The sequence below is a fragment of the Lagopus leucura genome, unplaced genomic scaffold, assembly GCF_019238085.1.
Source record: "Lagopus leucura isolate 7727_CA_CO unplaced genomic scaffold, USGS_WTPT01 Super-Scaffold_100002, whole genome shotgun sequence".
In the NCBI taxonomy this organism is placed as follows: domain Eukaryota; kingdom Metazoa; phylum Chordata; class Aves; order Galliformes; family Phasianidae; genus Lagopus; species Lagopus leucura.
Window position 1 is genome coordinate 3,819,933 of NW_024962263.1, and position 111,455 is coordinate 3,931,387.

At 40.3% G+C, this 111,455-nt stretch overlaps 1 long non-coding RNA gene across 2 annotated transcripts; it reads right to left on the minus strand.

Moving 5' to 3' along the window:
• Nucleotides 1–26,906: 26,906 nt before the first annotated feature.
• On the minus strand, nucleotides 26,907–109,780 carry LOC122178537. 2 transcript variants are annotated; one of them, XR_006178370.1, is made up of 4 exons: nucleotides 109,709–109,780; nucleotides 106,328–106,645; nucleotides 35,963–36,043; nucleotides 26,907–28,257 (listed from the first exon to the last, which is right to left on the minus strand). It is a non-coding gene; the product is annotated as an uncharacterized LOC122178537 (long non-coding RNA). The 2 variants fall into 2 exon arrangements; XR_006178371.1 differs by lacking the exons at nucleotides 106,328–106,645; nucleotides 109,709–109,780 and adding an exon at nucleotides 43,564–43,601.
• Between the last annotated feature and the right edge of the window lie 1,675 nt (nucleotides 109,781–111,455).

A 111,455-nucleotide genomic window follows, 5' to 3' on the forward strand; every position in this document is an offset into this window, starting at 1 on the left:
TCCTCTCCTCTCCTCTCCTCTCCTCTCCTCTCCTCTCCTCTCCTCTCTTCCCAACAGGAAAGAGACATATTCTAATATAATTTTCTCAAGGAAGTGAAGTCCTTAGCTGCACTGTGTAAATTTAGGTTAAGTACTTAACATGTTCCTGCTTGTGACACAGAAGTGGCTGACATACATATACAACAGGATCTGCTGCAACCCTGAATCCAACACAAACATCCAGGAAAAAGCAAATAATTTCTGAATTTTTTTTTTCAATAATTACGTGCTCGGATACTGCCCTTACATTTGTGATTTTGTATTTCAGAAGGAGAAAACACAGAAGTATTCAGAACGATTCCCTGCAATTATTCATTATCACAACGAGAATAAGGAAATGACTTCAGTCGATTGGAAAACCTCAGTTAAACTAAAATACTTTATTAATTCTTTGTTCAGTTTAAGTAAATAAGCACGCTTCATGTGAGGTTAGCTCCAGGGTTTATTCAAGTCACATCTTACATTAATGTTTTAACCAAGTGCATTATGCAGTGATTTTTACGGACTACCTCAGGAGGAGAAGAAAAAGAAAAAAGAGAGGGGAGGGGGGGGAGAGAAAGACCTCAGAATATTTGGGAAAGGCAGACTGGGTATTTTCACAATCCTGAGAAAATCTTTGGGTTCTCCCACAGTGCAATTAAAAAAAATAATAATAATCACAAGATGACACTCCCTGGAGGGGAGGTGCAGGATTCCCAGCCCTTGTGCCTGAGCAGCAAAATCCTGTCCAGATGGCATCCAGATTTTCTACTATTCTACAGGCCCTGACTGGACCCAAAGCTGGAAAAAACACAGCAGGCCTGCTTCATTCAGATTACGGTCAAGGTGATCAAAGACCTGTGTTACCACACACACACACACACACAAAATAAAACAACCAGTACATCTATCACTGAAAGTACGCCCCTATAGAAGAAATGAGTATTTTGAGAAAGTGCGAGGAAAACAGAGAAAGCAAATACACTGTAATTATGAAATCTTGCTGTGAAAAGTAGTATTTTCACAAACTGCTCCAATAAGTGGAAAGACAGGTTTGCAGGAATTTAAAATCTTTCACCTGAAGAGCTAAGAGCCCAAACAAAAGAGCACTGTTCTGCAAGGGTGGGAGGAAAAGCCATAAAGCAGAACTAGTCGAATTTCTTAATCCGAGCTGCCTGACAGGGTGAAGGCAAGCCAGCAAGTAAAATGATTAAGTATATTACTTCAAAATGTATCCTTTTAATAAGCCAAAAGAATTTCCAGTAAAGATTTTTAATACTCAACATATATCTTCAGATTTAAACGTAAATCACTTTAGAAGTCTTGGCCAAATCAAGAAACAGCTTCGGCAGAAAGGTTCTTTCACAGCCATCTTTACCACGCATTTGTCCAAGGCTCATTATAATTCCAGCATGGTGACAAGCTTTCTATAACACACCTTTTTTTTGTCTATTCTGTTTGCTATTTGTCATGAATGTCATGAGAAAACCAGCTATTTTGACCTTCACCATGGCTATTGGTTCTAATTTCTTTGCAGTCCACCAGAAGCACTGAACATAAAGGCCTTTTGTTGTACCGCCTTAAAGGCTAGATTCTCATAGCAGAAATAGAAACGGTTCTGTGGAAAATCCATAAGACACAGTAGCTTTCTTCCCAGTCTGTGAATGATGAAAACAAACAGGAAATAGAGATTAAATTGGGATAAGTAAAAAGAGAGTTTGAACTCTTACTGAAAAATGAACTTTTCTGTAAGCAATGAGTTTTATGAAATGCGTTTGGTTACTACGAAAATTTTCAGTGTTTCTTCCTAACACTCAAAAAAAAAAAACCAAAAAACAAAACAATCATACTGGCTTGGTAAGAAGCCACAACACAAAATACTTTACCTTAACCAAAGTAGCAACACATTCTTTTTCACAGCTTAGCCACTACTGTTACGACTTTTGTACACATTATTTCCCTTACTGAGGAGATGAAATGCAGTGCTCATGGAAGGAAGGTGCAGTCTGTTTGCCTTCCTAAGCTACAGAGGAGAGTGCTATATTCTTATGTGGCACAGCCACAGCAAGTTGCAAATCCAAGTTTGTAAACATACTGTAGAATTTAGACAAAAATGTGATGCTGGTGGCACCAGGGTGTCAACTCGGACTCAGAATCTTGCCTGCTTTATCAACTTCAGCACCTTGCTTTCTATTCCTATCCATAAAAACCAGAACGTTCATCCTGGCCCTCATTACTGCTTCTGAGATGTGAGATAATCTCCTTCCTCCTGGCCATGACAGAAGCAATCTTGTCCCCTGAAATCCATTCAAAATGCAAATGCAAAAATCATCTTTCTGGATTACTGCCTCAAGCACATTCCCCCTATTTCATCCTGCCAGCCCTCTTATGGGCTCCCCCTTTTTCTACTACATTAAGCACAAATTGCTCGCCTTCATTTCAAGAGTTGTTCTTGGATGGTGACAACTGATCCAAATGCCCTACACATCTACTTAAGACCCCGGTAATGAAGCCTAATAACTACATACAAAATCTTTTACGTAAGGAGGAGACAGCACTCAATGCTGTGCACTTTAATAACCAATTCAGTGGAGTATACTTTCTCACAATAAAAACTATGGCACATGGCTGAAGCATTTTACATGCTCCTACTGCAGGTGGAATTCAAGGCAGGCTTTTAAAAACATCTGCCCCTCAGAACCGATTTAAAATGAACTATTAAGCTCCCAATAAAACAATTTTTTTACATGTCCGTTACATTGAAAGTGTTGTGGGTTTTTCTTGGTGTGAAAAGAATTCACAAAAATATAAAAATAAAAATAAAAAATCACAGCATCCACAAAAAACTTCAAGAAAATGGTGGTTTGGTGCTTCAAGAGAGATTTGCTCAAAGAGACTCCCCTGAAAGAACTTCAACCTCCCTTGATGCACTGCTCTTCTTACCAAGCCAGTATGATTTCCAAGAAGTAAATCAGGCTATCAAAAGAAACAGCTACAAGCTGTGCACTTTTACAGAACAGAGGTGTAGTTTCTGTTGCACAATAAAGAAGGAGGCGCACAGCCTGTAGGTATAAAGGTATTTTTGCACCATCTCCTAGACCCTCTGCACCTAATGCCCAAAAAAGAGGAATAAGAATGCAGGTGGGGAACCTTTAATTCCAGTTCATCTCAGGAAAAAAGGAACAACTTGAGTTTCGAGGTTTGTATGTACTGTTTCAGTCCAAACCTCTAGCTGGACAAGTCCCAAGCAGACATCCTCTCCCTAGACCTGGGGATTTCTGGCCCAGCCTGCCCAGGGAGGTGGTGGAGTCACCAACCCTGGAGGTGTTCAAGGAACGTTTGGATTTTGAGTTGAGGAACATGGTTTAGTGAGAACTATTGGTGATAGGTGCATGGTCGGACTGGATGATCTTGAAAGTCTTTTCCAACCTTGGTGATTCTGTGATTCTGTGAAATGAAATCTAAAGCATTTAGACTGGAAGAGTCGGAGCATGATTTCCACAGATCATTTCAGAAGGTGCCAGAATCTGTTTGGAAGAGTTTGACAAGTATACAGTTTTGAGGTTAACACCCTCAAAACAGGCTCAAAAAAAAATCCAAGCAAGTAACAGTCAATTATTATGCACGTGAAAGAAAGTTGAAAGATAAACAAAAGAAATTCCCAAGAGAGCATAAGAGCATGTGTGTGCAGTGTAACAAAGGAATGCCTGCACCCAGAGACTATTTTAGAAGACATCACACATCTCACCAGCAGACTAAGTTTCACGTGAGCAGAGTCAAGGGAGTTGCCAAGGCCAAAAAAGCCCACAAAGCAAACCAAAACAAATGAACTACAGAAAACATTTAGGGCTGTGCATACTTGAGCCCTGTAGCAAGACTAACTGTGAGGAAAAGTCTCTCTTTTGTCAAGGGTGGTTGGGCATTGGAATAGATTGCCAAGGATGACTGGCAAATTATCATTAGTGGAGGTTTTTAAGAACAGATTAGACAAACATCTGCTGGGAATGCCACAAGGACAACTGATTCCAGCTCAGATACAGTGAAAGACATCTCATGCTATTTTCCATGATTCCACACAACACATTCTTCACAACATCCACCAGAAAAGCAAGGAAAGACTTCAGTCTCCCCAGTATGAAAAAAAAAATACCCATTAAAAAATAAATATGACAACATGCAGCCATGGAGGAGCTCACGGTGCAGCAGAGGATGAGGCTGGAGGAGGCTGCTGCCCATGGATACCCCCACAGGAGCAGCAGCCCAAGGAGAGGAGCCCATGGAGGGCCAGGAGGGCTGGGGGAAGTGCTGCCCATGGGCACCTGTGCTGGAGTAGTGCAGTCATGAATACGTGACGGTATGGAAATGACTCCATGACATACATGGAGTACAGGCAGAGAGAAGCCACAGAGGAGCAGGAGAGATGAAGCATCTGGACTGACTACAGTGCCCAGGTGCGTGTAGTTTTGCATTTAGATTCTCAGTGCTCTAGTCCATTAGTAATAGGCAATAAATTTCATTAGTCTCCCTAAGATGAGTCTGTGTTGCCTGTGATGGTACCTGGTGAGATATCATCCTATCCTTATCTCAATCCACGAGCCCTTTTTCATCGTATTTTCACCCCCTTGTCCTTCTTTTGAAGAGGGGGGAATGAAAGAGTGGTGTGGAGGTGCTTAGCTACCCATCTGTTTGAAACCACAATCAGTAATTAATATAGCTCAACTGCACTTCATGTCTTCTATTAGCCTTGCTCTAAATAATCTGATATACTTAATGCTTAACTCCCCCTTTCTACAACATTCACTGGAATGGCATCCATTGGTAAGAAGTGTATTTGGAAAGATGAAGGACGGATGCTGTTTTATACTAGCATGCAGAATATCACAGTTTAGCATGAGGTGCAAAATAAAAACAAAGGAAATGAATCAGCACACAAAGAAAAACACCACAGTAATATCTTTCTTCTGACTTGCCTCCCATGTGACCACAGAATAATCCCTACACAGGAATCTGGGGTGAAGCACAGGGCATTCGTCTCAGGCAGTGGAAAAGAATAGGGTTCCCTATACACAAGGTGGAGATACAGAATTCATTGACAATATATGATGAGAACTTTTTCGTAGATAATCATTTCCTGCTAATTAGAACAAATACTGTGATAAATCCAGGTGTTTATTTTAGCAGCAGGGACTGACAATCATAACATTTCCTCCTCACTCTCAAGCAGAACAAATTAACGAGAAAAAACTCCATGCTCCACTACAAAAGAAATACGTATTTTCTTCCTATATACAAAAATAAATGCATACGTAAATAAAAGACTACATTTAGACTGCAGAAAATACTGAAATTATGGTGGCCAGGGACCAACAGCACACATGGTAAACCAAGGATCCTCCTTTACGTTGTCTGGTGATGATCAAAGTTAAATAATACATCTTAATACATCCAATTGCAGAAAATTCCACAGAAAAAGATGAGAATGGAGGAATCCCTTAGAAAAGCTATCACAGCCCTGATGTTTGCATTTATTTTTCTTAAAAAAGATGAGAAAACAAGAACAATTAATCAACCAGTCAGTAGTAATGCAAAAACATGTTAGAGGCATTGCTACTGTACTAGTAAATGAATTAACATACGTCCACTGAAAAATGACAGCAGAGGAAGCAAACGTAGAATTGCAATTTTATTTTGTGATTATTTTTTCTTAGAAACTGATCCTTTAGTGCTTCCAGAAATCACATAGCAATCAAATGTAAAAATTATTTGTAAATCATGGTTATTATGGGTGTGAAAACTGAAAGCACTCTTGCTCAGAAAAAAAACAAAACAAAACAACTCTGTGGTCTCTGACTTAAGGAAAAAAAAATATACCAGATGATGCTGCCACTCACTTTATATCTCATCAATCTGGCTGAAAGATGAGCCTGTTTCCATAAGAGTTAAGAACCCTCCCACCCTTTTCTAATCCCCCACCGTTGTTTAAAAAGCAAAAAAACAGCTCTACAGAACCTGTAAATGTACGCTGTGCAAACCCAGTGTCAAAACGAGAGGTGCCATAATCAAAATATAATGGAGTGAAAATATCCCTATCGCATCCTGCTGAATAACCTTATTTGTATGCATCAGTGGAAGTCCCCTGCAGTGGATAAAAGGCCTTCATTAAATTCTGAGATGGAGCCGTAATGCGTATGATTGGAAACATCTCTAGATTAATTTGTTCATTACCATTTGGGGTGCCGTGGAGTTGGTTTTGTTGCTTTTGCTTTTGTGTTTTGGGGAATTTTTTTTTTTTTTACTCAAGTATCCAGAGTATAGGCTGAGATTTTTGAACCCCAGCTATCTAGGCAGGTTTCTTTTCCATGCTTTAAGCCAAGGAAACAAGCCAAGAAAAATGGAAATTCCTGAAGATTCTGAACTTGTTGGGTGGTAGGTAAATATTTAGATGTTGCTTTCCTTCTTCCTAGCCATGACTTCTTTTTTTCCATCATTTCACTGGATGTAATTTTTTTCCTACAGAGTGATTTATGAAAAACAACAGCTAGCCAGCAGCAGAAGCAGCAACAGCATGAGCTCCAGGTGTTAGGAAAAATCACTACATAATTAATTTTCTCTTTGATATACTATCACATCTCAAAAAATATTATCACAGAAGATTCAAAGATCTATCACATCCCAGCACAGACTTACTCCATTTACGATATTTTCCTTTGACTTGGACGAGACTGCATTCCCTCAGATGCAAAGAAGAAAGGACTCAAAAATGAATTGTTCTGCAGCAACTAAAAATATATTAAACAGTGCTTCAAGATTGACACAGTCTGTTGTTGTTTTAAGGCAAGATCTAGCAAAACAGATGGTACTGGATTTCAAACTCCTCTGCCAACTCAGTTAACGAATTAACTGAACACTGGCTTTCCATGGTTATCAACTTCCAAGAAGTTTCCAAATTTTAAATCTAAATTCCTTTTTAAAGGAATTTCGGTTCCCTTGGTGATGTTGAAAGTTTGAATGTGTTGATATAACATATAGCATAAAATTCCACAAGCTGACTCACAGTGACTACAACAGCATTTGAAGTTTGGATGTTTTTTTCTTAGCAAGACCTTCCTGTGCTTCAATCTGGAGTTCATAGCTGGAATGGGACTATTTTGCTATGCTGATGTACAGTTCTGCAAAACAGGTATTCTGGAATTACGTATCTCTAGCTCATACTCTGTAAAAATGGCATCTCTTCCAGAAATATGGAATTGCTTTAACTAGGATGACCAGCTGCCAAAAGCTTACTGGGGCTGGGAATTTTCATCGTGCTCTGAACATGAATCCAGAAAATAAATGAACAAAGTGCAGTGCAAGCAAACAAGGTGGGGTACCTAAGGATAAGTTGGCACTGCAGTAAATGATGAGCTGGAAAGAGCCAAGCTGAGAGATCCCTGGAGCATCAGAATGGTTACTTAAAGCTGCTCTCAGAAGCAGGAAAAGATACAGGGAAAGCTTTTGTAACTTTTCAATTTATTCAAAGGCAGGAAAAAGCACCAGAGATCTGTTGAAAAGTTATATTCAAATTCAAAGTCTAAATGCTTTCTTTCCTCTCTACTAGCAGAGCAATGACCTCACCTGACTCCTCCTTCCCTTCAGAAGAGCCAGGAGCTGCCATCTCCACATGCAGGTCAGGGGGCTGCACGCATCCAGCCCCAGACCTGTGCTGGAATAGGTTTGCAAAAAAGCCAGATAGATGCCACTCTTAATCAGTCCAAAGATGCCTGAGTAACTTGTCTTCTGCTTTTTCTGAACACTGTTAGAAGAGCACCTGTCATTTAAAGAAAATGCATGGGACGATAAAAACTGCCGTAACAGTTTCCAAACTTTGTTGCTGAATGCATTTACACATGCACCAAGAAGTAATGCAGTTACGTACTTATGACTGGATTAAGTGTTTCAAAGAACACACAGAACATTCTGCATTTAAGGATAGAGAGAGAGAGAGAGAAAAAGAAAACCACTGTCTTCCTTTAATCTAGCTCTATTTAGGAAAGCCCGCAAACATTTCATTTTCGGCTTTCTCTTGAAGAATGATCAAGTTGGAGAGACGCTGCTGGCGGCAGCTCTGAAAGAAGGAAGAAATTCAACAAACTGAGTGCCTTCCTTTTTAATCCTAACATTTTTAAACTGAGCAGGATTATGATTCCATTATTTCCCCTTTGAATCTAAACAAGGAGGCTTTGAAGCAAGAAGGAAGGAAGATAGCTCATTTAATATCCTCTAAGTGTTCTGCATAAGAGAGATTGCTTTCGATGATCTGGAAGGAAAAACCTCTGAAGATGGGAACTGGAAGAGTAAGGTAACAGTATCCAGTTGTATATTAAAGATTAAGATTCAGTGTGTGATATTTCACAGGAATTAATTTCCATCTATCCCAGACTTATCTACCCACCCAGTGGTGGCAGGTTTTTGCTTTACCTGCCTCATGCAGGATCTGACCATCCCCTGACGCTCACTGAGAAGCACTAGCAAGCACAGCAAGCTGCCCCATCCCCAGCAACACATACAGTTGTTAAAGGACATCACTATACTATACTGCATTCTTCCTTTGTTGTTTCTTTAACCACTCAATAAGTTTATAGATTGAGGAGAGAAAAAGGTGGCTTTGGTCTGAAATTAAACCAAAATCTCTCCCATGAAGCAACTCATGTAGTGCCTTCCTAGATTGATGCACAGATTGCATATGGCTGGGTATAGAGGCAGCCCCACACCAACACTCTGCATCAGCAAATCTGCATTGAACAGTTAAAAAGAAAAAAAAGTATAAGGGGAGGGAGGGGAAGGGAGGTGGGGAAACCGAACTGTTTGAGCACTGCGGTCCTAAGCATGACTTCATTCAATGACAAATTGGGCTGCACTGTGTATTTTTAGGTCATGTGTGGGTGCTCATATGCCATATGCAGCTTTTTACCACTATGTGTTATATCCTATATATAGGCTCATGCTCCTGTTCACAGTATAATTGTGGAAACTCATGCTCCAGCCTGAAGCCACAAGGGAAGGGAAGGGAAGGGAAGAAGCAGCTCTTAGCAGTAGTGACTAAGGTTAGAAATTCTACCCCAAAACGCTGCCCAGCTTTCTTGCAGAAGTTGAAGGAGTTTTAAGGATCCTTTCCTCAGTGCCCAGACTCATTCTAATTACAACTTATTTGCTTCTCTCGTCAACACTTCCTAAACTCTCTCAGGTCTATTCCCTTAAGACATCCCTGCAAAGACCATCTTTGGTGTTTTCCAGAGGAGGGGAACAATGGAGACATGACAGTTTAAGACAGTTCACAAAACTGTAAGTGCATTATCATAAAAATAAACTTCTAGATTAAAAACAAGCAGCTTTTAAAGCACAGATGAGGCATGAGCAGCTCACCAGGACTGGACAGAGGTAGAGAGGTCTGCCAAGCCCTGCACTTCAGAAAGGGAAGCACTGCATTTGGTGCAGAGATGCAGCAACATCCTGCCTTTTTTTTTTTTTTTTTTAATTAAAAAAAAAAAAAAAGTAGGCTGAAAATCACAGGGCTTGGGGAGAAGAAGCAAATAAAAGAACTGGCTTGAAGGCTAGACCACCAACATCAATGAAAGAAATGACATCTACTAGTCTACAGTTTCCTTTCAGTTGCCTCCATTTTTACATAAAAACCATAAACAACTCGTCATGGCTTGCTTGCAAAGCAATATGCACCTCTGCAGCTCCCCAGAGCTGCTACACGCTATAGGAAAGCCATGTGAAAGAACGTGCCTGGGGAGAAAGGAGGAGGGGAGAAAAGTGGAGGAGGAGGAAGCTCCAGATGTGAAGTGCTACTGAGAACCATTCCTGCCACGCAGCATTGCCACCAGCATCACCCTGAGGCCCTATGTAGCTGCTCCAACAGCTCTGCGTGGGATTAGCTATCTGATAACAAGCAATGGCCTCACTTGCAACGGCTTACATCAGATCAAAAAAGCAGCACAGGAGGAGGAAGCAGCAGCAGGAGCAGCAAAGCAGTGCCTTTCCTCCTGGATGGAATAAGCAGTAATACTGCTTTGGGTTGCTAACCCTGTCCAAGCCACCACCTGCAGAAGTCTGCACATAAAACACCAGTTTTGGTTGCAGTTCACCTGCAATTATAACTTGTCAGAGGCCGTACCTAACCTGGAACCCAGAAGTAACTCTAAACCATTTCATAAGGATGATTCTTTTGCCCCCTTTGGAATCAGTCAATTTACAGATCTGAAGTGCACACAGAGAGAAGATCCAAAAGTGTTTTTAAGGGAGTCAGCCAAGCCACTTGCTTAAAATCTTACTTATGCTAAAAATTCTATGCTAAAAATGGTAAAATCATACCATTCAAATTACTTCTGAGCAGGCATGTGAGCTATGGTAGCAATGATTTTTTAGTCCCTTGGCAGTACAGCTCCTAAAGCTCTGAAGGGCTACCAAATCAGTTTAACAGTCACTTCTGGAGAACAGAGGGAGACAGAAAGTTAGTTTTTATTAAAAAGGAAATGGAAGAAAAATATTGCAATAACCATTTTCCAATATGTTTCTATTTGTACAAGCAAATTCATTCTACTTAAGGCTTTGTTTAGAAATAGCATTTCCTAACTTTCAGAAGAAAAAAAAAAAAACACTTTATTGCTAGACTAGAGCAAGAGCCTTGGAAAATAGGACAGTCCACCTGATCCCAAACCTCAAGAGATTTTTTTGTTTTTGCTCCTTATTCTTTAAGTAGCAGACTATCATCTCTCAGAGTATTAGAAATACAGACTAATTCGACACACATGCCATATAGTCGTATGCTAACAAAACACCCAGAAACCCATTGATAATCTTGCAACATAGCAGTACTGGCTAGAAAAACAATGTAATGTACATACAGCGTCCTAGATTTAGCAGGCAAGAGTGGATGGAAAACTTATGATTTCTACAAAGCCACGTTTGCCCTTTCATTCATCCTTCTCTTCCCTAAACTGGCTATCATGGCATTTGACACTTAAAAGTTAACTTGAATCTCTCACCTATTTCATTAGTATTTAACTCAAATATAAATGTCAACTACTCTCAGACAAACATTACAAAGAAGAAAGCAAGAAGAAAGGGCACAAGCATACATATTCATGTATGGTGAGACAGAACACTGCCTGACTCAAGAAAAGACCTAGATGTCTTCTGACACCTGAGAAGTGCAGTAATGTCCTAAAAACACGCTATCCTGAAATGGAATTTCTACAAATAAGGAAAGCTGATCTGTTCATTTACTGGGTAGAGTGACATCAATATGACATCAGCAGCTGCCAATGGCAGTACTCCGTTTGCGCCTGGCGTTCGTGCACTACTTCATATTTATGGATAATCACCAGGAGAGTGTTAACCCTAAGGTTCTGTTTTTTCCTCCCTATCATCTTCTAAATAAGGCAGCTGCTTCCTTTCAGCATCGAACCTGACTGGACAGAAAAAAAAGCAAAAAGAAAAAATAGCAGCCTCTCATCTCAGCATGTTCCCTGGCAAATCCTGAAACAATATGTGGAAAGCGGGGGAGAGCAGCTGGAGCTACGTGTCACCGCTTCCTGAAACCTGTAGGCAGCCCAGAGCTTCAGCTTAGCTCTTCCTTAGCTCTGAGGTGCAGAACCAAGGGAAAGGAAAGCATGTAAGGTCAAACGTGGGGTCGAGGGTTTTGTTGTTTACGGAAAAGAAATGAATGCAATTGTTATTTCCACCCAAGCATTTCAGACCCTCTGAATAAGCAACGTGCTGCACTTCTTCCCCTCCCACCACAATATCCTCTAATATCTTCTTTCCAGGGGAAAGGCCTCCTTAAGGCAAGAAGTGAGGCCTTTTGCTCACTGGCACAACTGGTGTGAACAGTTCAGGCAGATGCTGAAAGGCCACAATTCCCCCAGTCCATGAGCAGTGAGGCTCCAGCAGCTGGCTGCGTGCAGAATAAAGGGCAAGCAATCTGCACGTCTGTGTTTGACACAGCCCACACGTGCCCCATCCAGCTGGCACTCAGGGCTGGACCTTCGACGCTGTGCTGCTCAGGCATAGCGAGGAAATGCAGAGGTTGTCCTCACAGATGAACAATAGCACTCCTTCCCAAAAGAACGTGAGGTTTCTCTCACTGCCAAGCAAAACCAAAACAGCCTGCACTCGTCCTTTTCCACACGCAGACTTGAGATTCAGCACCCTAAGGTGCATGTCTATATTCATGCTTGTGCACACTGTAGGTGCATGCAAGCCTACTAATAGGCATTTTTTGACCTCCAAGCCTTCACCACAAGAGTAGGATTTCTGATGCAGCTGTCTTGTCAGAGAGCAAAAACAAGTCAGAGTTCAGCACAAGGACTTTTGGCTAAGCTGACACCCCTCAGGCTGATAGCCATTCTCACAAACAGATTTAGCAACTTTGCGAAAGGAAAACAAAACAAAACAAATGACCAAAGTCAGCTTCAAACAGATCCCCTCTGAGCCCTCTGAAAGATACCATTTCTCTATTTGTACATAAGCTCAGTAATTATGTTATGCACCACTTTTTAGATAGCATGCTTAGAGGACCAGAAGGTGCAACATAAATATGATGAGTTGATTTAAAAGGCAGATCATGTAATGCAAAACTATAGTTTTTACTGGCCAGTGTCATTTAATCAAAACCCATTCATTTTGCTTGTACTGTGCTGCTCAGAGAGCTAAGGCCTGTTAAGCTGGCTCTGCTCTTTGCTACTTGTTCAGATATGTCTGTTTTCCAGCTGTGATTTTATATATATATATATATAGTGCATATAAATAGCACAATATTGTAACTAAATACAAGTGAATAGCTTCATATTATAATTTACCTACTTAGTTATTTATTAACTGCCAAAGATGTACTTGCTTTCTTTCCTCCAGGACATAACTCTGCTAGTCCAGGGCCCTACAGCATTGCTCATCAAGACAGCTCACTGCTACAGGCAGGGAAATTCCAGCTTCATGCTAGGCTTTCCCTGTGCATTCTTTTGGGGAAATATTCATTGGTAAAGCTATTGTACTGTAACTCTGCCTGCAGCTCAGAGGGCCACTGGGCATCATACATCAAGCATAACAGAATAAATTGGGATACTTTTGCAAATGAAGCTACGTGGAAGGAAAAAATGCATTTCAGGTGGTAGGCCTACAGTTACAGTCTAAATCCCATCAGGGAGATTTTAGGTATGTGCCACAGCATGGAAATTTGCTGTATGAAGAGAATGTTTCTAAAGGCACAGTGAGATACAGTATAAGCCTGCTTTCCAAAGGCTAAGTAACCTCCTAATCTCCAGGGGAACGCATTAACAACCAGCTCCACCTGTATAAGGAGAAGCTAAAACTGCACAATTGAGATTTATGAGATCAACAAGAGATCATCACCCAGGGATGATATTTCCACCACACTCACAGCACCACCCTGCCTTCAGCATCTAAAAATCTAAAACCAAATCATGAAAATGTAAACACCGTTGTGCTTCTCACTGATCAACATTGGCTCAGCTTCTGCATTTTTTTCCACAAAAAGAAAAATATTTCCTGTGATCAAATCTGGGTTCAGGCTGCATTTCGGGCTACAAACGGTTTAAAACCCCACACCAATGCCTTTTACCTCAAAGATATTTATGCTACCTTGTAAGCTATGACACATGCAATCTCACAATACCCCTCACACAGCACCTATCACTGTGTCCTGGCCCTGAATTTTCTTACGGTTCTGTGATCTGTATGTACCACTATCTGAAAAACTACAAGACACCTGTAATTACTACCCTTGCAAGTAAGAAAAGCAAAGTCTTAAAACAAGGAAAAAGAATAAATATGTATCATTTCCCGCCTTACCACTCAGAACAACTTCCACCAGGAAGCCAGTCTTGCATTCTCCCATCCGGCTTATATCTCTTCCAGGACTGTTGAAGTTATTACAAATCCCAAACACATCCAGTAAATTAAGGCTGGAACATGTAGACTACCATTAACTAAGGCTGAAATAAACTTCACTATTAGCTAGACTTTTGTAGCTATAACATCCATTCGTCAAGGCAGACTCCCCCCTCTCCCCCAAAGGGGCATTTTGTCCATGACTTTGGGGGGGGGGGGGGGGATTTTGTTTCTCATCAAAAACATGAGCTCCACAGCTCTCAGAACCCACCAAAAACAAAAATGGAAACAATTATGTTGCTAATGCATTCAAACTTCTCTTTAAAATCTTCCGGTTGCCACATTTCACTTTATTTACTCCAACAGAAAAAAAGTAGTAATAATCATGGTTAATATTTAGTGTAGCAGAGGCTTGTAGAAAGGCTCTTCAGTCTTCAGACAACCAGAAAAATTCTGCAATGTCCTAAATATAGATGCTAAAGACCAGTGACTCGGGCAGAATAATTAGATGACTGAAACCTCAGGAAGGGTCCAAATTTAAGTAAGGAAATATGTAGCAGCTGTACTTCAACTGCACAATAACAAACTTTTTCAATGACAAAGGCCCTTTTTGTGCATTTTGCCATTTCCTGAACAACCTTTCAGAAGAGGCAGGAAGCCTGGCCTTGAGGCTGGGCAGTTCCTCTGACTCTGGAAAGAATGAAGAATCACGTTCATTATTATTTCAAGTTATACCACCCCACCAGAATTTCATTTTTGGGGATATATGTATACTCACAATAACATGGCCCAGCTTCTATAAACTTTTATTGAAAATGCCTCTGAAATATTCTGATTTAGATCACACGGTAAAATAAAATCAGTCAGCCTCCTTTCTCACACAGAAATATGCCCCAAAGACAGCAAGGCAGCAAGAGGAGTGACTGCAACCTCAATAGCATGCTGTGTCGGAGTGGAAAAAAGGGTGAGACTGTACGAGAGAAGTTCTGCACTGTATCACAAGCACCAACTCTAAAACAGAAAGCAGCATAGTGAAAGGTAGAAAGATTATTCCCATTCTTAGAATGGCTGGGATCACTTAAAAGAATTATTAATTCTTCTCATCCTTTTACTCGATCGTATTTGAATGTTAGCTATGCCAATTTGAAAGCATGTGTTACAGTATCACAATTCAGCAATAGAGAGGAAAAAAAAAAAAAGGGGGAAATTTATCCAGCTGTTTATTCATAACTGCTCCCTGACTGACAGCTCCTGCACAGGAGCTGGCAAAGCCTCCTGGAGGCATGCCCACAGCCCAGCGTGCTCCAGCTCTGCTCTGCTAGGAGAGGCCACTTGTGCAACTTCAGTAACGTGAGTTACCAGAATTCAGCCCTGTAACAGGCAGCGCTGACAATTATGCTGGACAATTCATTTTTCCGTTCTTATCCAAATAAATGTATTCTTATTTTAATCAGCATTTACATACGTTGACTGTCAAATATCTGATCCCATCACTTCCAGAGTTAGGCGCTGTTTAGTGCATTTTCGAAGGCAGATTGCTGTGACAGATCACAACACGTGTTTCAGTCACTAAATACTTTCATTTGTTGTTGCTTTGCTCTGATTTTTAAATTTTATTTCACCTTTTTTCTTCTCAGCCTCTTTTCTGTTTGCATGTAAAAACTGGCAAGACATACAAGATGAGCTGCACAGGTTTACTCAAGAGCAGCCACAAGGTTAATCCCCAAATGCAGCAGTCCAAATCCTGCCATTCACTTCCAGAAGGAAGAATTGTTGACATTCCCAGTAAGGCCTCTCTGCAAGGACCCCAAACAGGAAAAGTGTCAATGAACACCAAGCACAATAATGGCAGTAGGCTACGTGGATAGATACCTGCCTGCAGGCAATCAGACAGGAGAAATTCACCCCTCATTGGGTGGATGCTGGGTGACCTACATTACCTCACGAGGAGCAGGATGCTGCTTGTCTCAACCCCATCCGCCCAGAAGTGAGACATCTCCCAGCGATGACAGGCAAGCATCTCCTTGCAACACAAGGCAAGGCAGCCTCACTTGCCCATAACCAGTCCTAAATGCCTCTGGGTGGCACAGGGACAGCCCAGTGCTTGCCCCTCACCTGTGACACAGTGACATCTTGGTGAGGTGAGCCCTGTCCAGCTCAGCTGAAGCAGATCTAAGTCCTGTAGTTGCTCTCCTTACTCCTATACAGCAGCCTTGGATTTTTCTGAAGGCATCTGGTGATCTGTGTTCAGTTGGTTCAGCATATGAACATTTTTAGGCGTTTATTTTGCTGCGTTAGAACTATGGAATGCGTTGCTGAAATCCATTCCAAAAGATGTGAAGGCACTATCAAGGAGCTCTTGTATCCTACTTTTTTCTTTCTAAATGTTTCATTCAATCTCCTGCTCCAAAATACCTAAAGCTATATTGTAGACTAACATGGAACTTTTAAAGTAAATTAAGTAGTTTTTTTTTTATTCCAATAATACTGCTTTTCTAATCACTGGACTAATGGTTTTCACTGCATTCCTTTAGCTTAAAAAATTATTTTAAAGAGAGGAAAAAATAGTTTGCTCCAGGCTCAGTATTGTATGCCAAATTTCAGTCGGCAGTGAATTTTAATGGCAGAGTTATAAACCCTTGAAAGCAAAAAATTTATAATGGAAACGTTGACACAATAACTATAGCTAGCAGCACAGGTGACACTCCTATAATATATTAGTTCTCCCTAGTTAATCTGTTCCTAGGAGCCTGAGTTTTTCTGCATTTTGAAGCCTCACATAAAAAAAAGGGTTTCTGTACGTGTATTCACTCCAGTTGAAGTCAAACTCGTTCCATACATACAGCAGCCATTCCTGCTTTGCTCAGAACCCAAAGTACCTGATCAGTAGGATGCCCCTCTTTTTCAGCAGGTTAACTACTTGGAAAAGTACAGGGGACAGGAGGATCCTACTAAGGCAAGTGGGCAAGGAAGGATAGAGCAAGAATAAATATACACTTTAAAGCACATAAAAAATGAGAGGTGAAGGGGGACATGGAAAAGAAAAATGGATACTAAAAGAAAGGAATTGTAGCTAAGTGCAGGAAGCAGAAAAGAAAATCCATGTTCACAAAAGAGCAGGAAAAATACACTAGAGAGCAGCAGCTCAGGAGAAAATAGCAAGGAGATAAATAGGGAACTGGAACAGAGAAGGAAGACAAAGTATTTTTAATACAAGCTCACACAAATGCACTACATAGACAAAAATGAGAGGACAAGCAGCATGCAGAGCAAAGAAGCTGACTCAAAAGAGCCTACTGCTGATGTCCTACTGGGTTCTGTGCTTTGTTTAAGTGTAATTCTCTGGCAAAAGACCAAAAAATTCTGTCAATGCTGGGAAAGAGGTGACCAAAACATTTCACACATTCAGCTCAAGTCAAGCAGCTGCTTGTTTTGGGGCACGTCCTGAAATTAATTGAAAGACTACAAGAATACATCACTTACATTTCAGACTCCATGTTAACAAATACCGCCGTCATCTGAAATGACCACTAAAATGATGTGAGGGTGCGTTCAAAATGAAATTAATTCACAATTAATCAAGACACTCTGCCTCTGCACGAGTCATTTTCTGAACATATGCTCACAGGAAAATATAGCATATGAAACTGAAGTCCCAGATGCTTACAGGTAAGCATAACATTTTAAGCCGTGGAGGAGCAGAGGGTTTTTTGTTGTTGTTGTTGTTTTGGTTTTTAATAAACAACATATGAACAAAAGAACAACACATGCATCAGAATTTGGACCAAGAAGAGAAGTGTAAGTGAACAGAAGACTGCTCTGGGGATGTGGCTGCAAAGACCAGCAAAGGCAAACTGCAGGATGATGAGCCTCCACATTGCCAGTATTTTTACATACCTGCCAGAGCTGTGGAAGACCCTTCCTTCAATCCAAAGCCTATTATCTTTCCAGTAACTGAATTAATGAGGCATTATTTTTAGAAGAACCCTCTCCCCCACTGCACCCCAAAAAACCAAAACCACCACATTCACTGTAAGGACCTGTTATTCTTTAGTTCATAGCTCCAGCAGTGTGCCAGGCCCAGCAGTCATTGGCAGAAATCAGGAGGTCAAGCAGTAAGGATGGGAAAAGACCGCATGATTTCTCTTTTAAAAAAAAGAAAACTGGTGAATTTTGTCTGCGCTCGGCATAAATACTAGATGACAGTAAAATGATCTTATTGAATCTCTGGAAAAATAAATGGCACACAGGTTTCTGCTGGTGTGCTACTGTAACATTTGGCACAATCTCATTGGTAGGGTTGTGTCATGCTGATGGATTAATGAACTCTCTATGAGAAATGAAGAGATAAACGTGTAACGAGCAAGCAGCCTGCACTGACAGTTACTGCGAGTAAAGGCTCCACGTCTCGCCTCTGTTTGTCAGCCATGAGCAGACTCAACATGTGAAAAACTGTAGATGGAACAAAGCCAGAATGTAACTTTAAAGGCAGAAAGGATTAATTTGTAACAACCGGCCTTCGTCCAACCATGTAAACAGGCTGCATATACATATAAAACACATATAAATAAAATGAATAGATACATGAAACAGGTTTCACACACATACTCATTCATATAACATATAAAAAAGTGTGAATATATATGAAATTAATCTCAAAAGGCAAGAAAAAAACAGAACAGACCTGAAGAATCGTGTAAAAAAAAAAAAAATCCTCTTCTTCCCTTCTTTCTTTAAACAAGAGCTTTTTGACTTAACAGTACTTTAATCCACTTCAGATCTGCGTTTCAAGCTTTAAAATTAATATAATGTATTTTATAAGAAACTCTAAAGAGAAGATTATACACGTCCCACACAAGGCTGAGCAGCTCATTATTTTCTAAGTTTGCCTAGGTAATTTCATTAAGCAATAAATCTTGAATGCTGGTTCTGATGGGATTCTTTTTCTTTATCACCTATTTATAAATTGTGTTAACTTATCAAAAACAATGTATTCTAAAACAAAAGGAGGGATTCTAAAGCTTCCAGAACTTTCTTAGTTAAAGTAAGGAGAGTACTCTACAGTTCTTCAGTCTAGACTAGAAGACTTGAGCAAACTCAACGCTGCCTGTTAAGAATTCAAAAATAAAGGAAAAGCACTGAAGTATTTCAGAAAGAATGAGGAAGAAATAGTTCAATTCTCGCCTCTTCTAAACCATTCAACGCCAACAAGCTCCAGTAAATCTCACTGTCAGTTCACAGCATGTGGAAAGCCATGGATTGGTTCTTTCCTCAATTAAACCTGCTCACTCCTATCTAAAGCAGTATTTTCTGTTATTATCAGTGGGGGGGGAAAAAAGTTTTAAAAAATACAGACGTAGCACACAAAAATAAAGTCCAATTCTCCTTGTAAAATATTGCCATTTCCATGACTTTCAAAACGTGTTGCAGCTGTGGATTGTGTGTACTGTTCCTTTTGGAGGATGCTGAGGGCACTGCAGCTGAAGCTAGCCGGTCCTAATGTGGAGAGGAGTGGGGTGGGTATTCCCTCAGCACAGCTCATCTCCTCCCTGCAGCTGCCCACCCAGGGTTATGGAGGACACTGTCTACGTATAAGGCTGCCGAGAACACAACAGCACTGCTTTGGGTTTGTTGTGCTCTCGCAAGCTGTGATGAAGGAGCAATTCCACAGGGAGGGTTTCCACTGAGAAGGAAATCTCTTGGGATAGTAAGGGCTGACAGCACTGGGCATTAACCATCTGACTTTCAGCCCTGCTGTGACTGTGAGCTGACAGCACGAGGCACGCTGTAACAGCATGCAGATGCAAACACAGAGTCAAGAGGACCCTGACTTTAACCAATTATTTGCTCCAACCAGATACACACAGGAGGTACAAACAAGAATCTTTAAAATAATGAGTTAGGGCAAAATAATAACACACAACCACAGCCACAGGAGACCTGAAATAGCCGCCTCATTTGCTCTTGTGACTAACGTCAGTTCTTGTATTGTGCAGCTAGAAGATGCCTATTTTGTATTTCTTTGATGCTCTGAATGATCACTAGCATTACCAAGCTACTGTCAGCTTACTGAAGCAGCAGCAGCAACTTCTATTTCACTGACAAAAAAATATATAATTGAGAAACAAGACATTCAGGTAAGAATGTCTCAGCAGTTCTGGAACACGTAGGAATTACTCTAACATCCTTCCACAATAGCATTATTGAATAATAGATCATTAGATTGTTTTGATTTTTAAATAAATATATAAAACAGTCAACATAATTTCAAACACAAGACATAAAATAATTATGGTCAAGTTGTTTGATCTTTTACCAGAAAAGCTTTTAGTAGGCATACACCAAGGCATAACAGTAGTAGGTAAAGCAAGGTAAACAGAGACAAAACACTGCAATGAAAACAGGATGTAGAAGATCCACTGATGCTAAATATTTTAATAATGCAACAGCTTATCCCATATTCTTACATCATTCTTGAACAGCCACAGCAGATCAGCCTTTCAAAGCAAGGTGGGGGAAAGGGGAAGGGTAGGAAGAAGCAGCACAGGGATTGTTTGTAGGATTTCACTTCGTGCAGGTGTAAAGTTTGAAGACTTCAGTAGCAACCCTAAATGAGAAGGATGCGGTAAACTCAGCGCACCCTGTTGAAGAATAAAAGTTTAGGTTGTTCTGTTTGACAGCTGTTCTATGGCTCTACAATGAAAGAGGGATCTTAAATTTGCACAGGTCACTGCAGTGAAAATAAAAATGTCTGGGCAGGGAGAATATTTTTAGCAAGATATTTGCCTATTTAAAGGCATTCAACCACATGCCACGTGTTCAAAAGTAGAAGTGTCTTGAGACATCCCATTCACTTCAACACATTTTTTCTGCATCCCCTATTACTTGAAGTCTCCTGATCTATTCCCTCTTTTTAAGAGCACCAGCTGTTCAGAGCGTTCACCTGCTTTTATTACTTTAAATCCTCATCAAACCAGGACATCACAACTGACCAGCTAGCATGAGGGCACTAACTTCAGCATCACATGGCATCAACCAGCTGCAAGATGCCTTCATTTTGCATTAGTTTAAGTATATATATATGTGCATATAAGTCTTAATTTTCTTCCTTTAAGCCCGTTAGGAAAAGCAAAGGGCCTATCAGAACAAAACTAAGATTTAGGACTAGTGTATTTTCTGAAAAATACACGTCAACTTTTTCAGCATACAAACAATATCAAAACCTTCTTTAAAGTCCCAGTGATGTCCACAGATCTGTAATTCCAGCTAAATCCTTGCTCTCCTTTGTTTCCTATAGCCTTTGAATTTTTTCTTCCTTGCTTCTCTGGCAGGTCCAGAGCAAGCAGCTGAACACATGGAGGCCTGGACTTTTTGTAATAATAATGTATTATTTGCCAGTTTTCAGTTTCAGTCAACATGCCAACCCATAGGCTAGTCAATTAAAATGATATTTTAAGTAAGATATGATAAAAAAAAAAAAAAAACAAAAAGAAACCAACTATACATTGCTCCTCCCAAAACAAGCTGCATTATATGAACTGTAGCTTCCTCCTACAATCAACACTATGATTTTGACCAAAAAAAAAAAAAAAAAAACTTCCAGTTTTTCTGACCTGATTTCTGCATCAATGTAACTGAACCACTTTACTTAACATCTCCAGTTCTGTCATCCTGACACAGTTTCTAACTCCTTATTCTGTTATTCAGAAACACAGAGATCCTATTTTTATATCTATTCACTTACTCAGTGGTGTTTACATGAGGACTAAACTGAAGCCTGCTGAGCAGCAGTTCCTAGTTCCTCCCCCTCTGCCCTTCTGAGCAGGCAGGCAGATTACCTTTTCTTCTCACTTCTCTTGCCCAACTCCCTTATTTCATAACTCTTGCAACATAGTGGCCAATAGTGTTCCAAATTCTTTGGACATTCTTCCAAAAATTGTTCTGATCTGAATCAGTCAAGCCTGCTGGTTTGTACAGTGGCTCTCAAAATCCTGTTTCTGAGCAGACCAGCTTGCTGAATGGCCAGTCTCTTCCTTGGACCCTACCTTCACATGATAGCATTTACATTACTGACTACTGATGTGTCACCACCACAGCTACCAGGCGGTACAGAATATGGCAACGAACCTGCACACAAATGTGAGGTCTCTTCCTCACGTGGAAAAGCTCAACTAGAGACAAAACAAACACTGAAGAGCTCAAGCATTTTATTTTTTCTAGCTTACAAGTGGCCAGCTTTAGGATACTCTGAGAAGCTCTTCATCTCAGTCAATGATCCCCCACCAGCCGTTTATATGCTGAGAACCTGCAATTCTGGAAAGCATGCCCTGCCCCAGAGCTGCCAGCGTTTCACAACGGAAGTTTCCAGTTATCCCACTTAACATACAGCGTTCCTACTGGAAGAACAACGCAATCCACAGATTGGCCATGAATCACATTTATATTAAAAATACAGTATCCTGCATTTTACAAGCTAAACTAAAACAGATGCAATTAAAGCCTTTGAAAGTAATTTTGGCAAGCGCTTCATTTATATCTACAGCTAAAGCAGATATTTTCTCAAGCATTTTTGCCAAATTTGAGTAATTCTCCAGCTCTGTGTTTTAATTACTACATATGCTTTCCTGTTACAGTTAAGAATATCCATTACACCCTCGAACAGTCACCACCATGAGAAAATGTGTTTTCTTTTTAAGCCTAGCGATGTTTCAAATCACTGGAGTGATACTGGCAGAGCACTGCAGCTTGCAGATGCTTTTGATATACACTGCTATAGATAGTCTGCACATACACACACACACACACCCATGACCTGCATCTGACCTTGGCTGCAGCAATACACTGCACATCCAGAGCTGTCTTACAGATCTAAGGGAAGACACACAGCATTGTGCTCAAGTCAATGTTATGCCTAAATACCACAACAATTCTTCCCCTAGTATGGCACCTAAATTAAAGCCAATTTCAATAAACATTTGCTTCTCAAAAAGACTGACTTGTTTGGCTTTAGATTCTTTGCACCCTTCCATCCCTTCTGTGCAAGCTCACAAAAAGCAACCCTGCAGAGAACATACAGCATGGCTCCATATCAGCATCCTCGGAGAATCACAGCCTCCTAATTTATGGGGTCATTATTCAGAGATCGGTATCAGTTCCTCTTTAGCTCAAGAATCCGTGTCAGAAAATGAGATGGGGACATGATTCTGTCTAGCACAAGTGTGCGCTACAAGTTTCAGTCTGCTTGTGAAATTACAATGGGGAATTTTAAGATTAAAAAAAACAAAACAGTAAACCACTGCAATCCAGCCCCTACATTGCTTGGCTTAAGAGCAGAGCTACCTGCCTAGGCAGCCAGATGAAAAGTGTTACTGGATATGGAGCTTTATTTAATTGCATTTTGTGAGATCTTCATGCAAAAAGAGCCTTGTTCCTCTGCTTGGCTTTGTAGACTACAACACACTGTGAAATCTGCTCTAAACATACATCCCACATACTGGAGGTATGTGTGCATTCACGTCTATGGTTAGCACCAAAAGATCAGTGAGCAAGTTCCCCTCAATGTAAACCAACAACGTCTAGACCAACTGCTTCCGTCAGTCCAGGTTTCAAGTAAAAGGGAACAGCTGCAGACAAGAGAAGGCAATCGCAGCTGCTTTAAAATTTAAAGTAAATTAAGTGGGAGGATTTGCAGATAAAAATGAAGTGTATTTAAAATAGCAGCTCTTGAGTACTGAAAGTTTGCAACCTTTTAAACAATAGTAAAATGCATACCTTATGCATAACTATAGACCAGAGTGTCTCCTCTCAGTTGTATAAGCAAAACTTTGAACCTACTTCAGCAAAAGCAGTAGAAACGTCTGTTATGTCTCTGTGCATTTGAAAAAGTAGAACTTGGCCAAAAACTCTTTTCTAAGAGAAAAACTTTGCTTTGCATGTCAACCGGTACAAATTATGCAAGGTATTGCCACGGTTTTTAACGGTATCATTTCCACATACGCTGTATCATCACTTACATAGCAAATTTCATCTCAATTTGAATAAGATTCAAGAGAACTGCACGTGATAATCTGAATCACTTCACTGTTACCTTACTGTAGAGAACACACAAATGGAGCTAATCCATTCTAGTTTTTGTCCTATGAATGAACAGAAGAGCACATCTTTCTACTCAGCGTCCATATTACGGCTTTCTTTATGGGCAATCTTAAAAAAGACAAGATTTTATGCCACTTTTAGTGGGATGTTTCAGTAAGAACTGACGAAATAGTGAAAACAGAAAGGCTTGCCTAGAGTGAAAGAGCTATTCAAAGTGAGTCCAAAATTACCAGGCTTTCCCCTAATAAGCAAGTCACACAACTGCTCTACTCTCACAGAGGTTCACAAAGGTTTGCAACTTGCTTGTAGAGATCCAGACACATCCAAGTCTAGCTTCCTACCTGGAACATAAACTCAAGAGAATTCCCAGCCCCATTCAGGAGAACAGCACTTTAAGAAGGACCTAAGCCCATAAGTCCAGGAGCTGGTTTCACATGCAGGACCCAGAGTCTAGCTATTTTTTCTTACAGTGACAAAATGTTACAGCACACATCTATACTCAAATGCTATGTTTGCCAATTTAAAAAGAAAAAAAAATAAATCAAGCTGAGGAGAACTTGGCTCCAAACAAAAGCATGTGCAGTACCGTTCTGCACACCTCTCCAAAGCATTTCCAATAACCAAAGCATCAAAAATCTCATTACTTTGGCTACTTTCATACTCTTCCATCAGAAAGCACAGCATGTGAATCAAAAGCCCTCAACTTTGCCTGCTATTTTGGCACGTCCATTAGATCTTAATGGGGAATAAGTACTGAGCTTTTCCTTCTGACATAGGCCTTAGTGAAGTTTCTTCAAAATACAGAAAGCCTCCAATTTCTTTTTTGCTTTACTAGGAACTCAGCAAGAACAGACAACAGAATATACACCATGGTGACAGGGTGTCTCCTCTAAACAGCAAAACACCCATACTCACTTTTTGAAAAGTACGTAGCTCGAAACTTGAAACACTGTGCTCAAAGAAAAAATAAGAACGCTTTAAACCAAGTGCACAATTGGGAAACTCTGTGAAGCCCGGACTCTTCCTCTCTGACACGTATTTTTATTTTTATTTTGTTTTTGTTTTTTTTTCCTAAGGAGAAACAAATACTGTCACCAAACTCCCTTTTCCCAGCTTACTGGTGCATGCCCTTGACCAGGATACAAAAAAAGTGGCATTTACCAGCACTCTGCAAGTGAAATATGATTATTCTGTATGAATTATACATCTTAGGAGCTCAGCATTTCTTCCTCATTGAAAAACCTATTCAAGTGTTCCCACATCTGTATGCCAAGTGGTTTGCTCCAGCCAGGAGTGGGGGGGAACAATTGCGGATATTTCAAAAAATCTTATCTTTTAATGATTGGGATCAGAGGAGGGGCACGACCATGAGACAGCTTGAAGCAGGCCTCATCTCTGGCATGGCTGAACTTATAGAGCTGCAGTTCTGCCACCAACATCACTTCCCCCACCTGCAATCTGCTCCCAAAGGGTAGACAGCAGGGAGATCAAAGTGAGTGAGGAAGTTTCTTACTGTGACACTTCTGTCATGGGTAGTCTCTCTCCCTATACAGCACCATAAATAATGCCAGTAGAGCAAGGTAAGCATAACCTCCATCAGACAACAGCAACACAAACCTGCCAACAAGATCATATTCCTGCTCTATTCCACTTCGGCTGTGGCAAAATTCCCACTTCTGAGTTTCCAGAACGCTGGTTTTCAAAGGTCTGTCATTTCACTAGTTTGTCTCTGCCTGAAGACATCCCAACGTGGAGCACTGCTCTGTCTTGCCACAGCCAGGTCATCACCTTTTAACAGGGAATATTTTCCAGTTCACTCCTCATATTGAGGAATACTGCTGCATGCAGTTTTGGGCATCACATTATAAGGAGGACATAAAGCTATTGGAGTGTGCAAAAGAGGGCTCCAAAGATGGTTAACAGTCTAGAGGACAAGACATGTAAGGAGCAGCCAAGGTTCCTTTGCTTGGTCAGTCCAGAGAAGAAGGGAGTGACGAAAGGCCTCAGAACAGCCTACAACTTTCTAAAGAAGGATGTGGAAAGTAAGGCACTGATGTTCCTGGTGATAGTGGCAGGATGCATGGAACTGCATCAGGAGTGGGTCAGGCTGGATGTTGAAGACAGGTTCTTGATTAGGGTGGTCAGGATCTGGAACAGACTCGTCATGGCAGTGATCATGGCCCCCAGCTGCCAGAGTCCCAGATGCATTTGAACAATGCTCTCAGACACAGGGTTTGAATTTTGGGTGGTTGAGTGTAGAGCCAGGGACGGGACTCGATGATCCTTATGGGTCCTTTCCTACTCAGGGTAGTCTATGATTCTACACCCACTAAATACAACACATCAGCACCAGGGCACAACTCCGAGGCTCAGCTCACCCCCTCAACTCAGGGCAGCAGTACACAGGGGTGCATTCCCTAAGGCAACCTTCAGCTTCCTTACAGAGATAAGCTACCACCTTCTTCCCTTCCTTACAAAAAAAAAAAAAAGGCTATTTACACTTAACTTCTTCTGATAAGAAAGCCTACATGCTAATTGTAATTCATAAATAAAGATTAATAAAAATAAAATTGTGTCTTCAAACAAATTTATCCAGTCCAGTTTAATTAACTAACACATCCAAGATCAGTCACTCCCAAGCACATGGAGAAGAGGAAGTCAACCCATAGAGCACTGGGATGGGGAGAAGGCCATCCTCCCCAGGACATCTGTGCAACGGGACGCCTTACAAGTTAAGGGCTGATGTGTTTTGCCAGAGGAAACAACTGGAGCCAGGAGGATTACAGTCACTTTTGCGGGGCCTGGGAAGGTGGGGAAGGAGGTCAGGCACCAGGGGCATATTCACACAAACAGCCAGACACCAAAAAAAAAAAAAAAAAAAAAAAAAAAAAGCAATTCTGATCCTTGCCTAGGCAAAACAGCAGCAGTGTTCATTCAGCTGTGAATTTATTGCGTGGGAGTTGCTACAGCTCTCTCAGGGAGATTTTTTTTTCCCTACACTGGGTTTTCTGTCTGGTGTGTTTTTTATTAACTCCTAGAGCATGTCTGTAAGAAGAGGTGGTGTGGGGGCTGGGGAAGTGACAAAGGATGTTTTTAGCAGACTGGCATTTCACAAGTTAAACTGACTTTTCTGAAGTACTCATCACCATAAACTGCTTAATAATGTGTAGAAAACTGACAAAAAACGAGATAAGACCATCAATCCCCGTTAAATTTGATCGAACAGTTTAAAGGATGGCCTGTCAGTTTTCAAATGCTCAAAGACAAAAAGACTTTTGTTACTGAAGTCTCTAATACCAGGGCCCATTCTGAATGTCGGAATACTTGAGCCCATAGCTAGAGTGAAGATGACAAATTAAAGACCAGCGCAGAAGTCACTGAACATAAAATCAACACGATAAAATTAGTTCCACGTTCCTGTTTGTAATCCACTCCAAATATTCTACAGCTGACAAAATGAACCAAAGTCTAACTGTGACCCTGAAAAAACATAGCTAAGTGTACAATTGAGACATGTCAGGCCAAAAATTTCAAAATATCACGTTTCTGAGCACTCCCAATAATGGAGTCCTCTCTTCAGTATCTGTGATGGAAATAAATGTTTATCTTTCAAAAACTTTACAGGAATTTAACTGAAAGTACAATCCCACAGTCACCATGAAAGAGAACAAACCTAAACTAGAAATTTCAATGCCAGAAATCACAAGAAGCATGTTACTTGTCTTCCAAGCAGTTTTGATTACTTAGCTCACCTAACACCTCTTGCACTCCCATGTGTTGTATTTTCAGTGGGAGTCACTACCTGCTGCCAGTACCAAAGCTACTTGTTTCCATTAAGATGAGCAAGACTAGCTTTAAAGATAAGACTTTTTTTTAACTTCTGAAACTGATGTTCACTGTGCCTGTTGAAGGCAGTTCTGTTTTAGTCATCTTCCATGTATCTGGAGGCACAGTTGGTTGCAGAATCCAAGATTTTTCTCCAAAAGCAGGCTCCAAACTTTTCAGACGTTTATGTTTGACACAAGTTAGGAAGCTCGTGACTCACTCCATAGCTGGTCAGAAGGATGACGCTTGACAAGAACGCTGATGCAAGGACAAGTTGGTCCAAAGTTTGGTGGCTGAGATTTAGAGAAAACAGCCTGTCCTGTTCTGCAGGCATAAACTGGCAAGAAAGAGCAGCTTTCTTTGATGCTGTAGTATCAGATGGCTTCTTATGACAGATCAATGCCACTCTGAGACAGTTGCTTCATTCTGTGGTGCAGCAAATAGATTTCGATTAATTTTATAAGTGGTTGTGATTGGACTTCCATATTTCTTGTCTTAAATTCTGCAGCCATACCTGTGCAATGTATAAAGTGCTGGTAGGGAGGCAACACAACTGAGGAAAAACAAGTTATATAAATGCACTGATCATTCACCTGAGCAGTACAGAATTTGCTATTGCTGAGAATGAACAGCATATAGGCCAGTCTGCCCACATCTTTGCTTAACATTTGGCCAGAATTCTGTCACTCTTGTCTCTAGTACTTCAAGGCTTGTTTTTTAAACTTTCTATTCTTTAAAAAAAAAAAAAAAAGAAAAAAAAGTACATGTTAACACGGTCACGTAAAGATAACAAAATACTGGTATCCCTCTTAACCACATCAGACTGCTCAAGTTTTTGCAAAGAATTAACTGCCAGGAAACCACAGAAGTCAGACACAAAGTGTAGGAATTTATAATAAAACATAAGGGTTTTCTCCTTCAGGCCAGAAGAGCCCTCTCTTAATCTTCTGTTATATCACCTGCATACAATCAAAGAACCCTGAAACAAACTGCCTCAGCATTCAACAAAAGACTCTTCTTCATTTGGATGTTACTGTTTTACCTGATGGAGCAGGCAGGAAGTGATCCAGCCTGATCTTATAGCTCAAAACTGCTTTCACCACTGTCAAGAATTTAAAGCCATTGAGCCACCAGCAGCAATTCCATAAAAACAGAAAACGTATTGTCTAGGGAAAATTATTTTTGGAAAGCTATTCAGAGACCAGTTTCTGAAATAGCAGGAAAATAAATGAGAAACTTAAAAAAAAAAAAAAGTGAGCAGTCAGAATGACATGGAGCTGTGCATGAAGAGGTGGTGATGAAAATGAAAATAAGACCTATATAAATTAAGGTAGCCATATGTATAATACTATTAACCAAAAAAAAAAAAAGCAGCAAGTCTTCTCCATTGATATGAAAAGCTGAGCTTATGGCGTGGGCATTGTACTTTTACCCATCCTCTGGATGTGCTGCTGAAGGAGCAGCTCTCAGAATCCTGGAAGGGGCAATCTTGCAGATGATCAAAGTGAGCTTATGACAAGCAGTCAAATTTCTTCAGTCCTCTAAAGGAACACTGAATTGCGACGTTGCATGGAAGACTCAGACTTGGGGAATTCACACATGTTTAATAGTAGGAGGGTGTGTGGAAGTCTCTATCATACCTGCTCGCAGTTTTGTGCTCATCCTCTGCATTCTGCTGCCCTGAAATTGTCAGAGGCAGACACTTGCATTAGCCAATGGGAAGAAGACACATCCATTTAACAATAGGAACCAAGACGATTCATGAATGGATTTTAAGTGATTTGCCCATGGAAAAGACGTGAGCAGAAGCTAGTTCCAGAAATTAAAAGCTTCTTTAAGCATTTTACACAAACATGCGCAGTGGGCATCCTCTGCAAATATCTTAATCTTACAGGGAAGGACTGACTGCGTGCAAGTCAGCTATCAGATACATGACTTTTTCTTCCTTGAAATACATCTTACGATGAAAACACAAATTGCTGTTTATCAATACAATCAACATCAATGGTCTTAAAATGTCTACACATAAACCTGTGTAAGCAATATTAAAAGAAAACACCTCACAGTTTTCTTCTATCCCAAGTATAAATCCCCTTCTCTAAAGTTCTGCTCTAAACTACTTCTTCTTGAGAAGAGCCGGTCAAAAAGTTTCTTTTAAAAGAAAGATTTGTTTTGCACAGCTTTCTGTTTAGAACAGTTTCTGAGAACTTCAACATTTTCAACCAGAACTGACCCTGGCTAGAGCAGGAAGATTGCCCCAAAGGCAGCAGGTCCCAGTGCAGCACTCGCAAGCTGTGCTATTCCAGTCTTACATTATGAGTTCTGTCCACCAGCGTTGTGGCAAGCAATGAAAAACACATCTGTTCTTTCAGCAAGGGTAACTCCTTCATTTGACTCTAACAGCCAATTCACTGATCAGGCCAAATTAACTGCAAGTGATAATTATGAAAGAGCATAATGATGGAAAAAAAGAACTTAAGTTTTAAGACTTATAGTTGACAGCCCTTTTGAGTGGCCAATTCTTACTATTCTGCAAAGATTTAAGGAGCCCTTCTGAGGATTTTCACCACCATTTCTCAAACAGCTGTACCACTTGAGCTATTCATAATCTCAGAATCTTAAAGCAATAACCAAAACATATTTTTCTACTACTTTCTTCTCATTAAAAATGAAACGTCCTAGCCATATTCACTTAATACCTCAGAGAATAGAGAAACAAAGAAGAAAAGGGAAGAAAGGTCATTGTCAGGCCAAGATTAAGTCTGGAAAATTTCAACTTGAGACATGAACATTTCAGGAAGTTATAAGCAACTGGAATAATAAAAGAAGAACTGAAACACTGTAGGAATTTTAACTAGAGCTCTTGCTATGCAAACCGAATATTATTTAATGTATTTTAGTAGCGTGCAGAAATGTTTCTTGGCAGAGGTATAAATGATCTATGTTCTCAAGAATACTCCAGCCTACCTTAGGGAGCAGAAGAAACGGATAAATAGTGTTGATCAGCACAGCTCCCTTGCTTTCAGTGATACCAGCAAGTCAAAGGAAAAGGGAATACTATCAAAATCCTCCAACTTCCAACAGCTCATGTTGTTCAGTGCTGCCGTTCTGTGCTCCGCCACAGAACCACCAGCTTGGCCAGCCTCTCCCTAGGTCATCTTTATCAAAATCTGGTTTGTTCCAATGCCTACCGCAAGAGCGTACAGAAGTGCAGAAACATTTCTTCAATTTAAAACAAGCTGCTGTTTAAATCACAGGTTCAATGTTTTTTGTGCCTACCCCCTCAGCACATTCCCTTGAACTTCTTTGCAGAACGATCATGAATCAAATGAAGCCTAATCAAAGCTTTCTTCATCTCACTACAGAAGAATTGTCAACAGATGAAATCCACCTTTTCCTGCTTCCCTGCTCCAGAGGACCACAGGATGTAGAGAGGCATTCTGTAATTGCTGAATTCCTGTTGAAATAACTGGAAGAACGATTATTTTTCCAAATAGCGCTATGTTTAAAAAAAAATAAAAATCAGACATCCTATGAAAACTCCCCATGCCAACCCGGGTATTTAAATTATGAAGTCTCCTGTAGAAGAAAAAAGCCCCACACGTTGGAAGCTGACTCCACTTGACTCCACTTAGCAAGTATTTGCAAAGAGCAGGAATGCCTAAATACACAGAGTTGCTCCAGAGGCATTGCCACTAGCATCTTCTTTTAAGTCCCTTCCACACACTGCGATACTGTGAGCATTTCAGTCTGAAACTAGGTCATAAACTTCTCTATTGGAAAGCATTTATAGCTGTTTGGACTGGATTATTGTGTTCAAGAGGTTATAATAATAAAGGAAGCCTGCAAGTATACTTTTTCCAAACTCCTAGTATGCCATTGCCGGTTTGAGAAACTGGTTCATTTCTTATCCTTGTTTGGCTCTCCTATACTCAATTTGTTGCTTGCTTTGACCACTTTCTGGACAAATATAAAACTTACTCTTTCATCTAATTAACATGAAGGAAAATTTAGAAAAGTTTCTCATTTAGCCCTGTTCTAGAATCAATTTTAGAAGAACACTGACAGTTTCAAGAGCCATTCAGGCACTCAAGTCTTGCCAAAGTTTACAGTCAGTTATATCCTGTTACAAAAAGAAAAAAAAAACCTCTGCTCTGTTTTTTCAATTTTGTACAAATTTCCATCAAGAAACAATCTAGCTCTGCATATTCACATGCATCCAGATGATCTGTGAATAAGCCTTATTCTCTTTAATCTAATCAAATTGGCCAGCTCAGTTTCTCCTCTTCCAAACATTCTCAGCCACTCCTTCCTGCAAAGGCAAGCACAGAGCATTTGCTATCTTTCTTACCAAGCCTTTTTGAATACTTAAAACAGCAAGCAATTGCTCCAGCCACAGTTCAGTCTTGCAAGGCCCATCATTTGAGGTTTCTTCTGTTTGCTCTCCATTAACCATCTGGTCTTGCTAAGGGCAAATTCAGCATCCAGCAGCTTCCCAGAAGGGACCCTGCACATAGCAGGGGGTTGAAACTAGATGATCACTGTGGTTCTTTCTAATCCAGGCCATTCTATGATTCTATGATTCAAAGGCAAACGCCTGCACATCTCTGGGGACTTGAGGAACAAGGCGTCCAGTTTGTTTTCTCTAAGTGAGAAAGATGTCTCAGCAGCCTTTTGTGTGCTTTCTCATGAGCCATCAGAACAAAGGCAAGGCAGTTGTCCTCAACTGAAAAATCCATAAGTGGTAATGCTGCATCCAACTTGCTTTCTATCTTACAAGGATCCAGCTGAAGGCCCTGGGCAATAAGGTGGCCCTCTGCAAGAGCTGTCTTATGATTTTCTTTCTCAAATACAAGCACAGAAGGAAAAATGAGGGCAGACTGGATGAAAACTACATGTACAATATTAAGTTGGCTCTGTAATCAGGATCAAATAGCAAGTCCAAGACCTTCACTGCATCTGGAAGAAAACCAAAAAATTGAGAGCAAGAATAAACCCAACTTTTATCCAGCTGCAATATTTTTTTCCTCCAGAATACTCTCTGCCAAGAAGGAGAATCAGTATAATTAAATTATTAGCCTTCAACTAGGTTTTAGCTAATCGTTGTTTTTGCTTCTGTCTGCTTTCCCATAATTTTAAAAGCCTTCACTCTTAAAACTATAGCAATCTGTATTCACTACTTAATACACCTACGGGGTTTTTTTTTTTTCCCCAAAAAAGAATCCTCTTCAGCACAGAATCTGCAGCCTTCTGTTTGACAATTCTACTGCAGTAGTTAATATTATATATGCTGCTCAATATATTTTTGCGACACGCCATCTAACCAAGTCAAGTGAATTTACACAATATTCATACTCCCTTTTATAGCCTTGATGTTGCTACACATGGAGTCAGGTCTTCGACACAGTGATTCTGCAGCAAAGACACTATTAAACAATTTTTTTTCTTTTTAACCTGCCTAAATTTCTGTGAAGCTGACAGTAGCGTTTTAAAGGACATATATCCTTTTATTTTTATATATAATATAGAAATACATTCTGATTAATAGTCCTATGTTTTAATGCGTTGCTGGAAGGCTCAATTCAGAGTGCATGTTCCTATGATATTTCAACTTAGGTAGTTTCTTCCACCCAATCTTGAATTCTATCAGAAAAAACCTGCCAGGGTAACTGCCTCATAGCTTGGGAGACTGAGCATCTTCTTTTATTTCTGAAATTCAGAAGAGTGGAACAAAATGAACACACAAGTCCAAATTACTTGATCTCCGTGTAAAATAAAATAATATACGTATTAATTAAAAGCATGGAAAATGAGCTCAAAGACAAAAGCAAGGCAGATGTGAAAAGTTGCTTCAAATCTGTATGTTTTGAAGGTGACACTAATCAGAGTCACAGAAATCCTTCAGTTTCCTTTCACTTCATAACTCTTTAAAAAGATACTTTCATTAAAACTTAGCAGCCACCCCCTATTTCCACTCTCCCACCAGAGCAGAAAGGGCACTGTGCACCTCCTGGTTCTCCAGGCACACTGTCTGAGTCCCCAGATTAAGTGACACCAGCAAGCAGGAGGTTTAAGGCACAGACAGGGAGGGCTCCCCCCTTCACTGCATTGCATTCAGTTGGGGAATTCTGAACGGTGCAGAATCACAAGGCCCAGAAACCATCTGGGATGAGAACGTAGCCCCAAAAAAATTCATGGAAGGGCTGAACTATATGCAAGGCTACTCACCACAGAGACCACCAATGACACAGATATCCTTCATCTGTAGATAACAAGCAGTTGAGATGGAAAGCAAGCATGTTTTGCACCCTTCTCCTCCTCTGCCATCAGCTACCAGCCACTCTCTCTAGGACAGTAGCCTGCTATGCCTTACTAAAGGTTTAGATTTAAACTGGATTCTCAGTCTAACCAACAACGACACTTTGATGTGTTTGTTGTGTTTACGCTCTTACAACCCAGAGTAGTTGCAGAACAAAGTAACACCCCAAGGTCATCCATCTGGGTATTTTGTACCCTTATCTGAAGTCAAGGTAGACATCTGGCTCCCACATGGACACAGTGCAGTCTTTGCCATTCTCATCTCCACAGTACTCTTGCAAAGGAAGAAAAAAAAAAAAAAAGGACAACTGGACATCAAAAATAAAGGTCATGTACTCAGACACCACTCTTTTGCTTCAGCTGAAATGTATCTTAGCAACTCTGCGCAGCAACTTCCCAACAGTTCTACACTACCAGTATAACAAGGCCCATATGGAAAGAGAGCTCAATGCACCCCTGGGCCCAGGAGTTTTGCCCAGAGTACTTTTTTGTGCACCATCCTCCTAATTTTCTTTATTAGGAATACAAGCACATAGGTACCCAGGCACTTACTTCCCACTGATGTGGGGACTGAAGAATTCACCCTTGGCTTCCCAGGAAGACTGTGACAGTGCAAAAATCGAATCTAAAACAACATTACTTGCTTGCCTTTGGTTAGGCTTATGAGATCGGGTTAACTTCCAAAAGTATCAACAACTTGAACAGCATTCCCTGGATTGGCACAATGCTCAAAGCCACTCAAGATACTCAGAAATTGTCCTTATATTCCGGCCTATAGCTGTAACTGCTAACACAAAATTAAACTCAAAAGTAAATGAAGAAAATTACGTTATACAGAGGCAAGAATAAAGACTACAACTGCAGGCAGCTCGTTTGTACCCACAGGTCTAATCAATTGCAGACGATAACTACATATTACTGATAATCTTATAGTTTATCAACGTCAGATAACTTTCATACATGACAAGACTGAGAAAAAGGATTTTGCAGCTTTATGCTAAAAAACATCTTTCCACTCTATTTGCACTGCATTGTTGGGGGTTTCAGCGTAAACATTTCTTTTATAGAAATGGATTTATTCAGAAAAAAAAAAAGAAAAAATTTATGAAGTCTCTATTTTAAAATTTGAGATATGGGCAGAAAAGGCAGAAACCTTCATCAGGCAAGTCATGACCACTACAGATCTTTGTGCAAAATCTGAGTGACCAAAACTGAATCACGTGGGGTAGCAGAAAAGAATTTGCTGGATCCAGTATCTCCCTAGTGGGACAGACTGGAATTCACTACATATATACAAAAAAAATTTTTACTTCCCTCTTTACGGTGATATTTTTAGACAACTATGAACAGACCAACTGGTAAAAAGTTTAGTAAGGGGTCAACCTCAGAATTTTATTTTTCGGCAGAGAAATTGTGGCTTAAGAGAAGCAAAGCCTTCTGGAATAGATGTTCCAATCTGGTATAAGTTAAAGTAGATGGAACTAATTCCTGAAGGAGCAGGTGGGTTGATGGAAGAATTAGTAGTGACAGACTGTATTTTACAATAATCTTTCGATCATTAAAACCCAATTTAACATGTAACGTCATCTGTTGTCAGAGTTACCAAACCTGGGAGGAAAACCAAAAACCTGTTCGTGATGATTTACAGAGAGACATATGCAAACATTCATGTGGACACGAGATTATTTATATTTTATACTCAGTGAATTTTGATGCCGTAATGTTGAAGAGTGCTACTATTGAAACTTAACCAAAACAATGTGAGGAAAGTTAATGAACAACTGTACTGAATGGAATATATCTGGTTTCCTACCTGAAGTGTGTTCATCAATCATTACTGCTGTGCCAGGAAAATGCTTCAGCAATCACACAACAAAAAAGATCTGGAGAGTTCCTAAATGTTTAAAAAGAAATATAAGCAAGTTACATGATGCAAAGTCACCGATCCCACAGCAAATAGTAGATTCTTGCTTCAGAGTTCCTTACACTTGTAAGGATTTTGTTGTTGTTGTTCTTTTTTCCAAACTAACTTTTTCTTTAACAACAAAATTGTGGTGCATTCAGCTGAGCCAGAGCTAAAACAACACAAAATTCAATTACTAACAAGACTGGGGGAAAAAAAAAAAAAAAAAAAAAAAAAACCCCAAAAACAAACACAAACAAACAACACAATGATTTGCAAAGATAGCTATACCAAAAGAAATGCAGTTATCCCTACTCGGTTCCATGATTTGGCAACTATGCTGTGTCCACATATTCACGCGTGGATATTAATTCAGACTGTGTACAGAGAAGTTTTTCAGTTCTCACCAGAGAAGAAATAATGTTTCCAAATCATGGCTATATTTCACAGAAAGAATGATTTAAGCCAGATGTGAAACACATGGATTTTCTTAAGTTTCCCTTTTTTTTTTTTTTTAATTTGAGTTGGAAAGCTCCATTTTTCTAAAACATCTAGGTATAAAGAATACTTTAAAATTCCAGACAAAGCATTCTTCAGAGTTGTAGTGTGACTTTAGAACCACCAAACAAGTTTGATAAAACACAACATAACTAATCCAAGTTGCAGTATCCCCACAAAGTCTTCTCTTTGCAAATGAGATGCTAAATTGGAAAAAATACCCAACACTAATGTTGCATACATCTGCTTGATTACAAGAGTAAATATGCAGTAGGCATATATAGCATTTCCAGGTTTGATAGCATATCACTGTAAATGTCATTGGCAAAACACATTTTCTAGAAGAGAAGAAAAATAATTTTTCATAAAAGCATGCCTACATGTGTAAATTGCATCTATATCACAGACACAAATATTCCCTATACTCAGTTACCTTAATGAAGGTACAAGATGCAAACTCTCAATTGGTTCTACTCAAATCTTAGCCGTCTACAACACATGAAATGACATTCTGTGTTCTGATACTTCAATACAGTTATAGCCCATAGATACCTAAGCTTTCTGCTCCAGTAAATAAGTCCAGCAAATTATCACCTGAAGATGGCTACAATGTTTTTTTTTGCTATATTTCACATATTACGAACCAATGTTAATGTCGTAATATGACAATCCACATGGAGATATCTATCCCATTTTCTATAGGATTTATGTCTAATCAGAATGTACATGCATGCTTGCATAAAAATTAGAAGTTCCTCTGACAAGGAAAAGTAGATTCGCAATCATTTTTCTAACTCACATCCCTTCTAACTCTACACAGCTATTTTAGCAATCTACAGGACGTGGTCAGAAAAATGACAAGGTCAGGTGATGTTCTTATCTCGTTACTGACTCACTGACTCCTTGTAGTTGCTCTGCTTAAATGAAAAGTCAAATCACTGCCTCTCAAATCAAACAGTCAAGTAAAATTTCCTCCAGTAAAACAGTAGCATCAAAAGCCCATCTTGGCTAATATGCATACCTTCTTTTACTTCTACACAACCTGCTCAGCCTCCAGTGACAGTGCCCACACACAAGACAGAGCAAAGATGGGACAATGTGTGGTCATCCAGCTGCAGCTTACAGAGAACAAACATCTCTTCATCCTCCATGACTGAGGATATTGTGAAACAAAAGGACCTACATCACCTTTCCAAGTGGTGACTGACTGAAAACCTAACAGGCTTTAACTGCTAGTGTTAGTTTTAGTTAGAATACAACTTACAAGATTGATGCGTATTCATGCTATTAAGTGGCTTTTCCAAGAAAACTGCAATCCTCTGTCCTCCTGTATATCCTGTTAGCACAAACTACTCAATGCAGATATAAAAGACTGTGAAGAACTGACAGTTTTACCTAGAAAGGTTTTGGTCTAAAATTTTCACCTTGGAGCATATTAAGTTTTTGGAAACCTAATCAGACTAAAGAGAAACCAACACACTCAGGAATACTGCAGTTTCCACAAAATGTGAGTCTCTTCCAACACAGCCTCTGTTATTTCCATGAAGGGACCTTTTTCACTGAGGACACGAAGGGACATAGGAAAAACAGAAGACCATACAAAAGCAGAGGCTGCCTTCCTGAATGGACAGACAGAAAAATCAAAGCATCCAAGATGAAAATGAAGTTGAGAAGAAGGAATATGCCTATTTTATCTAAATACAAGTTGTATCTACCTTGAGAAGATCATAGCCGCTTGTGACTAATTAAAGCCACATTGATTTTTTTTAAACAAAAGACCATCAGAAGCGTTTGATGAAGGATGCTGGAGAAAGGCTATAATAAAAACCAAAAGGTTATATGGATTCCTGTGCAGACTGTGGCTCCTCAGCCATTCTCTGCAGCCCGCTGGTGGTCCCCGCAGTTTCAGAAGGTGGTCCACAACATAATCATGAGGAGGACAAATTGAAGCCACATTTCTATTTGTGCAAGCAAGAAAACAACAGGAGAGGAATAAAAGGAGCAGATGAACATGCAAAGTCTAGCATGATTCTCATTTGGTCACAAATGAAAACCATTGTTGAAGCACAACACAGCATTGTCCCTATTCTCTAAGAAAAAGAATTAGGCTTTGACGAAACAAAGATAGAGGAATAATTTTGCAAATTATCTCTTTGCAAATATAGACACAAACAGGTCTCAAAAGGGCAGCGTCTTTGAAGTAAGAAGCAAAAGCACAAAAAAAAAATCCACAATGCTCTCTAGTTCTAAGTGTGCGCCCAAGCAGCACCTCCACTTCTTACTATGAAGGATACTGTTCACAAACAAGCCTTCATTCCTTGGCTACAACACCAGGAGCTTCTGGCTGACAACATGGACAGGCACTGTGGCATTTTCTAGCCAGGGCTCCAATGAAGTTAGCTACCCACATACCAGAGCCACCTCTGCAGCCAGATGGAGTGAGTGACAAAGCTGAGATTTTGCTACTAGAATTAGAGGACTTCTGTCTCATTTCTTAAGCAATGCAGTCACATTTCAAGTGTAATCACTCATTTTCCTTCCCAAGGAATCGGATGCAAGTATTGCTTTGAATGCTTAGATAATAGGGCAATTTGAAGCTGGGAAAGTCAAAAACACATTTGGCAGCCCTCAACAGCCAATAAGAAAAAACTTTTTTGGAGGAAGAACTCCCATATACCCTCTTTGACCTCCAGCAGACCTGGAAAAACGTACAATGGCCACTCTGTAAGTAATGCCTTCTATTTTATTATTTATGACTTTAGAGGTGGATGTTGGTGGTATGGAAGTAGAGGTTGAACCTCTCCATCAATAACTTATTCCATTTAGTTGCCATGCAACAAACTGCACCAGAGGGGCAGCCTGACAAAATGGTGTCTGACACGGAAGTGCAGAAATGAATTCCTCCATGTGGAAAAAATCACACCCACTGACATTCATTGGTGTTTTCTGAATGCTGATGGAGACCAAACAGTGGATGTGAGCACAGTGAGGCAGTGGGTCGTGGGTCTCCGCAGTGGCAAAGGCCACAGGAAGTCTCCTCTGCTGATGCAGATTTTCACAAGTACAGCATGCAGGCTACTGTTCATCAACGGTAAAATATATAGTTAATGGTAACAGTGACTATGTTGGAAAAGAATGTTTTGTAGATGAGAGTTTGCTACATCAAATAGGTTATTGAGCTCTTCTTATCTGATACACTTGCAATGGAAATAAAAAGACATTTTCAGAGAAACCTGCTAACAACTTGGAGAAGACAACATGAGGCCCATGTATGCAGCTGAAGAATCACCACCAGCATTTTGTTCTTGCCAGGAAGTTAAAACCAGATTATATTGGCTGCAGGAAATAACACACACTTCAGGAGCAAGGAGACACAAGCTCAACATTTACAGCTGTTAGGCTCAGTCCAGCCACAGCTATCTGCATAAAGGCTAAAGATTGTGTGAAGTGATGAAACATCAGGAAGTACTCATTTTTCCTAGGATTTAGTTAAATTTACTAAAAAAAAAAAAAAAAGTAGTCACGGATTTAAGTGCTCCCATGAATTAGTTAAATCCCATCCTTCGTTACCATTTGAGAAGCACCACAGAAGCAGAAAGGCAGAGGCATGTAGGGCTGAATAACCATTTGTTAGCAATTTTAATAGCAAAGCTTTATTCTCCCCTACCTCCTTCATGGTCTCTTGTACTTATTATGGTGAAATTAGGAGTTTTTACTCCGAGTGAACTCCTGCTAATCCTTTTATTTTGGTTCAGTGCTACACTACTGACCCTGCAAGAACATTCATCTACATTCACAGCTGGAGCTGCAGACTGGCTTGAAGGAATAAATGACTTTGCAAGGCAAAAGCAAATGAAAGGCCAAGGGTTTATCTAAAAGAAAATCTGAATTTGACCATCTTAAACAAAGAACGGGAGGAAAACAGGATGTATAATCAGACATCTCATCAAAAGCTGATATCAAAAAATATCTGACATTAGAGAAATACAATGTAGGAAAATCTGAAGTTCTATCATACCATAAAACATAAGTTCTTTAAAAAAAAGAAAAAGAAGAAACAATTTTAATACTAGATTTTATCCAACCCCAATTATATCTGCTATAAAGAGAGCAGCCAGACTTCAAAGTGCTCAGCTCCATCCATTCGCCCTGACCTTTTATTATCTCATACTTTCGTCAGTTACTTGCTCATTTGCAGCATTAATCTAAAGTTACAACATCACCAAATGAAGTACTGGATCTTGCTTCAATTTGCTTGTCAACTTCTCAGTCCATTTTCTTCATTGCAAGTAAATAACAAAAGGAATGCAAAGGACAGCGGAAAGTCAGGTTGCATGCACATAATTCACCCATTTGTGGCCATCAGGACAGGGAGCACAGAAGGGCATTAAAACAACTTGTGAGAGGACAGAACTTAAAGCATGAATGGCAACATGCACACGAAAGCTAAAAATCAGGATCTTTCACTTTGGATGGGCTTCAGGAATATTCTTGATATTAAAAAAGAACATTTCTAGAGTAGTGTCAGGTTCCACACTTCTTACAACACTTCTTTGCTAAATGTTCAATAAACACATCACTGCTGTTTTGCACAGAACACATTTGGTGGCTTGAATTAACTTGATCACGTGTGCATACGTTCATCACCCTTTTAATAATATGAAAGCTTGACCCATTAAACTGATCTGGAGTTATTTGTACATCCACATTCACAGCAATTTATTTTGAGCATATTGCAGGGAAATGTTTACTTAGCTTTTCTTAAAGCTGGGCATCTCTGACACCCAAGACCTCAATATCTTAAATTTTTCAAATCAATGCCTTCCTAATCAAGGAAGAAATGGACATAAAAGCTTCATTTAATGAAAATAATTTAGAAGCATATTTTATAGCTAAGAGAATCTAGGCACAGAAAAGCCAGAGCATTTTTGATTCTTACCCACATTTTAATTTTAGTCTTCAACTTGCTCGCAGTCTCAAAATAGATTTGCAGCAAAATTTTACATCCACACTGGAACTCTTACAAATGCCCATCTCAAGCAGTATGAGCAGCTCTTCACTAAGGCTGGTAAATCAGTAGAAACAAAGTAAAAAAGAAAAAAAAAAAAAAACCCTATAGTTTTTTGGTGATCCATACTATTTACCATCAAAACATGCCAAATTTAATTTACCTCCTTTAGGTCCAGGATTTTTATCCATCTGAAGTGAAACAAATTAAATCACACCAATGATGGAGCATTCCCCCACTTTGCCACTCCACTATCCATTTATTTTTACTAGTCCATTTAGCACAGAAGCCCTTAACACCGTGTTTCCAAAGAGACCCAACTGAAAAGAAGATTCAGGTCAAGCTGATTGAAATTACTCTATCACACTGGCATAGCTCATCCACTAAGGAAATCGTATGCAGCACCAAGCACTTCTCAGCCTTTGGAGGTTTCCCTGCTGCTAGCTGCTGGATGAGGAGGACAAGATCTAGCAAGAGAGGCCAAAGGGAGCATGGAAGCCTTTGCTACAGATCCGGGAAGAGATTGGATCTGCCTGACAGATCCTCATCCCACTACACACTTCAGTTGTTTTGACATACTATCTGCTGAACAGGTCCTTCCTTGAAAATGTCTGAATGCAAATTCTTAATAAACACTTCTATGCATGGAGCTATCAGCACCAGAGAAAGAAGAGGTATAGTAATGATGTTTTAATTGTTTTTCCTCATTTAGTCTTGCTTAATACTGCCAGTCCCCCAAAGGGACAGGACCCATCAGGTCACACAACTTAAAGTGGCCTCTGCAGGTCAGCTATGCCCACAGTGCTCCCAGGTTAATTGAGTGCAAGCAATGAAACTGGAGCTTGATGCAGAAAGAACGATGGATGCCTAGGAGCAGCCTGGATGACCTATTTGCACCACATTGCCAGAGCCAGAAAATTCACTCTATGCTTCTTTCCAAAGTACCTAAATTTAAAACAGCCTTCAAATTAAAAGCTTGCTTAATTCACTTAGAGAAAAAGAAATAGAAAAGCCACCGTGAGCTATGATGGCACCAACTTTTTTCTTCCCTTTTCTAATTTTGTTCTTTTTATTATCGTTATCCCATGTGGCTTTCAGGAAGTCCCTACAAACTAGTCGCTATTACGAAGATGGCCTATTTTAATCAATCCCTTGACAGGAACAGCTAATTATCTAACTTTTCTGACCGAACTACCAGATGGCTTCTGTTCTACACTTAATTTTAGTTTTCAGCCAGTAATGTTATTTGCATAATAGACGTCTGTGATGACATAGAAATAATACCAGTACCAATACCTAAGGTACACAATGAACACTTACTGTACTCTCCCATTGAAGAATAAAAATACAGGCACTTAAAACGACAGGCATCTCCCACATTTTCTTTTCTTATTGAGTTCCTAAAAGCCAGAGGCTTTCCCTTTTGCCAGAAGGTTCACACCACCATCAGGCTGCCAAGGCTGCAGACCTCACAGCACACCCACCAGACACTGCAGGCTTGGGCCAGCTCCAGAAGTGAGAGACCAGGCAGGATTTGAGTGTGTCTATTGCTGTGTAACATGGCATGCGATAAAAAAAACAGTGAGGGCATGAAGGCAGAGCCACTCCTGGTATGTCCTAGGAATGTACAGCTGTGTCTGAACAAAAAGCCAATAGGAGCCACCCATGAACAAGCTGAGGCCAAGATCACCCAAGTGAAGTTTTGTGAACAAACTCTTATGGCCATGACAGCACAGGATTTTTTTATTATTATTATTATTTTTAAGTTTGTTTCTTTTTTGATTGTTTTTAAAGAGTAGATTGATACAGGAAAAAACATAGCATAAGAAATAGGGCTGAAAACACAGATTTCAAGCTCCTAAAGCATACTGTAAGGAATGGAAAGTAAGATGTCAAACAGTAATTGTATAATCAATGAATATCAAGATGTTATAATTACAAAACAAACAAGAGAGTTTGGCAAAGCAGATTACGATAACAAGAAGAGAATAGATAGAAAGCTTACCCCTATCCTGGGCTCATTTACAAGACTCCAGCAGAGTGGAGCTCCAGAAGGGATCCTTCCCCACTGGCAGCCAGCTCTTAAGCAGGTCTAGGAGCAGCTCAGCTGAATTGCCTTCACCTGTGCTCCTGTGGCTGACTCAGTGCTCGCCTCAGGTGATCAATCAGAGGTTCAGGCCGAGACTCAGCAGTTCCCATACAGTAATATACTCCTCAAAATAATAAATATAGTCACTCATCTTTAAGCATCTTCTCTAATAGGTTTTGTGTATATTTCAAGAGTAAGAAATAGAACCCCTCCCAAACTGGAAAAACTGTTTTTAGTCACATTAATGCTAAGAACATGTATACTTAAAACATGTATAGCAATGAAGGAAGTGAGAATGGCTTTTTTTTTTTAATTAAAACAAAAAGGAAGTTATTCTAATCCATTAAAAAATAAATCATTTCTGTGAAGATCTGGAGAATAACATTCTATATGACCATAGATTTTACTTTAACAACCACAGTGAGTTAAGTGCCCCTTGGTACCATTACAGCAGTGTAAGAAAGCCTAAACATAAATAATCAGCAGGGAGAAAAGCCAACCGAACACCTGACAATCAAGAAACAGAGCTGAGTTTTGTTAGTTTAACATCACAGCTCCACTTGTAAGGAGCTTCTCATCTTTGAACGTGTTGCGACAAGGATATTTGTTTAATAAATGGCGCACCTGTAGACTGATAAAGCTGGTAAAAGTTTTCATCTTTGGGTTTGTTCTCCCTCCAAAACTGCATTGATCTTCTCATCCCATAGTGAAAAACAGGTTTCATTTTCTGTCACTACAGTCCAATGGAAATCAGTTCCCAGAACAAGCACTCCAATGGAAACACAAGATAAACAGAACAATTTAGTATTTGCTTGAAGATTTTTATGTCGGATTAAGACAAGCAATTCCAAAACGTAACTCTAAGTTACATTCATACCATTAATCTTCCAATCAAAGACTGTACTGTCTATTTTTAGTAATCTGCAGAATTTTTGGAGCTGATTTTAGAGTCAAGGCTGAGCATAAGAGGTCTTGGGAAGCTGACTGGAGTAGAACTTACAAAGACAATCTCCAGTTATATTTCACAGAGCCATAGATCCTCCTGAAATGGAAAACAAGGATAACCACTGCCAAGAAAACTAAGCTTGCTTAAATTTTCCCATGTAGTGCTGCTTAATATTCAGCTAACCGGCCTGGGTTCCAACTGACTGTTAACACTGCAGTGCCTGCTGCTACTCCTCAGTTTCAGCTGCACTAAATCAGCAGCAGCGTGCTACAAGCCGTGCTTTAAAACGAAGTTTCCTTTCCTCTCAGCTCCTGTCATTCAGATGAGCAGCTGTAGCCCAAGCAAGCTCTCACCTGCCTGCCAAACACCAGCATAGAACAAGATCCTGTTTTTCCCACAAAGCCTACTTTCCATATACCCTGGAGCTAGAAGTTGCCCTTTTTGGGGATGCGCATATCCACCCCCAACGACAAACTCTGTTTGCATGTCCTGTGACTTCAGTTCCCCTCTTACACAAAAAAACTCCTTCACCACAAAGGTGATGTGAAGTTCAATCCATTAACGAACATAAAGAACACGAACAGTAATGGCTGTGTGGGCAAATATTGACAAAGTTTCAAACAAGTGACTCAAGGACTCTGAGTCTTCCTGAGTCACTCCTCTGTGGGATTTCTGATCCTCAATGACTTTAAAAAAAAAAGTCTCAGCTACCACCCAGCATCTCATTGCACATATATGTGCTGCCTGTGTCCATTCTGCAGTATGAATCACTTCCTGTGAGCAACTTTATTAACTGGAAATCTCTTGAGAGAAAAGGAAAGAATATCTTAAATACAGCTATGAAGAACAAAGATAAGAGTTTTCTTGACCAAGACAACAGGATATTTCAAGAGAAACAGCTAATGCCACTAAATGCATACACAGCTACAGAAGCTACTGCATATTACTACTAGCAGCAAATATTTCCTTCCTTTCTACATGGAATAAGATGATTGAATGGAGCAATCAGTCATTTTTACCCTTTTTGGATCCATCCTTTGTCCGTATAAATACACAATTCTTTAAGTGCCAGTAGTCTAACATTAGGTTGTGCCAAAAGTAATGCCTCCATTTTACATCCGTGAGAATTACAGCAGATACAAAGAGCATAATAACAGTACATGAAAGAGCAAATTTTCAGCTACTAAACACTATTTCTCAAGATAGTCACAACCACTAGCTATGCATTTTTGGTCGTGATGAACAAGAGTTTACATGCTGAACTTAAATCACCACCACCTCACTGTGCTCACATCCACTGTTTGGTCTCCATCAATGTTCTGCAAGTGCCAATGAATGTCAGTGGGTGTCATTTTTTTCCCTACACAGAGGAATTCAATTTCACGCTTTTGCTTCATCCATTCTTCTATGGAAGACACCATGTCCCTCTGCTACCATCTGTCAAACAGCAACAAAATGTTGAAGCATCCAGCCAATGTTCTGTTGCTTCTATTGCCATACTACTAACATCCACCTCTGATGTCATGGACCAACCCGACAAAACATTACTTTCAGAGCAGCACTGGTATATATGAAGATCTTTGCTCCAGTTGACATCTATAACATTGCATTAAAAAGATGGTTTAAAGCCATATCTTAACATCATCTATTAAAATGACTAACACAAGTGAGAAACAACAAAGTTGCACGCCCTGCACACAGACATCAGTCAGGGCAAGCCATATTAGCAAGCTATCTTTTTTACTGGAAGGAACTGATAAGGTAATTTCTGCAACGTATTAAATCCTAACTCATACTTTGTCTCACTTAGCAGCAGGAAGGTCTCACTAATGGGCACCTGTAGAACATATGGATTGGAATCCATCCCATCATCCAGCACCTCAGATGATACATGCTAAGTTACTGAGTGTTAGCACACTATATATGATTTGACTTATGAATGTATCTCTTCATTTTACATTATTAATGTGTGCATGTGAAAAGAAAAAAGCAAGCTTCACAGAGAAATCCATGGCTACACGCAGTTCCAAGACGCTATTTTTTATATAAAGCAGACTGAGGTTTTTTTTTCCTTCTGCTTTCCCATTTTCTGACTTCATCATTGTACAAGGAGGCCTGTGAGCCTTTGATGCGCTCACCCAAAACAAACAAATCTTTGCAACTCTTGCAATCTTCTTCCTTTGGCCACCCAGCAAGAATCTAATAGGATCCCATGTCTGAAGGCCACCACTGAACAGTACTAGCAGGGGAAAAATAAAAGATGAGGTCCAAATGTAATAATTACATAATATTTTTCTAATAAAATGTAACACAACATTAATGTAAACAATATGTTAAAATCTTCATCAATCAACGCTGAAGAATGGGCAACATTCACCACTTAGCAGAGTGAAACCGAAAGAGTAGAAAATCTTTTTCAGTGGTTAGATGAAAACTGTGAAAGTGACACATCTCTCAGACAAGCAGTAGTACCAGTACCCTAATTTGGACACCTATCTTAAAAGGATATTCCCTTGAGACACACCAAGGGAATCCTTCACATGCATACAAACATTATAGAAAAAAAAAGTACTTTTTTTTTTTCATGCTTTTTGTATTATTAAACATTGCCCATAACTTTTAGGTATCTCAGGAATTATTGCATGTCATTTTCTTATAGCTATTTTTTCAGCATTAATATTTATCATTCCACAACTGTAATCCAATATCCTTTCTAAAAGTACACTTACAAAATTACAATATATTGTAATAACAGCTTAATATAGTAATTAACTGTGGATGCAGAGATTCTGATGTAATGCTCATGTTGATAAGTACTCTCATAAAAGAAACAGGGAGAAATACTCATCAAGACATACAGATGCACAGCAATATTATATTGCCAGCTTTGTCTTTTATTTATTCTCGTGTGAAAACTGCAAAGCTTATCTTTACCCCTCTTAAGGGACAGTAAACCAAAGCTCCTGAACAGTGGGAGGAAAAACAGGCTGTTAGATGCACCATTTCTGCAGTAAAACATTATGATCTGAGTGCATGAGGGCTGCTCTGAAAGTAATGAAACAGGAGGCATTATGTTAACCCATCATATCGGGGGCAGATGCTGGTAGTACAGCAGCAGAGGCTGAACCTTCCAGCCAATATCCCATTAAGTTTTTTTGTTGCATGACAAATGGCATACGATGTGGAAGCGTGGGGGAAGGAAAGGTGAGGAACTGAACTCCTCCATGATGAAAAATGGTACCTATGGACATTCACTGATGCTTGCTGAACGCTGATGAAGACCAAACAGTGGATGTGAGCACAGTGAGGAATTGGGTGACACATTCCAGCAGTGGAGACAGCCGGTCACCACCACTGGTGCAGATTTTTGTGAGCACAGCATGCAGGCTGTTGTTTATCTCTGGCAAAAATGCATCGCTAATGGTGGTGACTACATTGAAAAAATAGTGTTTAGTAGCTGAGAATTTGTTCTTTCAAATAGTGCTATTGTGCCCCTTTTATCTGCTGTAGTTTCCATGGAAATAAGTAGAAGACATGACTTTTGGAACAACCTACATAAAATAGGTCATGGCAGAACTGGGAGAAAATGATGATGTGAAATAGCTGTGCAGAAATGAATGCTATAGTTGAAGAGCATCTTTTGCAAATCAGAGCAATGAATATTTGATTCATAATGACCATCCAGTGCTATTTCTCTTCAATGTGAGAACAATGATGATGTATCAGGTAAGAAGGTTGTGGCAGTTAAACAAGACAGTGATAGGAAATCGCTTGTGAAAAGCACGTTGAAATGCCTTGATTCAAGTGGCCAATAACACCAGTATCCAGACCTTCCAAGTCTTACAGTCAAGAAAAAAGTACACGTCTCTGGAACAAATTCAGGGCCACTCATATATGCCAAGCTCCATATAAAATCTGAAGGAATAATTCTTCACAGGGTGCAGTTGTATTTGCAGCAATTAATAAGCAAACTGGCGAGACATTTTGTATCCTAAACTGTCATCACTCAGTAATGCAAATACACTTGGTAGAACTCAATCACACAACTTAACAACAGAATTAAAAAAAAAAATAGAAAAATTAAAATATGTATAAGCCTTATTAAGAATAAACACATCTTAAACTATTTCATCAGACTTCATTTCTCTGAAAAGGGAATTACAGTGCTTTCACAAGCACAGGCCATTGCAACACATATTACATCACTGAATGATTAGAGGTAGCATACGGGGTACTCAAACATTACTGATGTCTTTCTTCACACATACACCATCTCTCACTGCTGTTCTCATCAAATCAAGAATAGCTCTAGCATTAAGGCAGTACTGTTTACAGTTTCCTCAATACAAAATCTTTCCTACAGGAAACCTCTTGATTACAAATTAGCTACTGAAAATTTAAGATACTCAGAATGACCAGTTTTATTACTAAACATGAAACACAAAATAGACACAGAGAAAGGAAAGAAGCAGCTACTGTTGTCTGCTTCTCCCAAAATATGAGCTCTTTGAAGTTCTGTATAAATAACAGGGTATTCAACCAGATCCACCCTGCTGCTGCTATATCTTCCCTCCATCACACAAACAGTTCAAGTGAAAATAATCCCATTCTCTCTATATAGAGCCTTTATGAACTATACATCAGCTGAACAAAGTACATCATCTCAGTGAACACATGTGATGGCCTTCTTCCAGGCTGAAATTTTTTTCCTATTACTGACTTATATCATGCTAGATACCAGCCTATGATAGGGCAAGAAAAATGGTTGCAATGCTGCTACGTGATGGAAAACACAGCAATGATAGCAGAGTAGCAATGTCCTAGGCTGCAACAAGAGAAGACATGCTCAAATGTCTTCAAATTGTCTACAGCAACAGCTATAGACACAGAAAGAAGAAAAAAAAAACAAAACCTACTTTCCCCTAGAAAGCTACAGTAGTCAAGGTTCTCCAGCAAGATGTGCTTGCTTCCACTGCCAACACTTAAATAAGGTCTGGGAAGGGGTCAATCCTGCACCTGAGCTCCCCTGGGTTGGCCCTGCCTTCCCAGCAGGTGCTCAATCATTGCTTCAGGCCATGACTTAGCATTTCTGGTACCACAGTCCATGCACCATGAACAAGGAAGTCCTTCTGCAGGGCAATGGCTTTTCAAAGGCATTCCTTCACCTACCAGTTAATAAAATGGAAAACTCATCTTCCCTAGTGAAAATTTTCATTTATTGGGATATTTCTTTCAAACGTATCTAAAATATATCACCCAATAAATCTAAAACAACTAAAATACCACTTACAGGAACAATCTGGTTATGGTCAAACATTTGATAATTTTATTTGCAGAAGGTCCAAATCAGAATAAAGCACTTTTTCAAAGGCACTTGGTGGAAGCTGAATCTATTAAAACTATTTACTGAAAACATTAATATGTTCCTTGCTGTGAAATCCAGTTCTGCATTCTCAATAGAAAGTACATCAACCTCTTAAATAAGCAACCCATATAGGCGTGCTTCCAGCTTCTTGTAAGCAGATGAAGACTGAAAATACTCCAAATCTGGAGGTTGGGCCCAGCTGCTGCCTTTAAAAAAAGCATTTGTTTCATCCCAACATCCTTGTCAATATGATAAAAATAAATATTCTCACAATTTGGAATAGTCTTCTTCCCAAGTCACAGAAAAAGAATTAACCTTTCATTTGCAGGAAAGCACTCTCCAGTCTTAGGGACTGGCAAAGAAATAAGAAAAACTCATAAGAACTCATCAATAAAATAAAAGAATAAAAAAGAAAGAAAGAAAGAAAAGTATAGATATGGTATATCTAGTCTCTTGAAATAGCACTTGTCTAGAACTTTTTAGGTTAAGTATCATTGTGATACTGAAAGAAAAAAATCACACAAAGGCGTGAACTTTTTGTAAAGTAAATCCTTATGTTTTCTGTATCCTCATGTAGGATTTAGAGAGAATACATGCAACATTCCATGTATTTTGATTGCCAGAATGCTGACTTCTACACCATAAATCAGCTAGCTATCAATAACAGTTCAGGGGAGATAGGAGTAAGTAGTAATCCAACACTAGTGCACATAAATCATCATTTTTTAAGAGGAAAAAAAGCAGAGGCACAGAAACGGTAATGACTCCTTCTGAAAGCTACCAAAGGCCACTTCTTAGTGGACTTGGTGTGCTGGGGAATCCTCCCTCCCATTCACAAGCAAAAAGCAGGAATCTCTCTCAGGCTTATTTGGAGGAAGGTGGGTGGAAGTAAAGCGTTCAGTGTGGTTTTAGCTTGCTCTTGAATGATTTTACCCCTGGAAAGAGGCCTAACAGAGCTCCCACAGTGTGTCAGCTCCCTCCCTGAACTGATCTATGGGATCATGGTTTGGGAAGCTTCACACTGGGTCATCAGGAAAAGACACTGGTAACAGAGTTACAGACCCCAGTCAGCAACAGCACACAGCCTTAAGCAAAAATATCCTTACCAATTCTTCTGCACGCTGACAGCTAAAAAACCCCACACGAAACAGCCCTAAAGAAAACCACACAGTAAATATTTAATTTAAACACCACGTGACTGGGCCAGGTCTCATAGCCTTTAATTGATATTCTCCATTAGCAGACAGGTCAGAGAGAGTGACACAGGATCCCTCCACAGGATAAGGTCCACCCCAGCCTGCTCCTGCCACCCAGCAGCATGGCCTGCCCACACAGGCTGAAGGCAGGGCATCAGCTCCATGAACTGATGCCATTTAACTGTGAGAACTTGGATTTCTGTCAGTAGCTGCATGAAAGAGCGAGGAGGAAGTTTTCCAAACAAGCATTACTTCTCCAGTAGAAAAAAAGAAAAAAGACAGAAAATCCACAGAAAGACATTTCTGATGCATGTTTGTTCTACACGAAACTCCTAAATCCTCTTCAGTCTTTTAACATTTACAACTTTGTGCACTTCACAGTATAATTCTTATTAATTTTACATTCTTCTTCTGTTGTGCTCTTCATTTAGAGAAGTCACCGTACTTGGGACAGGACAAGCTTCTTCATCAGGGAAATGTGTGCATGAAGAGCAGTACCATAAACGGACACTGGAAAAAAGCTGACATACTTTATGGTCACCATTTTATTAACCAAGTCACATGCATCCAATTTCCAGTGGTGTCAATTAATATTAAGCTTAGTCCTAAGATCACTGAGATGAAATAAACATGGGGCATTGGCTTTTTCTGAATAATAATGCATTTATTTATCTTTTCAGGTACAGATGTACCTGATGTACCTTAGCAGTGTCCATAGGAGAAAGATGGGGAAGTTAGTCATTAACAAAGCACAAAAGTTTCCATGGCACATCTCAAATCTATGGTACCATTTAATCCATCTCTTCTCTCAAGAACTACTCAGCCTAGGAACATGAAGAACATTCCCTTGTCCTCAAGCTATCAACTCTGAATGCAAAGGTCTGATAGAATCAGTTTTGGGAGCACCTCAAATCCACCTGAAGGCTAAGCATCAGATGTTCGGAGGTCTAGGTGAACATGTAGCCTCTTAGCACAGCACACTGTTATTAAGACTCAGGATTTCAGTACTTCTACAAAGTGAGAGCTACACACAAGTAGGAAAAGCAAACAATTTAATTGAGTAATAGTTAAATGTAGGAGGCAAATTCTTTTTTTTTCTTTTTTTTCTTTTTTTTTTTTTTAATTGCAGTATGTTGCTTCTTTCACCTTCTGTTTGGTAAACATTGCCCAGAAATATCTTTGAGATGTTTGAGATGCTTTTGTATCATCATTGAGATTATTCTCATGAGAAACAACAAAAAAAAAGAGCTGAATCCATTCTAACCATGAGCTTACCTAGATAGAAAAGCTCACTGTCCAAAATCACTACATATGTCATAATTCAATGCAATGAACTGAAGTGAAAAAGAAGGAGCTTCAGGATGTTGGAACAGCAAATTTTGCAAAGGCAGGGAAATCAGTGAGGTCACACTCAAACACTTATGCTCAACACAGAAATAGCTCAAGTGAAAAATACAGATGTTAGTCAGCCTTTCCAGTCCAAGTGAGAGGGGGAAAAAAATGACTTAGGAAAGACTGCAGACTGGCTTGCGTGAATAAACACTTTTAGCAGCAAATTAAGAGGAAATCCAGGTGCTGCAAAGAGAAAAGATTAATTAGCAAAGATGACAGTGTCTCAGGGTAAGAAGTGTTGAAACTTTAAATTAAAAAAGAAAAAGTGGCCTCTGGAATTTGATGCTAGCAGCTGACCTGCTCCAAAGTGCAGGACAGGTTGCTACTTCAGCTGCAGCCACTGCTGTAGGTGTATTCTGCTCCCATTAGATAAAGCGTAGGCAAACAAAATGAGACTGTTAGTCGAGGCTAAAAAGTTTTACACAGTGCTAAGCATCCAATCAGGCTAAAACAATGCAAAGACCTCAAGAATTGGAGAGAAAAGGTCAGAGACAGCTACTGCCAAGCTATTCTGAGCATCACAGCAAGCGATTTGGGCCAAAGTAGTCAATCTGAAAGCCTCAGTAGGTCACAGGCTCAGCATGGTGACTGTCAGTGTATTTCTGACTCTCATAAAGGGTCTGGTACTCCTCCAAGCAGAATAACCTGCTGTATCCTCTCTCACACACTTCCTGCCAAGCGTGGGGCCCACAGAAAGTTATCTGAGGAAGGTTTTCAGTAAACATAAGCTATCACTTCTATTCTTCACAAAGTGCTATAAAACAGGAGGAACAAAACTTCACTTGTAGCATCTTTGGAGCAATAGCTTCTTATTCTATCCTCTCTGATTACAGTTGTGGCACCCATAAGCTTCATCTCCACACTTCACTACTAATAACCAAAAGTGAGCAACTTTGTTAGAAAAGTGCAGATTCAGCAGCATACTTATTTCAACCCCACCTACCCATCCCCACAAATACAAATATGTTCCACAGAAAAAAAATCTGCTTTACTCTGCAACATATATACAGATTTTTAAAGGCATGTAAGACTACAGCCAACAATTATGTGATGAGTTTGCAGGTGGGAGGACGTTTTCAATAAAATGCTTTTACTGTTGTTAATAAAACACACAGGTACAGGAAATCAGAATAACTGAAAAATGAATTTGATACAGTTTTGTACGATGTTTTTTGTAATTATATTTGTTGAAAATTTAGGAAATGCACAGTTCCTTGCTACTAACCAAAACGTTCTTGTAATCCTTATCCAAAAACTTGATGCAGCACAGGGCAAGTCCAACTGCTAACTGGTAGAAGTTAGTGTGGAATATTCTTTTTCTGACAAACCATGATAGTTTGGCGAGTCCTGAGATGGTCAGGTCAACAGGTCCCAAAATAAAGAAATAAACTTGCATATCTCTAGAGGTCCTTTCCAACCCCTACAATTCTGTAATTCCCTATATTTGGCTACTTAAATTTTTCAAGGATGAAAATGGAATCTGCAGGTGAAACTTAATTTCACGTACAGTCTCTCTACATAACAATATTTTTAAAAAATGAATTTTTTTGCAGAAAGAAGCAGAAATATGGACTGAATAACTAATAAAGAAATTCTTCTGTTACAGTTTTTTCAGCATTCATGTTATCCAAGCATAACCCAAGTTTTTTCTGCTGCGGTGACCAGAATGCATCTGTAGTTTTTTTCTACTCTCTCCCTTGTTTGCTTCATCTTAACTAAAAAGTGGACAACAGGGTGTATATCAGACCTGCACCTGTCTACCAGTAGTAGCATTTAGTCATGAAATCAGCATAAAATTCAACAGGGAAGTAGATAACAAATTTCCACAGACTCAAGTGTATGTATTTAAGTTATTAAGCTAGAACTAAAATAGAGATGATAAAAAACAGTCACGCCTATATAATCCTCAGATATTTCCACCATTCTGGCGAATATTTGCTGTTTCTGTAAATCTTCTCTCAGCACCTGTCAGAAGCACAGCCAGAAACATGGGGGAATAAATACATCAGCCTGCACAGATTTCCCATAAATCCAGTCAATTTGGAGTAAGCTAATTCCCCTCTCTGAGCAAGAGAGAAATTTACTAAAATTCTTAATCTGCTGTGTGCTGACACAGCACTGCAGAGCTTTGATCACCCTGCACTTCCCTGAGCTGCCAACCCTTCGCTCAGCAGAGGAGCATGCAGGGAGCAAGGGCAGGAGCAGGGCTCCAGCAGCAGTGAGACACAGCTCAGGCAGAAGGTCAACATTCAAAGCCAGCAGGCACACTGTAGTGGGAGGAGAAAGAGGTGAAGAACGTAGAATCAGAGTAGCCTGCATTTCTGGAGGAGTCGATCTGTTCTCGGTTTCCCCTCCTGCCTCTTCTTCTAACAGGCTTTTTTCCTTGGTTGCATATTTCATCATATTATTTGGTTTGTCCCTCATTTACTTATTTATTCTCCTTCTATTTTGTGCTCTACAAAACTTACACTGTTTAAAGACAATATATTTTCTCAGCCTGGCAGAGTCAAAACTCACATAGAGCACTTGAACTGCCGTTTCAGAGCAAGCCACATTCAACACAGATCGCTATAGATAAAGCCCCCATTAACGTTTAGAACTATTCCAGCTCATGCTAGGGTTTCTCCTGCAGCCCTAAAGTCTGATACAATTTTATCTACAGGCAGCAGTATTGACAATGAGCCAGAGAGCTGCTTAACTGAGGGAGAAAAATCTTCCAAGCAACCAGGTCTTTATTGCAAGGAAACCTGAAGGTTGCAAAATTTGTCAGCTTTTCCTCAACAGGATGAAGGAAAAGGCTCATTTGGCTAAACTGCACCTGCTGCTTTCTTTCCTTAGCTTGAACTACAAGTCTCAGAGATACCCTTCTGTGTAAGGGCAAGCCAAATGCAGGCACTGATTGCATCCTGAAAATTAATGAGGAACCGTGGCAGTAGGCAGCCAAGGGAAAAAAATAAAAATTTAAAAAAAAAAAATAAAAAAATAATAAAAAAAAAATTGCCCATTCCTGCTAGTCCAGCTGCAGGGGAAAGAAAAAATGAAAAATGAAAAATGAAACTTCCAGTTAGTGTAGCCTCTGAACAGTCAGTTACTGTTACAGACTACGCCTGCATGCTAAAGAAAGTGTGATACCACTCAGCTTCCAGATCTGACCACTTGAGTATTTACAACCTTCCCAGACACACTTCCTCATTTCTACACCTTCCTGCTACCAACAGACATTGTGTCTGAGCAGTATCTGCAGTGCTGAACTGATGCTCCCATCAAAGGCATTTCAAAGGGAGAAGCAGTTCAGTTGCTGGTTATTCACCTCTTGGGACTTGGAAGGCCCTATGCTCACATTCTTTTCCACCACAAGTTTTCCTAGAACACTTTGCGCAAGTCTCTTAAGGCAAGGCACTCAAGGAATCCTTCAGAAAACTCCAGAATGACTTGTGCACCTCAAATAGTGCTCAAATGGGGATCAGGTACTTTGCCCTGCTTCAGGGGGGAAAAAAGGCCTCTTCTCCTCCCTGTAAACCCTCAGCCTTGTTTCCCTGCTCCTCCCCAGCTCCCTGCTGCCAGCTCTCAACAAGACGCTGACCCACTACAGCAGTGAGAGTAATACCAAGCTATTTCTTCTGGATTGCTTTTCTGCAAATTCAACCAGTTAATGCAGCTGAAGGCAGGTCTGGTGAGCGTCAGCCAAAGGTAAGAAGCACATATCTGGGAGTAGGGAGGGAGAAAATGGAAACTCCTTGTCAGCTGCAAATTGCAAGACTGTTCACCACATGCTGCTGAGCCAAACTTGGAGTTTCAGAGAAAACACAGCAACAACTCAAATCTTTTTCATTATAAATAACCTCAAAGGAAAAAAAAAGAAAAAAAAAAGAAAGAAAAAAAAAGAAGGGGAAGAAAAACAGGAAAAATCTGCCCTTCAGGGAGAAGTGTGTGGTATGGCCCACCTACACTTCACAGATGTTGCATGAGCCTCAACCCACACCTCTCCTCTTCCCAAGGGGCAGCAGTCCCACACAGCCTTACCAGAATGGCACTTTTTGATACTGTGACATTTTACAGAATAGCAAGCAGGATTAAATGCACTTGATACAATGATTTGGTTTACAGGGTCAGGATTTTGTTTACAGGGACACTCCCTGGGAAGAAGACAACTCAGCTTCCACTATCAAACTGCTTATGGGTTCTGATCCAGTGATGGGCAAATGTAAAACTATAGAAATTAACCTGAGAGAAGGGACCAAAGCTCTCTTGATAAGTAGCTCTTCAGTATGTCTGAGTTAAATGTAAAGCTGGCATAGTAGCAGCTTTACAGCTGCTGCACAATCATCCACCATGACAAGCCACCCATGCTTGGTAGTTTACACCTCGCATGAAATCCTCCCATTATTTTGGGCCACAGGAAATAAAGTTGAAACCAAAGCTACGCATTAATGTGGTATTACTCCCTGTGTCACTTGCTTTACTCAGTTGCCCAAGAGCCAGTAAAGGTTAGAAGTCAATGAAAGGTAGATTGTGTTCTCAATTTTTTCTTAATTATACAGATTATAGTTAAATAGATATCGACGTACACATGTAGACATACACAATCTTATTTTAACAGCTCAGGTTTTTAATGGCAAGTTCAAGTAAGAGTACAATCATCCTGATTGCACAGCTTTATTACAATGTGACATCTCCCCTCATCACAAAAAATAAACAAGATTAAAACAACTTCTCAACTGGGGCTGTAAGAGTGTGCACGTTGATTGCAAAGCCCAGACAGAAAGGATTCAAACGTGAATTTGACAACAGCTTTCCCAGCATACCTCATTTATAAGCTGTGACAGGACAAGTTCTGTAGGTGAGAGGTTTGTTGAAATTTTCCTGCCAGTTGATGTGACGACACAAATGAATTTTCTCTCATGTTTACCTGTTGTACTTCATTTTTTTTAAAGAGCAGCAATGAGAAATATACCAGTAAGAGCACCAGCTGGCTTCCTCAGGGCGTTCCCAACCACCCTTCAGAATTTCCCAAGGAGGTGGCAGAAGTTTATCATCTACATGTAATGATGCAGACAGAACCCAAAAAGGCAAACTTCTTTCCTTGTGCATGAAAGGCACAGGGCAAACAAAACAAGACTCTCAGATAAAAGTGCTGAAACTAAAAATATTTTCACTTATCTTACATAAAATGTTCAAGATGTCCATGAAATATTTTATTTTTGCATGTGCAGATTTCTACAGACTGTATCTCAGTAGGATTGTGACCTCTTCCCTACTATTGCTAACAGAGCATCATAAAAATTTAGTAAATCATATATACATTGCTTGCTGTACCATTAATTTACTGTCTTTAGAATTATTGGAAAGAATAACTGAAGTTCCATAATTCAAATACTACAAAGTACTAAAATAACCTGAAACCCCTACTGCCATGAAGTATCACCCTGTCTGATATATCACTGAACTAAGAAAAACATGGTCAGACTTGATAAACAGAGCTGATAATAAGTTTCCTGAGCACTGCAAATGCCTCATTCAAGTACCATTGTCAGAATCGTGACTCCTCTATGGAAAACAGTGAAATTATTACTCAACTGTCAATTAAGCAGAACCTGTCAGGGCAGCACCTGCTGCATTCCCAGGTAATAAGCAATGCAAATTCTAAACTGGAGGTCAAGATTGGGTCTTCAATGCAAAAATAGGTAGCAGGAAAAGATAAGGAAAGATTCCAAGGAAGGAAAAGGAAAGCTACTCGTACCATTCAATGAGGAAGGAATGAAGGTGCAAGAAGTTTCTAGAACAAATGGAGGTCTCATCAGTCACACTCCAAATGACATCTGAATGAGAAGAGGAAAAATGCAGAAGGAAATGGATGAGGCAGTTCTTAAAACATGAACGTCTTATTTTTGAAGAGTTCTTTCTAGAGCATATGTAATCTATTAAAATGAATTTAGTGCCACAAGGAAAAGTGTCAGCAGGATAAGTTAATAACCTTTACCTGTAGCACTGCATGGATAAATTCTGTGCTACAAACTATTTAAAAACAAAACAAAAAAAAAAAAACAGTCAGGGTAAGCACTAGTATACTGAAATGCTACACTAAATTCAACACCATATTACATTTCAAGTGATTGCTCACTCCACCTTTTCCCCAATAAGGAAATCTCACTCTTTTCCTTTTGCATTCTAGAATAGAGGTTTTACCAGATGAGGCAGATTTTCTTTGTCTGTATAGATCTAAATGCATTGCCTACATGCACTCAATATCACAGAATCAGCAAACTACATATCACAATTCACTTTAGAAAGTACTCGGTTATTCTAAGTTACTCCACCTCCCTCAACTAGTCTGAAGATTCTTCAGAGTAAATCGTATTTCATTAACAATAATACTACCATCCATTATTTTTTTTAATATTATTCTATACCTAGTTTAGAAAAAAACTGCTGTACGTTTCTTTACTTAGCTAAAGACATAGCCTTGGACATCTCACAAGTCTCAGCATTGCTCAGTCTCACTTTTCAAGGCACCAAATAGAGTGTGGACTGCAAAACTGACAGGGCACATCAGAATAAAGTAAGGATGCTTCCACCGTGTGCTATTTGGAAAAGCAGCAGAACCTGGCCTTCACAACATCTGTTAGTACTGCACTTAATAGTATTAACATGCCATTCCTTTAAAAAGGGAAGAAGTTCAGTGACAACACTGACAACGCATGAGGCCACTGCAGTTAACGTAGGTATCTAAACATTGTTTATTAATACACAGGGAGATTCCTTATTATTCAAGTTGCCCCTTTGCTTGGAAATTCAAAGCTTCACTTCAAAATAAATGAAGAGCAATGACTGCTGGTGAACTTTCCCTATTTTCTAGCCAGTTAATTTCCTCCCTCTGGTGAAAGTCTGCTGTGTGCCACATATCCTGCTTCAGGCTATTGCTGAGATGGGAAAGCTGCGGTTCCTTTCTTCCTATTACAAAGTTTAAAACCAGGAAATACATCCGTTATGAATTTTTACAAGTAAAACAAATGTTAAAGACATTGGCAGGAATGCTGGAAGAAAATTCCCAGGACCATAATGGCACACATGAAGCAAAAAATTAAAAATAAATTAATACAATGCTTCAAATTTATCGGGAAGCACTATTAGATGCAACATTACAGACATCTGAACAGCATTCAAAAAATCAAGAACTCAGCACGTGGAGAAAAGGGCACCAGAAAAACATACTTGCAATTCATTTATTTTTCCACAGACTGCGCACACACAGGAATTCTGTAATCCTGAGGAAGACCTGACCCCATTCTCCCTCTTCCATCCTTCCCCTGGGGGAGGGAGAGCTCCTTGTTACTACACTGCTCTACGAAAGGTCTTTAAAGGCCTTGCAGTTTAAAAATAGCTTTTAACAACAATACTGAAGTCAGAGGAGAGCCTTAGTTACAGCCCAAGATATGCAACTTATTATAGTTACTCAAGCGACAAATGGCAGCAGTTCTGCTCAAGTCCATTGAGAAAACGTGAAACAATTTGGACTTTAAGCCCTGCAGCCTTAGCACAGCAATCTTGGCAAGATTAGACGCGGAGAGATGACTCATATATCAGTGTCTTGCAGCACTGCAAAGCCTCTCACTGTGTCTTAGTTTCGGCTGGGATGGAGTTGTTTTCTTCAGAGTGTCTAGTATAATGCTATGTTGTGGTTCTAGGAGAAAAACAACGTTGATAACGCACTGATGTTTAAGGTTGCTGCTAAGCAGTGTTGTACAGAGACAAGGTCATTTGCAGCAAAGGGCTCAAGGAGCTGGAGGGGAACACTTAGGATAGCTGACTTAAAGTGGCCAAAGGGATATACTATAGCACATGACATCATGTGGAAAGAGTTTTGAAGGGGGTGGGAGTTCATCTCACTTTTCTTCTGCTGCTTGAGTGCCTAGCTGGGCATCGGTCAGTCAGTGGTGAGCAATTATTTGTGCATCCTGTTATGTACATGTGTATATGTATATACATATAGTCATAACTATTATCTTTTTCCTTTTCACTGTCTTAGTAAACAGTTTTATCACAACCCAGAAGTTCTTTTCTTTCCCCTATTCTTTCTCCCATTCCACTGAGAAGGACAGGGAGTAAGCAAACGACTGTGTGGTGCTCAGTCACCTGCTGGGTTAAACCAGAACACACTAGGAAGATTCCCAAACAGTTTTATGAAAAAACTGCCAGCACAAGTTCTATCAATCTCTGAGACACAATCCTCTGCAGCAGGAGTCTGCAGCTGGTCACCAGCACAGGAAAACAGTGCAGAGAGTTTGAGGAGATGATGGCATCACACAGATGAAAGGCAAGAACAGCCTTTCACTCCCTGGCCCTATGAAAACGGACAACGTAGCGCATTTAGTGCTGCTGCCAGCTTCAAGCATTCTTTTAAGAAGTGGTCAGACCCAAATGCCAGGGCTTTGCACCAAGCCCACCTCAAAACTGTAATAGATTTTGGAATCAGCAGTGACTGCAGAGAACAGCTTCATGCCAAATTGACCAAGCCCCAAGTGAGCAAGGCACATGCATCTCTAGAAATACATCGTTCAGTCAATGCTTAACCTCCAAGGACAGTGATGACACCACTTCCCTGGGCTTGGGAAGGTTGAGCTCTTAAGTAATCCTGACTTAGTCCTTGTGCCTTCTTGGGGCTTCTTGTTCTCTTGAACACTCTCACCAATCATGGAGACCTCTGAGGCCTAATTGGTGAATACTGAGGCATGGAGCAGTGATTGACTCAGCCTGCTCTGTCTTCTGCCCTTAATTCATCCACTCAGCAGCAGGCCCACACTTTCCTCATTCAGCATTTTCTGTTAGCATAACAGCAGAAACTCTGCTTATGACCCTTAATTTGCACACATCAACTCTGTTTGATCTGCGGCTTTTGTTATACCAGACCTGCATGCATGAACAATTCTGAATTCCTCTTTTACTGCTTCCTCCTCTTCTATACAGCCTTTTTGCATTAGAGGTCTGCCACAAGTTCCCTGTTTAACCAGCCTGGTCTCCTGATACATCCACTCATCTTCCCTAGCATGGCAATGGGCTGTTCTTGTGTTTAGTACAAGACTAGCCAGCTTTCATGAGATCTTGTACCCTTCAGATCTCCAGTGTGATTCCATATACCAGTTGTCTGAAGAAGTTAATGTCTGCTTATCTGAAGCCCAGGCTTTGTTATCTTGACATGCCTTTCTTGCTCCCCTATGGACCTTGAACACTGCTGTTTCAAGGTCCCCGTGATGATGACTACAGCCAAAGCTGTCATTGATTATCACACTATTAACCACTTCTGCTTTCTCAGTGAACAGCAGATGCAATTAGGTATCATATCTATTTCACTCCTCCAATATCTGTACCAATCAATTACTCCTGATACTCTCTGGTTAACTTACGTGTCACTAGCAAATTTCAAAGCAGTTCAGGTCACTCTGGCCTGTGAGCCAGAGACTTCCTTAAGCTGTCTAAAAGCTTTGTTTGCCTCCTCCTCCTTAGATGACTCATTAAAAAATCCCATCACAATGTCTCTTTTACCTTACTGGCCTACTCCTAACCACGACACACAGGCTCTCAATGTGCCTGTCAGATGTCCCACAGAAGAGCTCTACTCCTTTAACATGCACTTAGAAGAATAATTCCTTGGACCCCTGCCTTTATTTTCCACCCTTGAAGAGCCATCTGCTGCTGTCCCCCAGTCATGCAAGCTCTCCCACCATATCTCAATTATTCCAGAAGTCATAGCCATTATCATACACATAGCATGTTCCAACCCCTTTCCCAGGCTGTGTTTTTATGTACATGCACTAGAGGTGACAATCCCCGTCTCTGTTTTAAAAGGAGATTTCTGTTTTCCTTCCCAGGCTTACCAGCTAATTGGACATGATGTTCTTGCCCTGTATTGTCAGATGAGAATACAACACTAATGCTAGAGCTGAGTTGTCCTACAGACAGGGCAACAAAGATTCCTTGCCTCAGAGAAGTGGCAGAACAGATAAGAAGCATGATCACCTCTGCTTCATAGTGGGAGACAGAAGCATGGGAGACTGAGACAAACAGGAAGTTTGTAGTACAGAAACAAGACCTCCTGATGTCAGCCTTGTGCTTAACCACAAAACTGTTCTCTTCCCCTCTGACATAACTGTCCTGCATTTTATGACCACACATAGTTGCTTTGAGAGGGCTGAGGAGCATTTACAGTCCAATTTCTAAACAAGCTTTGTTCTTTGTTCACAAATGGTGACAAGGAAGAAAGGAGCAGGATGAGAAAGAAGGTTGTTAAAGCCTTAAACCATTGCACAGTGTGACCAGAGAGGGGGCTTCTGACAGCAGCAAGCCAAGTCCATCACGCAGCTGCACACATGCTCCAATACCACCAGCAGTCATCTAAGCTAAAGACTCTGGGCTTTGCACTGAAGGGATATATTCACAAGCTCTGACCTCTGTGCAGTGACTCCTGGCAGAGAGGTGTAACAGCCAGCACTATCTAGCAGCTTCCAAATATGCTTTATTTGACAGCCTTTCCCAGTTTTGGTATCATCCAAGCCAATGCCACAAATCAGAGAGGGAGAAGAATGGTGACATATCTTTGCTGAAGAGAAACACGGCAAAAAATGATGCTCAGCTGTTAACTCTCTACACTACTCTTTTTGTGTGCAATTAATTATTTTAAAAGCCTCATTCACTAATTGATATAAGTTCAACTTTGTCATATATTTTCAGTTTGTAGTGCATGCTGACACTGTCACTTTGTTAGGCTGTACACATATAAACTGCTTCCTTTTAGTAGTTCGCCCACTTCAGAGTACATCAAGAACTTCTCCTTTCCCTACTTAAATTTAACACTGCCCAGCATTTGCTTAACTACAGTAACTGAATACATATAATTACTTGTTAGATTAAAAAAAGAATAAAGAAAAAAGAGAAAAAAAAAAAAGGAAGACTAGCACAAATACTGAAATGCATTAATCATATACTTGATGTCACTGCAAAAGAAAGATAAGTTCTTGTGGGCTTCTGTAGTGTAGAAGCTTTTCAATTGGCTGTGTTTTTACTTTTGGTGTTTGTGGGTTTTTGGTTTGGTTTGGTTTTAGCCTAAGCTTCTCTAAACTTCCTTACAGGTACAGACATGCTACTGAATTCTGAGAGTTCTTACTACTGACCAGGGAGGTGGAAATTGTGATGTCAAGGCAAGATAGTTCTAAGTTTATTTCATCAGCTAGCATTCATCTTGAAACCAACCACATTAAGTTAATACACAGAGACATGAGGGTAAAACAGCTGTGATTAACATCAGTGAATATGGACTGACAATCCAATGGCTAGCAAAATAAACAAACAAATACATAAATAACAGTGATCATCTTTACTTTTTCATTTTTCCTTGCTATAGTATAACTCTTACACTTAAGATTCAAAATTTGACACAATGCTGCACACTGCATGGTATGAGTACCACTATTTCTTACCTATAGGAGACATGGTGAAAAGAAGAGCTTATTCCTTTGCCAACACTGCAACATGCTTTTTAATTAAATTCTGATCATCAGAGACTGACTTGCTATTAAGAGAAAAGTATTAACCACTTTATTTATTGCATTCTAAAATCCCCAAGCAAACAATAGTGTTTCACTTCCCCATTCCAAGTTCACATCATAAGCTTCATTAAAAGGTGTAAGCTGATTCCAGGACTGTGATTAAATCTGGCCACCAAGGCCGTATCTATGCCCTTTCATTTTAAGGAACAGGAAGGAAATTCAGGATACGTGCTATTATAACGGTAGCAAAGATTTTATCATGTTTTAAGTATCTGAGAAACTGCTTGCACAGCTCACTGTAGATGACACTTCCAAATGTCCATCAGTTAGAAATAATGCCTCTGGTTCCTTAGTTTACAGTTTGGAGGTACGTTTACATCAGCTGTTCTGTGTTCTTTGTTACATTAAGTTTTAAACCCTGTGGTCCCGAGCACTCATGTGTTTCCATCCCTACACCTCATCCACATCAAATGAGGGAGGAAAAAAAAAAAAAAAGGAAAAACCCACAACACCACGGCCTCAAATGTGTTAGTCTGAGGAAGATCGTGGAATAATCATCAATCATCCCCTATAGAATGAGTAAGGTGAAAATAGCAGCAAGCTGAGGTTGAGAGGTTGAATTAATGCTCTTCAGGAAGGTAAGATGTTTCCAGAGACCCAATAACCCAGAAAGGAGACACACACATGCACAACGATTGCTATGCTGCAGAAAAAGGGCAGGAGGAGTCCTTGATAGTCTACTCCACCCCTAAGATTTCTGGATGCTATTGTGCAGCTGTTTGATGTCACATCTGGTAGCAATATACAGCACACCACCCAGTTTTATCACCCCTTGTTAGTGAGCACACCCAACCCATCATTAAAGTGTCAACAGAACAGCAAGAGTTCTGCATCCACGTGGAAAGAAACTGGCACAAGAGAAGTCATGCTGATAGGAACAGAGGAAACGCTCCGAGAACCAAGCCCAAAAATCAACCTTCCTTCTCGATGTAAGCCACATGTACTTCATTCATCACACCAGCATGAAACCTTGAACCTATTTGATTAGGGTTCATGGAAACACTAATGATATCCTGGCAACAATGATAAATTCCTTCTGTCTCCAGCTCTCCAGGAAATGAGGTGCCATTGAGGTTGTTTCTCTCTGGAACAGAGTGAAAGCAGCAGAAATTCTAGCTTATGAGTTAACTCTCATGAGTATGAAGCCCAAAGCAAACCCACTGTACACACTCAGCTGGGTCCCAGACTACCTCGAAGATCCAGTCATCAGGGATTTCCACATGTTTGGCTCTAAATACATCAGAATCTTTTGCAGCCATTGGCCACGTAGATACTTCTGGTAAAAACACAGCTATCACCACTGCAACAATAGCCAAGAAAGCAGTATTTTATACTACCCCCAGGAATCCGAGTCGAGGGGAAACAAGACACAGAAAACACAATCTTCACAATGGACTGTGCTCAGCACCTCTTACTATATTTAATTTTCAAATGCTGGGCCAAATTAACTTTGTGAATAATAACGCACAAATTACCTTGAGTGGCCATAGACAACATCTATGTCTTATGATACAGCTTATTCTCAAAGTGAAGGGCAAAAAATGCTCAGAACTTTATCACTTGCATTTAGACTATATCCAAACGTGTAAGCAAAAGGCCTACCTCCATTAATGTATTTTGGTATCTTCACTATGGGATTTTATTTTGCCAAGAAAACTGACAGCAGGAAGGAGGAAATTTTCTACCTATCTCTACATAAAATTACATCAGGCCTCTGCTTTAAATAACTGCCAATAAAATTACTTAGAACAAGAACTTGCCCTTATCAAAAATAAGTGCCATATGCTTGGTTTCTGACTATTAAGTAATTAATTGCTCTCAGAAGATACAATATAAATTTAAACTCACAGAGTAATTTTTCATCCTTAAATAGTCTGCCAGGGAAGACTTACAGGGGCTGTGAGAGCAAATACATAGGGATTCTACAGGTCATTTTATTTTCAACTGGCACATTTTTAGACTACCACACACACCATTATTTTGTTTCTCTTGGTGCTTCTTACAATGAAAATCCCCTATTCACATGCAGACTGTAACCTGTGTATACTGTTTCCTTGATTCATTAACTGAAATTGACTAAATTGTCATTATAGCCTCAGATAAAATTTGTTTTCATAGACCTTGGGATCTTCATTGCGAATGAAGGTAAATGTCACGCAGTATTTCATTAGGTTACTAAAAGCATCTTTTTTTTGTTAATGTTCCAAGCAGATCATTTGTCAGTGACTATGAAACCATTAAAAAATATATGAGATGTGCTCCAAAAGTAATGCCTCCTATTTTATTACATTGGCCCACGATGTCAGAGGTGGGTGTAGGTAGTATGGCAGTAGAGGTTGAGCATTCTCATCAGTATTCCACGACCTATTGTTGCTCTGCAATAGATGGCAGCAGAGGGGCAGTCTAGCAAAATGCCACCTGATATGCACGTGTGTGTAAAAGAAGGGTGTGCCATTGAATTCCATTCACTGATGCTTGCTTATGAGACCAAATAGATGATGTGAGTCCAGTGAGGTGGTGGGTGGTGTGTTTCACCAGAGGTGACAGCAATATGGAAAACAAGGCATGCTCTGGACAGCCATGCACAACTGTCACACCACAAAACGAAGAGCATCTCAATCAGCTTATCCATGCAAATCAGCAGATTATGACCAGGGAACTGTGTATAGGGCTGAATTTTGGCTTCAGTGCATTGGAAACAAAGGTAACAACATTGCAGTATTGTACAGTTTGTGCCAGGATGGTGCCACATGGTGCTCACACTGCATGTAAGTTAGTCAGAAGCCATGAAACCAATATGAGGCAGAACGTGACTGTTACATCATTACTGGTGATTGGATGTGGTGCAACCACTATGAGCCAGTCAAAACAGCAAAAGGTCCACGTAGTGGTGACTTGAGAATTCCCCATCGAAGAAAAAGATCAAGATGCAGCCCTCAGTGAATAAAGTGATGTGCAGATCTACAAAGATAGGAAATTTGGTGATTCTTCTGGATTTCCTGGGATATGAACACATCATAAACTCTGATCACTCCATTGCAAAGCTGATAAAACTGAAGATTTGAACTTCCAGAGTCAGGCCAGAAAAGAAGACAACCCTTCTCTTGCAACACAATAATACAAGTAGCAAAACAGTTTGAAGACCATGGAGCACACTGTCAATCTTGGCTAGACTGTCCACCACTGTCCACTTCTGACTTCTGCCTGAATGGGGCAATGAAAGATGGTCTGTGTGGGAAACATTTTTCTAGCTCCATAGAAGCAGTGAAACACTAGGTTACCTTGGCTGATACAGATTTTTGAGTGCAGCCTGCAAGCTCTTGTTCATTGTTGGTAAAAGCACATAGCTAACAATTGTGACAAAATAGTGTTTTGTAGCTGAGAATTTGTTCCGTCAAACAGCGTTTTGTGTTTTTTGTATTTACTGTAGTCTCCATGGAAATAAATAGGAGGCATTACTTTTGGAGCAACCAATGTATTTTCCCTCTTTGGAAGACCTATGTGAATACCAGAGAACCTTTAAAGCTTTTAATTTTATTTATTAAGAAAAATGCTAAAAATTGCTTTGTAGAACTAAAAAACATTAACAAATACAAGCAGATCAAGCTCGTTCGGACTAAGCCCAGCGTTCCTTAAATTTACCTTCACAGGATGGTGCAATCTTTAAATCCCTGTAAGTCCCAGAATATTAGGGCTTCCAACAAGTATTTAATTAAATAAATACAGAAAATACTAGTATTCTTTAGAGTTTTAGAGCAAGCATGGAAAAGAAGTCAGAAAATAGATACAGGTTTGGTCAATTGTTCCTTATGGCCTGGAGAAGTCCAGTGTTCATTCATCAGCTATTGGAAAAAAACAACAAATTACATGTTTCTTTTCCATACAACGGCATTGTATTTCAGTGTCAAAAATGCAGTGTTTGCAATCTTTCACAAATAGAAGACACTGCTGTCATTAATTTTATTTTAGCACAATGTACTGATCTACTTGTTTAACTTCTCCCAAAGACTTTCTACCAATGAAACCAATGCAATAGATATGAAAGTAGTGATGAGATTTCTGTGGAGATGTTTTTCTTTACTTTTTTCCCTCTCCATAAACAAGTATATCTCAAAATGGAGGCTTTTGATACAGAAAGCTATTTGCCCAAAAGCACAGAAATCCGAAACTACATTCAAGCATGCTATTTAAGACAGAAAAGTATATTTCACTAATTGTTTTTCACTTGATGAAAGAAAAGAAATAAAAAATCACTCTTCTGAGAGTAACATTTCGTCTTTAACCCAACACAAAACCAGGAACGGAGGTGCAGCATTTCAGCTTACCTGTCCCCCTCTTCCACTACTGCCAAGCAGAATTAAATAGTTAAAGCCCTTTCTTTTGCTCCACTAAATTTAACACATTGACAAGATTACATCATGAGATAAACAGTCATAGCAAGTCCTTTTTTCCACAGCTATAATTGTCCTCTAATTTTAACAGGTAACGCTGCAAGTGATTAGAGGTTTGCAGCAGCAGTCGAACAAACAAATTGAAATTTAAATTAAAATATGTTAAAAATCAGACAGTGACAGAACAAGCAAGCACCAGGACAAAGTGCTCAATAACCATGAAGATATTCAGTAAATAGCACCTTACACCTCACGCACTCTACTGCAGACACTGCATAGCAGTGCTTGAGGCTGCAAGCCCATAAGTGCCAGTATTTTTCCTAGGAGACATTTTAACTACTCCAGAACCTTATAAACTTGATGTATTTGGGGCAGTTACAAGGAAATCTCTCAATGCTGAACACAAGTGCCATAGTTACTGCAGAGCGCATATGGATTCTGAGCAGCATCAGCCTGGGTCCTGGTTTAGATATGCCCAACAACTGACCACCTTCCCTCACATTGTTTCACAAGAAAATAAAGAATGAGTCTGTCCCCCGTTACCTCTTGCAAATCACAGATTAGTTACTAAGGAGTTTGAAAGCACAACAAAATAGCAGATCAGGAATCCATGCACAACGGGAGAAAAAGCCTTGAATAACTGAATTTCCTTCTAGAAAAGCAAGCTTATTTGTTGTGTGTGGCAAAGCAGCTCCCAAGGTCATCCCTTGTAGGGATGTAGGAGTAGGAATTGTTGTTAGGAATTTTTTTTTCACTCAAGGGGGTGGTGAGGCACTAGAACAGCTGCCCCCAGAGGCTGTGAATGCCCCAACTTTGGAGGCATTCAAGGCCAGGCTGGATGGGATATTGGGCAGCCTGATCTAGTGGTTAGCAAGCCTGCCCACTGCACGGGGGTTAGAAGTAGATGATCTTAAGAATCCATTCTAACATAAAGCCTTCTATCATTCTGTGTCTTAAGGGTGCAAATGATGCTCATTCACAGGTATTCCAGGAAAGAAGGGACACCATCCTTGACTGCTTGCTAATATTATAGAATCAAGTATTGGGTAGATTTGGATTCTTTGCCTTCTTAGAAACATTTCCATTACAGTCAGGCATTTGGAGTCATGAAAAGATGAAAAAGTCCTTTTGTTTTGGCAGCATTACAATTCGCAATTCTTTAACTTCTAAATTTCAAGAATCAAAAGCTTGAAATAATTTTCAAATATGGAGAGAACTAAACTGAGCATTCACTCCTCCTTTTGAGAAAGAAACCTTTTTTTTTTCCCTAGACAAGGTTACAGTCACCTTTTTCAAGTAATAAGCTTTATTACTTAATAAAACAACAAAACATAATTGAGTACATATGGCATACAGTAATCCAGAATATGGCTAAAAGCTATACTTGCAAACAAAAAGAGCTGGACTTATCTTCGAATCCCCGCTGAAGTATGAAGTAAATTACATTAGAACACTTCGAAAGAACTTTTTCTTTCAAAAAACAGAAGTTAGGAATGACACTTGCGACATTAAAATGACAATGACATCACTATCTCCATTATAAATCACTGCTGTAAGGACTATTGAGTAACTCTTTTCAGGTTGAACTTTGACACAAGGTCGGAGTGAGATAGCATCAGTTTCTTTCAAGGCTAGTGCAGTTGGGTAAAAGAGGGGAAATGCCAAGTTACACTCACTTTAAGGCCATTTTTCTTTCTTTCCAGAGGAGTCACAAGTACTTGTATGAAATCTGTGCTCGTTGACTTGAAGTATTTGCAGAAATATGTTTAAAATGTGAGGGTTCTAGATCTTGTTTTTTAGTAAGATACATATAATACATAGTCAACAGGGAGAAGAACATCTACAGAACACTGAAAAAGTAAATTACTTTTATTATTTTTTCATTTTCTCTTTGCAGAGCAAGCCTTCACATGATTAAGCTGCATCATTGCTTTCTTGGCAGCTATTTGCATTTGCACTCTGATGTATTATCATAAGACAGCTCTTTCATACTGTTCTAATGCAGCAAGTCCCAAATGAGGGGTCATGATACCCAAGCAGTGTCACAGCTGTTATGACCAGGGTCACAAGCCCAACAAAAGTACACTTGTTTATAATGGCATCTGAAGTCACAAGACCAATAGAAGCAAAACTCGCATACAGGAGGCTTTTAAGTAGCTAATAGAAGAAATTATTTAAGGCAGGCTTCACAAGAGAGTCTTACGTGATGCTGAAACAAGATAAATGCTAACTATGCTTAAGTGGCCATTAATAATGAATACTTGTGCTTTATCTGCAGTACTGTGATATCTACATTCCTAAATTATAAACTAAATCAACTCACCAGTGTCAGTCAGTTGGCAACTGCCAATATTTACTGAGAGGAACTCTGGAAACCTGAATGTTTTTGTTGTTTCAAATAAAATAAGTGTTGTTTTATTTGATATTATTGCTCAAAAACAAAAATAAAATTCCAGATGAAGCAGTGATGCAAATCAACAAAAATCTTAACAAAGGCTAGAAACAAAAACTCTTCCAGAGAGTTCACCCAAGCTAGGTGAACCTGTAACCTGCTGCATTTACTCAATTTCTAGGACACCACAGTCACCTCTTCAGTACGTCTAAGTTTTCAAGTCATGTTCCCCACCACAAACAGATGAGTAGAGCAACACTGCTAATATCAATATTAAGGACATGACACTTGAACAATGCATGTCTTACTTCAGATTGGCTCCAATCCAGTCTCATGACAGAGCAGAGACTGGGAGGTGAGGTGCTGTAAGTACGCTCTAGGCATGAACTTTCTGGCTTTGTGTCAGATGAAAGGAATCCAGTTTGTGCACTCCACAATTGTTCCACAACATGGATCAAGGCTGCACGTTGTTAGCCCTGACTCCTGATCATCTATGCAATTCAAGAGTTAATTCCTGAGCCAAACTAAAATGCTAATGTGGCAAAATGAATGCCACAGGAAGACAGAGTGCAAAGCATCGCATCCACATCTACAGAATCATGTGGGATTAACTTTGATTAATTGAAATTTGTTAACGAATTGCATTTTGTCTAAATGAAGAAAGAAACACTAAATATGAGAAGAAAAACTACATGCTCAGTATGCCTCAACTAAAATGGAATTCATAAGTGCATATCCCTTCATCCTTCCTCCCCTCCAACACAGTTGGGAATTATTTTCTTACAGGGGAAACACAATTCACAGCAATATCATGGAAAGTGTGGGTTGCTAGAAAATGGAAAGAAAAGCCTATGCCTTCTGTTGCATGTTATTAAATAAAATATGTTCACACTTAGAATTTAACGATGTTAAAAAAAGAGTTGGTAAAAGCATGAGCAAACTATTGGGAACTGGTCTAATTTTCACTCTGCTTTCATTTCCAGATTTAGGGGCATGAGCCTATGCAATAATTTTTTTCTCTGAGGCTTAGAAGGACATAAGAAACTTACTCTTTTTAGCTAAAAGTTAGATATATTATGGGCTGGTGTATTTATTTCTGAATAGTAGTAAGTACCTCTCACTCTGCAATACATATGTGGAGAAGTTGAGCAAAACCTCATCACAGCAGCTTTTTTTGGAACTTCCACAGAAGTAATTGCAGATGTTCAAACTCAACTGAAATTTTCAAACAGAAGTGACAGATTCTCACCCACTTTCACAGTCCACTAAACATCCTGACCTGATGTTAGGATACTACAGACACTTAGCAATTTTAATTTCATTCATCAACTAGAACAAGAGAGCTAGAAATTCTCCTTTACAGCACTGTGTGAAATACGTATGTACACATAAACTAGTGTCTTCTCCAAGCAGTAGAATATGGAAAATACAAAGATGGAGTAATTTAGTAGCAGAATATCCATACCCTAGGCTCTCACAAGGTGTATCATCCCAATGAATCAACTATCTTCACTTGAACACAACAAAGCCTCAGGATTATGATTTTAAAACGTAAAATCAAGTAAATAAAGTGTTCACTGTAATACCAAATTTGCCTCAGCACTAGTGCATCTGAAGAAAAGAAGGAAGATCTTGCAATTAATACACAGACTTACAAGCATTAAAGGTCTTAAAAGAAATGCAAAAGAATGAAATTACTTCTTTAACTTCATAGTGATATAAGCACCTCAGACATCCCTAAAGTTCTGCTTACCCAGACAGAAACTTTATATTTCACACACTTAAAGACAACTTTAAGATAACAGATAACTGCAAATCAAAAAAGTTGCATTCCTAGGGCTGCACGAATGGAGTTTGAAGTGATCAGTTGAGGTGGGAACTGTCATTGCCATCACATTCATTAGAATTCACCACACTCCAAAGTCTCTCTCAATGTCTCTGTCACAACACAATTTACTTTCTTCTGATTTGTCAGTTTCCTCCACTAATTTATACAAAGCAATGAACTGTCACTGTGAGAGGCTGCAGTATATCACAGATAAGACGTGGAAACATCATTAAATATTTGGAAGTTAAAGATATATCTAACACCCCATTGAAACTAGAGTGCCAGCTTTTTGAGAAAAACACGATAGAAAACCAAAAGTATGTTTGGTGAAAGAGAATATTTGTTACCTGTGAAGAGCATTAAGTCCTTATTACCTTTAGAGCAGTAACTATTTTTTTTCCTGAATCTAAACATCTACCTTTGCAAAGGACACAAAGGGACCTAAAAGGGAGGAATTACACTTCCAAGTAGGGAAGATTTTTAGGCTGGCTTACACTGGTGCTTGATCCTCAGAGAGGAAAGTGGAAACAAAACAAGCCTTAGTCCCCTCTTGCAGCCTGTGCCATGCCACTACATCATTAGGCCAGGAACTCAGCACCACAGCATCACCCCTCACCCTGCCTCCTGTTTCTTGCATGTTCCCTCCTCCTGCCTCACACCTTGACAATTCAGCGTGTGGTCTCTAAAACACATGCAGAAGGCAGCAGATGTTTTATGTCACGTGAAAATGTTATGACGTTTCTCGAAGGAAAAGGTAAAGCTTTCATTCTAGTAATAATCATTCAGGCAGCCAAGCCTTTAAAAAAGGGTCACAACTGGGTAGCAGCAAGTAAAGTAATGGCATAATCAGATTAATCTTACTCTGTAGGCTATTTTATTCTTCTCTATGTGCTACTTGCATACATCACTTAATTTACCTTCCAAGGCTGATGATCAATTTAAAGATGCTGTTGTGTCAAATGAAAAGAAATACGAACGTTACAGAGAAATTTCAGTTGAACAAGAAGTCAAAGTTTAAAACCACTTCCAGCTGTGGACCCTTGGTCTGCAGACATTTCTGAGCACACAGCTAACATACAGCATGAGTAATAACAGCACATGTTCTAAAATAAACCTCTGTTCTTACCAGACAGCACAGCTGACTTGCCTTGTTTAGGGCTTCCTCACCCCCAAAATCCTCACAATCTACTTCTGAAACCAAAAATCATTCTTCCTACAAAACACTGCCTGTTATCCTCTTGCAGCTGAAGAAATCACTGCTGGAGATTGAGAAGGACAGGAGACTGAAAATCCCATGGTGTTTCTCACTCAAACAAAGTGCCACGAAAGACTAAGGGATAAACCACCCAGCCCACCCCATGATGTACACTGGGTGCAGCTGTCCTGGTGGTGTGCAGCCCCTTCTGCAGCTGGAAAGCTGTGGCATCCCACAAGTCAGAGAGTAAGGCTTCCTTCAACATTTTTGAGTGCAGTCCTTCACAACAAGCCATTTTGTAACATCAACATTGGCTTGCTTAAGAAGTTTGCAAGTGGAGTATGGTACTTCCAAAAAGCTTGACCTTTCCCTCTGCTCAAACATAAAAGAAGCCCTTACTGGCAAGCTCCCAGGCAGCTGCAAATCCACAAAAGGAGCCCTTACTGGCAAGCTCCCAGACAGCTGCGAATACACCACCATGTATACTGTGATCTGCGGGGCAAGAGCTACCTTCAGCCTTGCTGAGTTCCAGCAAAATGCAATCTCTGCCCATGACGGATTCTTAATGCTTACAGATAACAGTATTGAGGACAGGTTTAACTGTGTAAAGGCTTTAGTGCACTAATAGATCAATTCTGCAGAAAACCTGACAAAGCACAGTACTAAAATTAGATATACATGTGAAGATCAGAGCCCTACTCAGTTTGACCAGAGCAGATTTCCCAAATACTTTATAGTTGCCTTTACAGTTACTGTTCATGAAACACGCATGCAAAAAAAAATGCATCCAATTCCATCTCTGCCACTGTTATGAACACCAACTTCTGCCACTTATAATGAAAACTACACTTCAAAATTAATCCAAAAGGAGAGATGCAAAACTATTACAGCACATTCTCTGTACATATACGCTCCAAGCATGAACAAGACACAGTACCTGTATTTCAGATCAGTTTTTAAAACTTATCCCAAAGGTACTGCCAACTAGGCAGTTTTAGAAGTGCTCTGCAACAGAAAAATCAGTTTTACACAATTTAACTCCTAACAGACAATATATACAAGACTTTGTAAAGGTGTAAACAAATGCTGGCTGTTTGATTTTGCATTAAAAGTCAATGCAAAATGAAAAGTGAAAATAGCTGAGGGCTGCTAGGCCCACAGAGGCAGATGTTGTTGGTATGGCAGTAGAGGTTGAACCTTCTCACCAATTTTGTTACATCTTGTTGCCCTGTGACAGATGGCAGCAGCGGGGCACTGGTGTAAAATGTACCTGACATAGCAGTGGTCATGAAGAGAAAGTGTGTCAATGAATTCCTCCATGCAGAAAAAAAAAATGCACCCATTGGCATTCACTGACACTTGCTGAACATTCATGCAGACCAAACAGTGGATGTGAGCACAGCGAGGCAGTGCCTGGTGCATTTCAGTAGTGGCAACAGTGACAGTGGGTCACCTCCACTCATGTAGATTTTTAGCAGAGCAGGATGCAGGCTCTTGCTCACTGCTGGTGAAAATGCATAGCTAGCAGTAGTGACACCATTGAAGAAGTGTTTGCAGATGAGAATTTACTCCATCAAATAGTGTTATTGAGCTCTTTGTATCTGTAGTAGTTTCCATGGATGTAAGCAGGAGGCATTACTTTCAAAGCAACATACATACAATTTTGGTAAGAGCATTAGCTGCATGCAGTTAGTTGCTTGCTGTATTTTGCACATCTTTGAATACAGCTTGGCTTTTCTGGCCATTAAATCTATCCTGCAAATACCTAGATTTTATTTCTTCCCTTTAAACTTTTAAAGCAAATTTGCAAGAATATCTCCCTTCCATACATTGGATTCACCTTTTTCATAAGCTTCAAAAACATTCCTTAATTTTCTGATAAACACACTGTCAGCAACATAAAGTATTTTCTAAACTGTCAGCATAACCCAGCCTTGTTTAACAAATTAATAGTGTGGATCTTAGAGCAGCTTCACAGAAGGCATGTTGTCTTCCATTCTTTAAGTTAATGCTATCAGTTATATTCACTGTGTTTAAAATGGTTTGGGGAATTTTCTGGATTTTTTTCTTTTTCTGTTCTCATGCTCTGCTGTGACACAGAATCATCTCCAGTTTGTTTACAGCAAAAATATATATTTGAAAGAATGTAATTTGAAGACATCACTGAATGAAAATGGCACTATTTCTACATAGATTATGCCAAAGAGGGGCTCTTATTTGGCCAAAACATTAAACGTATCCACACACTCCACCACAAGCAACATTTGTGCTTCTGAAAAGAAGAAACTTACCACTAACAGACAACAGCTAGAGTTTGTTGGAGCAAGTTTGGTTCAGTTTGTGTACCTGATAAATCGCACTGTTTTTCAGCATTTTTTAATGCAAATAAAATCAATATATGATGTAGAAGGATATTTAAGGTGCATTTTGCAGAGCTTTCAGAAGGAGCAAAGTTAGTGTGGCACGGCACTCTTTCAGAGACCAATAATTTCTGAATTTCTGTCACAATCTTGATCGACTCCAAGTCTGACAAGTGGGGAGAATAACTCATGAAAAGAGTTAATAAAGAGCATTTCAATTACAGTTGATCTTATGAGAAAAAAATAAATTGTGACGCTCCTATTAGCATAGGAAGCAAGAATTACCAAGCAAGAATTTAGCAATAATAAAGAAACGTAGGAAAGTATCGTTTTGCAGGCAATACAATGACCAACGTCATGCCTGGGTAAAAGACTGAGACTTGTGTTGTTCTGCTGTGTTTTCTTAGCACCCTATAGACCTACAGTTCAATGCATTCTGCTTTAATGACAAAATCTGGACAGAAATGCCTATAGGAGGCAATGAAAAAGATCTCCAGGCAGTCATTTTTAAGATTGAGAGAGATAAGCCATAAAAAAAGATCTTCATTTCTGTTCCTTGTGCAGCATCATTTGTTTTCCCTGTAATTAAACCCACGGGTTAGGATCATTGTCATCACTATCAGGACAAGAGAGGAATTTCTCAGCTAAAAAGCAAAGAATGCTTGTGAGCAAGGAAGGAAAATGGAGAACAAAAAAAAAGGAGAGTGTGCAGACCAAGATGAATACTGGCAGAGAAGCCTACTGAGCTGTGATAAGAACTTGGGGGGAAGGAGGGGGAGTACTTGCCACAGTGTCACTGCGTTACTTCTGCTGCAACAGCAGCATCTGGCTGATCTCACTACAGAGCTGAATGGAATAAACTGAACAGGAAGCATAAAGAGACAAAATAGACCAGATATGATTTATTATGTACTATATAAGAACCACTGGTTTAACTGTCTGCATTTCAGTACATCCTGACAAAGAGAAGAGAAAGAATCAATATTTATCATAAAGCAGCAGTTCTTAAAGGAAAAAAAAACCAAAATCAAGCAAAGTGCATTTGCTACTCATACTCAATTAAAAAGCAAATGAAAGAACATTTGCGGGAAGTACTATAGAGGCAGAAATAGATCTTAGAAAGTTACAAGTCAGTGGCTAAAATACTTAAATGAAGCAGATCACCTTTGAAATGCTTTGAGAGCAGCACATGTGTCCCCCCTTAATGAGTGGCAAGACTAATAAATCATGAATAGTGAAATCATGATCTCAGAGGGGGGTCTACCTCTTCATCTGTGACAATTAATGTGTCACCCCCAAAGCAGCCCAGAGGCAAATTCCTTATGCTATTTTTTATGCATGTATTGTTCTAAAACACATCTCCTCCAAAATTACTCTTGACATTTCCTTAATGGAGTGACTTGCACTCCAGCCAGCCAGCATCATCGATTTGAAGACATCAGACATGATAAAGATCTTACAAAATTCATCTAATCTCTGTTTGCCCCTCAAGATACAGGAAAAGCTTCCACCTAGAAAAAAACATTGAGGTATCTACTTCACTTATCAGCAATAACATTACACAGGTTTAAACATTTTCCTAAAGGTTCTTTGTGAATTTTTCATGATTAAAAGTACTTCAAAACTATTCTATGGCTGTGACCTATATTCACAAGACAAGGAAATGTAGATGTATACTAAGGAAAACAACAAGGGAATGAAAAAATATAAATATCCTTTCCACTCTACACACGGAAACCAAAAAGCTCACCTTAGGGCAAGCTTATACTGTGCTTAATTTTTAGGTTAGCATGTGATAACAATCACAACTTCTATCATTTGTCTAGCAAGTCTGAGTCAAACTGTGCAGTTTAAAGTGTCTATGATGCAATTTGCTTTCTGAATAACTTTGCGTGCTGCTTGTATATACCACTTCCCTGTGTTTTTTTTTCCTCTTATTTTCATCATATATTCCGTGGCATCTGTAGACAAGGAGTACTACTCATGTAAGTCATTTTATTTAAAAAATAAAAAATAAATCAGTCGGACCATCCAGTTGACAAAGCCTGAAAGTCTGTCTTTCCATATAGACAAGAAGAGAGGGAGAGGTTCACAGCAGCAAATGAGGAATCTGACAAGGAAGCTGCAACAGCACCCTACTAGGAGGAAGAACATTGTCCTTTCAAGCCTATAGTCACTCCTGCCCAAGGACTGTCATCATCTGTGTAGCTGGCAGAAGAGTAGGCACGCTTCTGACACCCTCTTCATAGTTTGTTGACAGCATATCAATTTAAATCACCATTGAGGGCAACGTAGCACTAAGGTAGTCTTTCCTTGAATAGTAATTGTCTGGACTTCATATTGATTCACCTTATGTAGTGGCATCTTTCATGCACAAAAACCACTTTTAATCATGCCTGGGCTTTTGGTACCTCATTTAAAAGGCTGGTGATGTATAATTTTTGCTCTGCTCATCTACACTCAAATGAGCATATGCCAGCAAGCAGTACTGAAAGAACAGTCTTTCCTTTGCAGATTGGGGGTGAAAAACACTCAAGAATATTTGAATGCCTGGGTTTTCTATCAGTGGTATACCTCCACCATCATACGTTTGAGCCAGGAGATGCACCCAACAAGAGCAAGTCAGCTCCTTGTAGTGAAGCATCAGATGAGTACAGGTTCAGTGAGCTCTAGATACAGCATGCTCCTTCTGTATCAGCTACTCAAAGTCACAAGCAAAGATGAAACAAACAAGAGCTCACAACCTGACTCTGTTGTCCTACCCAAAGGCTTCAAATTCCAGTCCTTTTGCAGCAGAAATAACTTTGCTGCCACAGTGACAGCAATTTCCACAGGCACTGAGCAATGAGAAAAATGTTGTGATAAACTGCTACAAGATCTTCACCTACCACGCAAATAATTTAGGACTTTTCATCAATATTTGAAATATTCATCCTGAAGTTCTGGAAGAAAAAAAAAAAAAAAAAGAAAAAACTACTTTTAAAGATAAGGAAAAATGGAAAAGTATCTCTACATTTTAACTCCCTATGTTTAAACTACTACTTGTAATCTGTTAGAAAATCCACAGCCACATCTTCTCTCTCATCAGGCTCTGTGGCTGTTACTTTCATTCCAGTGATCCTGGAAGCAGCTAACACCTTAAGGACGGGATTGCCACAGTACAGCACAACCACTGCATACACAGGAAAGGGATCTGAAAGTCTTCGGCACTAATTGGGAAACTAACTGGTGAGAATTTAATTTGAGTGTTAGAAGCTGCTATCTGGTCTTTGGGGGCTGTTGCACATTTTTCCAAAGCTCTCTAAGGATCCTAGGAACCTGCTGCTAGCTACTCCATCCAGCCATGGAAATCTGGCGCTCACTGGAGAGGAGACTGCACGTACAGGAGCACAGACACTGCCCAGGCAGTATAGAAAAGAATGTCTTATTTTTGACATTCCCCTCTATTCCAGCAGCAGCCCACCTTGTACCAGCAGGCCACGTTCTCCCAGGAAGCTCAGCAGGAATACAGTTTTGCAGCTGTCTGTTGCCCTCAGTCCCATGCCTAACATCCAGACTTTTGCTGCACAGGTACACTAACATCCATTGAGATTCCTGAAGGCATGTGGCAGAAGTCAGAACTTATACACAAGGACACTGGGGGTGGAGGGGAAGACAAAGCAAAAAGATGACAGAAAACCCCAGTGAGAGTCCTGTATCTTGAGGGAAGAAAAGAGATCACCGTGAGTTCTATTTCCTCCCACTTACACATAAACATAGCCCTCAGTGCTGCTCTGGTAGCAAAGCCTGACATGAATGTTTTACACGGCGCTGTGCACACCAACATAAACGCTTTTCTGTACATTCACTATTTAAAAAAAATAATAATAATAATAAAAAAAAACAATTAATTCATTATTTATTCCTCTAAAACAGCGAGAGCTAAGAATCTCACACAAGAAGCGTTTATGACACAACTCCCTTTAATGAACACCGAGGGACTTCTCATTCCATGAGGCACAATAGACTGCGGGATGAGGAAAGCTCCTGTTCAAGGCCCCTTCATGCCTGTGGCTGGCCGAACAATGCGGCCATTGTGGCCTGCTTTGCCAGCTCCCCCCTCCAAGGCAGGGTGCTCAGGCAGCAAGTTGTGCAAAGACGACTGTGGGATGGCTGCCCTGGAGATGGGCCCAGCACCCACTGCACTCGGCCCAAAGGCCCCTGTGGGTCACACGGCAGCCTGTCCTCCTATACAAGCTGACCCAAAAGCAAAAACAGGGTCGGCAATTGGAATTAAATCCCTTCAGCACCTGGCAGTGCTTTCACTAGGCCTCCAGTCACTGCTAAAATTCTCTCACACAGAGGAAACCCAAAGCAAGCGGCCCTGTGAGCACAAAGTGGGGCCTAATGCATATGAAAGACTCTCACAAGCACCCATAGAACCAGCCCCATATGTAAAGCATTTTCTTCTCATCTTGCTTTGGGATAACAGCTATATGACAAGTGAAATTAGGATAACATACTATGTAAACAGAGACAAAAGTAATGTTAAATTTGATTGCATACTTTCCAATCTCCAATTTCAGGGTACCATTCTGTAACAAACACGAGATGAATATCCCATTCCAAACCTCTACAATACACAAATGATTCCCATGATCAAAACAGTATTTACCAAAGATGCAGAATTATTTTTAAAAGCCATTGGCTTTAAGGCATAAATGCAATAACAAAAACAAAGATTTCACCAACTTATTGTTTGCAATTTACATTTGCATAACATTTCACCTCCAAACATCTTCAAAATGCAACACAATCTGTGATCAATCCTCGCTACATAAAGTATACTTTCATTTCACGCAAAGTAAAAAATCAATTGTTTGAAATATTAACTACATAAAATACATGACTCACCCTCTGAAGTCCAAAATGAGATGCTTGTGTCAAGTTCTGAACGTTTAGTTCTTTACTGGTCAAGTTATTAACAGAGATTGGGGTGTCAAAAATATTCTTTAAATAGTAGCAATGGGCTACTATAGAAAAAGCATCGCAGGCAATTATATTATTCAAAAGTTTCCTGAAACTACAAAGTGACTCTCAGGTCTCCCCTCCCCACAAATTGTAAGCCTTTGTTAAACATTCTTTTAGCTTTCACCATGGTAAAGGAAAAAAAAAAAAGCAAGGAATTGTGGGATGCCTCTTACTCCAGGGGAAACGTTTTGAATAGAACAGCTGCCCAGAGGCCAGGAAAAAAGCACTCCCCCCTCTGAGAATAAGGGGCTTCTTGTGGGAAAGGAATAGGAATTCAGCAGAATTTATGGAATTGGGGAGATACAATAGGAGGTTACAAAGAGAGGTCTTCAATCAAGAGGAGAGGGGGGGAAAAAAAACAGATTGCAGAAGAGAAGAGAGGCATCACCAGCCAGACCAACAGGAATTAAACAGCTGAAACAGTTGTTAGCAAAAAATATGAACAGTTGTTGAACTAAGGAGAGGAATGCCCCATTCCCCGAGCCCTGAAAGCACCATGACCACAGCCTGCCCTTGCTCTCCCTTCTACAGCCAGCAATGGCTGCAGCAAAATGACACAAATGTACAAAACCAAACTATGCAAAGGGATGGTTAAGGCGTTAAGGCACTCTCAGAAGGTGAGATATGTGGGCTGAGATGCCTCTCTAGTGTTTGAGAGCACTGAGCCCAGCATTCATCTTGAAACGACCTGCTAATGAGGAAAACAGTGCCTACTGCTGAGCTTACACGGCTCCTTGCTGCAGGCCTGCATTTACCGGGCACTCCCTGGCTTTCATTGAATACAAGACAGCAAAGTGAAGCTTCTGTCACAACATTATCACATTTGCCTCTTACATGCATATTTCTCCCCTTGGGAATAAAAGACAGAGAGGGAGAGAGAGATTGAAATGTAACAAGTACCTAGATTTTGGGGGTATACAGCAAGCAAGTCTCACACTTGCAAAATATGTTATTAATAGATAACATCTGAAAAGCTTACATTTCCATATTATTCAGTCAGTTTCCTTGTATAAGAGTCACTTAATGCTTACCATCCTAAGACTCATGACAGTGACAATGCAGAAGGCACATCACTTGTTAACTCATTTCATTTCTCAGGTGTCTAGAAACTGTTACAGGACACACAGAAAGTGCCATATCCTGCATAGAGCATTTGCATGTCTGTATACCTATGCGGGAGCTACCACAAAAACGTGTCTGAATTTTCAAAGCTTACTTCACTTCCCTCAAAGCATACCCACTGTGTACTTAATTTTTTTTTTCCTGTACATTATGACAGAAATTTTAGAATATGCATTAACGCAGACACAAAAGTTATATAGGTGCAAGCTGCACCATAGCCTGACTTCAAGCTGTGACTGAAAACTTCAAGTTAATCTTCTCCAGGTTTGTCAGTCAAAATAAAAATAGAAGGAAGGGACAGGTACAGAAGTCTGTGAGAACTTCTTTAAATTTGAGCTATGAGGTTGGTTAACCACGTGGTGCTCAAATGCCTGAAACAGGACTTTCTGAAGCAATGAAAGGTTACCCAGAACTCAGGACTTTAGAGACTGAATTTTCTTCCATGCTCCATTAGCAGCAGGATCAAGTATGCAACAATCCAGATCAGAAGTGAATACTAACCTTATTAAAAACAAACAAACAAACAAACAAACAAAAAAAACAAAACAGAAGCCCTGATTCACTGAAGCGTTTACATCCTGAGGTTTGATGCTGTTATTTCAAAATGCATTTTCCACTCTTTGGGGGAACAAGACGCAGTCCATCCAAAATGCTGTGTGACAGAAGTGAGGTACATTACCCCCCATCGAACTGGCACAGCCCAAGACTAGTCCAGCAACGGTGCTGCCAGACCAAACACCCAGCTGCTGCCAACCACCTTAGGGCTGCCAGCACCTGGAACAATGCACTTCAATGCCCTGAAACAGGCACTGGACCGCACACAGAGAGTTAATTTCACTGCACCTGCACTGCAGAGACAGGAAATAATTTACGATAATTTGTCAGGATTAACCTTTTGATACAGCATAAATTTTTCTAGATTTAAAGCACTTTATAAGGTTGCAAAGGTTCATTTGTATTAAACAAATGCTGTATCAGCAGTCTGACAGTAGCAAAAATTCTGATGCTGAGAATAACTACCACTCTACTGGCCTTAATCTTTACAGCAATAAAATGAAGCTTGGCATTTCAGTGTGACAAGATATGATTCATGGCTAACTATCATTCTTATTTAGCTTTAGAAATGTCACACAGCATAATTAACAGGAGGTACTCGTGAGTTCACACATTCCAGATGTAAAGATTTCTGTGGAGGCTGCATCACCCAACCCAGACAAGTTATTTGTAGCCATGTGTTCTTAAACTGCTGTTATGATTTCATCATATTCAGCTCTGCCAAGCAGAGTCAGGCTGTGGAGCAGTGCTGTTACTGCCCCTGACCTTGTGTAATCTAATGAATAGAAAACAATGCTGGTTCATTATTATCTTCCACTCTAAACCCAGCTGTTTATAAACATTTTAACAACAACAACAACAAAAAAGTTTTAATTATCTGGTGTTCACATGCAACTTATATTCTTTCTAAAAACAAAACAAAACAAAAACGAAACACCTTACAAATCGCTAGCTAGAGATAGTGGTTTTCAGCCATTTGCTCCATCTATATTTATATTTATATTTATATTTAGAGTGCTTTTGTTTTTGTTAATTCCAACAATTAAGGAGGTATTTTCAGCCAAGCCACGATGCAGTTTAAATATTGATTGACTCTACAGCGTTTCCATTTGAAGAGTACACACCAATATGCTCTTCTGCTCTATCAAGCCCCAGGTAATATGGGGCCAAAGCATTTTATTGTAAAGCAGACAGATCCAAATGTCATCTAACCAGACACTACCATGACACCTTGCCAAGAGCCCAGAGCAACTAGTAACTATAAAATATTGCCATCTTTCTTGCTAATAAAGAAGGAAACCTTGCCACACAGAAAGCACAGTCCCTGGGTATGCCACTGCACTGCATTTTCGCATCAATATTCATCACAGGCCTTATCATAGGGATTCTAGAAAGGAAACAGGATTGTCTGGTAGAATATTGTGTGGTTCATCAACCCTACTCTGCTTCTCACTGCAGTAAACTGTCATAGAGAAAAATAAACTAAGGAGGAATCTGATACTTGAAACACAGCTTGATAGTTTCAGTTCAACTTGCCAACAAGAAATACTTTTATCCTTTCAGTAGCACTGAAAAATTTTAACAGCATCTAGACACACATAAGAACATGCCTAAATTACTAGCAAACAAGAGGTGTACCAGCCTTCAAACTTACCAGCTTCTCTACTAGATTCATCATGAAATTATTTCCAGTCCTTTTTCTTTTGAATGACTACCTTGCTTTGGGGTAGGCAGAATATCTAAATGCACATCAAACTGTCAGAACCACCTCTGCAATCAGTGAAATATCAGAAATAAAAACCCTGGATAGAAAAGATGTTAATCTACCAGTTCTGATTGATACCAAGTACTTCATATCCCATAATAGAACTCAGGTTTGTGCTTTTATTCAGAAAAAAAAATCTTGCTACTGGCCTTAATAGAAGGGAATATAACTACCTTTTTATATGCTTTGCTAAAATTAAGGGTCTTGGTACTTCTATCCTTGCTGCATGAACAGGTCTACCAACATACTGCAAACAACAGCAACAGATTCAGAAAGCGAAGTGCGTAAGTGTCACCTATTTGTCTGGATGCAGTGGGAGGGCTTCGTTTGGTTTGACTTTTTGGTTGTGGAGAAAGGAAAGAGAGCAAAACAGAACACAGATAAAGCAAATATTACTAGGGTTTTTTGTTTGTTTTGCAGAAGAATTCAGATTTTAATTCTATTTGTGAAGTTGTTTTTATAAATGGTCACCTTACTTCTACTTACTGTTTCTGTCCCTGAGCTACAGGAAACTAAATGCCCTTTCAGAATAAAACATCCTATTTATTGAAAAGCAGACAAAATCCTGCTGAACAAAAAGAAAACTCTTTATTGGCAGAGTGCAAGGGAGAAAAAAAGGCAAAAGTCTCTTTAGACAGATCACTTGGCCAACAGATTTCTTCTCAAGCAAGGAGAGACAGAAGTGAAGTTCATATCCTACAGATATTTGTACGGATCCTTAACTTCTGCCCTGCTTTTAATGGCAGTAAATCCAGTGAGATTACACGTCTTTGAAGAGGTGCACAAGCAGATTTTAAGATACATGTTTCATTCACCTCTAGACCCACTGAAATCATAGAATCACAGAATGGCCTGGGTTGCAAAGGAGCACAGTGCTCATCCAGCTCCAACCCCTGCTGTGTGCAGGTCACCAACCAGCAGCCCAGGCTGCCCAGAGCCACATCCAGCCTGGCCTTGAATGCCTGCAGGGATGGGGCATCCACAGCCTCCTTGGGCAACCTGTGCCAGTGCCTCACCACCCTGTGTGAAAAACTTCCTCCTAATATCCAACTTAAACCTCCCCTGTCTCAGTTTAAAACCATTCCCCCTGTCCTATCACTATCCACCCTCATAAACCCCTCCTGTTTATATGCTGCCTTCAAGTACTGGAAGGCCACAATGAGGTCTCCCCAGAGCCTTCTGAGGCTCCAAATGAGTCTCTGAACTTCAGAAAGGAGGATAAAAGGTGGAAAATGACAATGAAAAAAATACTATGTTTTTCAGTAGTTATTAAAATAAAAAAGAATGGCCCTTCATAGACCCTTACTTTGATCACATTAAAATGATTTAAGTCAAGGGACTTGACTTAAACTTGATTAAGCAAGTTTTAATCACTTTTCGCACCCGTCAAGATATAAATGTATTTCAAGCCTGCTTTGTTTTTGTGCAGAGTTGTTTTCCTTAAGGAAAAATAATTCTCAGATTAGTGACCTTTAAGGTATTTTGATTTTAAATTAGTTATTATCCTCACAATTTGCATTTCAGCATTTTGCCAGAAATTCTATCTGCATTTACTGAATTTGATTAACTACATCAGTGGCTTCATCTCACAAGAAGCCAATTTGCTTCCTAATTTTGAAAGGAATAGCTACTATCCTGAAGTAAATGGAAAAGAGATATTCCCTCTGTATGAGCAGGTTGTGTTTGTCAAATGCTTACACAGCAGACAAAAATCCAGCAGCCTCCATGATTTGAACAGATTTCTCTTACTTACTGACTTTCTCTTACTATTATTTCCCCAGATTTAAATAACCTTATCTCCCCTTTCAGTTTCAAGCTCAACATTATTAACATTGTTTCAAGGAAATACTGAACATCCTTTTTTTTTAAATTAACTAAGATGGTCTTGAGAAAGGGAAATCATATTTTATTAGTCTTATAGACTAGTTTTATAGACTTCTAAGTAGAAGTGCAAATGTTTTACAGCTTTCTTCTCCCTGTTTGTGCAATCAGCTGTGATTTCATTTGTGCATTTGGATACTGAAAAGCAAAAAAAAAAACCAAAACAAAACCAGTAAGAAGTGAAATCCATCCACCAATTTTGTAAAAACCACCTTGGAACTAAATTGCCAGCAATGCCTCCTCTTGTTTCTCTACTTAGCATTTCTTCCTACAGCTGTATCAATTTCTTTTGTTGTTGTTGTTGTTTTAAGAAGAAATATTTTTCTAACGTGACAGCAATTGAAATTGAACTTCAGTTTCACTATTTTTGCACTGGCAAATTGCATCCAACCAAACATAGAACTAACTGAAGTAACAAAAATGCCACGTATATTGTGCACTAGAAAAGGTAAACGCAGAACAGACAGTGTCTTTCCTCTTGCATCTCCATGACAGTACAAGAGAACATACACTGATTATCTTGACTCACTCCTAACATCAAAATCCCCTACTGGGACCATTTCCATTGCAGTCTTTGTGTGCTATCGTGGAATTAGAGAATCAAGGAATGGCTTCATTTCAAAGAGGCCTTAAAGATCGTCTCCTTATTTGCTCAAAGATACAGCAAGGAAAAATCAAGGCATGTTATTTTTAAGAAAACTGACTCCTCACACTCTGAGCTAACACATTTCTGCATCTACCACTGAAGAAGAGCACACAATTAAGATTATCACTTTAGAAAAAGTTCCTCAACTTGAGCTAGGTAATTTCACTAGATACAGCATGGAAGCAGAAGTCTAACCCATTATAAATAGTTTAAATGACTTCTATTCACGACTACTTGATTTTTAGTTCAAGCACATAAATAGTTTTAAGATTCTCCAGAAATACATTTTTTTTTTTTTTTTGGCCCAACTTAATAAAACCATGTCATCATTTTTGATCTTTGACATTAATCAATACGTAAAGGTTCCACCCTGATACATAAAAGAGCTGGGAACAGAGGACAGGCTGCATTTCAATTTAAATGGGACTGCTTGCAAAGCATATTGTTCTTCAGGACAAGGGAAAGGAGTGAGAGTTAGAACACCCTGCTGGACTATTTAAGCATTATCTACAAATCTGAGAAATACTGCATAAATCCAGAAAGACGTAGCTAATGTCAAACGTCACTGGGTTCACGTGATACATGAGCATGAGACCACAACACAGCAGTCAGAGAGTTGAGCACTGCCATTGAAAAGAAACATCACATTTGAACTCCTTTAAATGTTTTTTGGTTGCTTGGTTTGGTTTTGTTTCAGGAAAAAAGTTCATACACACACAAAAACAATCAAAATTAACTGGAATGAGAACTGAACTCTGGACCCTCTCAAAAATATTTCATTAAAAATAAAAGTCGGTTTAAAAAAAAAAAATGCTTAACTGTGGTCTGCACTTTTTCACTTCAGAAACATTAAAAAATACTGTTTTCCCAACTGATCTGATTTTTAGGAAACAACACCTTTCAAAATGCAGTCTGATATCATTGGATTCAAAAGGACTGTCATCAACAGATTATGCTTAATTCAGCTCAACAGCAATCATTATTTACTGAACAAGAACAGAACCGTTAATAAATCTGCTTCTTACACAATGTTCAACTCTCACCTGATTCCACGGTCAGGATCTGATTCATTGGACACACTTAGCATTGCTTGCACATTGGTAAGCGTAAGGGATCCTGTTTGGACAGGCTGGGCTCTAACTTTTTCTCATTTTCTCCCTTCAGCACTGCTTTGGTGACCCAGCACACAGAGGTTTCTACACAGCTCCCAAGTGCTGACAGCTTCCCAGGATCCCTCTCCTTCCCATGCTCACTCCAAAGGGGAAAGGGCATGTCGCAGCTGAGCCATCCATCACTCTCCCTAATGAGGTCTGTGAGCACACCCCCTTCTTTCAGACAGCCCTGCAACACAGACACAGCCTGAAGAATGCCATTTGTACTCAGTGCTAAGAGTGGTGGCAAAAGGGCCATGTGCCTGTGGCTTGCTTGCAACATTACAGCAACATCAGAAAAATCAGAAAAGCAAGGTCAGGTAAGCAGCTCTTCCAAATCCCAAAAAAAGATGGCATTTTTCTAGCCGTAAAAACCCTGCTTTAACATGAGCCTTGCTGACTTCTGCCCATTTATATATATATTTCTATATGAGAATAGAAAACGTAGAAACTAAATACCCATGTAAATGGCTCCTCATGCTCATTTCTTTATAAACTGAGCTCACTGAATGTACTGTACACATGATACCTGCAGAGCAGGTGCCAGAGGATGATGCCTGTGGGAGCACTCTAACAGCACACACTCCAAGTAAAGGATGTCCAGCAGAGGACAAAGGGTTTGCCATCGACAAACAGCCTAATAGAAGAGAAATACCAGGAATGCCAATCAGTGCTGCAAAACAAACTCAGAGCTAAGTTCTTACCAGATTCAATGCAATTCCCTGCAAAACAAACAATACCCAGTGAGCATCACTGGCACGGACAGTGATCTTACACCCTGACCACTGCTGCCTCTTTTGAGACGGTCTGTGCAATGAATGCTGACCCCTGAATCCCCTGTGGGAGTTCAGCATCACTGGTACTACTCAACCAAAGCTCACCAGTTCTTGTTTTCTTTCCCAGTTTTTATTACTGTTGCTGCCCAAAGCCCACTTGATTCATCCATTTTGCCCAAGTGCTTTTTCCCTCCTGTTGTTTTAGGATTTACAAAGGTGACACCTATTTTCCTAAATTGATACACATGCCTCTACTAAAAGTCTTAAAAAAAACAAACCCAAGGTGCATCTTCTCTTTATAAAAACCTCTTTATAGCCAGGCATCCTTTTCTCACACAATGAGAACACCTCAGAACCGGATATTTTTTTTGGCCTTATTTCTCTCTGTATATTCAAGCCCCCAGTGACTGACACCAGTTTCTGACAGTGCAGACAGATTTCCTTCTCTTGCTTCTTTTTGTAGAGTGTCAGCAGGTGACAACTCATGCTCCACTGATGCTGTTCAACAGTTCAACAGGCCTAATACAGAGCAGAATCTAATTCCACATCTTTTCTAACAGATGCTTTCTATGTTTCACACGGATGCACCAATCCATTTGATGAGGCTACCCAAGATTTGTCTTTACATATTTAAATCCAAAGTTCTTTAAACTCACTTTCACAGAATTTACAGAGTATTTATTTTGTTTACTATCACCTATATAATTTCTAGGGACAAAAAGAAGTCCAAATTTTTAGCAACACTAATTTAAACGATTCTTGCCTCCTTAGCTCAGAGCTCATTTTTCCCCCTTTGCATCCAAAATGGGCTCTTTGACATGACTTGCCTTTTCTTTCTGTGATATGTAAGAATTAATAGCCTCTTCAGCAACCCCATTCTTCTGGGACCAGTTTAGAACCGTTCTGGTCTTTCCCTTAACTTTTTTATCCTAAGTGAATGTTACATCCCCTTTTTCAAAGTTTAACATGTAAAGAATCATAATTCAAATGCCTTTAACCAAAATCCTGTTTAAAACTGAGAAACTTACATTGGTAATACTGGAGGAGAATACAGTCTGGCTGCTCTCTGCATAATTCTCTGAAATAGTAACTGAAGTTCATATTTAATCAAACTAGATGCGTGATTTCTAGCTTAACAGAAAAACAGAATGTAATGCAACTTTACTTAATCTTTTTTTTTTTTTTAATCAAGAACTGTAGAAAAACATTTGCAACAACCAGGTAATACATTGGTTTCTATCCAATTTGCGAATCAAACACCATAAGATGACTATAAAAATACTTCCCATATCTGTAATAACCAAAGAGATGCACCTTGTTCTGAATGCTTCTCCTTTCATTTGCTGCATCGCAAATCCCATTACTGTCTGCACCCTTCCTTCTCTACCAGGGTTATACCTAGACATTGTGATAGCAGTCTCCATCTTACTGTGCTGTATCTTCCATTCACTAACATGAAACAAAAAATATTCTTTTTTTTCCCATCATATTTTGCATAGTTTGAGGCCCTTTCCAAATCTACTTGAAGCATCTGGTTGGGTTTTTTCCCCTCTTCCCAGAACATACAGCTTACTTAAAAATTTCAGCCCCTTGATTCGGTCGATAAGAGTCGCTTTTTGCTTTTTCCTGTGAAAATATCAGAAACCAAACATAATAAAAATACATCAGCCTGGAAATAACAAATGCATGTCAAAACAGTAATGATGAAACAAAAATTGTCTTCAACTTCTCCGTTCCATCAGCACCTCTCAGGAAGCAGTATACCACATTCTCTTTGATTTCATTACACTGGATGCAGGAATAGGAAGCCACTGCCACACTTGAAGCCTACAGGAGGACAGACTGCCCTACTCTTCTGACTCCCATGCTGATTGCTTGAATCCTAGGGAACGAGCCTCCAGCCCTGCTTCAGTCTGCACTGTCAGCCAGGGCAGCTCTGCAAGGGCAACTGTTTTTTGGTTTTACTCTGATGAATGTTTCCTTAATTTCTAGGAAAAGTTTTCAGTATTTTTAGTGACTCCAGCATTTAAACTGTAGGTAAAACTCAATAAAAGACAATAAAAATGTATATGTAGAGTAAGAGGGCAGCAGGGGATACCAACCTTCCCTTTGTTTACAGAGCTACTAGCTCCATCAGAAGGAACAAAGTTCTGGGACAACAATAGCTTATTGTATTAGAATAGGCAGCTAGTCCTATTCTCTGAAGCAGCCTGAAACTAAAACAAAAAAAAGGAAGCAGAACAGTATAAATTATTACAAAGTGAATTCAGAATACAAAAACATATAGATATCTATGTTAATACAAAAATCTAGTTTCTGCTCTCAGTGGGACACAACAGAACAAGAAAATGAAGACCAAAGGATGAAATAATAGAAAGTATCAGACGTTTCCCACACGCTGCACCTCACCCTCTTTAAAGAGACCACAGAGGAGAGTCAACAGAGTAAGGTCCTTGCAGGACGCAGTGGCCACTACTGTGATAGCTATGGACAGGCAGTGGGAGCACTCTGCTCACAGCAGTTCCAAAGCAAACAACAGTAGATTTCCTCACCTGAGTTCAGTTGTTGAATTTGGTGCTTCTGCACACAGTTGATAATAAGGGTTCCCTGGGGTCAGAAAGCAATGAGAATTAAAATCCACAGAGATTGTTAACTACAAAGACACCTCGTGCTTACAAGTCCAAGGCTCACAAGCCATAAATCATTGAAAGCTGAGAAGATCGTGGGAAAGCAACGATACAAACTCAAACCACATTTGAGCTCTTCCTGAAGCACCCACAACAGCTCAGTAAAATCCTGGGTACAATAGCATTTAATCAAACCACTTATACTCCCCACCATAAAGATCCTGAGCTACCAATGACATTGTCATTGTCTTTATGCATACTGTATGCATTCAAATGTCACATATCACAACATATAAACACAACATAATGCATTTGTCACTATCTTTTCCCTGACAAAACTTTGACCAAGTGGCACTATTCCTGCCACTGATTTCCTCACCCTCCATACCAATAAATTAAGTTCTTCCTTTTTCAGGTAGGCAAAATGTCAGTTTCACATCCACACCAGCCTTAGATGCGAATAACCATGTTGAGATTATTGTGGAGTAGGCAAGGCAATACCCAAACAATGCAGATGTTAACTGAAACTCTCTCTCTCAAAGAAAAGATAGGGAGAACTGATAATTTGCTGATACCTCGTTGCCCTGCATTTCAGAAGTGACAGAAGAAAAAGGATCCAACCACGGGAGCAATGCAGTAAAGCCCAGGTATTGCTAAAAGCAAAATAAGCACTTTCATCACACCACAATGGATCAGATCAACAATGCCCATTTCTTAACTACAATAGGTGCCACTGACTGAGTTTTGAATGAAATGCAACTTTAATTAGTCACAAAATGGACTGAGACAGAAGAGGTTTAGATTAGATATTAGGAGGAGGTTTTTCCACACAGAGGGTGGTGTGGCACTGGAACAGGTTGCCCAAGGAGGCTGTGGATGCCCCATCCCTGCAGGCATTCAAGGCCAGGCTGGATGTGGCTCTGGGCAGCCTGGTCTGCTGGTTGGTGACCTGCACACAGCAGGGGGTTGGAACTAGATGAGCATTGTGATCCTTTTCAACCCAAGCCATTCTATGATTCTATGATTGCCCACCCCTACCATGGTAATTCTTCACTCTTGCTGGACACAAAGTCCTATTACAGAGTCTATGCCAAAACTTTTCATTCTTCTCCTCTTTTCAAATGGAGTAAACTTGCTCTCAAAACTATTAAATAGCTTGAGTTAGATATCTTACATCCAGAGCTGGACTAGACAACCGCAAGTGACTCATCAAGTCAGTTGTAGTATCACAACACTCACTGGTGGTGTTGCCAGATGCTGAAAAGAGCTTACAGTAGGGTTACCTGGGATTATCTCATCAGAGTCTTTAAGAGAATGAGATACACTGACCATCTCTCAATTGGATTAAACCACTGTCAAGGTGCCTATTCTTCAAACTCCATTCCAAAAATCTTACTCCAGAACAGAGTAAGGGCATCACCTTCTTCTGGACTTTTTCCACATCAGCAGTACCACGGTTTGAATTAAAAGGAGTCCTGCATAAGTATGTAATATGCAGATCATACACTAATTCTCCAACCCTCAAAGGTCAATACCCAAATAATAAGGAGTCAGTGAAACCCTTGGGCACTTGCCCAGACTCACGAATTTACTGGACCAAGTCCTCAGCATTAGGATTAATTAAATGCACATGAGTCAGGATTTGCTTATTCACTGCAGTTTCTACTGGTACTCTCCAGTATTAAAACATCCAGGAATGCTAATCCCAGGGATTACAGGAAAACAGTTAAACTCAGACTCAGTCATCCACAAATCACTAATGACTTGGGAGAAGACAGTGCACTGTCACTCCCTAAGCCCTCAGACAAAAAAAAAAGTGAATGTATTACAAATATTATTTTCCAAATGTCAGGCATGGTGAGGGTTCTTCTGGTTTTTGTTTGCTTGTTTTGTTTGTGGGTTTTTTTTCAGATGAGAAAGCAGCACACAATTACTTAATTGTCTTTGACAGAGTCAAGGTTACGAAAAGGGAAAGAGAAAGGCTTAGTAAAGCAACAGCACAGTGCTTTTGTAATAATTTAAGACACACAGCATAAACTGATTGCAAACAAAATGAAGTAAGCCAGACAGCTGTTTCTTCTACATCAACATTCAGCATGAATTCTTGCTGTCAAAGAACCAAGAGTAGAGTCTGTGTTTGCAACTCACATACTGAAACAACTTTCCTAGTCTGACTACAACACTGACACCACTTCTATACTTACTATAGATTTAAACATAACCACACTAGCCCTAAGCATCCAAACACCCCAAATCTGGAAACTGCTACAACTTCCTGAGCCAAGCAGCTACCTTATAATACAAACTTCTAAGGACCCTTCTGAAATGTGATACAACCTTCTGAGATGTGATATAAGTATAATGAACCAAGGATGGAACAGAGCTGACAAAATTCTTATCACAAAAAGGTAGAGCTATTATGAAAATTAAGAAAAGAACACAGTGATCCTCCAGTTACACTTCTACCAATAAAATAATCTTTTAAGTCTTCGAAGGTCCCCAGATACATTTTAGAATGTGTCAGTTCTCCCTGATGATTAATGTTAGAGGCAAAAAAGAAAGCAAATGTATGTGTATTCTTATAAGCTTTTGAAAATCAAAACTGCCAGTATCCTTGTAGTTTTACTTGTTCTTGCAGCAAATAGCCTGCACTCTTGGATTTTATTTAAAAAAACCATCCACTCTCAATATATTAAAAGGCTGGCTATCAGAAGATTTCAGATGTGAAATTTTGCTACGTTAGAAATTAAATCCTCATGTTTTCCTCACCCACAGTCTTCTCTTATCTTCACCCCATCAAACGAGACAAAAGAGACAACACAAAGGTCTGCATAGTGCATGGGAAAAACCTACTTGCAAATGGAAGGAAGGCAGGCAGTTGACAGCAAACCACAAAGATAAGCACAAGTGAAACAAATTCTCAGAGCTCATCAACTAAGGATCCCTGCAGGAAATGGGAATGAAAGGTCAAAGATAAATACATTACCTTCCTTTAACACCCACTCAAAAGCATGCATGCACTCATACATGCATATGCATACAGATGCTCTCCCTTTTACTTGGATCTCTAAATGGAATACATCTTATTCCATTTAGATGTATGCCTTAGAATCCATTGCTTAGAAGTGTTTAATGTCATCTAAAGCTTTCTCAGAAATCCATCCTCTCTCAATTCCAGCTAACAGAGTGTTGTATTCATCCCATATATTGGCACGTCGCATTTCTTTAAGATTTAAAGTGCGTAATAAATATGAAAAATGCCTCAAAACTGCTTTGAAGTATGGCATTAACCAAAGCAAGACAAATATCCTCAGACTTCACCAGTTACTAAGCAAACAAAATGAACTAAAAATGAAGGTATTACAGAAAAAAAAAAAAAGAAAAAAAAAGCGTTTTCCCTTAACATGTTTGTATTTAATCACAACCAAGATATTATGTAATTGAGGAACACAAGAAGCACAAATGTTTCATTTTGTTCTTCTGTAACTTCATTGGTCCACTACTTCCAAATGCACTGAAGGGTGTCGTTAACGAGCCAAGAAAGACTACATTAAATGTATTCACAAATAGCAGAGATTCATGTCCACTGGGGACGCATTTTGCCTACGTGGATCTGCCAAATAGCAGCAGTACAGCTGCATGCAGATCCTAAAGTCCTGAAAGCACCAGAGGCTTCATATTTTACCAGAGACACTTCTCTGACAGTGAGATGGTGAATCTGATAGGCAGCATTACTCAGACTGATCCCAGTTTAGGCTTTCCTACTTCAGCTGTGAATTGGAGAGACGTACCAGATCACATCATTGCACACAGACATTCTGAGGCCACCTCTTGCATCCTCCTAATTTGACAGAACAAATAAATGGAAACCTTAATGTTCCCCAGACCTGCTAGTATGAATGAAGGCCTTAAAACAAGTAGGAAAAGATGTCAGTGTTACTGGACTCATGGCTCTGTTCTAATGTGCTTTACTGAGTGCTTCAATAAATGCACACAATTTAAAAAACATAACAATCACATGTTAAATACAATCTATATTCACATGAATTTGCATATAGATTTCTAGTTTAAATTATTATTAACAGACACAATAAGATTACCAGCGAGTGCATTACTACTCTGCATGTGTCGAATATGCATCTTAGGCTGCCTTTTTCTCCTGCTTTTCTTTCCTGTTTGGAATGTTAAACTTTTGTGCCATGTAAATGAAAATATTTAATTATACAAAGCAAAGGGGAAAGGTTTATATTATTATAAATGAGTTAAAATTCTTTCTGCTTTAAGCTTAAATACAGAGAAGATAGCTGAGCATCTGTTAGGAATTTCAAAGTCTTAAACTGCTGCTTTATAAATTTTAAGAGCTACACGTGAACAGTTTGAAACCTTTTGATGTTAATAAAATTACTGTAACGTATTCAGTTTTCATGGTTAAAATTAAAAGAAATCTGAAAGCCTAATGCAAATTCAAGGTGAGAAGCAAATGCAGAAAGAAGTTGCTTGCTTGCTGCAATTTTTCAACTCTCACGGTAACCAAAAGAGTCTCACCAGCAATTTATAATTGCAAATGAACAAAAGACTAAGTAAGCAAAAAAGAAAAACTTCTCAGGAAAACAGCACCTCAAAAGCAACCTGCTCATTGAAAGAGATCTCAATGAAGGAAAAGCTAACGTTTGTAGCTATACACACTAGTAGTATTCCATTCAATGGTCAGTGCAGTACACTGAAAATTGCAGTCATTTAGAAGTGAGAAGTGCCTTACATCCTGTAGCATCTAACTGTTGGCATACATACAACTTGAAAGCTGGCAGGAGAAGGCTTCCCCCTTCCACTGGCTCCACCTGTTTCAAAGCTGCCATTCATCAGCTATAAAATGCTGAATTTAGCAGGAAAATTAAAAAGCTATGAGATTAGCTGAACTGTGAGATGACTGCATATGCTATCTTCTTTCATCGCATAACTAAGTGATCACCTTTTCTCAGACCAACCTCATCATGGTTCTGGTCTCCCAGCTACAACAATCCACTTTACTGGCACACGATCACACCATTTGCAAGTGCACACATTTATTTAGTTTCCCATCTCTGAAATGTACCAGTAGGAACCCTCCAAAGCTTCAGCTGTTCTGTCTCCTACCAAATGTACTGCCTTGCTCCAGAAACACACCAGTGCTTAGCAACAGAGCAGATTTAGGCATTCTAAGGTGGATACTCCTAGTGTGAAGCCCTTCTCTCTTGACAAAGCCTCCCTAAGCTGTTCAAGTCGAATTCCACTAAGATCTTCTGGGCTTCCCCAGGCACAGAAAGCAATAGCAGTCTCAAACTCTTATCCAACACTATTACTTCCTCTGAGACACTGTGCAAATATCTTGGAAGAAGAGCTATGAAGTCACAGTAGGCACTGAATAGTCACAATGAGGTTTTCCATTACTTTTTTACATTACTTCCCATTACTTTAGGTAACTGAACACAGGACGGATTTGTTGAAGGTTAGATCAGTGTTATGGTGCAGATGTTACCCCAGTCTGAGCCAGAATTCCTGTCAGGTTTACCTCCTGGCACAGCCTACCCCATACAGTGAGCTGTGCGTTTTGAAGACTCCACCTGCCTTCCTTCTCCGCCATCCCCCAAGAAAAACCTCGCACCACTGAAGGCATTCAAATGCATTAAGCTAGGTGACTGCAAAATACCACAAGTCCTCACCAACTCCACAGATTAAGTGTGGGTTTTAATAGAGGCAATATTTCTCCATTGCCAGCCAGTGCAAGATTTGTTATCTATACAGTGACTCAACTATGACATTTTTTACGAGTGATATGTTAAACTAATTAACATTAACCTAGCAGAAGAATCAGGCATAAATCAGGGACTGTTTCAGTTAAAGATACAAAGGGTTCTATACTGATAATTTTCCCAAAACGAAAGACTGTGATCCTTGAACTATGAGATTTCATTTTAAAATGAATATTAACTGATCCTGAATTTTTATGCTGAATTTTTTGGAATGCATTTTCAACACAGAATAATGAGGCATATGCATCTAGCTTAATAATTCTCAATCCAAGAATGAGAGAACTAAGGCAGGACAAGAGCCATACAAAATTTATAAGAAAAATTAAATATGCATAATGATTTATTTGTTCCCCTCTCCATTTGGAAAACAGGACAATGACAGAGACAGTAATGCCTATAGATTTTGCCAGCTCAACTACACAGAAAGCACAACATGGATTCAAGTGCAGATATCAGAGCAGTATTTTTCAGATTCTCAATTTCTCATCTTTAAACACAAAGACAAAAGGAAGATCAAGTCAAAAATAACTGAAAATACATGTTACAACAATAACTGTCCAATGAATACGCCAATCTTCCAATGAGGGCACAATGGTCCTCCTTACACAGAAACTAAATACACTAACTGCATACTCCACAATAGATACTACCACGCACCTTTCTGGCAAGAGAGATGCCACATGCAGCCCTTGTCTCTCCCTAGAGCTTCTGGTTTTTGTGTGGAAGAAGTTGACCTTGCCTGAGCAGAACTAGAGGTACTGTGTTTCACTTTCTGCGTTGGGCAGTGATGGCTGTTCATGATCTATAACAAATTATTGCCAAGAAGTTAATCCAGGCATTGACCTGAAATAACAGCGTCTAACTTCACACTTCTCTTCAGCCTGGAAATGTTTAGAGTTTAAGAACAAGAGTGAAAACACACCGCTGTACCATCACTTTAAAAACAACAAAAAAAATCCACACACAACTCAATATGCATAACAGTGGGCAGCAATCTTAAGCATACAGGTCTGCAAAAGTATTCTTACTCTTTTTTTTCCTGCCCTACTCTCTCTCAGATCTGCCATCTTAACTCACTGTCCTTTGCAGCTGAGTTCAGGGCAAAAAACTATTTCAACTGCAACACGCAATCCAAGGTCAAAGCAGTAGATTGATTTCTTCATATTCGCAAAAGGACAGAAATCAATTTGCGAACAGTTCTGGTCTTCCTTTGCAAACACCCTTCCACCTGCCTTAAACACAGTCATTAATACGCCTGCAATGCATCAAGACCACAGCAAGCACACACACAGCTTTGGTGGTACTCTGAATAATTCTTAGTGAAGATGCTAAAATGAAGTATTTTAAAAAACACAACAACAACAAAATACCAGTTTCTCTTGCTACTTCAAATTTTACACTTTGCTTAATTTAAAGCAGTTCGATCAAACCCAACATATGCATATACACTTACACACACAGACATAGAAATTAAGCCACGTCAACTACCAGTTAAAAATACACATATATTTTTTAAATGTTTGTCATAGTTCTGCTTCAGATATGCCCCACTGCTTTGCAGCAGCGTCTTCTGAAGGAAAGAGTGACAAGGGGAGGAGTTAGCAGCATGCCTGAGACTGAGATAAAGCATTTTACAACTAATTACAGGGGTATTTTCTCAGTATACCCCTGATCACTACTAATTCAATAGCCACTTTTCCATCGTGCTTCTGACTGATGAGGATTTGCACACAGGATGCATTCTAAGAAACAAACTGGTAAATTGGAACAGGTTGTGTATTTCATGCAGCTAAAAACTCAAATGCAAAGGGAGCACAGCAAAGAATACCATTAGCACAAATGACGGAAGCAGGGGCTGGGAATGCATGAAACATTGCTCCAAACAGGAAGGGAAAAAAAAATCATGTCCCCTTCACAAAGATGCTTCCAGCACCACTCCTTTGGTTTTGGGCTGTAAGTACGGTGCATGCACACACATGTACAAATTCATCTAAAACATGGGTAATTGTAAGAGGCTACTCTAACACACATTTAAACTCACACTCAACACCTGCCTTATGTAAGACACATAAAATGAGATGGTGTCTATATAATCTTGCATCCAGATGCACTGTGCAGTCCAAAACCAGTCTCAACTGACGTTAAGCAAATCTTTTCTTCAGGGAGAAGGAGTGACTTTATGCTTTTGTTGCCTTCAAAACTCCCTTTTTAGTCCTATGACCAAGTACAGAATGAACCACTGTTGTGAGCATAAGTCAGGGTGTAGCCTCCTACCTCCACTGCCCAAATGCTGGAATTCCTGCAGGAGAAATACCTTAATCGCTTTCCAGCTAAAGCCAATAGCTGATGCCTAGAGAGAACTGAGTTGACAAAATAGATTTTTTTCAGGCTAATTTGTTTTTGCAAGCTATGCTTTAGAAGCAATAATAACTCTTTTCACAATTTAAACACAGTTTTTCACAGTGCATTCAAATCATCAAATAAATTAGGCTGGAAATGCTCATGTACCAAAGTCTTCTGGAGACCTGGGAGACAGATTTCAACCATACACAGAAGAGAATCTTTAAAGTGATAAAGCCACAAAATGCATAGATTAACAGGCTCTGAAAACAATGTTCACGAGTCCTGAAGCTGAAAGATATCTGCATGATAAAGAAAAAAATGTTGATTTCAGTAAAGTTTTTCAATATTTCTTTTTCAAGTGGAGTGATTAAACGCACATACAGTTGTGGACCACAATCACTGCCTCCAGTGTCTGTTTTTCACTAAGAACCAATTCTTAAACACGCTCCACAAGTGCAAGATCTCAAATGAATAGAGTTGTAGCCTGATGATAAAACTTGGTGAATATGGCAAACTCAAATCTCAGACAAGGAAAGCACATCTTCATCTTGCAAATTCTCATCTTTACCAACACTGTTTCTTTGAACATCTTTGCAGTTTCTAACTGTTGCAGCCTGAAGATGTCAAACAGCAGCAACTCCAGAAAGCACAACCAAGCCCATGTTCCCGTCCCACCAGGGTACCCAAGGAGCTACATCAGCTCGAGTCACCTGCACTGCCAGCACAAGTGAAGTCACAAATACGCAAGCTCAGCTGAGATGCAGCACTTAACAGATCACATCCAGCAGTACCATGAGATAGCTAAATTGATTCTGGACCTAATGTAGTGCACAGATTGGTGTTGTGCTATGCACAGCAAGAGTGGCAGTTTGCACATACCTCAGTGCTTGCTGCATAGTACAGGCATCTTCTTTTGTTATTTTCAAAGTATGAGCACAAAGTAATACAAAAATACCAACTGAAAGCCGGCCTGCAAATTCTGAAAGATAGCTAAACAAGCAGCCACACAAAATCTCAGCTCTGAGATAATCTCTAAATTGCATATGCAATCCCTGAACCACTTACCTAAATGAATCATTGCCTTAAGCAATATTGCAAAACCAGGCAGCAGAGGCTAACTCGTATCCTCACATGAAGACAAGAGTTGTTTTTGGAGCAAATTTAACTCGAAACACGCAGTGCTGAAGTTAACTTCAATTCACCGTGCAGCATTAAGCAGAAACAATTTTATCATTCACCATAAGGAAGCCAATACTGCTGATCCCTGCGATATTTATAACCTGTGTTACAGACGTTTAAAGATTTCACTACATTTTCCCATTAGAAATACTCTGATGGCACAAGCCTTCAGGCACATAAATTATGACAGTAGCTTCTAATCCATTTCCACAATATCCACCTCCCTCCTCTCTACCACATCAATCACCAGCTACCAGCCCTTGCATTCAAGATTCTTCACCACTTCCTTTCCTCACTTGACATTGCTGGCTCATAATTGAATCAAACTGCATCTTTATCCACCCAGAATTCATAATGTCCACTTAGTACTTTTTATCACTACTGCGTGCCTTCACCACTACACCACCACCCCATCCACCTGCCTTGCCTGTAAGGATTCCCACAAAAATGGGTGATTCTACTTCACTGAAGAAGCAAGAGAAGACAAATCCAAACAACACTACGTTCATGTTCATGTGCAGGACTTAATGCAGCATTTTTCATGGGCAAAATGCTTTAGAATCAATGTGTAAGGGAAAATATATATATACTGGAACACTTAAATATATCAAAATGTGATATAGTTCACAGCGTGGCAATATTGTACCTAAAGGGAAGAACAGCTTATTTTAGTATTTAAGAATTAATAAACTATATAGAAAATTTAATCATTTTGCTATTTTTAGCAGCAGCAAACACATTTAGATTAGGTGTGAGCATTTTCTTCATCTTTCTTCTCTTACGGAATCAAACACAGTATCTTCTCACTGATGTAAGATATTTGTATATATGAATACAGACTCTGCACTTGTAGCTGCCTTATAACCTTTCAGGGGGTGTACCATCCCTGTCCTCTCACAGAGATCACATTTCATTTTGTGTTAAAATATTCCTAGTTCCCCCACCTTACCCATCTCTCCCTACCTAACCCAGCCACGTCTATGCATTTTAATCACAAAAAGGTCAAGGTATCAAGCACAATAGCACACTACCCCAGACTTCATAAATAGTTTGTGACAACTTCCATGTTATGACAATGCAATGCAAGCAAGCAAGCAAAAAAAAAAGGAACAAAATAGAATCTGCTAGTGAGTCAGAAAACTTCCTGCTACATAAACAGAATGGAGAGAAAAGAAAGTGTATTCCAGGAAACATATGCCTCTGTTCTGACACAGGTAATAGCACTTCACATAAAGGACCTCAGAAGGTGTGGAAGCTTTCTGCTCAAGTTTGCACGCTGCATTTCTGAACCATAACTGTAACAGATTTCAAGCAGCAACTCCCCGTCTCGTCTTGGCCCACAGTCCTTCCTCTCTTCTGGAATTTGCTCGCACAAAGGAAAAACAAATCTACACCAATACTGATTTTGGTTTTGTTGTACCTCAAGTTATTCCATAAAGTGAAAATCAAGTGAAAGCAGAGAAAAGAGAAAATACCAAGCTCACTGATACAGCTCATGAGATTCCATCAGCACTGGGCTAAACAAAGAAAAATAACAGACAAAAAAACAAACAAACAAACAACCCACTATCTCATTATCCCATTATCTTTGAAGCCAACGCTACTAACTCAGCTGCATCCCTGGGAACTGTGAGGCTGTTCGCAACATCTATGCGTGGAGAGGCCACATCCCCTTAGATCCCAACTTGCCTTCACCTTGAAGTCAGTGCTTCCCACAGTCCATCTCCTCCCAGTCACACGCTACTCCTCAGATCGTTCCTCCTTTCAGGGAGAAACAACCAAATTTCTGAGATCTGCTTCCCAAACTGCACTCCACATGCCAAGGAGGACTCTCTGGCAGAGCTGCTGGAAAAGGAAATTCCAACACTCTGCACTGCCAAGACCTGGCCTTTCCTGTGGAGATGAGAAAGGCAGAGGCTCTCAGGAAACCATCCTTGTTTCTATTTCATCACAGAAACCAGTGGAACACATGTGGGTCTACTGCTTCTGGGAAGTTTTAGCTCACCTGGGAGCTGTGGAGCTCCTACTTCAGCTGAAAGGAAACAATCAAAACTTGGGGAAAAGTTCCTACAGCACTTTCCTTTCTATTTTCCTACAGATTCTTCTTGAAGAAGATATTCTACACATCTCCTCCATCAGCTACCTAAAAATACAGACATTACTGAGTTCACTCTTTTCTCCTCCGCTCACTCCTCACAGCTCCAGCACTGCAGCTCACCCACCCAAAACACACTGCAGAAACATTTCTTGCAACGTGTTAAATCTCTTCTCAGTGGATCCTCAACTGGCCTCAGACATCCCTACGATCCATGCCTCATGTGGAGCAACACATTTTCACACACAACAAAGTACACTGACTTCCTAAACTGAGAGCATAGCCAAAAGGAGGAACCATATCTCTGCAAGTCTGAGTTTGGTTCGCTTTAGTAAGTGAAAGTTCTGCTAGAACAGTGACTACCTCAGGGGAGGATTGTAAGTAGGAGTTCAGAGCTCAGCCTCAAGCCCAGAATGCCTGCAAAGACTTCCTTCTTGGACAGCCACAAGCAAAGTAAGCAGTGGACCAACTGCAACCTCAAACCACCAGAACAAACCAGGGTGTGAAGAGGGCTTCAGAGAGCTAGTGCTACACTGAAAACCTGAAGACCTTCTCTCAAGCATCAGCTCTTCACAGCCAGTTTCCTCAGGAGGTTGATTCCTACACATTTTAGGGCAGGTTGTCCCCATCACCCCTCCTAGGGCAATGCTCCTTCCCCATCCCGCCAATCCTCCGTGCCTCACCAAGGCAAACCCAGTGCTGTCGCAACCTTTTTGCTGGGACCAATCCAGGAGAAAGGGTCAGGGTCCTTTCTGCTGTGTCTTGCCTGGAGTCACCAAAAGTACAAAGGCTGCTCCAAAAGTAATGCCTCCTGTTTCATCATGTCGATCCACAATGGCAGAGGTGAATGTTGGTAGTGTGGCAGCAGATGTTGAGCCTTGCTGCCAATATCTTGTTACAGTTTGTTGCCATCCAACAGACAGCAGCAGCGGAGCCGTCTGACGAAATGGCGTCTGACGTGGAAGTGCGTATGAAGGAAAAATGCGTCACTGAATTCCTCCGCGTGGAAAAAATGGCACCAACTGACATTCACTGATGTTTGCTGAACGTTGATAGAGACCAAACAGTGGATGCAATCACAGCGAGGTGATGGGTGGTGCATTTCAGCATTCTTTTAGAGTGACCAATGTATTTTAAGGGCCTTGCCTTGCACCAACACAGCATACCTACCCTGTTGGGAGCTATCATGGAGGTGCTTCCTAGCTGACCTTCCCTTCCCTCTGTCCTCTGATATCTCAGAGTATAAGAATACTTCTCTTTGTTTTATTGGAAGTAGTTCAACGTAATTTGAAGATAAACTTTGTTCTTCCTCTTTATAGCTCAACTGTTCTGTCACTTCAGTAATCATTGTCAGAAATATTCCGGGTATAAACAAACACTAATGTATCTAATTATTTGCACATTGTATCCTGAATCCTACAGCATTCAACCTATTTCAACTCTCAAGACAAGATAAAAAGTTGCCCCTATTTACTCTATATAAAAATTCAGTTTTCAGTGTTGATGAAAATGAATGGCTTTCACCTTCTCTGTTATGAAGAACCACCATACAGATTAGCTTGCAGAAAGACACAAAAATGCCAAAGAAACTGAGTAAGAAGAGAATCTGCACAGAAAGAAAAAAGAAAAAAAATAAAAGAGATTGAAGTTTTGATTTCCTTTAAATAGAAAAATGTAATAAGATGCCAGATAGCAGCTCCAAATACTCTTATCTGCTACAATCCACTTATTATTCTTCTCTTCCCCCCTCCACAAAAAGAGTGGGACATTCCTTTCCTGAGACTTCAAATTAAAGACTCTCATACCGCTAACTTAAGTCATACAAAGTTCAAAAGTAGTACTGATGCAGAACAATATTAGGAATAAAAATCTAAACGTATGTAAATTGCATTTAGTAGGTGACAGAAATCTTGTCCTCAACAATCAAGAAAATTAAGATTAGGTCTTTATTCAACAAGTCAGAACCAGGAAATTAGCAGTGCATTTACTGCCTTTTGTATCTCTGTTTACAACTGGAAAGGATAACAAGTGATTATTTGTTCAGATTCCTATTTTGCTCCAAAGTAGGCCAGCCAGCTCAGCACTTTTCTTAAGATCACAAATATTTGTCTGCCCTACATATGGGCTAGAGCTGAACCAATCCGATGGGCAGAAATATACAGCGACAATTTCCATATCATTCATTTTCAGCTGTAACTGAGAAGTACACAGAACAGGTGCAAACTGATCAGGTTTTAAATTGTTCTAAAATTCGCTTCGTGATTTCAACAGCACACCAAGAGGAGCAATAATTTCCTCATCACTGGATTAACATTTCATATCTAGGTTCTTAAATAACGTGCTATTTGTGAACAACTCTCTGACAGCTTGTTGTCTCCACTAGTTTTCATTTGTATTTTGTACGTTGGTTATCTCATATAATCATGTCTGCATCCAAGAGGCCCTCACAGCACCAGCACTTTCACGATGCAAACGTAGTCTGCGAAAAGCATTTAAACCATGCTTTAAAAACACATGAAACAAAAGCATTCCTTGAAATTTTAAGCTGAAGACTTCGATTTGATCTCTTACACAAACTGTCCATAAAGCGTTTTGTCGCTATTTGAAAGAAGAGAGGTTAAATAATAGAACGTTGCAGTCTTGACTTCAACTCAAAATAGTAACACCCCCTAAAACAAAGTTGGCTGTTTGGAAGATCGCAGCTGTGGAAAATGCTTTGTTTAAACTGTTTGTAACGTTTTTTAAAGGAAAGTCAATTAGTCCAATTTTCCCTAGAGATGCTAATTGCTCCTTAGACCCAACCAAGTGATTACCTTAAACATATCAGCTAACTCTAAAAGCACAAATATTTCCATGTCTAGTCATTCCTTGGATATTACAGATACACACATTGACAAACCACTAGTAAGGCATTTCTGTGTGATTACACCGCTCAAAACTATTAGTAGACATCAACACCAAGGCAAAGACAGAAAAAAAGACAGGTTAAAAAGCAAGTTTATTTAGAATTTATATGATGTGCTTAGTATTTTGACATATGAGACAGTGTTTTTGCAACGGTCAGGGAGAAGCATACCTTATGTTATCTGCAGAACCTGTGTGTCAGGCAGCAATATAATCCAAATGGTCAGCAGCAGCATTTCCCACAATATCCTCATGTTTCTGCAAAAGCTTCTTCGTCTTCTCCCAGTAGCTCGTTAACTTACACACGTATCCAAACAACGAAGACATCAGGTCTTCACACCATCGATGTCTGGTACAGTTTGTTCCACACCAGTCACCTCCTGAGGAGACCCAAGTTGTATTCCACCACTGGAAGGATAACCAGTATGGCACCCAGCACAGATTGATGTTCTGGCAAGCATCCCATTCTCCAGACAGCCATGTTTTTGACCTGTTTGAGTAAGAAAGTGTTAGTTTGGCACAGCGACTGCCACACCACTTGGGGACTGACAAAAATGCAATGTTACATTCTGAATAATTTCAAACGTGTATTTCTTCAATGATCTAGACATTCAAAGCTTAGTGATAGCATCTGAGTTGACAAACATCACCAGACCGGAGCGTAACGGACAATTTGGGATGGGTTCTGTTGGTTTTCTACTTCCAAGGCTTTAAGAAAAAGGCTTTAATATTTTTGCTGCAAGTAGTAGCAATGAAGCTTACCAAAAGGTACTGAAAGGAAATGCATCGGGATGGTGGAGGGGAGAGCTAATAATGCTGTCTACAATGATCTTTCCTCCCACTCCAGCCCCAACTCTGCATCCCACCCAGCAGGAAGCAGCACCAGCATCGCTTGGCTCCAGGAGCACAAGCACCACTGCTGACACTCAACCCAGCAAGGAACAAGACAAAGTAACCAAAGCAATGCCTGAATATGCTGGTACTCCTGCTGTGTCATTCCTCCCGGGGTACCAACAGCACATTTGTGCTTAGGTTGGCAAGGAACAGAGAGAAAAGTTGGAGTTCTGTGTGCAAGATGGAATAACAACGCAAAAAACAACACTGGGTCTGCCAAGAGGAGTGGGAGAGAGGGGAGAGAACGAGCTTCCACAGCAAGAACAAGGGAGAAGAATGAGAAGAAGGGGGCATGTGCACAGAAAAAAAGAAAACAGATATGCAGAAGGTGAATATGTGTGGATGCACAAGAACTTCTGTTAGAAGTTCTGTGTAACTGAGTAAGGTGCACTTGGGGCGTATTACGGAGGAATAGTTTTGGAGGAGAAGAGGAGAATAAACTTCGTTATTTGCTTGGCACCAGAGAAAACCGTAGCGTATCCATGGCTGCAGAGTGGGACATGTGAAGTGAAAGATTGAGGCAGAAGATCTTCATGGGAAACGCAAATATAAGCATAGACCTAGAAGAGTAGGTAGAAAAGACCAGGAGGACAATGTGTGACAACAGAGAGAGGGTGCAAAAACAGAGAGGTCAGAAATTCTGGAGGGTTGTGAGAAGGGAGAGGAAAAATGGGAAAGAAGTAAAACAAAAACAAAGTAAACCAAAACAACAGAGGAAGGGAGAGGACTGGGATGAAGAATGAGGAAAAGTGGTGGTTGTTAATACAGAAAAATGGAAGGGGAAATAAGAAGGTACTAAATTAACTACAGAAAAATATGCAGAAAAAGAAGAGAATTAAGAAAAAAATACAAAGAGCACAAGCTTGCAGAAGTTGTGACTCTTCGTACAGAAAGTGCAAATACCAGAAGGAGCAGAACGAAACCCAAGGCGACCCAACTTTGTCAGAGGGACGAAACGGCTCTCCGTAGGGGATGACAATCGAGGACGGGCCGGACCGACCCTTCTCTCCGTCCCCCTCCTCCATCCTCCCTCCGGTCCCTCCCCACTAAGCGGTCCCCTCGCACCTTGCCGGGCGCTGCGGAGCAGAACGCGCAGCAAAAGATTCTCGGCACCCTGCGGGACCCCACCGCCCTCGGCCCGGCCCCGGCACCCTCTACACGTCCAAGAAGGTTTTCCCCGTGTTCAGCTTTGTTCTGTTCCACCTCTTCAAAAGTACGTTCCGGAGCACGGAGCACTCAGAGCCCGCTCCCCTCCCCGCGAAAAGAAATCAATGAAACCCCTGAAACAAATCACCGAGCGGGCACGGCGCTCAGAGGGGGCGAGACATCTCTCTTCCCATCCCGGGTGTAGGGGCAGAAGGACGAGGCTCTCCCCCAGCCCATACCTGCATGTGCTCCGCGCATTACAAAAGCGCTGCCCCCGGCCGCAATCGTCCCCATCGCGCACTCCGCAGCGCGGCCGGCGAAGGGGGGGGGTTGAGGGGGGCGAGGGAGAGCGCAGAGAACAATAAGCCCGAAGACAAGTCGTACCTTCTGCTTTCTTTACACCGCGAACCCCAGTTTCCTCACGAGCTTACAGAGGGGCTGAACGCTTTGAAGAGCGTCGGGAGAGATGGGAGAAAGTTGCTTCGATCTATCCGGATAAAGTTGCCGAAGATGAGCTAATCCGGGAGAGATGCGGAGTTCACCCGAGTTTCTCCTTTTGTTCAAGTTGCCCGAGCAGACAAAGAGCCGCCGGCGGCGGCAGGTCCCCGCTCCCCACCCCACCCCCTCCCCCGCCGGGTCCCGCCGTGCCCTCTCCCCTCATCGCCCCCCCAACTTTCCACCTCCTCCATCCCTCCTCGGCTCTGGCGCAAAACTTCCCTCGTCCTGAACCTCCCAGAAGAAGAAAAAAAAAAAAAAAAAAAAAAAAAAAAAAGAAACAAAAAATCAAGGCTGTTTGAGGGGTGGAAAGGGAGAGCAACATCTCTCAAATCATTATTTCCGGTAGATGCACCTCTTTGTTTGGATTCCCCCGACTGTCAGTGAGGACAGCCTCCGGGTATCGGTTAGTCGAAGCGCGCGGAATGAGACGGGCGAACGCGGGACGTAAAGGAAAATAAGTTTGAGAGAGGAAAAAAAAAAAAAAAAAAAGGAAAAAAAAAAAAAAAAGAGAGAGAGAGAGAGAGAGACAGAGAGAGAAAAGAAAGAAAACCTCCGGAGTTGCGAAACGAACCCTTTTTACATGGACACGGGAAGTACATAAATAAACAACTGAAGGGGAATTTGGGAAGACTGTTGCTTCTCCTCCCCCCTCCCCTTCGTACATTTCCCGAGAAAGGAACGAAGGAACCCCCCAAAACCCCGTGCCGCCGCCGCCCTCCGGCATCCCTACCTGTTGCGTAAAGCGCGAAGCAGGGGCCGACAGCATCCGTCCCGAAGAAACCGGAGGATAAAGACCCGCACCCCCTCACCTGCCCCCGGCCGCCTTCACGAGTACCTAGTCCACCCCCCACACCGGGCAATGCCAGCAACCCGCGGCCGCCCCCGGCGCTGCCTTGCCCGGTCCCGGCCCGGCGTGCGACGGCCGTCGGGGCGCCGAGATCCCCGGCGAAAGTTTGGCGGGGCGGGGCGCGCTCGCAGCGAGACAAAAGAAGAGCGGAGCGGAGCGGCGACTCACCTTGGAGGGAGGGAGAGAGCGAGGGAGTCTGCGAGGGGACCTTCCGCCTCCCTCCTCATCCTCCTCCGCGTCCCGTGGGCTCGGGACCGCGTTGCCGGCTGCGCGCCCATCTGCGCGGCCGGCTCGGCTCCGCCGCAGGTCCTCTCCCCGCTGAACAAAGGCGCGGGGCAGCGCCCCCACCTCCCGCCCCGTCGATGCCGAACTTTCTGTCCGTCCCCCCCCACCCTCCCCTCTCCGGAACGGAGCCGCACTTCGGGGCCGGGGGTGCCGCCGCCCTTTGTCTCCGCCCGGGAGGGGTGCGGGCCGCCTCCGTCCCCCAGCACCGTCTGAGCGCGCTGACCGGCTCCAAAGATGCCCCAAGCGCAGCTCACGCTTCTTGTTTTGTTTTGTTTTGTTTTGTTCTGTTTTGTTTTGTTTTGTTTTTTTTCCCTTAAGAACTTGAGGAAGTGAGCTGGAATTGATACTTAGGAGCTGCACGCACCCACCACGCTAGGGCTAGCTTTGTTCAAAGTTAGAAAACAGAGGATGGTGCCGAGATAGGTTTTTTTAGACGAGGGAAAAACAGGATGGGAAGGGCACGGTGAGGCAAAAATGTATTTATCCTTTGGTGTCCTGTTGACACCTTCTGCAGCTCCTTGCTCATCTACGTCCCTTTTTCCTTCAGCTCACTCCACTAGCAACTTAGCAGTCTCTCTTCCAGCTCCTTCTCCCTCTTCCCACTTTCACCCAGTTGGGGCTTCCATTCAAACCACTCCTTCCTACCCATCACAGTCAGCCTCAATGGCTGGTCCTCCAAAACGTTTTGTAATTCTCCTCCCGGGGTCAAACTTCTATCTCCATGCCCCAGAGAAGGTTTCCCTAGCCCCTCACTGCCCTCCTCTTCATCCCTCCAGCCCACTGTCACTCCAGACATCCCTGCCCATGGGCAGTTTGCCCCCCCTTTCCCCTCTCAAGGACCAGCTGTTGTGCTGCAATGCACTTTGCTATTAGTATTGCTCCTGAAAAGGGAGTGCCTAATGCAGGATAGCACCGGGCAGGCGACAGGCCTGTGTTCATTCTTCTCTACTATTCCTTTCACCTTCTTTTCCATTTCTGCACTGTGCCTGGAGCAACTATTGCAACACTTTTGTAACTTCCTCTCGAGTTGTTTTCTACAGACTGCTTCTCCTTTCCTTCATTTTCTGACTTTTTCCACCAATCCTAGATTTCTATTATCTCCACCTGCACTGTTTCCAACCTTCTATTCTCTTTTCTTTTTCCACATCCTCACCTTTGGTGTATTCAATCCTTCAGTGTCATAAGGGGAGGAGGAATGCTGCCTGCATTATAGCCCTTTCATCACTTCCATTCTTATTGCCTCCATTTTTCCAACATGCTCACTTCCAATAGCATACAGTGATCTCCAACCAATCTGTTGAAGACAAATTCAAGCCATGTGTATATAGTTTTATCTGCTGTTTTTTCTTTCAGATGGCCCCCAAAGAAGATACTGCTTGCTGGGAACTTGTGGCAATAGTTGCAAGCTGACAACAGTTTTGTCAATAGTTTTGAGCTTCATTCAAAACGAAAGAAGGGAAGAAAGGAGAGAAAAGAAAGAAAGGAAGGAAGGAAGGAAGGAAGGAAGGAAGGAAGGAAGGAAGGAAGGAAGGAAGGAAGGAAGGAAGGAAGGAAGGAAGGAAGGAAGGAAGGAAGGAAGGAAGGAAGGAAGGAAGGAAGGAAGGAAGGAAGGAAGGAAGGAAGGAAGGAA